Below are 109,711 nucleotides of genomic sequence, written 5' to 3'. Positions count from 1 at the left end.
TAGTCTCTGGGAAGGGAGTGTGACTGTGGGATAGCAGGTATAGTAGGGAGAGATGGTGTCTATAGTAACAGTGGATAATAGTCTCTGGGAAGGGAGTGTGACTGTGGGATAGCAGGTATAGTAGGGAGAGATGTGTCTATAGTAACAGTGGATAATAGTCTCTGGGAAGGGAGTGTGACTGTGGGATAGCAGGTATAGTAGGGGGAGATGGTGCCTATAGTAACAGTGGATAATAGTCTCTAGGAAGGGAGTGTGACTGTGGGATAGCAGGTATAGTAGGGAGAGATGGTGTCTATAGTAACAGTAGGATAATAGTCTCTAGGAAGGGAGTGTGACTGTGGGATAGCAGGTATAGTAGGGAGAGATGGTGCCTATAGTAACAGTGGATAATAGTCTCTGGGAAGGGAGTGTGACTTTGGGATAGCAGGTATAGTAGGGAGAGATGGTGCCTATAGTAACAGTGGGATAATAGTCTCTGGGAAGGGAGTGTGACTGTGGGATAGCAGGTATAGTAGGGAGAGATGGTGCCTATAGTAACAGTGGGATAATAGTCTCTGGGAAGGGAGTGTGACTGTGGGATAGCAGGTATAGTAGGGAGAGATGGTGCCTATAGTAACAGTGGATAATAGTCTCTGGGAAGGGAGTGTGACTGTGGGATAGCAGGTATAGTAGGGAGAGAGGGTGCCTATAGTAACAGTGGATAATAGTCTCTGGGAAGGGAGTGTGACTGTGGGATAGCAGATATAGTAGGGAGAGATGGTGTCTATAGTAACAGTGGATAATAGTCTCTGGGAAGGGAGTGTGACTGTGGGATAGCAGGTATAGTAGGGAGAGATGTGTCTATAGTAACAGTGGGATAATAGTCTCTGGGAAGGGAGTGTGACTGTGGGATAGCAGGTATAGTAGGGAGAGATGGTGTCTATAGTAACAGTGGATAATAGTCTCTGGGAAGGGAGTGTGACTGTGGGATAGCAGGTATAGTAGGGAGAGATGGTGCCTATAGTAACAGTGGATAATAGTCTCTGGGAAGGGAGTGTGACTGTGGGATAGCAGGTATAGTAGGGAGAGATGGTGCCTATAGTAACAGTGGGATAATAGTCTATTGGAAGGGAATGTGGCAGAGCAGGTATAGTAGGGTACCAATGCAGCATAATAATCACAAAGTGCAACTTCGGTCACCATGATTCGTTTAGGATCAAAAATATATTATTTTATTTATAGAAAGAAGCTTAGAGATTGAGTGTAGAGAAACAAGAGGCCACTTTATTCTTTAGGTTATACCTGTCGATGCATCATTGGCTGCAACAGAGTTAACTGTCAGCATTCACTTAGTAAATCAACGCTGCATTATAAAACAAACTATTTTTATCCAAGGAAGACACTTGTCTGTGTTAACAGCCCTAAAAAGAAAGAGAATAATTTAACCTGCACACCAGTCATCAGTCATTGATACCAGTCCTTGACAATATAATTGCACTCTAGGATTGGTTTTTAACACAATAAATAATGTATTATAATAAAAAATGTATTCTATAAATCTAAACACAAACCTCAAAAAAAATTGATTAAATGAATAAAAATAAAAAAAGGCTACAATATAACCTATATGAAACCGAAAAAAATGAATGAATTTAATTCAGAACAATAAAGTATGATTACAGCACATTTCTTCTAAAAATCCCAAAAGAAAAAAAAACACGTGAAATATGTTTGAAAAGTAAATTATTGCATTGAATAAATAAAATACATGTTACAATGATGACATTTCTTCTAAAACGCCGAAACAAAATAAAAAAAGCAATTGCCTTTAAAGTATAGGCAAAAAAATGAATATATAAATAAATCAAATGAAAAGCAAATTAAATCTAAAATAATATATATGTTATATTGTTATAATTATTATTATTTTATTAATATTAATAATATTATATATTCATATTATATCATATTAATAATAATATAATATAATATATATATATATATATATATATATTGTATGTAATAATATATATAATAATAATGTATATAATATATACATATAAATATATATAATATGAATAATGTTATATATGTATATTGTTATAATTATTATTTTTTATTAATATTAATAATATTATATATTCATATTATATAATATTAATAATAATATTACATATATATATTGTATGTAATAATATATATAATAATAATAATAATAATGTATATAATATATACATATACATATATATAATATTAATAATGTTATATATGTATATTGTTATAATTATTATTTTTTTATTAATATTAATAATATTATATATTCATATTATATAATATTAATAATAATATAATATATATATATTGTATGTAATAATATATATAATAATAATGTATATAATATATATATTTAAATATATATAATATTAATAATGTTATATATGTATATTGTATGGAACTCTACAGGACCTAGACTGAAAAATATTTAGATATAATTACAGAATTTGTAATATTTAATGTTACTGTGAGTCTGAAAATCTTCCTAGACATATTGCAGGCAAGGGTTTTTATTCCAGCCAACAATTAGCAGCAGTACCATCAGGGAGCATCTGGTGGAACAAAATCCTCTTTTGTATTGCATTGCTTATAGCAGGTGTAGGCTGAGGTCTGAAAGGCTCTGAAAGGGGTGTGAGCTTTATTCAGCTCCAGAAAATCCCAGAGGGCATTGTGTTTTTGTGCCATACTGTATGATGTGCTCTTCATTATAGAGTAGTTGCAGTTTCCTTTGTGGATCTGACTTTTCATTGAGTCAAGTAAGTCAAGCAGCAGCAACACGGGCTTGGAGGCAACCTACTGCAGACAGAAGAGGAGCTAACCTAGAAAAGATTTGGTTATCTGCAAAATATATATATAAATCTCTAGACAACGAGGTGGAGAATAATTCATCAAAAAAAAAGTTGAGAACAAATTCTTTTTTATATAGAAGAACGGAGAGGGCAGAAGGCACTGCTTGCTTTGGAGTCTACTAGATGAATGGTGAAGCTCCAATCCAGCTGGTGGTAATAAAGAATTAGTTTGATATTGCACCAAGTTTTTTTACCCAGCAGGAGAAGGAGCTTTGATTTTGGCGCAAGGATTCAGTCTTTTTGTCACATCTGCAAGATGAGCTTGATGTTGAGCGGCCACTGAAGGTGACTTGGAGATGCAGTGAGCCAAGAAGGACCAAGCGAGCAGAGGCATTGAGAAGTGGGAGAAGAACTTTCCCTTGGGTGGTTGGTGGGTCGTTAAAAGGCTCCCTGTTGGCCAAGTGAAACTTAGAAGTGGAAGAAGAGCCTAAGCACCAAGCTGTGAAGTGAAGAAGAGCCTCAGCGGAAGAGAGAGAAGGGGAGAGAGGGAGAAGCGTTCATTGATTTCCCTTCCTTCCGAATCTGGAAATAATTAAAAAAAGAAAACTCGTCGGCTCTTATGGGAATAAAGCACTCCTCCCGCTGCCTGCTCCTGAGGAGGAAGATGGCTGACTCTGAGAACACCGAGGTAGGGAACACTCTGCATGGGATGGGTCTGCAGGAATGGGCAGTGAGAATCCAATGAAGGAGAGATGGAAGGGAACTTTCTGTTGTATCCAGTGTTGGGGGTCGAGGGAGGGAATGTCATTGCTGGAGAACACTTGGTCCTGGCTGTGAGATATCAGGGGAGCGTAGCTGTCTGCACCTCAGTTTGAGCATTATCAGAGAGCGCGTGTATCTTCTCCCCCCCGTGCTACATCTGAGCAGCCCTTGTACTGCAGTGCAACGTCCTTGTTGCCTGAGCTTTGCTTTTAACTGTCTAGCAGCCAACATCACAGCCACGCTAACTATCATTGCTTCTAAACTGCATTGTCTGGTCGAACACCCAGAGGTTAACCCATTCACTGACATTGGGATGACACATAGGGGCAATGAAATAGTGGGAGAGCGGAAGAATCAGCAGCGCCTGACTGCAAGGTGCCTTCAACAGATGGTGATGCCAAGAGAATCGAAGGAGGTTGGAATCTATTCAATGGGCAGTGCTGGGCAGAGAGAGGAAGGAGTAGCCTAAACTTGTTGTTGTTGATGAAGGGGGAGAATTGAGTTTTGTAGTAAATAAATGGGAATTTTTTAAGCAGTGGAAGGGGTGGGGTGAGCTTAACATTGTGGGGTAACCGACAACCTTCAAGGTTATCATTGGTGGATCAGAAGCGGACCAGAAAACCGGGCAGCAGTTGAGACTATTTGGTAACCGTGCATGGTGTAGTGGAACTACAGATAGTAGTGGGATACTTAATCATCAGAAGTGGTGGACTGTGTAAAAATTTAGTTGTGTGGTTGGTAACCGCGGCCCCTCTCTAAAGCATGTGCCCAAGCACTGAAAGAGTTAGAGGATAAAATAATAAACAGGGTGTAACAGGGTGGCACCTGGTGAAGGGTTCTTTCAGGTGAGATGGCGCATGTTGAGATTCACCCGGCTTTGATGGTTTGTTGCGATGCCGTGGGTACAGGCAACGTAAGGAAGAATGGGCTCCATTAACTTACATTGCCGTGTAGTGGATGGGAACTTATGTCCTCTGTTAACCCTTCATGAACCAGCAACACTGGAATTCATGAGCGGACGCCCTTAGGCAACGCAGTCCTAGCGCCCACCTGCATTCCCCCGCCCCGTGAGCGCTCAGGCAGCATTTTCCCTGCAAGTTACCAGGGGTCGCAAAAAGCTTTTTGCTGCGGGGGGTTTAAACCGGAAATTCGGCTCTTCTAGTTCATGAGAATGCAATTGCGCCCCCCTTGGACCCACTCCGACAGAGGATGGGAAGAAGAGTGATGGGGAGGGGGGCCGGCATCACAGGACCTGCCTCAGGGTACTTAGGAACCTAAGCATAATGTTTATTGGGGTGCAATACTTCCTCATAGTTGGGGTGCTTTGTATTCTGTACATAGGAATCTCAGCATGTTGTTGGTCCGGGTGCAGAACTTTCTGGCAGTTGGGTGCTATGGCTTCTGTACTTAAGAGCATACTATTTATCAGGGTGCAGTATTTTCCAATAGTTGGGGTGCTGTGTATTCTGTATGTAGGAATCTGAGCATTCTGTTTATTGGGGTGCAATACTTTCTTATAGTTGGGGTGCTGGGTATTCTGTACTTAAGAACTTGAGCATACTATTTATCAGGGTGCAGTACTTCCTGATAGTTGGGGTGCTGTGTATTCTGTATGTAGGAATCTGAGCATACTGTTTATTGGGGTGCAATACTTTCTCATAGTTGGGGTGCTGCATATTCTGTAATAAGGGATCTTTTCCTACTCTTAGGGTGCTGTGGATACATTTATCAATGACCTGTCCTTTCTGCTAATTGGGTGCTGCATTCTGTCACTGGTGGGGGGGTGCTGCACATTTAATTAACATTTTATTGAGCCAGTGTAAATTCTGCTGGTTGCCTTGTATATTGCTGGTGGGTGTTGTTGGTTCAGTTAGTGGGGTGATGCAGTCGCGTATGGGAGCAGTGGCAGCTGGCAGTCGCTCTCCGTGGTACTGCAGTTGCCATTTAGAGTAATGGAGCGAGGATCTGCAGCAGAGCAGGAGGGAGGGCGGCACACAGACTGCATTCACTACAATACAGATTATGTCACATACAGATCTGCACCTTTGATCCTGCATGGGTGACACAACGGCTCCCTGGAACAGAGATGGGTGCAATCTGTTTCTCCCATTTATAGAGTCAGAGTCCCCTTTATAACTCAGCCTGCAGCCTTGTGTCTTTATATGGTCACAGAACAACCCCTCAGTGACTTCTAATATCCTTATCATTTACAGTAGGGGGTACATTATCCCTTATAATACATGAGTGATACTCAGAGTTCCCTGTATAACTCAGCCTGCAGCCTTGTGCCTTTATATGGTCACAGAACAACCCCTCAGTGACTTCTAATATCCTTATCATTTACAGTAGGGGGTACATTATCCCTTATAATACATGAGTGATACTCAGAGTTCCCTGTATAACTCAGCCTGCAGCCTTGTGTCTTTATATGGTCACAAAACAACCCCTCAGTGACTTCTAATATCCTTATCATTTACAGTAGGGGGTACATTATCCCTTATAATACATGAGTGATACTCAGAGTTCCCTGTATAACTCAGCCTGCAGCCTTGTGCCTTTATATGGTCACAGAACAACCCTTCAGTGACTTCTAATATCCTTATCATTTACAGTAGGGGGTACATTATCCCTTATAATACATGAGTGATACTCAGAGTTCCCTGTATAACTCAGCCTGCAGCCTTGTGTCTTTATATGGTCACAGAACAACCCCTCAGTGACTCTAATATCCTTATCATTTACAGTAGGGGGTACATTATCCCTTATAATACATGAGTGATACTCAGAGTTCCCTGTATAACTCAGCCTGCAGCCTTGTGCCTTTATATGGTCCCAGAACAACCCCTCAGTGACTTCTAATATCCTTATCATTTACAGTAGGGGGTACATTATCCCTTATAATACATGAGTGATACACAAAGTTCACTGTATAACTCAGCCTGCAGCCTTGTGCCTTTATATGGTCACAGAACAACCCCTCAGTGACTTTTAATATCCTTATCATTTACAGTTGGGGGTACATTATCCCTTATAATACATGAGTGATACTCAGAGTTCCCTGTATAACTCAGCCTGCAGCCTTGTGCCTTTATATGGTCCCAGAACAACCCCTCAGTGACTTCTAATATCCTTATCATTTACAGTAGGGGGTACATTATCCCTTATAATACATGAGTGATACACAAAGTTCACTGTATAACTCAGCCTGCAGCCTTGTGCCTTTATATGGTCACAGAACAACCCCTCAGTGACTTCTAATATCCTTATCATTTACAGTAGGGGGTACATTATCCCTTATAATACACGAGTGATACTCAGAGTTCCCTGTATAACTCAGCCTGCAGCCTTGTGTCTTTATATGGTCACAGAACAACCCCTCAGTGACTTCTAATATCCTTATCATTTACAGTAGGGGGTACATTATCCCTTATAATACATGAGTGATACTCAGAGTTCCCTGTATAACTCAGCCTGCAGCCTTGTGTCTTTATATGATGACAAAACCCCTCAGTGACCTTTAGTATCCTTACAATTTACAACAAGGGGTACATTATTAGCTATATAATAATAATCATTTTTATTAGTAGACTGAAGGTATGTAGAAGTGGAAACCCAAGCATTCTGGATAACAGGTCACATACCTGTATAAGGAAACAATTAGACCAATAAGTGCATGATACATGCTGGGACCTTCTGGGAAATAGATTTTGATAGAATAGGAGAAAGCTGAGAGGCAGTTCACACAAGGAAATAACAGTTACAGTTTATTAAATAAGCAAGTACATTGTTCTGTTCCCTAGGAACAAACTGAACCCAATAATAAAAAAATACACAGCTAACTCTATAGGCTTCCTGGCAAGCAATCCATTGTTCCCATTGTTTCATATAAATTCTGTCCTTATTGTTTGCCTGATGTAGTTCTTCATATAAAGCCATTCTTCACAACACCAATGTACATTAACTGCAGAATGAAGGAGGAAAATGGCTTCTACATTACAAGAGGAACATAGAAAAAAATCAGTAAGATCACACTAAGGGGGTCATTTATCAAGGTCCGAATTTATCTCAGTATTTCTAATATCAAACTCCGAGCAACTCCCAATTCCCGTATGGATCTTATTTATGAAGAAAAAAGCCTGAAAAAAAAGGAAAACTTCAGAGCTTGCCCCGAAAACTCTGAATAGTTTGGAGTTTTCCACAAAAACAACGATTTTTTCTGAGTTTTTTTTTCGCCAAAACCCCAAAATCATCGGATATCGGTATGGACATCAGTGCAGACACTGGGACCTTCCCCATTGACTTATACAGGACCTCGAGAGCTTTTAGATGCCGGGTTTCGGATTCTGAGTTTTTAAACCATTGGACTTTAATAAATTTCGAAAAGTTCATAGTAGTTTTTTTTTTTTGCTCTGAAAACTACGAATTATTCGATATTCGGAGCTTGATAAATAACCCCCTAAGTATGGTGGTCCAGTTAGTCCATGTACAGGGCAAAAAGAATTCTTTATGACTAATATCTGTTTGGTAGTGATGGGCGAATTTCTCCCATTTTCATGAATCTCCTGTGAAATTCGCAAAATGGCAAAAAAAAAAAATCACAAAAAATTATTAATTTTGGACTCGCGTACAAAAAGTTGCTTGCGTGGGGCGATTTTGACGCGAGCGACTTTTCGGACGCGCGTCCAAAATTTTATTCACTGGTGCCGAAAAGTGGAAATTCGCCACAAATTTATTCACCCATCACTACTGGTTGGAGCTTGGGCAGCTATTGATCTGTCTGTCTGGAACCTTTATATAAATAGGATTTACAGTATTTCCTTTTGAGGGTCGCAAGATACAAACACTACAAATACTAACCTTGTTTATCATGTGTGATGTGGCTTTGTAGACATGACATTTTCGTAACCTCCAATACACCTTCAGTTTCTTCTACACATCACATCTGACCAGCTAATGAATTTATTGTGTCATTTCTACAAACTTTAAAGGATAAATAAACCTTTAAAATAAGTGAATGTAATGCTCTTCTAAGACTGTTTGTAATTTACATTCATTATTTATTTTCTTTTTATTCCAAGATATTAAGGGATACATGTGCTGTTAATATGAATGAATTTTGTTCCAACAGCGCCACCTGCTGGTCAGTTTCTGACCAGTCTGACCACCAAGTAGTCAAGGAAGTTGTCAGGAGAAAGAAAGAAAGAGGCTGATGTTCTTCTGCTTAGGAAAACAATTAGAAACCTTTCTCAAATCTTTCCTAAGCAGAAGAACATCAGAGCAGCCTCTTTCTTTCTCCTGACAACTTCCTTGACTACTTGGTGGTCAGACTGATCAGAAACTGACCAGCAGGTGGCGCTGTTGGAACAAAATTCATTCATATTAACAGCACATGTATCCCTTAATATCTTGGAAGAAAAAGAAAATAAATATTGAATGTAAATTGTGAAAGTTCTTTGAATAACACTCTCATCAATTTTACATTCAATTATTTTAAAGGTTTACTTATCCATTAAGAGAATAAGTGAGCATTATTCAGTAGTGTATGGGATCTTGGGTCCAGCTGAATGATTGCGGCTAAAACTGGGCAGAATGTGGTGGTACAATGGGAAGCATTGCTTGCAGTTCTGGGGTCCCAGGATCTGCAAGGAGTTTGTATGTTCTCTCCATGTCTCTTTTGGTTTCCTTTCACACTTCAACAACATACATGCAGGTTAATTGGCTCCTGATATAACTGGCCCTAGTGAGTGTGATGGATTGTACAGTCCCTATAAATAAAGGGTAATAACATAATGAAATACACGAGCTTATAAATTGCCGAATATAAGGGTTAAGTTTCCCTTTAAACTTGAAGTTATTTTGCAGACACAAACCTGAAGATTCCTAATTGTCTGCTGATTAATAGCGCCTATATTCAACTGTAGATGTCCCTAATTCCGTATAAATTAGAAAATAGCAGAGCCGTTACTTTTTTAATTAACGTGATCAAAATTATTATTTCATTTTCAATATTTTTTTTTAATGTAAACACCATCTGTTGGAGAAAAACTGTTAGGTGCCAGGCATTAAATAGGAATTATTTGCTTGGGTGCCTCCTTGCATGTAGAATAAATCCCTATACTGATTCGACAGCAATTTATGGCTGGAGAATGCAGAACTAACAATGAGGGATTTCAAGGCAAGAATAAAATGGGATTGTTGGTGCCACCTAGTGGAAAGGGCAGGTAAGTGCAAGGGGAGAGCTTGGGTGAGCTGGGGCTCAGAAAAGTTTTATTTGACAGAATGGGTGTTATTTACAGAGACCCCAGGTGTATGTGCAAGAGAACTAAGGGGTTCAAAAGACTTCCATATTTTGTTGCATTTTGCACACCGCCCTTATTTCTTTAAAGGGATACTGTCATGGGAAAAAACATTTTTTTCAAAATGAATCAGTTAATAGTGCTGCTCCAGCAGAATTCTGCACTGAAATCCATTTCTCAAAAGAGCAAACAGATTTTTTTATATTCAATTTTGAAATCTGACATGGGGCTAGACATATTGTCAATTTCCCAGCTGCCCCAATTCATGTGACTTGTGCTCTGATAAACTTCAATCACTCTTTACTGCTGTACTGCAAGTTGGAGTGATATCACCCCCTCCCTTTTCCCCCCCAGCAGCCAAACAAAAGAACAATGGGAAGGTAACCAGATAACAGCTCCCTCACACAAGATAACAGCTGCCTGGTAGATCTAAGAACAGCACTCAATAGTAAAAACCCATGTCTCACTGAGACACATTCAGTTGCATTGAGAAGGAAAACAGCAGCCTGCCAGAAAGCATTTCTCTCCTAAAGTGCAGGCACAAGTCACATGACTTGGGGCAGCTGGGAAATTGACAATATGTTAAAAAAAAAATTCCCATGACAGTATCCCTTTAACCTTCAACAGAACATGGAATTGCTGGCAGTCTACTTTTGGGTAAAATAAAAGATTTGATTTACAGTTTATCCCCTTTAATGGCCACCTACATACCACATGTACATATAGATAAGTTATATATATTCCTTTATTTTATACTTATAAATCAATCAGTCTTTACTGAGACGGGCGAATCTCTAAATGAATCTCGAAACGGCAAAAAAAAACGTGTGAAAATGTCGGAAATGCTCAAAACGCGTTGATGGGCATCAAAATTATTTTGACGCGCGACAATTTTTATGCTCACAACTTTTTTGTCCAAATTCATTAAGGTCAATGGGCATCCGAATCATTTTGACAATTTTTATGCGTGCGCCAATTTTGGACGCGCAACAATATCTTTTTTTTATCCTTTGTTTCACAAAAACATTCGCGAGCAGCGAAATGTGGAAATGCTCCGTGAATCCATGCCTGGCGAATTTATCACTAGTCTTTACTCATGTATAAAGTCCTTGGCTACCCACTGTTTGAAGGCTGCGTTGACTGTGTAGGTAAGGCAAAGTGATGTGATTTAGGTTGGCAAGTCTGACAAGCCTGTTAGAGCCAGTCTGCCGAAATCTCTGTATTTTTTCGGAAGACTTGTCAGAGTACGTGTTAGCTGCTGCTGAGCTGTTAAACTGTTTCCTTGCATTTGTACCATAGATTATTAAAGCAGGTTTTTTTTTGTTGTAGTATAGGTTTTTCTTTTTTCCATAAAAAAAAGGGAATGAGTTTTCATCATATCATTGATGTTTCATCAATGGCCTAATGATAGGAAGCTTGAAAATACAAAATCAGGCTTCCCCCAAGGCATTGGGGATGGTTTGGGAAATGCGAGTTAAAATGTGTTCTCACTGGAGAAACTCTACAGAGACCACTATCCTCTTCCAGTTGTGACTTTACTCAAGCGCACATGGTGATATCATGGCAAATACAGTGCATACAAGCTTACGCGTTTCATGCCAGAGCTAAGGAAGCTTAGGGCACGAAACACATAAGCTTGAATGCACTGTATTTGCCTTGATAGTACCATGTGCGCTTGAATAAAGTCACAACTGGAAGGGGATAGCGGTCTCCATTGAGTTTCTCCAGTAATCGCAACTTTGGAGAGTTGTGAGATCAGCACAACATCACCAGAGGGGTATCAACCAAAGATTTTGAGGATGTGAAGGACATTTTGTGGACTGAGATTGAGGTGTTGAGATGTTTGTTCTCATCGGTGCAGAACATTCCTTCTTGAGTATTTATCATTGGTTGCTTTAGTAGATGCCTTCAAGAATTGTTCTCACTTTGCATGAGGTTCCCATGGACTGGTTATTCTCAAGAATTCTTGAGTAAGTGATGCGCTAGAAAGATTTCCATTGAAGTTGATGTGCCCAGCAACATTTGACCTCTTTAAGAATCCATCTCTGATGTTGCTGAATTATAGCTCCCTGCTTGCTTCAACTCTTAATAATATACTAAATGTCTACTGGGGCCTGTAGTATTGACTGATATGGAAGATCTATGTTCCCTTTAAATTACCCCAGTTTTCCATGAATTAAGTGCCAGTTATGTTCAATCTTCTGATAACTGACCGATCAATCAGTGCATTTCTCATTATTACAGGATCATCTTCATAATGTTGAAGATAGAACGCGTGCCTCCTTCTTGAAACCTTCTGAAAACTCAACTATAAAGGCAAATTTTAGCCAGATTATTTGTACATTCTCCTGCTTTTTCAAACAATTTGACAGTTTATCAACCAAAGATTGTGAGAATGCGAGGGACATTTTGTGGACTGAGATTGAGGTGTTGAGATGTTTGTTCTCATCGGTGCAGAACATTCCTTCTTGAGTATTTATCATTGGTTGCTTAAATGTTCTCAAACGAGAAGATGCCTTCAAGAATTGTGCTCACTTTGCATGAGCTTCCCATGGACTGGTTATTCTCAAGAATTCTTGAGTAAGTGACGCGCTAGAAAGATTTCCATTCAAGCTGATTTGCCCAGAAACATTTGACCTCTTTAAGAATCCATCTCTAATGTTGCTGAATTATAGCTCCCTGCTTGCTTCAACTCTTGATAATATACTAAATGTCTACTGGGGCCTGTAGTATTGACTGATATGGAAGATCTATTGTAAGAAACTTACCCTGATGGTCTAGTGGGCAGCGGGGTCCATGCCGCGTCCTTGGCGTGGACGCCCACTGCGCCGCTCCTATCCTGCCCTTGCCGGCACCATCTTGGATTACTAGGGCGCGCGCGGCGCGCCTGCGCGCCTCTTGAAGGCGCAGGCGTGCTGGCGTGATTGCGCCAGCGCAAAATTGCGCACGTTATGGCGCCAATTGGATCCCTATTTAAGGCCCATTCAGACCTGTAGCCAGTGCCCAATATAGGATCATATCCTGTGGTTTCCTGAGCTTTTGCTACCTGTTTCTGAATTTGCTATCCTGACTGATTATCCGTGTTTGACCCAGCCTGTTCCTGACTACTCTGCATTCTGTATCCTGACCCTTGTCTGCCTACAACAACTCTTCCTGCTTAACCCCTTGCTTGATCACCCGGTTTGACCCCTTGCCTGTTTGACAATTCTGATATCCGCCTGCCTCGACCCAGCCTGTCTGACCATCCTTCTGCCTTATCCAGTCTGTCTGATTATCTGGTTTTGACCCCTTGCCTGCCTGACGATTCTGTTATCTGCCTGTCCTGATCCGGTCTGTTCCGTTTCCACCAGACGCCTTGTCCTTGACCTTCTGCCCAAAGACTCTTGCTATCCGGTCGTGCCCCTTTGCCAGCCAGAATTCCTCGCCTTGTACCCCTCGTTAAGTCCAGGTGGCACCCAATTAAGCTCAGGGCTCCTCCCGAAGCCCAAAGCTGGTCACACTACTGGTGAAGACCAGGGTCCTTGGCATTTGTTCTGGTATTGGGTGCCGGCCGTGACATCTATGTTCCCTTTAAATTACCCCAGTTTTCCATGAATTAAGTGCCAGTTATGTTCAATCTTCTGATAACTGACCGATCAATCAGTGCATTTCTCATTATTACAGGATCATCTTCATAATGTTGTGCCTCTTCCATGAGACCTTCTGAAAAACCGAACTATAAAAGCAAATTTTATCTAGATTATTTGCACATTCTCCTGCTTTTTTAAACAGTTTGACAGCTCATCAATGATTAGTGAGGCCATCTGTGCATTTGCTATGAATATGCACACAAACAGCTTCCTGACACAGTTATCTGGTAACACTTTCTCTACTCTCTTTGGCTCTGAGCCTTTTCATAACGCATTCTCCAGATTTGTTAAGGGAAAGTCTGTGCCAGGCATAATGAGGTAAAGGGAAAATAACAAATGTATAAAAAGGGGAACCGGCTTATTACAAATAAAATTAATTGCAGATTTGTTGATTGCTGATGGTACTCGAGACGCGTTCCAGCTGCTTTTAAAGCGGGTTTAGTATGAAAAAGTAACACTACTGAATCTATCAGGTATTTCCAATTTAAGCCAATGGGAGGAGACAGGGGGTGATGTCTAATGATTTTTGCTGCAAAAATGACGCCCATAAATAATAATGTGTGAAAAAATGTGTCCCAAAGACGTCAAAGCATTTCGGCAACTTTTCGCCGTTTCGCTAGTTTCCAGCAAAGCAAAACGGGACAGATTGGCCCATTACTAGTGATTTTGAGAGGAAGAAAACCATGTCAGTGAATATTTTAATTTTTTTTTCAAGAATTTACCCATATCTGTCTCCCTTTTTGTTTTAGACGTTATTAAAGGGGTTGTTCACCTCTAAATGGACTTATAGTATGATGTAGAGCAGTGATCTCCAACCAGTAATGAGTAAAATGTTGCTCTCCAACCCCGTGGATGTTGCTCCCAGTGGCCTCAAAGCAGGTGATTATTTTTGAATTCTTGGCTTGGAGTCAAGATTTAGTTGCATAAAAACCAGGTGTACTGCCAAACAGACCCTCCTGTAGGCTACCAGTCCAAATAGAGGCCACCAAATCCAATCACAGCCCTTATTTGACATCCCCATTGAATTTTTCACGCTTGCGTCACTCTCCAAGTCTTTTTACAATTAAATGTGGCTCACGAGTAAAAAAGGTTGGGGATCCCTAAAGTAGAGAGGGATATTCTTAAACAATTTGCAGTTGGTTTTCTTTTTTTTTTATTATTTGTGTTTTTTGAGTTATTTTGCTTTTTATGCAGCCGCTCTCCAGTTTGTAATTTCAGCCATCTGGTTGCTAGGGTCGAAATTACCCCAGCAACCAGGCATTGATTTGAACAAGGGACTGGAATATGAATAGGAGAGGCCTGAATAGAAAGACGAGTGATAAAAAGTAGCAATAACAATAAATGTGTCGAGTTATAGAGCTTTTGTTTTTTTAGATGAGGACCCAATTGAAAGCTGGAAAAAGTCAGGCGATAAAGGCAATTAATTGAAAAAACAAATAAATAATAAAGACCAATTTAAAAGTTGCTTAGAATTGGCTTTCACGTTATTCCTGTTTGCGTTTGTATATGATGTTAATTGAAAACTATGCAAAAAAAAAAACTTGATAAAGTTGATTTTTTTAAAAATTTTAAAAAACGCTTTAAACATTTCAAACATTTTTTTTTTTTTAAAGAACTCGGTTCGGCACTTCAACACTTAAGTCTTGGATGAATCTGAATCCTGATTTTTTTTTTCACAATCAAATTTAAGAAAAACGTTTTAAGCGTTTCGAACATTTTTTTTTTTTAAAGAACTCGGTTCGGTACTTCAACACTTAGGACTTGGCTGAATCTGAATCCTGTAAAAAAAAACAGAAATTGGAGAAATCTCAGTCAACTCAGTCCTGATTCAGTGTATCCCTAATGGTAATTGTGTTCCTAATTCTGAAATCTGACCTGGGGCTAGATATAATGTCAATTTCCCAGGTGCCTCCAGTCATGTGACTTATGCTCTGATGAACTTCCATCACTCTTTACTGCTGTACTGCAAGTTGGAGTGATGTCACCCCCTCCCTTCCCCCCCAGCAGACCATCAGCAGAACAATGGGAAGGTAACCAGATAACAGCTGCCTGGTAGAGTTAAGAACAGCACTAAATAGTAAAATCCAGGTCCCACTGAGACACATGCAGTTACATTGAGTAGGAGAAACAACGGCCTGCCAGAAAGCAGTTCCATCCTAAAGTGCTGGCTCTTTCTGAAAGCACATGACCAGGCAAAATGACCTGAGATGCACCTACACACCAATATTACAACTAAATACACTTGCTGGTTCACGAATCACATTTTATATTGTAGAGTGAATTATTTGCAGTGTAAACAGTGTCTAGAAATAAAAACTACATCATAAAAATCAGAATCCCTTTAAAGTACTATCTTTATTACAGTTAAAAAATACATTAAAATGAAAGACTTTTTGATTTATATTTTGGAATATATCATAGAACAAGTGTTGATTCTGACGCAGGCTCGTTGCCATCTGAGATACCCAGAGCGGAACTTCATTTGTGATCAGCATATGGGACACCAACGGCTCATAAATACCTACAAGAGTTTGTGTTCATACATTTATCTGCATCATTGCCCCAGTCCCCATGTTACTGGGAATTGCAATAATTTGCAGCCATTCAAGCACAGGATACACAGTAGATAACAGATAAGCTCTGAAGAATCCCATTGTGTACTACAGAGCTTATCTGTTATTTGCTGTGTAGCCTATGCTTTTTCTGCTTTTTTCAGCTTTGAATGGCTGCCCCCTTCCTACACAGTAGCTTGTTTATATAAACTATAGTAGTACTTATCTCTTATCTACTGTGTATCCTGTTCTTGAATGGCTGCCCCATGGCTACACAGCAGCTTGTTTATATAAACTATAGTAGTACTTATCTGTTATCTACTGTGTATCCTGTGTTTGAATGGCTGCCCCCATGGCTACACAGCAGCTTGTTTATATAAACTATAGTAGTACTAATCTGTTATCTACTGTGTATCCTGTGCTTGAATGGCTGCCCCCATGGCTACACAGCAGCTTGTTTATATAAACTATAGTAGTACTAATCTGTTATCTACTGTGTATCCTGTGCTTGAATGGCTGCCCCCATGGCTACACAGCAGCTTGTTTATATAAACTATAGTAGTACTTATCTGTTATCTACTGTGTATCCTGTGCTTGAATGGCTGCCCCCATGGCTACACAGCAGCTTGTTTATATAAACTATAGTAGTACTTATCTGTTATCTACTGTGTATCCTGTGCTTGAATGGCTGCCCCCATGGCTACACAGCAGCTTGTTTATATAAACTATAGCAACGTTTCTGAAGCAAACACACCAGTTTTACCATTACAGGGCAACAGTACATTATATTTTCATCACTTTAGGACGCTTTCAATTGTTGGTGACTGTTCCTTTAACCTTGATAACATGTTAAAGAATGCTGGGATATTTAGTAATGTGAGGCACAGCAGTACAGTGCAGCAGCATTTAGTGTTCCTTTAAGGGAAGGATAACATCCCCTTTAATTTTCTGCAAAATTAGGGTCCAGCTTCGTTCCCCTTCTGGGGCCCTCCCCTGCTCCATTTTATCCCTGCATTCAATACAGTAATTGCACTGGAGATATGAACTTCAGTGAAACAATGCAGGCAATGTATGTGCCAAGATTAGATTAGAATCTATACACATCATCAATATAATGACATGTGATAAATTAGGCCCTTAATCAATGAGTTTATGGCAGTTTTATGCCTCCTGCTGTGGCCTGCCAAAATGTTCCGCTGAGCAAGCATGAAAGCCCCATTCCTCTTATTTGACTCTATACATTTGTGCCTGAATCATTAATGATCTAAAGGAAGGCGCTGGGCTATTTGAACCTCTCTATCTGCCCGTATGCAGCAAAAGTGAAATATCCCATTAGAGGTATGACGGCTTTATCATGAAGTCGGGAATCTCGAAGGTAAAGCAGGGGCTATGTTATACAAATACGAGATCTTTTTAACCCTTTTTTGTGGCCTAGATGGTAGAATCTGAGTAGATACAAAGTAGATCTGTTAGTAAGACCCCTGACCACCAAGTTGTCAAGGAAGTTGTCAGAAGAAAGAAAGAGGCTGCTCTGATGTTCTTCTGCTGATTTGAGAAAGGTTTCTAATTGTTTTCCTAAGCAGAAGAACATCAGAGCAGCCTCTTTCTTTCTCCTGACAACTTCCTTGACTACTTGGTGGTCAGACTGGTCAGAAACTGACCAGCAGGTGGCACTGTTGGAACAAAATTCATTCATATTAACAGCACATGTATCCCTTAATATCTTGGAATCTAAAGAAAATAAATAATGAATGTAAATGACAAAAGGTACTTAGAATAGCGCTCTCATCAATTTTACATTCACTTATTTTAAAGGTTTACTTATCCTTGAAATATACAGGTATGGTGTCCGTTATCCTGAAACCCTTTATCCAGAAAGCTCTGAATTTACGGGAAGGACTTTGTTTTAAGTGATTTCCCTTTTCTCTGTTATAAGAACATCAGAGCAGCCTCTTTCTTTCTCCTGACAACTTCCTTGACTACTTGGTGGTCAAACTGGTCAGAAACTGACCAGCAGGTGGTGCTGTTGGAACAAAATTCATTCATATTAACAGCACATGTATCCCTTAATATCTTGGAATGAAAAGAAAATAAATAATGAATGTAAATGACAAAAGGGCTTAGAATAGAAATCTCATCAATTTTACATTCTTTACTTATTCTATGGCAGGGAGGTAAAATTAAAACAAGAAATGCGTTAAGTAGCCCCACCCAAGCACAAAAATCACCCTGCACCTATGGAATCCATTGTGAAGTGCAGATTGCAGTGCAGCCCCAGACCAAGTGCTTCTTGAATGAACACTAAGGAAATGTGATTTTGCATCCCTCTCTAGTGATGGTCCAATGTGCCCCTTTTCGCTTTGCCATAAAATTTGTGAATTTACCGCGATATTGGCGAAGCCCGAATTTTGACGCCCATGTCAGTTTTGACCCTGGCGTTAAAATAATTTTGGCGCACCTGTTATATAATTTAGTATATAACAGAGGAAAGCAATCAAGGTGCTAAAATCGACTGCACCCCGTACAGAATAACAAAAGAAATCAGTGCCAAATTTAGACACCTCATTTACAAATGTATCTCAGTGGTCAGCAAGGGGCTAGTTGGTTAGAGATTTGGGGAGAGGGGAGAGGGGAGAGGGGGGGATTCATTGAAATGCACCAGGTGTTTCTAGCAGAGAATAGAAATGTGGGTCACGTTCAATGCCTTCTAAAAATAGTTCCTGCCGATTCTTCAGATATTCTGCAGCCTGCGCCAAGGCTTTCACTGATATCCTTGACAGTTACATATGACAGTTACATACGACAGTTACACATGACAGTTACATAGGACAGTTACATATGACAGTTATATATGACAGTTACCTATTGGTGTCACTGTATTGATATGGTTAACCCTTTCATCGCCATGCACTGTGCTGCTGTAGAACGGCGAGTTTCTGTGCGCTACATTACCGAGCGTCTGTTGATTTTTGTTTTTCAAGGGCAAGTGAAACTAGCCGCAGAGTCTGCTGAGAAAGGATGGGACCAAGCTTCTTTTTTTTTACTCTTTAAGAAGTCTTATTCGGATTTATAAAATGAAAAGGCTTGGGGCAGATGAACAATGTCATAAAAAAAGAAGAAAATTAATCAATAACACCCTCAGAAAATTTTCAGTAACCGAATGATTACATCAAGTTTAATTATAACAGAGAAAAGGGAAATCACTTAAAACCAAGTCCTTCCCGTAAATTCAGAGCTTTCTGGATAAAGGGTTTCAGGACACCATACCTGTATATTTCAAGGATAAGTAAACCTTTAAAATAAGTGAATGTAAAATTGATGAGAGTGTGATTCTAAGTACCTTTTGTCATTTACATTCATTATTTATTTTCTTTTTATTCCAAGATATTAAGGGATACATGCGCTGTTAATATGAATTAGTTATATTACAACAGCGCCACCTGCTGGTCAGTTTCTGACCAGTCTGACCACCAAGTAGTCAAGGAAGTTGTCAGGAGAAAGAAAGAGGCTGCTCTGATGTTCTTCTGCTTAGGAAAGATTTGAGAAAGGTTTCTAATTGTTTTCCTAAGCAGAAGAACATCAGAGCAGCCTCTTTCTTTCTCCTGACAACTTCCTTGACTACTTGGTGGTCAGACTGATCAGAAACTGACCAGCAGGTGGCGCTGTTGGAACGAAATTCATTCATATTAACAGCACATGTATCCCTTAATATCTTGGAATAAAAAGAAAATAAATAATGAATGTAAATGACAAAATTGTTTACAATAACACTCTCATCAATTTTACATTCACTTATTTTTAAAGGTTCACTTATCCTTTAAAGGTTTACTTATCCTTTAGAGTCTAACTTTTTATGTATTTTTAAACATTATAACAGCATAAAGGGATATAATATATACTGTAGATAGAACACTCATTGACTGTATGCATTACTGGGCTTAGTTAGAGTAGTTAGTACATGTAACCGGCTTGGGGTCAGGCAAGTCATCATCATGGTCTATAATGTCCCACTTTGGAACGGTTGAGAAGTATAGAGGGACACAGCGACAACTCTCATATCTGTCCTTCTTTCTCTTGCAGGTTCTTAGTGGACCCTCCCAACCGGTTCAGCGCGTGGTCATTCCCAAGCCTATGCCACCACCGCCTATTCAAAAAGTCATACATACCCCTATTAAACCGAGCTTCCCTGGGAGAGGGAAAATGGCTAAATTGTTAAATCCAGAAGAGATGACGTCGAGGGATTACTATTTTGATTCCTATGCCCATTTCGGAATTCACGAGGTAAGAAAAGAGCTGTAGAATATACAGCCGCTTTATAAATACTCAGGCCCGGATTTATTTCAAAGTCACAAAGGCAGACAGGCGGGCGTTAGGACCATGCGGCTTAGGGGCCCCGCAGAAGGAAATCCAGCCCTGTAAGTACCACTTACTGACCCCCATCTGAAAACAAATGCTCTCTAAGGCTACACATTTATTGCTACTGCTACTTTTATTACTCCTCTTTCTAATCAGACCCTCTCCTATTTATAGTCCAGTCTCTTATTCAAATCAATGCATGTTTGCTAGGGTAATTTGGACCCTAGCAACCAGACTGCTGAAACTCCAAACTGGAGAGCCCCTGAATAAAAATCTAAATAACTCAAAAACCACATATAATGAAAAATGAAAACCAATTACAAATTGTCTCAGAATATCACTCTCTGCAGTTTGCAATTTCAGCAGTCTAGTTGCTAGGGTCCAAATTACCATAGTAACCATGCATTGATTTGAATAAGAGACTGGAATATGAATAGAAAGGCCTGGATAGAAAAATGAGCAATAAAAAGTAGCAATAACAATACATTTGAAGCCTTACAGAGCATTTGTTTTTTTTTTAGATGGGGTCAGTGACCCCCCCCCCAAAGAGTCAGAAGAAGGCAAATAATTTAAAAACTATTAAACAATTGAAAAGTTGCTGAGAATTCTAAGCCATTCTATAACATACTAAGGGGCATATTTATCAAGGGTCAAATTTCGAATTCAAAAAGACCAACCGAAATTAAGTCGAAGTTTTTTTTGGTCGAATAGGGCCGTTTTCGATCGAATAGGTCCGTATTCAGCCAAATTTGAATCATTCGAATCAAAGTAATAGCACATCCGATTGAATTCGATTCAAAGCTTTTCCCAAAAAAACTTAGATTTTTCAAAGTCCACCAATTGACTCCAGGAGGTCCCCCATAGGCTAAAATAGCAATTCGTCAGGTTTTAGATGGCGAATGGTCGAAGTCAAATTTTTAAAGCGACAGTCCATGATAAATTTCGAATTTTCACATTTTTATCGAATTTGGACTATTCCCTAGTTGAAGTACACAAAAAATAGCTTGAAATTCGAATTTTTCCCATTCAAAAATTCACCTCGACCTTTGATAAATCTGCCCCTAAAATTTAACGTAAAGGTGAACCACCCCATTTGTGTGGATAGCATTGTAATGGAACGTTTATTTTGTCTTTAATGGTTATAGCCCTGATTATTGTGTTTATTCCTACAGAGTGCCTGTAATGCAAATTGTAGGAATGTGCAGGAACAGATCCCCTGTAATAATTTGTAGGATGGAAATTCCCCTAAGAACCAGAGATGCTCCTGGAGAAAGGTGTCAAAAGAAATTCAATGTTGGGGCTATAACAGGTTTCTAAGAATAGAAGTGCATCTCTATGTATCTGTCACGGGAGAGAAGAAAAGTATCACCGCTCTGACGATCTCTAGGGGGACCACTGAGCCGAATGCATACAAATTATTAGGGCAAAAAACTAGGACAAGAGAAATATTCTGCAAATGACGAGCTGCAGTTTCAAATTCTGGATTTAACAAGTATTTAGGTCTCTAGACTCTGTGTAAAGAGAACGTGCAACTATCAGCATCCACCAGTATCATAAAGGATAAGTAAACCTTTAAAACAAGTGAATGTAAAATTGATGAGAGTGCTAGTCTAAGCACGTTTGTCATTTACATTCATTTTTTATTTTCTTTTTATTCCAAGATATTAAGGGATACATGTGTTGTTAATATGAATGAATTTTGTTCCAACAGCGCCACCTGCTGGTCAGTTTCTGACCAGTCTGACCACCAAGTAGTCAAGGAAGTTGTCAGGAGAAAGAAAGAGACTGCTCTGATGTTCTTCTGCTTAGGAAAACAATTTCTCAAATCTTTCCTAAGCAGAAGAACATCAGAGCGGCCTCTTTCTTTCTCCTGACAACTTCCTTGACTACTTGGTGGTCAGACTGGTCAGAAACTGACCAGCAGGTGGCGCTGTTGGAACAAAATTCATTCATATTAACAGCACATGTATCCCTTAATATCTTGGAATAAAAAGAAAATAAATAATGAATGTAAATGACAAAAGGTACTTAGAATAGCACTCTCATCAATTTTACATTCACTTGTTTTAAAGGTTTACTTATCCTTTAAAGACACTGGAGTAGAGTAACATTAGGCATGCATTCTTCAAGTGACACCCCTTGACAAAACTTTGCCCAAGTCCATCAGGGCCAAATCCTTCAAAGAGAATGTTGCTTGCTCTGATTACTCCCTGCTCTCTATTCTCTATTATTTTTTTAAAAAAAAAACATTAACCGGTTACTGACACGGGAAAACATGTTTTTTTTTTCAAAACGCATCAGTTAATAGTGCTGCTCCAGCAGAATTCTGCACTGAAATCTGTTTTTCAAAAGAGCAAACAGATTTTTTTGCATTTAATTTTGAAAATCTGACATGGAGCTAGAGATATTGCCAATTTCCCAGGTGACCCCAGTCATGTGATAAACTTCAGCCACTCTTTACTGCTGCAGTACAGGTTGGAGTGATCACCCCCCAGCAGCTCATCAGCAGAACAATCAGAAGGTAACCAGATATCAGCTGCCTGGTAGATCTAAGAACAACACTCAATAGTAAAATCCAGGTCCCACTGAGACACATTCAGTTACATTGAGTAGGAGAAACAACAGCCTGCCAGAAAGCAGTTCCATCCTAAAGTGCTGGCTCTTTCTGAAATCACATGACCAGGCAAAATGACCTGAGATGCACCTACACACCAATATTACAACTAAATACACGTGATGGTTCAGGAATGAAATTTTATATTGTAGAGTGAATTATTTGCAGTGTAAACAGTGTCATTTAGAAATAAAAAGTACCCCATAAAAATCATGACAGAATCCTCTTAATTTTCTGCCGACTGTAACAAGTAAAAAAGCAGCTGGCGCCGTTGGTTCAAATTTATTAAATTCGCAGGAGAAAAGGAAAAAATAAGAAACTAGAAAAATAATGAATGTAATTTGCAAAAGTGCTCGGAATTTTATATTCATCTGTTTCAAGGGTTTCCATTTACTTTAAGGTCCCCATTACATTTACACAGTATAAACCATTTTAACAGGGACTTAATTGTCTCTATGTTATAATTAAAACTAATTTAAGGAAAAACCCTTTTCTCTTTTTTACTATATTAGAAATGTAGAAATCTTCTTCTTGAGCTAGCCCCATGTATTTGAAAAGAATCTGTAGGACCTGCTTCCCCTTTAAAGCTGTTCGACAACAACTGAACTCTCTTCACCTCTCCAATCTTTTCATAATATTAAATAGACATTGAGATCCCAATATGCTGAGCTGTTTTTTTATTTTTCTTGCATTCTTGTACTAAGCGAATTCTCTGTGACATAATTCAGATGAGAATTCCTGACCCATCGTACATCGTATCCCAATGGGGAGAGGAAAGGGAGATCACTACATAAGTCTTCTCTCAGAATCACTCTTTTTGACCTTGAGACTAGCCCAGCATCCCAATACTTTGCTAGCCTTGAGAATAGCCCATGACCTTTAGACTAGCCCAGCATCCCAATACTTTGCTAGTCTTGAGAATAGCCCATGACCTTGAGACTAGCCCAGCATCCCAATACTTTGCTAGTCTTGAGAATAGCCCATTACCTTGAGACTAGCCCAGCATCCCAATACTTTGCTAGCCTTGAGAATAGCCCAGGACCTTGAGACTAGCCCAGCATCCCAATACTTTGCTAGCCTTGAGAATAGCCCATGACCTTGAGACTAGCCCAGCATCCCAATACTTTGCTAGCCTTGAGAATAGCCCATGACCTTGAGACTAGCCCAGCATCCCAATACTTTGCTAGCCTTGAGAATAGCCCATGACCTTGAGACTAGCCCAGTATCGCAATACTTTGCTAGCCTTGAGAATAGCCCAGGACCTTGAGACTAGCCCAACATCCCAATACTTTGCTAGTCTTGAGAATAGCCCAGGACCTTGAGACAAGCCCAGCATCCCAATACTTTGCTAGCCTTGAGAATAGCCCATGACCTTGAGACTAGCCCAGCATCCCAATACTTTGCTAGCCTTGAGAATAGCCCATGACCTTGAGACTAGCCCAGCATCCCAATACTTTGCTAGCCTTGAGAATAGCCCATGACCTTGAGACTAGCCCAGCATCGCAATACTTTGCTAGCCTTGAGAATAGCCCATGACCTTGAGACTAGCCCAGCATCCCAATACTTTGCTAGCCTTGAGAATAGCCCATGACCTTGAGACTAGCCCAGCATCCCAATACTTTGCTAGCCTTGAGAATAGCCCATGACCTTGAGACTAGCCCAGTATCGCAATACTTTGCTAGCCTTGAGAATAGCCCAGGACCTTGAGACTAGCCCAACATCCCAATACTTTGCTAGTCTTGAGAATAGCCCAGGACCTTGAGACAAGCCCAGCATCCCAATACTTTGCTAGCCTTGAGAATAGCCCATGACCTTGAGACTAGCCCAGCATCCCAATACTTTGCTAGCCTTGAGAATAGCCCATGACCTTGAGACTAGCCCAGCATCCCAATACTTTGCTAGCCTTGAGAATAGCCCATGACCTTGAGACTAGCCCAGCATCGCAATACTTTGCTAGCGTAGGGGGAAAAACAGTGTCGGACAGGCCCACCGGGAGTTTTCCTGGTATCCCGATGGGCCAGTATGGCCAGGTGTCAGTGGTCCCTCATGCTGTTGAACATTTGGCCTATTTCATGGCCATTCCCTATTTCTATGAGAACAAAGAGGCTACATAGATGGAATAATAGATTATAGTAATGTAAAGAAAAGAGAATAGAGGTAGAGTGAGGAGAGGAAGAATAATAGTGCCGAGAGCTCCTGGTCTAAGGTTTTGTCATGGGCCCCTGGTCTAAGGTTTTTGACTTGGCCCCTGGTATCCCAGTCCAACACTGCGGACAAACCCACAATTTCAAAAGTTAAAAGGATACAGGACTACTACTCCATATCCCTGCTGCTCCACCCTAACTCCTACCATGCATGTTAATTCTGTATATCAGAAAGCCAAGGCTTCTTTGAGCAGGACACAAAGGAACTTGACAGAACCGCAAGCTCCCATTCCCCTCCGTTCACTGCTTTTTCGATGTGTCTTTTCTAATGAGACTGAGCCAGAACAGATAACAAATCCCAAGAGGCTTTCAGCCTGCATTGTGCTGGAGTGGATATCCCTGACATTTCTACTATAAATATTCTTGCATGGATCCATAGCATCTCTAAGGGTAAAACTTTTCATCAGATTTTTTCTGATCCTCCTTGTAACACCACGCAACAGCACAAGATTCTTTAGGATGCTACAAAATCTGATCCCCCCCTAGTTTAGACTATAAAGTTGGATCAGATAAAGTTGGATGGAGTCTTTTTTTATATTTAAATTAGACAAAAAAGTCTTTCTAACACCATCTTGTCGGATGAAGACGCAGCGTGCAGCTTTCACATCCGACAGTTGGGTTAGATCTAGGGTTGCCACCTTTTCTTTTTCCTATATATTTATCTTTTTTTTCCTATTAATAACATTGGGACCAACCAATCATTTTTAAAATAAAATACCGACCAGGTGGCAACTCTAGTTGGATTGAAAATTTTGCATGTAGTTAATACATAAGTTTTGTCTTTCAGTCCATTATATTTTGACCCATTTCACTTATCGGATGTATTTTTTCTCGATCCGACGCCATTCTACAAAAACGCTCGTAGAGTTTAGTCCATACAAGTGCTGAGTGATGGGAAGGAAAACCCCAGACACAGAATAGACATAAGAAAAGTAATGTAGATAGGCAGGTCGCTTATCTTAGAGAGATACTGTGAGAAACAGTCTGAAGGATTAAGTCACAGACAGAAAGTTTGCCGTTACAGTAAGAGCCGGGTGAAGTCAAACTTGAAGTCACTTCATCACAAAGGCAAGTTGTATTAAGTTGTTTGCCAATTAGTAGCATGTGGTCTGACAATCACTTTGATGTGTCGGTTCTAAAAGCAACTCAAGGAGTTCCAAAGAGACCAATTAGTCAGTGCCCAGATTGTGCCAAAATATATCAGTCGGAACAAGTCTTGATAACCATGAGAACATATGCCAGGCACAGACTAACTGGAATTGGAAGAAAAACTCTGCCTGAAAGTCAAAGCTTTCTACACAGGATAGTTCCTGAACATCTCAAAACTATGGCAACTAAATCTGGCACTTGATATTCACAAGCCTTCATGGAGCTTCACAAAGCTGGCAGTGCTGCCAATCAGAAACTCCAAGGTGAACATGCAAAGACACACAAAGATGCGTAACGAGAAGCCCTGAGAAATAGGATAAATAGGATAACTTTATGATCTAACGAGTTACCTTAATCATTTTTTTTCTACATCTCATTGTCTTTAATTTTGGATAAAGATAACCCAATAGGGGTCATTTCTGCCTTCCCAGGTAGTGTGCAAAGTGCAATTAAAAAAAAACAGGTGCAATGCACCCATTCTTTGCACACTTTCTCCCTGCTTTGCACAATTCAAAGTACAGAGTACAGAGCACACTTTACTACCGCTGTAGTAGTGTATAAGTTGACCTTTTAGGCATTATTTGCCCTGTAGGCATTTTTTGCCCAGTGTGTTATTCAACCAACTGCCATCTAGCTGTGTGACCTTGTTCACATTCTGTCTAAATATCCATAATATTACCGTCTCCAGAAAAAACACCGGAGTGACTTTTTTCAAGCAGCCATAATATATTTTACGTAATCCGTATCCATCGCTGTAGTAGTGTATAAGTTGACCTTTTAGGCATTATTTGCCCTGTAGGCATTTTTTGCCCAGTGTGTTATTCAACCAACTGCCATCTAGCTGTGTGACCTTGTTCACATTCTGTCTAAATATCCATAATATTACCGTCTCCAGAAAAAACACCGGAGTGACTTTTTTCAAGCAGCCATAATATATTTTACGTAATCCGTATCCATCGCTGTATTAGTGTATAAATTGACCTTTTAGGCATTATTTGCCCTGTAGGCATTTTTTGCCCAGTGTGTTATTCAACCAACTGCCATCTAGCTGTGTGACCTTGTTCACATTCTGTCTAAATATCCATAATATTACCGTCTCCAGAAAAAACACCGGAGTGACTTTTTTCAAGCAGCATTCATATATTTTACGTAATCCGTATCCACCGCTGTAGTAGTGTATACGTTGATCTTGTGGGCAGTATTTGCACAGTGTTTTCTTCAAACCGCCATCTAGCTGTGTGAGCTTGTTCACATTTTGTCTAAATATTGATAATATTATCGTCTCTAGAAAAACCACTTGAGTTACTTTTTTTCAAGCAGCATTCATATATTTTACGTAATCCGTATCCACCGCTGTAGTAGTGTATACGTTGACCTTGTAGGCATTGTTTGCCCAGTTTTTTTGGCCGCAGCCACTGAAGCACAGAGGCCAGAAAAAATATGCCATATAAATGCTGAAAATAGTAATTTTTTGCCATACGTTGACTCAACGTATATGGCAAAAAATTACTATTTTCAGCATTTATATGGCATATTTTTTCTGGCAACTGTGCTTCAGTGGCTGCGACCAAAAAAACTGGGCAAACAATGCCTACAAGGTCAACGTATGGCAAAAAATGACTATTTTCAGCATTTATATGGCATATTTTTTCTGGCAACTGTGCTTCAGTGGCTGCAACCAAAAAAACTGGGCAAACAATGTCTACAAGGTCAACGTATGGCGAAAAATTACTATTTTCAGCATTTATATGGCATATTTTTTCTGGCAACTGTGCTTCAGTGGCTGCGTCCAAAAAAACTGGGCAAACAATGCCTACAAGGTCAACGTATGGCAGTTGTTTAAAGAGAACAGTAGATTACTAGCCAGCAAAGCTACCTAAGCTAAAATGTCCCTCAAATCCCTGCAGACTTCTGTCCCTCCAATACAGAGCAGTATCAAGCAGATTACTAGCCAGCAAACTTACTATCATCTGTCCCTGAAATCACTAACAGCTCTCCCCCTACACTATCTCTTCCAAGCACACACAGGCAGATTTTTCAGATACATTTTTGCCCTTGATCCCCCTCTGGCATGCCACTGTCCAGGTCGTTGCACCCTTTAAACAACTTTAAAATCATTTTTCTGGCCAGAAATGTCTTTTTTAGATGTTAAAGTTCGCCTTCCCATTGAAGTCTATGGGGTTCGCGAACCGTTCGCGAACCGCTCGCATTTTTGCGCAAGTTCGCGAATATGTTCGCGAACTTTTTTTCCGACGTTCGCTACATCCCTAGTACAGAGGTCTACGGCTGCCCAAAAGAATACAGCATTGACTACATTGGTCATTCCTGAGGAGCACACAGGGTGGTGTCCTTCAAACACGCAAGTTAGGAAGAGACAGAAGAAGAAGAAGGCCACAACAGGCCCCCAAAGACTGTTAAACATGGTTGTGGATCCCTACTGATATGCCATCTCCTGGTTGTCATTTTTTTGATGATTTTCGGTCATATAATGGCCAAGTAACATGTGGCCATTTCCCCTATGGTGCCAACAGTGTTCCCTTATGATGTTTCCATATTCCAAGGTGATAATCACCCATACACACTGGTAAGAGCAGTTTCCTCAACACCATGCCCTGCACCAACATGTCCCACCATAGCTCCTTAATGTGCTGTCTACAGGTGGTTCCCTGGTCTTGCAGTAGATTGGGTACCTATGAGAAACTCACAGAGCAAAACAGGAGTGTGTTAGGTATAGGGGTGGAAGTAGGGTTCAGATACATTGGCCTAGATCTAGATCAGGTCTACCAGAGCATTATACAATCCTATCATAGCAAATCCACAATTGGAACTGGACACCACTGGAGTAACATGGTTTCAACTCTGGAAGAGCATTCTCTGCTTTTCTTACTAACTGGTTTCTGGAGGGCAACAGATATCTACTTGCCATTGGCAGTGGGTGGTATGTATGAATTTTCCTAGTGAGACAACATAGGTCTCTAGCTTCTTCATTTCTGGAGAACATGGTACCTAAGTTTCAGCTTCCCAAGCAACTTTGATTTCCAGTAACACTTTTATTAACATTTATTTCTAACTCAATCCAACTTCAGTGTCAGCAATTAGCATTTTTGTCGCCTTGCATAATTCCAAATATTGCTTAAGTCTTGATTTTCTATCCAACATTGATCATTTTAAAGGGCATTAATATGATGAAGCATATTTATCAATGACAATTGTATTGTTAGGAACTAAAAATCCATCACCAACCGAAGCCCCTGGGAATTCATCATCTCGGCAACGGAAACTCGGCAACGAGATACGCTTGGCAAAATAACGGCATAATAACTTGAAACCTACAAGGCGATTCATTACTTATACAGTACTACTTTGCTTGATTAACTATTGAGTTTGGCAGATGGCAAATTATGTTTTTAACCCCATTTAAACCAGTTTATTGATGTACACATCAAGGAAATAGGTGATTAAATTGCTAGTGGCTTGTGACTGGCAGGCTAATGGGCTAATGAATAAGGTCCATGCTCTTACTTTCTCTTACAATTGTTCTTTATACTGATATTTTATATCTCCAACAAAAAAATTTGAATGCAGGCAACAGAGGTTTTGATGGCCAACAATTGAAATACTTGTACTGGAGAAACGTTTGTATGGTGGTCTTGTTATCCAAAAAAAACTTTACTACTCAACTGCTGCAGTCTATATAGGCCTGTCAAAAAGGGCCAAGTGCTGGAATATAGCCCCCAACTCCAAAGGGCACTCAATTCAAAAATTCCAAGATATATTTCCAGTCAATTCTCAAAGTTAAAAAATCACTTTTTATTCATCATAAATATTAAAAAAGTAGGCATACAGACCAACCGATACTCCGCCCTACGCGTTTCGCACCCACAGGCACTTATTCATAGGCATTACTGTTGTTACATTTGGTCACAAAATTTATACCCCAGGAAATCCCTCCCCAAACGTTAAAACCAATCACGTGCTGCCACCTCACGTCTCTTTTCTTAAAGCAACATATATATCAAATTGGTCCTATTAGCAATGTTTTTCTGCCTATACTCTGTTTCATCTCACAAGCATTTTATTAGGATACACATTTTTAAACAAATTGCTGCCCCATTACATTGTATTTTCCTCCTAATATTATTATCAGTATATATCACATTCTCTTAGCTGCCCCATACACTTCTATAGATCCACCTCATTGTAAATATAGCTGGTCACATTATAATATTTTACGTAAAGCATGTTACATCAAACTCGTAGTTTAACCCAAGTGGTAACCGAGTGTGCAAATAAAAAATCCAAAAAAGTTCCCTTTTTGCTAACAGCCCTGCTAGATTACCCCCTCTATTACCCAATCTTACTTTTTCTATTCCCTGTACAGAAAAATATGCTAGATCACTCCCATTGCATCTTGAGAAGTGTCTCGTTATATTACTCTTTTCAACTGTTTTTGGATTTTTTATTTGACTCAGATGTTCCCGTATTCGCTCTTTTAACGTTCTACTTGTGCAACCCACATATTGTTTCTGACATTTCAGACATGTTATCAAGTAAACCACTGTGGATGTATTGCAATTTATATAATCTCTTATTTTGAAACTAGTGTTTGTCACAGTAGACTTAAATTCTTTTGAAATTTTCATATGTTGACAAGTTATACATCTATGACTACCACACTTGTGGCTCCCTTCCACCTTCAGAAAGTTCTTATTGCCTTGGTCCTCCCTATTCATCTCTCTGTACATACTTGGTGATAGGTGGTCCCTCAATGTATGAGACCGCCTTGGTATGCTATTAACTCCTCCTTTTAGTATTTTATGAAAATCATCATCCGCATATAAAATCGGGATATATTTCTTAACTATATCCAGTACCGTATAGAACTGTTTACTGTACCTAGTTACAAATGGGACCTTTTCTGATAGCCCCTGTTTTGCTCTTTTCTTTTTTCCACCAATTGGATTCACACTCAATAAATTCCTCCTTTCTGTTTGTCTCGCTCTCTGATAGGCCCTATCTACAACTTTTCGCCCATAGCCTCGATCTAAAAAACTCTCCTTCATATCCTCTGCTTGTTCCTGGAATGTCCTATCTGTGGAGCAGTTCCTCCGAAGCCGGAGGAACTGGCCCACAGGTATCCCACCCACCAAATTCTTCGGGTGGCAGGAAGTAGCATGCAGAAGTGTATTCCCACTACATGGCTTTCTAAAGATAGTGGTCTGTATTTCTTCATCCACCACAATTAGTTTTACATCCAGAAATTCAATCGTTTTTGGCCTATATTCACTTGTGAACTTTAGATTTAATTCATTCTGGTTTAACTTGTGTACAAAGGTCATGAAACTCCTTTCACCCCCTTTCCACACGCACAGTAAATCGTCTATATAGCGCGTATATAATTTCAAAGATTTTCTCATATCTGCAGAGATGTGGGTCTCCTCCCACCATCCCATATATAGGTTGGTGTAGGAGGGAGCAAATTTCGCCCCCATTGCTGTCCCACATCTCTGCAGATAATATGTCGAGTCAAATGTAAAATAATTGTGCTCCAACAAAAATCTAATGGATGCCAACAGAAACCTCTTGAGTTCAACTGAATAACTACTATACCTATCTAGATGATAATCTATTGCCTTTATACCATATTCATGTGGGATCGAGGAGTATAACGAGGCAACATCTAGTGTCCCCCAGCCACATCCCTCCTCCCACCTGAATTGGTCCAACTTGTTAAGTACATGTGTGGTATCCCTGGTGTAACTATCCAGGCGCTTAACAAGCGACTGCAGGTGGGCATCCACCCATTCAGATAAATGTTCATTCAGCGACCCTATCCCTGAAATTATTGGTCTCCCCCGTGGTGGCCTCTCCTCTTTATGGACCAATTTGATATATATGTTGCTTTAAGAAAAGAGACGTGAGGTGGCAGCACGTGATTGGTTTTAACGTTTGGGGAGGGATTTCCTGGGGTATAAATTTTGTGACCAAATGTAACAACAGTAATGCCTATGAATAAGTGCCTGTGGGTGCGAAACGCGTAGGGCGGAGTATCGGTTGGTCTGTATGCCTACTTTTTTAATATTTATGATGAATAAAAAGTGATTTTTTAACTTTGAGAATTGACTGGAAATATATCTTTGAATTTTTGGTGGTCTTGTTAGCCTTGTTATGAGCTAATGATAGGGTGATCACTTGGCCTTCTAAGAAGGGTCTTAATTCAAGAAGGTTCAACATTATTTTGGTTTTGTATCCCATTACTATGTCACAATGGGAGTACTTGCTTAGAAATAGCACAATTGTCCTTCAAGGGGTTTGTAAACCCACCATAAAGTTCTTCCATTGCACTGACCTGATCCGAAGTAGCTTGCTCATGTGCATGTCTCTCTTCTCTCCTACCTTTAGGAAATGTTGAAGGATGAAGTCCGCACGCTAACGTACAGGAACTCCATGTATCACAATAAACATGTCTTTAAGGATAAAGTTGTCTTGGATGTGGGTAGCGGTACTGGGATTCTTTCTATGTTTGCTGCCAAAGCTGGAGCACGGAAAGTATACGGGGTAAGGCAAAAAACTATTTTGGGTGGAGGAGAAAATGAATTTGCCCTTCCATAGAAATTTCTTTGAAGCTAATCTCTGCATGGCAGAAGCACAAAAGACATTGTCTAGATTCTAGATTTCTAATTATGTGAATATTTATGTTTAACTTAAACACTGTGAATGCCTGGGAAACAGGGGGGACCCAAATGGTCTTGGGATCTGTTCTCCCTTCTTTGGGTCCTGTTGATGCCTTTCTTTAAAACCGGAATCCATAAGTGTAAGGACACGCAAGAGGTGTGCCGCGGTCGGGACCCGTGGATAGGACGATTGTTATCCGCAGGACACTGCAATAAATCAGATTTTTTTTTCTGGAGTGCCGTCCTTTTTTTGATTGTGGAAATTGTGTGGACAGTGGGGATGCTGTGGACAGAGAACCTGGAGTCTTAATGGAGAGCATCTACGGGAGCGTGAGTTTTTGAGCGGTGCCCTTGTTTTTTTTGGATAAACCCATGGGTCCCACAGGTATAGGGCCAGCCTGCACATCACTACTTTCTTCGTTAATCTAATAATTGACTGGAGGGAAGGGGTGGGGTGGGTTTGACATGGAGTGGGTGTATGTATTTTTGCAGATGAATACAGCCTTGTCTTTTTTCAGCATCTCTGTATTCATAAGTAGGCCCCATCTCTCCAGCCTCCTTCCCCTAACTTGCACGTCATTTAGATGCACAAGTTCAGCAGCACCTATGCATTATGGTTGCATTATGGGGCCCTGCACTTACCACCTCCTCTGTGGTAAACAGAAAGGACATGATGCATGATCCCATTCTGCGCCATGCAATGGATCTTTTATCTGGCACAAGGTACACATTGCAGCCAGAATCCAGTTAAAAGTGCTCCCTAAATGAGTTCTAAGGGGTGCACTCTTGCACTTCTGTCCTGGGTCTATGACAATAGCAAAATATAAGACTCAAGGAAAGGTCTCACCAGTTATACGGCGACCGGGTGCACATGCCCCAGACCTAAAACTTGAGAAGGCACTCCATACCACAGAAGTTTTGGTAGGCACTCACAAACCTAACCAACAGGTTAAGATGTTGTAAAGATAAGAGCCTTTTAGCACTTATTTATTGCCATAGCACTTTTGATCTATGTTTTTACATGTGTGTACATTTTTCTTTTTCACAAATCTTAGGTTGCAGATGGTCCTTTTGGGCTCTGCCCCTGGCTTTGGTGCCTTGGGGGGAAACTTCGGCTGAACCCAAGGTTAAAGAGCTTCTCCGTAGCCGTGAGGCAAAGGAGAGTCTGACGGTGCCTTTTGGCCAGGGAGTCAGGGATTGGGGCTCACCCGAACCTTTGGGGGAAGTTGAGTCTATTTACCTTGGATGCCTTTTGTGCCTTTTGGCCTGGGGCTTTCAGGATTTTGGAGCCGATGCCTTCGGATAGTACTCATGGATTCACTTTGCACTTTACACTGTGCACTTAAAGGGTTATACCAAAGCACAACCTCGGGTTTTGAAGAAAAAAAAATGTTATAAAGATTACTACATTTTATTATAAACAAATATAGGACTCAACATAACCATCAATGGATTGTTCACCTTTAAATTAACCTATAGTATGATGTAGAGCAGTGATCCCCAACCAGTGGCTCGTGAGCAACATGGGTTTGCCCCCAGTGGCCTCAAAAGCAGGAGCTTATTTTTAATTCCAGGTTTGGAGACAAGTTTTTTTTGCTTAAAAACCCCATGTACCGTCAAACAGAGCCTCCTGCAGGCTGCGGGCTACTGAATGGCCAATCACACACACATTTAAGCTGCTGTCTGGTTGCTAGGGTCTAGCATCCAGGTAGTGGTTTGAAAACAAACCTAGAATATGAGAGGACCTCAATGGAAAGATCAGTAGCAAGCCTCACAGAGCAACAGTTTATGGGCTTCTGGTTTCAGTGTGGCCCTTGTGGGTCCTGCCGGCCCAGATCTGCTCTCACCTGGCCAAGATCTGCTCTCACTCGGTTCTCTGTGATCTCTCCCCTACTGACCAAGAAAAGCAGGTCATGGAGGAAGGTGGATAGAGGAGGCCTCAGGGACCTGAAGAGGGGATCGGTGTGTATGGACCCCAGCTGTAGCAGCCCACTCAACCTCATAACATAAATTATAATATATCAATAACCTAGAGTTGATCATTAGAGCAAGTAAATCAAGATTTCAAGGTTTGTTGAGGTGGGGGTGCTGGAGGAATCACTCAGAGTAAATAAATGAGTTTACCGTGTGCGGCGTGATATTTTTACAGATATCAATGTCAACGTAATGAAACTGTAGCCAATCTGAAAATGTCAAAACAGACGCCATAATCCATTTTCCCGTGCTGCCATTTCAGTAATAGCAATTGTCAAGTCTGTCATATGAGATGGCGCCATAAGGAGAGAGAGGGCACAGACTGGCCATATTTCTTCTGTGTATACTTGGGATAATGGGCTAATGTTTGATCCAGTTATGTGAAGGAATGGAAGAGGGTCTTATCATTTACAGTATAAAGACCGAATGCTGAATTCTCAAAGGGATACTGTCATGGGAAAACATGTTTTCTTCAAAATGCATCAGTTAATAGTACTGCTCCAGCAGACTTCTGCACTGAAATCCATTTCTCAAAAGAACAAACAGATTTTTTTATATTCAATTTTGAAATATAACTGGGGCTAGACATGTTGTCAATTTCCCAGCTGCCCCCAGTCATGTGACTTGTGCTCTGATAAACTTCAGTCACTCTTTACTGCTGTACTGCAAGTTGGAGTGATATCACCAGCCTCCCTTCCCTCCCCCCCCCCTTTAATGCATTTGGACAAAAAAGTTGGCAATACAAAAAAGTCGCCACAAGAAAAACGTCCATTGACTTTAATGCATTTGAAGTGAGGAAAAAATGTTTTAAAAAAATATTGACGCCTATTTTTCAATTTTCTTTTCCAGATTCACTCACCAGTATTAGATAAACGTGAAATCACACCTTGGTGGGCAAATAGATTACATTTTCCAACAACCACTTGTTGTTTGCTGTCATAAACAGGGTCGGACTGGGCCAGTGGGACACCAGCTAAAAACCCAGTAGGCCCTTCTGGCCCAGACTTGCTCCCTGCACAAAGCCTAATGTGGCTTCTGACCGCCCTCCCTGGTTCGGTCTGATCCGGTCACTCTTGTGCGCCCGCTAGAAGAAGAAGGTAGATATTTTTATCACCACTAGGGGCAGAGAGCTGCCAAATGCTGAACCAAAGTCAACATTGGGCAATTTTGCAAATAGTAATACATAGGAACCAATCAGTGATTAGCTTTTTTTTCAGCCATGTGTTGGTTAAACTGTGAGAACTACGAAAAGAACAGGGTTGAACTAGGCAGGTGGGACATGGGGAAAAAGTAGTGTTGGCACCAGTCTGGTTTTCCCTTGGACAGCCCGGTTTTTGGAAGGGCTGTCCGGGTGAAAACTGCCTGTCCGGATCAGCCAATCGCTGATTGCCACATCATCAGTCTCTACCCGGATTCACCTAACTGAAAAGGTGGCAACCCTAGGAAAAAGACTGGTGTGCCCTCAGCCCTCATGTACTCTGTCGACCCAGAGCTGCTTCCTTCCTGGCCTTCCCCTGCCCAACTTCAGCATGAATCGGTGTGCAAAGAAGGTATGTGGGGCAGGATAAGGGGGGACAGAGGGGGATTTGCCCGGGGTGGGGGGCCCGTCTGGGTAGCGGAGGGTAGAGTCCTGCGCGGGTCCATTTTTTGGAATCCCAACCCGTACCTGCAACCTGCAAATCCACAAACCAGACCGCAACCCCCATTCTTACCTGCTTGGACCCGCTACCCCACCGGCAAATACCTTATCTGCAACCCGGACCCGCGACCCGCTGACCGTCAAGAATCAGGAAGTGCTGTCATTGTAAGCCGGAAGTGACATCATGGGAAGTAGGCGTGATCAGAAAAAAAGGAGTAAAACAGGAAGTGCTGTCATTGTAAACTGGAAGTGACATCATCGGAAGTAGGCGTGATCAGAAAAAAGGAGTAAAAATCACTATTGAGAAGACCCATGCCCCAATCCATGACCCACAAACCCGCCGAACCACTGACCCGCGTCTATACCCACACCCGGAACATCTACCCGCAAGCCTCGGTACCGCAGGTTTTTGCAGGTAACCCGTGGGTACCTGACCCGCTGCAGGACTCTAGTGGAGGGGGGGCTTAAGGGGGTTGCAGGTCCCTAACGTGGCAGCCAGGGGCGTAAATACAGAGGAAGCAGACCCTGTGGTCCTGGAGTTATAGGGGGCCCCATGAGGCCCTAATTAATAAGCAAATTCAACATATATTGATAAAAAAGGACAACCTCTGGATATGAATGTGCTGTGGGGCCCAGTAACATCTAGTTACAACACTGGTGGTATCCTCAGTGGGACCTCACCTCCGCAGTCCAACGCTGGAAAAGAAAATCTGCCTGGTTGCAAATTGGTCAATCATTGATAAATGTGTTTATATTCAATTAATTAGTATTTATAAAATATAAGGGTATGTTCGTATAGACTGTTCCTTTTTATGCATTTTCCTTCCCAGGGATTCCTCTGTCTCTGATTGTCTGTTAATGCCACAACAAGCAATGGTTTTGCACACAATATTAATACTGGACCACAGCAGACCACTTGTTATATCCAGATGCCGATAGATGAAACCCTCATTAGTGGGTTTTTCTTTCCTCCCAGCACGTCGTATTATCCTAAAACAGACAAATTAACAACGCTGCCGAACAAGGCCGGACAATTATTCATCGTTTAAAATCTCTTACAGCCGAAAGCATTAAGTTGATCGTGGATTGAGATTCTTCTCTAAACTGAATAATTCAAGATAAATGATTTTTGTTCCCAGTCTGAAATGGAAATGATTCAGGGTGATACAGTCTGCAGCAGTCACTTTATCATGTTAAAATGCAGGTATAAAAAATATATTGTATTTCAGGAGCCAATTTGCAGGTCCAAGCCGACGTGGCTACGATGCTTCATTGCAGCAAGTTTTTGATGAATAGTTTTTTTTTTTTTTCATTCCAAACTGATACTTATTCGTATCTGAGATGCGGCCAATCAGCTCACTGCTCACCCAGCATTTTCATTGATTCTGTCTGTGCAGCTCATCCGAAATTGCAAATGACATTCGTTCCGTTATAGTGTCAATTTATTTTTTGACTCATTTTCTTTTTATAAATCTGGTATCTAGATGTACTTAAAGGATAAACCTGTAAAATAAATAAAAAAAAGAGAAATTTTGCAATTTACATTCATTATTTATTTTCTTACATGTGCTGTTAATATGAATGAATTTTGTTCCAACAGCGCCACCTGCTGGTCAGTTTCTGACCAGTCTGACCACCAAGTAGTCAAGGGAGTTGTCAGGAGAAAGAAAGAGGCTGCTCTGATGTTCTTCTGCTTAGGAAAGATTTGAGAAAGGTTTCTAATTGTTTTCCTAAGCAGAAGAACATCAGAGCAGCCTCTTTCTTTCTCCTGACAACTTCCTTGACTACTTGGTGGTCAGACTGGTCAGAAACTGACCAGCAGGTGGCGCTGTTGGAACAAAATTCCTTCATATTAACAGCACATGTATCCCTTAATATCTTGGAATAAAAAGAAAATAAATAATGAATGTAAATTACAAAAGGGCTTAGAATAGCACTTTTGTATTCACTTATTTTTAAGGTTTACTAATCTTTTAAGAAAATGGGAAGTGGATCATTGTGCATCATTTTATAAGACTTAAAGGAGAACTAAAGCTTAACTAAAGAAGTAGCTAGAAATGTTGTACATTATGTTTTGTGTTTCTGTACCAGCCCAAAGCAACCACAGCCTTTATGCAGTAAAGATCTGTGTCTCCAAAGATGCCCCAGTAGCTCCCCATCTTCTTTTCTGCTGATTCACTGCACATGTTCTGTGCTGCTGTCACTTACTGAGCTTAGTAAGGGTAATTTGGACCCTAGCAACCGGATGGCCGAAACTACAAACTGGAGAGCTGCTGAATAAAAAGCTAAATAACTCAAACCCCACAATTGATAAAAAATTAAAACCAATTGCAAATTGTCTCAGAATATCACTCTCTACATCATATAAAAAGTTAAATTAGAGGTGAACAACCCCTTTAACAGCCGTAACAGTGTTTTAAGAGTCAGAACCAAGAGACAGAAAATGCCTTTAGGAGGAATAACAAAAAGTTCCCCTTTAAAGCATCAGTTTGGAGAGTTGTTATATAAACATGCACAGAGAACATATACTGAATACTATGGGGAAATTAAATTTCAGACTTTGTTCAGTTTGGATGTAAAAATGTCACATTATTTGCCCGTGCGACAGTGTCGTGTTGGTGTGACCCTAACAAATTCTGGGTTCTCTTTCACACAGATCGAATGCTCCAGCGTCTCGGACTATTCCGAAAAAATCATCAAAGCAAATCACTTGGACAACAGTAAGCTTTTCTGCACATTTTTACTGGATTGAGAAATAGAGAGATTTTTATAATAATGTGAATGATAAGAGAACCCTTGTACAGTCAGTTGCAAATGAGCTCATGAGATCTGCCTGGTGTCGTTATGGAAGTCAATGGTCTATACACCTCGATTGCTTGCCATTGGTCAGGGCTTGGAAAGGACCTCAGGGATATTTAAAGGATACGTAAACGTTTAAAATAAGTGAATGTAAAATTGATGATGCTAAGCACTTTTGTCATTTACATTCATTATTTATTTATTTTTAATTCCAAGATATTAAGGGATACATGTGCTGTTAATATGAATGAATTTTGTTCCAACAGCGCCACCTGCTGGTCAGTTTCTGACCAGTCTGACCACCAAGTAGTCAAGGAAGTTGTCAGGAGAAAGAAAGAGGCTGCTCTGATGTTCTTTTGCTTAGGAAAGATGTGAGAAAGGTTTCTAATTGTTTTCCTAAGCAGAAGAACATCAGAGCAGTCTATTTCTTTCTCCTGACAACTTCCTTGGTTGCAGTCTTTGATCTTGGATGGAATTTTGATGGTTTGTCATATAGCCCTCAATGGTTCAATAGGGGTCATTTAGGACTGTGAGTGCACTGCAAGTGCAATTTCAGATGCAATGCCCCATAGTGCAATGTTTTCCCTGATTATTATAACACAAGTGCCAATGTGTGCCAAGCTGCTTGCACCTAAATTGAAATGGGTCCAAATGGAGTTAACTGAACCAAATTGTTTTGGTTCAGTTGTCTTTTCTGAGCAGTAGGCACACATCTGGAGCCCCTATTGATGCAACTCGCTGTGTGAACCCTGGAGCTACCATAAAGCATAAGTAAACAGCGTCACCTGCTGGTCAGTTTCTGACCAGTCTGACCACCAAGTAGTCAAGGAAGTTGTCAGGAGAAAGAAAGAGGCTGCTCTGATGTTCTTCTGTTTAGGAAAACAATTAGAAACCTTTCTTAAATCTTTCCTAAGCAGAAGAATGTCAGAGCAGCCTCTATAGTGGTATAGAGGTTGCAGATCAAGGTTGCGGGGGTCTCGGGGGAAAAGGGATTCCCAGACTGCAGGGTCTGCTTCCTCTATAGCAGCTCTCTTCCCTGGAAACTTACGGGCCCCTGTAGCGAGTAGATGTGCACCAGCAAGCCTGTGCACATGGGGTAGAGTAAGTTGGTGCACACAAGGGCCCCTCTGTTTTTTGTGGGGGGGGGCCGGTGCAGTTCTTCAGAAGAGGCAAGACAACTGTGTCCATCTGTGTAATTTCCCATGCCATTAATCTGAATTTGCCATTCCATCAATTTACCCTGAATTTATCAAATTGAATCCAATTTTTGCTTTACAATAATGAAACTTGAATGAAGCTGTTCAGAAGGCGTTAGTTCCAATAAATCCCTGTGTGTTTGTGTGTAACATTGGGGGCGACAGATTGGAGGGTGAGGGGGGTGCCCCGGTGTTCAGCAGTTCTCTGGAAAATTAAACCTGACAACCATTATCCGTGCCAGAATAATCACAGAGATCAATGGCCTTTTACTCTCACAATGAATATGAACCAACCGCATTGAGCGTAGAGAACAATATGCAGCGGGGGGGACTCCTACGGCCCTTACAGTTTAGAAAATTAAAGTGGAAAAATGTATTTGGAAAATTAGCCTGAAGGAGGCCGGTGGGGGGGTTCACATAATGCAAATTTCCAGCGCATTTTATTTTTAAATGGATTCTGTCATGATTTATATGATGTAGTTTTTATTTCTAAACGACGCCGTTTACTCTGCAAATAATTCACTCTACAATATAAAATCTCATTCCTGAACCAGCAAGTGTATTTAGTTGTAATAATGGTGTGTAGGTGCATCTCAGGTCATTTTGCCTGGTCATGTGCTTTCAGAAAGAGCCAGCACTTTAGGATGGAACTGCTTTCTGGCAGGCTGTTGTTTCTCCTACTCAATGTAACTGAATGTGTCTCAGTGGGACCTGGATTTTACTATTGAGTGCTGTTCTTAGATCTACCAGGGAGCTATTATCTTGTGTTAGGGAGCTGCTATCTGGTTACCTTCCCATTGTTCAGCTGCTGGGGAGGGGGTGAAATCACTCCAACTTACAGTACAGCAGTAAGGAGTGACTGAAGTTTATCAGAGCAAAAGTCACATGACTGGGGGCAGGTCCGGACTGAGAATTAAAATAGGCCCTGGCATTTCAGGTACACAGAGGCCCAATCAGCCCACATAGAGGCCCAAACAGCCCCCACCAGCCCACTAAACACTGACTTTCTATGGGACCTTATAGCAGCCACTCTGGCATTTGCCAGAACCCACAGATTGCCAGTCTGGGCCTGACTGGGGGCAGCTGGGAAACTGACAATATGTCTAGCCCCATGTCAGATTTCAAAATTGCTCTTTTGAGAAATGGATTTCAGTGCAGAATTCTGCTGGAGCAGCACTATTAACTGATTCATTTTGAAAAAAAAATGTTTCCCATGAACTCAGTTTTCTCTACCGAGTTTAAATTTTGTACATGTTTCCTCACCTCGTTATCTGCAGGGAAGCTTTTAGCTGAAGTGTAAGACTTGATCATATGTGCCATGCTATAAATATACCCAGTGCCCAGCGTCAGATCCTCAGGTGCAACCCTGACATTCTTCTTCAATGAAAAACCTTAAAGGGACACTAAACCCTCTTGTACTGCACAATCACACTTTTCTTGCTGGACTAAAAATCCCAGCAAACATTAATATATGCTTTTTTTTTTCTTAAAGGGATACTGTCATGGGAAAACTGATTTTCTCCAAAATGCATCAGTTAATAGTGCTGCTCCAGCAGAATTCTGCACTGAAATCCGTTTATCAAAAGAGCAAACAGATTTTTTTATATTTAATTTTGAAATCTGACACGGGGCTAGACATATTGTCAGTTTCCCAGCTGCCCCCAGTCACGTGACTTGTGCTACGATAAACTTCAGTCACTCTCCCTTCTCCCCCAATACACTTGTTGGGTTAGGAATTCAATTTTACATGGTAGAGTAAATTATTTACAGTGTAAACCGTGGCATTTAAAAATAAAAATCATGACAGAATCCCTTTAAAGTAATATCGCTCTATAAAACCTTTCTCCAGTTCTCCAGGGCCACTGCTGCATTGAAATGCAAAATAATCCTCAATGAGAATCCCAGGTGATTAGTGTAAATCTGGCTCCACGTTCTGTCTTACAAAAACTTACAATGTGAATTTAGTAATTATCACAGATATTTTTTTCTCCCCCTCCCCCAGTAATTACAATATTTAGGGGAAAGGTCGAAGAGGTGGAATTACCAGTGGATAAGGTGGATATCATCATTACTGAGTGGATGGGCTACTGTTTGTTCTACGAGTCCATGCTTAATACGGTCATCTTTGCACGAGATAAATGGCTGGTAGGCTCTCTACATGTTACATAGCTAAAGCTGCTACCAATAATTCATCAGCTTCTATATTTACTTTGCCCTAAGAATTGGCCCATGCATGCTATTTTCATCTTGTTTTATTTACTGTTACAGAGAGATCCCATAAAACTATGGCAGCATAGGTATTCCCTGTACTAAGCACAATTCAGCAGGAACAGTCCCCTAAGTTTGCTCATAGTCTGTACAGAGAGATCCCATAAAACTATGACAGCATAGGTATTCCCTGTACTAAGCACAATTCAGCAGGAACAGTCCCCTAAGTTTGCTCATAGTCTGTACAGAGAGATCCCATAAAACTATGGCAGCATAGGTATTCCCTGTACTAAGCACAATTCAGCAGGAACAGCCCCCTAAGTTTGCTCATAGTCTGTACAGAGAGATCCCATAAAACTATGGCAGCATAGGTATTCCCTGTACTAAGCACAATTCAGCAGGAACAGTCCCTAAGTTTGTTCATAGTCTGTACAGAGAGATCCCATAAAACTATGGCAGCATAGGTATTCCCCTGTACTAAGCACAATTCAGCAGGAACAGTCCCCTAAGTTTGCTCATAGTCTGTACAGAGAGATCCCATAAAACTATGGCAGCATAGGTATTCCCTGTACTAAGCACAATTCAGCAGGAACAGTCCCTAAGTTTGTTCATAGTCTGTACAGAGAGATCCCATAAAACTATGGCAGCATAGGTATTCCCTGTACTAAGCACAATTCAGCAGGAACAGTCCCTAAGTTTGTTCATAGTCTGTACAGGGAGATCCCATAAAACTATGGCAGCATAGGTATTCCCCTGTACTAAGCACAATTCAGCAGGAACAGTCCCCTAAGTTTGCTCATAGTCTGTACAGAGAGATCCCATAAAACTATGGCAGCATAGGTATTCCCTGTACTAAGCACAATTCAGCAGGAACAGTCCCTAAGTTTGTTCATAGTCTGTACAGAGAGATCCCATAAAACTATGGCAGTATAGGTATTCCCCTGTACTAAGCACAATTCAGCAGGAACAGTCCCTAAGTTTGCTCATAGTCTGTACAGAGAGATCCCATAAAACTATGGCAGCATAGGTATTCCCTGTACTAAGCACAATTCAGCAGGAACAGCCCCTAAGTTTGCTCATAGTCTGTACAGCGAGATCCCATATTAAGCAGCAACATTGAGCAAATACAGGGATATGGAATAAGAAAATATTTTTTTCTCCCTGAGGCAAATTGTAGAGGCTTCAAATGTTTTTTTTGCCTTCCTCTGGGAGTTATACAAGTTATATATAGACTTAAAGGGTTGAACCTGGTCGACATGTGTCTTTTTCAACCTAACCTACATTGCTATGGTATGGTGGCCCTTTAATCAAAACAAGGCTATTTTTCAATCTGAATTCCCCTCGATCTGTATAGAATATAGTCAGGGCACAGAGCATTTTTTTCTCTCTTCTTTATTGTAACTGACATAGGCTTTGATTTAGACAGACATTTATATCTAGCTGTTTGGCTGCCGGCTGATTTCTCCATTCAGATAATAAACTGTGCGTGAGAGAATAATGAAAGCATGCAGGGGGTGCTTGTCTGCCATTGATACGTGCAGTTCAAAATGTGATGTCTTTGTCAGGTGAATTGATTACAAGAACAATTTCCCCACAATTCATCAACAGAAACCTGGAGGGCTGATGTTTCCTGATCGAGCTGCCCTATATATCGTTGCAATAGAAGACAGACAATATAAGGACTTCAAGATCCACTGTGAGTATCCAGTCCATATGGCCTCTCATGTAGTCGGGGACCCACTCCAGAATTTTAGGGAATATACAGAGGTTAAAAGAGGGCATAAACCTTCCCTGTGCCCCCTATTTCTCCAAAGTATGGGTCAATAGGCAATAATGTGTATGGATTCCTCTTGGTGCGCTATACCAAGCTCTACATGCTTTATTAGTCCATGTAGACCTGACAACGAGGTCTTCCACAGAAACCTATGTGTAGCTTTCCTTGCAAACAGACTTGGACAGCACTCCATACTCTATGTTTTCCTGAAGAAACTTTATAAATTCTATGGAGTTCCCCATTTCTGTGAATGCGGTGGGGAGAGACTACTAAGGAACATGAACCTGTACTCACAGATAAGCCAGTGGAGTCTGGCCCACTAAGAGGAATCTGTGTGCTTCCATGCTGTTTGTAACCCTTTGTTGGTACACCCTCTTCCATGGCAATTAACCCTCTGCAATCTAGGGCCCTGAATTCCCTTTGCATGAAAGATACTGGGAACTGGGATTTACAGAGCAGAGCCTCCACCTAGTGGGCACGGAGGAATTGCACCTCAGGGGTATTCCACTAGGACAAATAAACCACACAGTTTGTAGAACACGAATATAACTTTATATAGCAAGAAAAAGAATACATTTTAATGCAAACGACAATATAACCCTTGCCTTGGGGAGCCTGTGTGGGCTATCCAACCCCTGGACAGTCTCACACTCCACTGGAAAATGGAAAATGCCAATTAGAGCAGTTCAGTTTTTGCCAATTTGTCCCCTTCCCCAAGAGCTCTTTTGTCCCCAGGTATTGCTGCCTGCCCCAAGTGCCTCTCCTTTGGACTGAGGCAGTAGCTCCCACCTAGCAGGCTATCAAGCAAAACCTGTCCTCACATAGGGGACCACATGTTGGACCAGACATCCACATTGGTTCAAATCTAAAGGCCGGGCTCTCAAGTTTTCCAAGCCAAGCACACAAAGCCTCTTATAATCTTTGGGGCTAGCTCCAAATGCAAACCAAAGCTTTCTTTTACTGGAATTCATCCACAAACAGATCCTTTAGGGTTTTCTGCTGCCTCAAGCTTCAGACTATTTCCATAGTTCGATCTCCCAAAATGCTTGGTTCCTGATACCCCAAGTCCTCCAAGGGCCTCACCAACCTTGGGCTTTTTCATTACTCCAGCCACACACAATCCATCCTGGAGTGAAAAAAATGAAAAAAGTCTGAGCACATGGGAGCTCTGCTTTATAAGAGTTGTGCAACAGTGACACCTTCTGGCCAACCTTCTGGAAATCAACCACACCTATATATATTATTATATATATAATATATATAATAAGAGTAGGTTACCTGTTTATTATAGACCAGAAAGGTGTCTAGCGTCTTCTGATCTGGTAGGATAAAACACTAATGAATGAAAGAGACATGGAAGCATTCATGGCCATCACAATTCAACCTCAAAGAGACCTCACTGTACGGAAAGTATGAAAAGATAAAAGATGGAGCTTTGCAATGCCCATGCTACTACTGTACTTCTCCATGGGAGTGGCAGCCTCCAGGCAAAAACAATGAACATTTCAACAGCAGATGTCATGAGTTTCAATCAACATGGTTACAAAAATAATTCTACAACATGAAATCATTCCTAGAAAGGAAGGCAGGTGACATTATTATTATTATCACAATGAACATGACGATGGAAGTATTGGTTTAAGTGCTCAACAAGGGTGAAGTGTGGACCAGGTGCATATGCCCCAGACCTTCACTGTAGGGTTGGTGGATCAAAAACTTAGATGTCAAGTGGGAACTTGTACTCGCACATAGACAGGTGTAGTAAAGACATAATGCCCTTTATCCACATACAAGTTCAAATCATGCTTCATTGCCAATGATTAAGTAGGGGGGTAATGTTGCATCCCCATGTATTCTGGTACTCACATGGGTGTAGGGGCTTAACAGAGAAGTAAAGCCTATCTAAAGAAGTAGCTAAAAATGTTGTACATGATGTTTTGGGCTTCTGTACCAGCCCAAGGCAACCACAGCCCTTTAGCAGTAAAGATCTGTGTCTCCAAAGATGCCCCAGTAGCTCCCCATCTTCTTTTCTGCTGATTCACTGCACATGCTCTGTGCTGCTGTCACTTACTGAGCTTAGGGACCCACTCACAATATACAGTACACATAGAATAGAAATGTCACAATATAAGGCTGATTAGTAATTAATACAGATAATTACTACATGGCAGCACAGAAACCAGTGCAATTAGCATCAGAATTGAATAATCAGCAAACCTGTAGCATCAGCTTATATTACAGCCAGGGAAGCTCATTTTCTGCTGGATAATTAGTGACGAGCCCTAAGCTTAGCTTCTCAACAGCCAATCAGAGCCCACTGAGCATGTGAGTGTCACAGACACTTTCCAAGATGGTGACCCCCTGTGACAAGTTTGATGTCCTGGATCATTGCTGCTATTGACAAGCTCAAACTTTAGCCTCGTGCAATAAGTTCACTATAGAAAATATGGCATTTTTTAGCCACACTCATTTTTAGGGTTTAGTTCTCCTTTAAGGAGGATATTTAAGGAGGATATTAATATTAGCCTCATAGTTTATGAAACACGGTAGAATACAATTACGCATACAGACAACACAGAAGACATTTTAATGTGCGTCTCATTTGCTCTATTTTAATTTACAGGGTGGGAAAACGTCTATGGATTTGATATGACGTGCATCCGGAACGTCGCAATGAAAGAGCCACTGGTGGATATTGTGGACCCAAAGCAAGTGGTCACCAATTCCTGCTTGATAAAGGTTTGGTAATTCCAAATGTCGATACACTGTGGTGTAACTAGGGTTACATTAAAGGGGACATAAGCTCAAAAATGAAAATTAAACTTACTCAGACTGTGCTCTGCTTATCTCTCAGGAGCTGAGACTATTAGAGATACTCTTACAGCAACGGGGAAGTATTTGCTTCTCACCAACCCAATTAAGTCCCCATATAAGTGATCTAACGTGTGAGTTTTGAGGTGTATCTAGAGCCATTCTTCTTAAATCTCCACTTAAATGGCCTTCAGTCCCCATTAACAATGCTCCAAGCACCCCCATGGGTGGCACCACCAGTTTTGGAACCATGTAACATAGTAACGTAACATAGTAAGTTGGGTTGAAAAAAGACGCTACATCAGGTTCAACCTTTTAAGTCTATATATAACCTGCCTAACTGCCAGTTGATCCAGAAAAAATTCCTTCCTGACTCCAAAATGACATTCAGACCAGTCCCTGGATCAACTTGTACTATGAGCTATCTCCCATATCCCTGTATTCCCTCACTTGCTAAACACCATCCAACCCCTTCTTATACCTATCTAATGTATCAGCCTGTACCACTGATTCACTTGCCAGCTCTCCCAGTAACACCCCTTTCCCTCCTCTAATCTCATTGGCTCCCTCCTGTCTGCTGGGAGGAGCTACTGGTGAATAAAGCATCCGACCCTTTCTTATACCTATCTAATGTATCAGCCTGTACCACTGATTCAGGGAGACAATTCCACATCTTCACAGCTCTCACTGTAACAAACCCCTTCCCAATATTTAGCTGGAACCTCTTTTCTTCTAATCGGAATGGGTGACCTCACGTCAGCTGGAAAGACCTACTGGTAAATAAATCATTAGAGAGATTATTATATGATCCCCTTATATATTTATACATAGTTATCATATTACTGGTGATTGGCCAAAAAATTCACCAGGCCGAATTTCAGCTTTTCGCCGCCAGCTAATAGATTCTCGAAACTGCCACGAAAATTAGCCGGCGTCAAAAAGTTTTGGATGGGCATCGGAAAAACCGTTGCACGTCAACATTATTCAGACGCCCATTGACTTTAATGGCGGCGTCAAAATTTACGCGGGCATCAAAATTCGTATTTCACAAATTTTTTGCCGTTTCGCAAATTCCTCTGGAAATTCTGGAATCTAAACGGAACAAATTCGCCCATCATTCCATATCACCCCTTAAGCGCCTCATCTCCAGCGGGAACATCCCCAATTTGACCAGTCTTTCCTCATAGCTAAGATTTTTCATACCTTTAACCAGCTTAGTTGCCCTTCTCTGTACCCTCTCTAATACAATAATGTCCTGTTTGAGCGCTGGAGACCAATGTTTCTAAAATGAGAATATGTACAGTATTCTGCGTATAGAGGGGCATGAGTGTGTCTATGGGTTAAAGTGAATGATGTTGGTTCTCTTAATTAATCTTTCCAAAGTTCCCAAATATCAGCTCAGTTCACAATGCTAGTGCAGCAGTAAAAAATCACATGACTGGGGGCACCTGAGAAACTGACATGTCAGATTTCAAAATTAAAGGTAAAAAAAAACCGGTTTGCTCTTTTTAAAAACTGATTTTAGTGCTAGAACAGCACTATTAACTGTTGTGTTTTGAAAAAATTATACAGCATCCCTTAGTTTAACCCTAATCCTAAATTTAACAGTAGACCAAAATGAATACACCACTGAGTTTGCCTGTCTAGATCATATTTAATACAGACTGATCCCTTCTCTGCCTCTTCTTATAGGAAATTGACATTTACACGGTAAAGACGGAAGAATTAGCGTTCACATCAGCATTCTGCCTTCAGGTGCAGAGGAATGACTACATTCACGCGTTGGTTACGTATTTCAGCATTGAATTTACGAAATGTCACAAAAAGATGGGGTTTTCCACAGGTAAAGTGTTTTATTAACTCTGTAATGATAATACACAGTCCCTTGTGCTGAGCTTATGTGGCAGTCACTGAACTTAGGGACCAGCTCACAATATACAGTTGATTTATAATATAAAAGCCACGTGACAAGGCTGATTAGTAATTCATTCAGATTCACATTACATGGCAGCTCAGAACCTATTACAGTCAGAATGGAATAACCAGCCTTGTCATCTCCTTCTTGATGATTTCTGACAACCCCTACCCTTAGCTACTCTGCAGAGTCCACTGAGCATGTGCAGTGCCACTGACACACCAAAGATGACCTAACTAGATCCAAGATGGAAGCCCTACTGCGGACAGTTTTGAAACCATGGATCATTACTGTCGTAGGGCTTCTGGGCTTGTTTAGTATCGGCAAATTATTCCTTAGGCTTAAGTTCTCCTTTAAAATAAGTGAATGTAAAATTAAAATAAATAATGAATGTAAACGACAAAAGTGCTTAGAACAGCACTCTCATCAATTTTACATTCACTTATTTTAAAGGATAAGTAAACCTTTAAAGTAAGTGAATGCAAAATTGATGAGAGTGCTGTTCTAAGCACTTTTGCAATTTATATTGATTATTTATTTTTTTTATTCCAAGATATTAAGGAATACATGTACTGTTAATATGAATGAATTTTGTTCCAACAGCGCCACCTGCTGGTCAGTTTCTGACCAGTCTGACCACCAAGTAGTCAAGGAAGTTGTCAGGAGAAAGAAAGAGGCTGCTCTGATGTTCTTCTGTTTAGGAAAACAATTAGAAACCTTTCTCAAATCTTTCCTAAGCAGAAGAACATCAGAGCAGCCTCTTTCTTTCTCCTGACAACTTCCTTGACTACTTGCTGGTCAGACTGGTCAGAAACTGACCAGCAGGTGGTGCTGTTGGAACAAAATTCATTCATATTAACAGCAGATATCCCTTAATATCTTGGAATAAAAAGAAAATAAATAATGAATGTAAAAGACAAAAGGGCTTAGAATAGCACTCTTGTCAATTTTACATTCACTTATTGTAAAGGTTTACTTATCCTTTAAGGTTTACTTATCATTAAACAATGCAATAATGTAGCATCACATTGTATTTCCTAAAGAGAGAGACGTGGAGGCAAATTTACTAACCTCCAAAAATTTGCCAGTGGCGGCTTAGCTCATATCGCAACACTTCCCCAGGCGTAGATTCGCCAGGACAACGGTAATTTACTAAAATCCGAAGTTGCGTCCAGGGTGCTGAACGCTGACGAAGTTGCACTAGCTTTACTGCGGCAAGCAAAGCGAATTTGAGCTAATGTTGCCTCATTTGCATAAGGCGGGGAGTTAAGGGGATACTGTCATTAAAAAAAATGACCGGATCCCTTTAAAGATGAATGGACGTATATGTTGCAGCAAATACATTACACTACACAAGCCCAGGGAAACCTTAATAAAATAAAATAAAGTTGTTATATTGCCCTACACATGAGCCCAGTGTATAGTTTATGTGCCATATGTTAGGAAATGTAGGGGGGAAGCCGGTTTCCCCAAAAAAATGTAAAGCTATTTTCAGCCTATGACCCTAAAAAAAAGAAAAAAACACCAGCGTTTTTTGGGACTTAGAAAATTTTTCAACTATTTTTTTGTAACTCCTATCTACTCTATTGCACTTCGCCTGGTCTGAGGTGGCGAAAGCAAGTCTGGCGCAAGAGGTAACACTCAGTAAAATCCGCATCTTAGTGAATCTGCGGAGTTACGTCCATTCGCCAGAGCACAAATTCGCCATGCGTTAGGGAGCGAAGTACCTATAGAGTCTATCTCCTTCGCTAGCGAAGTTACGCCAGCGCCCGGTGAAGTACCGAAATGACGTCACGCTGGGAATTTTTGCTCGCTTTAATCACTTGGCCCTTTAGTGAATTTGCCCCATGGGGTTTCCTATACTGATTTTTTCGTTATTTAACAACACTTTCATTTCCTGTGCCTCTCTTTGTATTTTGATCACAGTAAAGATTTTGGAAACTGTAAATTAATAAAAAAAAACGAAACTGTCAGCATCGTCGAATGAGTCGATTACGGCGTTTATACACATCTAGAATATGTATTATTCCAAAGCAATTCTACCGCCCACTCGCTTCAGATTTTGACTTAAATGCCACAATTAATGTTGCAGCGCTGCACAATGTACATGGGGACTGAACATGCCGTGACATAGATACCTGTCAGAATATTAACATAGAGATTTATAATGGATTAGAGCTGCTCTTTGTGATGTGCAGAACTACAATCATCCCACGTGTCATAGGATTTATTTATAATCACACAATTAGCAACCTGGAGTCTTCTGTATATTACATAACACTAAGCTGAGAAACACTGATATTGGGATGACTGAAAGTGACACAATCCATTTACACCAGGGAAAGAGCTCTGTGATGTTCAGTCTGCAGATAAAACAATATCCAGCACAAGGTGCAGAGCACGGCGCTGGTTTATGCAGAGCAGCTCTGTCATATGACAAAACTATGTATATATATATATTGTTACCTGTTCCGGGAAACATGAAGTTGTTTATATTGTGTTCAAGGGTACCAAACCTAAAGTTGCAACTGCTTTTACACTGCTATGTGTTCCAGCATATTAAACATGAAGTTGGCACTGCATTGATACTGCTATGGTTTAAGGGGCACTGCATTGATACTGCTATGGTTTAAGGGGTACTGTATTGATACTGCTATGGTTTCAGGGGTACTGCATTGATACTGCCATAGTTCCTGGGGCACTGAATTGATGATACTGCTATGGTTTCAGGGGCACTGCATTGATACTGCCATAGTTCCAGGGGCACTGCATTGATACTGCTATGGTTTAAAGGGCACTGCATTGATACTGCCATAGTTCCAGGGGCACTGCATTGATACTGCTATGGTTTAAGGGGCACTGCATTGATACTGCTATGGTTCCGGGGGCACTGCATTGATACTGCTATGGTTTAAGGGACACTGCATTGATACTGCTATGGTTTAAGGTGCACTGCATTGATACTGCCATAGTTCCAGGGGCACTGCATTGGTACTGCTATGGTTTAAGGGGCACTGCATTGATACTGCCATAGTTCCAGGGGCACTGCATTGATACTGCTATGGTTTAAGGGGCACTGCATTGATACTGCTATGGTTCCGGGGGCACTGCATTGATACTGCTATCGTTTAAGGGACACTGCATTGATACTGCTATGGTTTAAGGTGCACTGCATTGATACTGCTATGGTTCCGGGGGCACTGCATTGATACTGCTATAGTTTAAGGGACACTGCATTGATACTGCTATGGTTTAAGGTGCACTGCATTGATACTGCTATGGTTCCAGGGGCACTGCATTGATACTGCTATGGTTTAAGGGGCCACTGCATTGATACTGCTATGGTTCCAGGGGCACTGCATTGATACTGCTATGGTTTAAGGGGCCACTGCATTGATACTGCTATGGTTCCAGGGACACTGCATTGATACTGCTATGGTTTAAGGGGCCACTGCATTGATACTGCTATGGTTCCAGGGACACTGCATTGATACTGCTATGGTTTAAGGGACACTGCATTGATACTGCTATGGTTTAAGGTGCACTGCATTGATACTGCCATAGTTCCAGGGGCACTGCATTGGTACTGCTATGGTTTAAGGGGCACTGCATTGATACTGCCATAGTTCCAGGGGCACTGCATTGATACTGCTATGGTTTAAGGGGCACTGCATTGATACTGCTATGGTTCCGGGGGCACTGCATTGATACTGCTATCGTTTAAGGGACACTGCATTGATACTGCTATGGTTTAAGGTGCACTGCATTGATACTGCTATGGTTCCGGGGGCACTGCATTGATACTGCTATAGTTTAAGGGACACTGCATTGATACTGCTATGGTTTAAGGTGCACTGCATTGATACTGCTATGGTTCCAGGGGCACTGCATTGATACTGCTATGGTTTAAGGGGCCACTGCATTGATACTGCTATGGTTCCAGGGGCACTGCATTGATACTGCTATGGTTTAAGGGGCCACTGCATTGATACTGCTATGGTTCCAGGGACACTGCATTGATACTGCTATGGTTTAAGGGGCCACTGCATTGATACTGCTATGGTTCCAGGGACACTGCATTGATACTGCTATGGTTTAAGGGGCCACTGCATTGATACTGCTATGGTTCCAGGGGCACTGCATTGATACTGCTATTTTTTAAGGGGCACTGTATTGATACTGCTATGGTTCCAGGGACACTGCATTGATACTGCTATGGTTTAAGGTGCCCTGCATTGATACTGCTATGGTTCCAGGGGCACTGCATTGATACTGCTATTTTTTAAGGGGCACTGCATTGATACTGCTATGGTTCCAGGGACACTGCATTGATACTGCTATGGTTTAAGGTGCACTGCGTTGATACTGCTATGGTTCCAGGGACACTGCATTGATACTGCTATGTGTTTAAGTTGTCATTGCATTTATACCACTATGTGTTCCAGGGCTATTAAACACAAAGTTGGTTCTGCCAGTGGCTTAACTAGATATTACTGGGCCACACAGCAAATTATTTTTCAGGCCCCAAAAATGTCTAGAGGTTGAGGTTTTACCGATATTTATTAAAATTGTATATGAATTAGGACCTCATGGGGCCCCTATACCTCCTGAGCCCCCCCTCAAGAGGTAGCCGCAGGGTCTGCTTATTCTGTAGTTACGTCCCTGGACACTGCACTGATATTGCTAAATTTATTTTAAAAAATCTAAGGTGAATAGGTTGTATTCCCATCTAAGTTTTAGTGCATTCGATCAAATTCGAAACAAAGTATTTGCCCCATAAAACTTAGATTTTTCCATCCACCAAAAATCTCCATATAGGCTCTAGGAGGTCCCCCATAGGCTAAAACAGCAATTCGGCAGGTTTTAGATGGCGAATGGTTGAAGTCTGAGTTTTAAAGAGACAGTACATGAAGATAAATTTCAATATTGGAATAGTCAAATTTTTTTCAAATTCAAATCGAATTTTGGACTATTCGATAGTCGAAGTACACTAAAAATAGGTAGAAAATCGAATTTTTATATTCTAATTTTCACTTCGACCCTTGATAATCTGCCCCTATAGAGTTAAGTATCACGGCAGCCTTTGATATTATCCTTGTCCAAGAAATGATCCAACCAGGCATTAACAGGACAGGCCATCACAACATGTATTTCTGTTTTTTGTTGGGTGATATAGTTAACATTTTATTACGCTGCAGTCTCTATGAGCAAATATACAGAGGAACAAATGTGGCTGTGGCTTTTGTTTCTAGTGTACTGAAAAATGGGTTAAATGTCTTCTTTCAGCTGTGCGCAAACTAGGAAACACTGGGATTAAAGCTGAGAGTAGAGCATTAAATGTTTTTCACTGAAAACCCCGGTTTAACCAGATGGTGCTGGAGTGCAGCTCCTGGCTTACTCCAAAATATTATCACCACATACTGGGAACTGTAGTTCAGCAACATCAGGGCTGGGTGTGGATTCTTAGGACTAGAGAGTTTGGGAACCATGACTTACAGCATCAGGGGGTTAGAAGGAGTGCAGTTTAGGTGTAAGGTGCAAGAATTGTATTTCCCCCAGCGATTACAGTCCAGTGTTGGAGTCCAGGGTTGGAGTGGGCTAGCGAGACAACAGGGAAAAAACCCGATAGCCAAGACCTAATCCCTCCACGTAACCCTGCCGCTGCTTGTGACCTCCCTATCTGGCTGCCACAAAAAGAAAACCCGGTGGGCCACGGGACCCCCAGTCCGACGCTGGAGGGGTCTGACATATGCAAAGCAGGCAGGATTCTACTTGGAGGATCCTCTTGTAAATGTTTTTTGCACATATTTTCCCATTAAAATGTAAGCAAAACTGCACCAATTCTTTTAGTCTAAGGGGCTAATTCTTAAAGACTTTAATTTAAAGGGAACATAAAGTATACCTTCCCTAATACTGATAGCATGGCCACCTGCTCGGTATTTTACCGGCCTGGCCAGTAAAAATGATGCTTGATGCTAATGTTATTAATACGAAAAAACAGCAAGAATATAGGAAGGCCAGGGGCAGCTGGGAAATTGACAATATGTCTAGCCCCATGTCAGATTTCAAAATTGAATATAAAAAAATCTGTTTGCTCTTTTGAGAAATGGATTTCAGTGCAGAATTCTGCTGGAGTAGCACTATTAACTGATGCGTTTTGAAAAAAACATGTTTTCTGATGACAGGATCCCTTTAAATACTGACCTTGTAGCCCACCTACACCAGTCTTGTCTTTGCTCTCTTTCTCTTTTACTGAGAGACCAAAATATTCTGCTCTCCGATATTACAAAGGAATAATCAGAGTTAATTCACACATTTCTAAAGGCTCACCTTTCTTTTTTACACTAGAACTTTACACTCAGCTTCAGGGTTGCATATAGTCATTACAAAGCTTCGTGAATATGATTTTACGCAGGGAAGCGCGTCATTAATGTGCTGATTTAAATCACCAATAGCCGTAGCAGGGAGTCCTGGGTGCAGCAATGAGCCCAGAGCAAAGGGACTCACAGAGGTACAAGCATTAAGGGTCAGGGCACAGGCTCAGATTCGGGGAGATTAGTCGCCCTGGCGACAAATCTCCTCATCTTTGGGGTGACTAATCTCCCCAAACTGCCTCCCGTTGGCTAGATTGTAAATCGCCCGCGGGTTGGCACTGGGAGTGCTTCTTTTTCCGGGGGAAACTTCAGACGACTTTGGAAAACAAAGCGCTCCGAGTGCCATCCCGCTGGTGTTTTACATTCTAGCCACTGGGAGGCATTTCGGGGACATTAGTCGCCCGAAGAAGAGGAGATTTGTCTCCGGACGACCAATCTCCCTGAATCTGAGCGTGTGCCCTGACCCTAAAGCGACATCGTGCAATAAAGCTTTGGATGTAAGAGGTTCCTCCAGTGAGAATCCCCTTTGCATTCTTGATTTAAAATGATTATACAGGTATGGGACCTGTTATTCAGAATGCTTGGGGACCTGGGGTTTTCCGGATAATGGATCTTTCCGTAATTTGGATCTTCATACCTTCAGTCTACTAGAAAATCATGTAAACATTAAATAAACCCAATAGGCTGGTTTTGCTTCCAATAAGGATTAATTATATCTTAGTTGGGATCAAGTACAAGCTACTGTTTTATTATTACACAGAAAAAGGAAAATCCTTTTTAAAATTCAGATTATTTGGAGTCTATGAGAGACGGCCTTTCTGTAATTCAGAGCTTTCTGGATAACGGGTTTACGGATAATGGATCTCATATCCATATTAAATTCATATTTTCTATGTCTAAGCACTTACACGGCACTGTATATGACAATGCTGAAGTTGGATGACAAGGTAATACTGTATTAGCAAGCAAAAAACTGAACTATAATAGTGAATATCCTAAATATATTTCTCATTGGAGAATTCTTTTGCATAGTTCATTAAGCTTCAGATTCCTAGTGGGAGCAAAACTGACCTATAGTAATCAGATGCAGGAGCATGCCGATGAGACCTGGCTGTTGCTCAAGCTTATACCGTATATATATATATATATATGTATATGTGCAAGTATATATACCTATGTATGAAAAGTCTTTCTTTGGGACAGAGCTTTATGGAGAAGTCTTGCTTTATAAAACCATCCCCAATGTTACTGGAATTTAATTGTGAGCAAGTTTTAGTACTAGTGATGGGCGAATTTGTGCTGTTTCACTTCTCCGAAAAATGCCGTTTTTTTGACGCCAGAGTCCGTTTTTTGGATTCCAGTGATGTTTTTTTTCTGACGCCGGCGAATTTTCGCCAGGAAATTTTCATGGCCCCTTTGCGAATTTATTTGCCGGCGGCGAATCGCGCAAATTCCCCGTGAATTTGCGCCTGGTGAATAAATTCGCCCATCACTATTTAGTACTTCTAGATGAAGGCTGGTACTTGTAGTGTGACAATCTCTGGGAAGCCCAAGGTTCAGCAACTGTTGCTATTTAAAGGGCACCTTTTGGGCAAAACTATCCCCAACCAAAGGTGCTGGCTCTCTGGTTGGGGGTAACAGTAGTTGTTTTTTTAATTGCCGGTACCAGCAGCCATATTGGGGCATACGCTTGCACACAATGGGGCTCATTTATCAACACTGGGCAAATTTGCCCATGGGCAGTTACCTATAGCAACCAATCAGTGAGTTGCTTTTTGAAACCAGCTGCAAGTAGAACAATGAATGCAGCAATCTGATTGGTTGCCATGGGTTACTGGCCATGGGCAAATTTGCCCAGTGTTGATAAATGAGCCCCACTGAGTGAATGCCGTGACTTGCTCATGATGCGCATGCATGTAACGTCAGAAGCGCATTATGTACATGCGATATAATCTAAATGTCCCGGGAGCTCCCTCCTGGTGCGGGTAGCCTAGCATGGCAGGGGGCAATTTAAAAAAAAAATTTTTTTTAAAAAAAACTAGTTCTACTGTAACAGCAGCTGAGCCAGCGCCTTTGGTTGGGGATAATATTTTTGCCCAACAGGTGCCCTTTAAATAGCAACAGTTGCTGAACCTTTCCCAGAGATTATCACACTACAAGTACCAGCCTTCACCTAACGCTGGCAGGGGCGATTATTGTTACCCCCAACGGGAGTGTGGCCTCTATTAGCCCGCATCTTTGGTTGGGGATAATATTTTTGCCCTTTAAAGATGAATTAACCCTTCAGCCAAAGAGAGAAAGTCCCTTCAATGAAAGACTCTTCTAAATGACATTTAAATCGGTGACATTTATGTTTCCACCCGCAGCTCCCGACGCACCGTATACTCACTGGAAACAGACCGTCTTCTACCTGGAGGATTATCTCACTGTGCGAAGAGGAGAAGAGCTTTATGGGACAATATCCATGAAACCAAACGCAAACAACATTGTAAGGCTTCCTTTTTCTTTAACAACGAACCCACTGTACTATAGTCTCTACTGCGACGAGTAAAGGTCGCCATATACGGGCCGATATATATAAACTGCTGGCAGATTAAGTCGCCAGTTTATTGGGCAGTGTATGGGGCCCTCCTATTGGCTTCCACGATCGATATCTGCCTGAAAGTCGGCCAGATGTCGATGGGGTGGGTTAAAAAAGCCCATCGGTCCTCGATCCGACCGCCCGTATTCTTCTTGTTGTGATACGATCATTGGGATCAGCCCGATATCGCCCATCTCATATAACGGGGAGAGATCCACTCGTTTAGCAACGTCACCAAACAAGCGAATCTCGCAGTGTATGGCCACCTTAATATGGCAGGTCCCCTCTCGTAATTCGCAAAATAAAAACTCAATTAGCCTGAAGCAATATATGGAATTAAAAAAAAAACATAATGAGTAGTGATGGGCGAATTTATTTGCCAGGCGCGAAGTCACTAAACCGCCGCGTCTGTTTTTGACGCTGGCGTCCGTTTTTGGCCGGCACCGTTTTGCGAATTTTTCGCCATTTCGCGGGAAATTTGCAAATTTTTCATCTAAACGCCCCAAATTCACCCATCACTAATAAAGAGCAATGAACATAATCATTTCATTCATCGTCATGGTAAGATACTGTATTTGAGCATATGGCCAGGGCTAAAGGATTCTGGGAGATATAGTTCTGCAGACTTCCCATATTCGAATTTCTACGTTTTTTATATTCGGAATTCGACCCTTGATAAATCTGCCCCTAAGTAATGGGCCATTACTTGGACTATTCCCTAGTCGAAGTACACAAAAAATAGCTCAAAATTCGAATTTTTTTTAATTCGAATTTTCCCTGCAATCCTTTTTAAATCTGCCCTTAAAATTTAGGCTCATGTACAAACTCAAGTGCAAAATAGTTACAGAACTGAATGTGCCTTATTGCCATGTTCCTTTGCAACAGCTCCCACCTAAAAATTTAAAACCAACTGCAAGAAATCATTGTGTACATCATACTCAAAGTTAACGTAAAGCAATCCATTTAACCCCAGACTTGCCAGTAAGTTCAACGCAGAAATGATCAGTGAGAACGCCATTAACCACAGACATGCCAGTAATATCACTGCAGAAATGGCCAATGCGCACTCCATTAACCCCAGACATGCCAATAAGCACACTGCAGAAATTGCCATTTCAAACAACATTAACCTCAGACTTGCCAGTAATATCACTGCAGAAATGGCCGATGTGCACTCGATTAACCCCAGACATGCCAATAAGCTCACTGCAGAAATTGCCATTTCAAACAACATTAACCTCAGACATGCCAGTACGATCACTGCAGAAATGGCCGATGTGCACTCGATTAACTCCAGACATGCCAATAAGCTCACTGCAGAAATTGCCATTTCAAACAACATTAACCTCAGACATGCCACTACGATCACTGCAGAAATGGCCATTGCGCACTCCATTAACCCCAGAAATGCCAATAAGCTCACTGCAGAAATTGCCATTTCAAACATCATTAACCTCAGACATGCCAGTACGATCACTGCAGAAATGGCCAATGCGCACTCCATTAACCCCAGACATGCCAATAAGCTCACTACAGATATTGCCATTTCAAACACCATTAACCTCAGACATGCCAGTACGATCACTGCAGAAATGGCCAATGCGCACTCCATTAACCCCAGACATGCCAATAAGCTCACTACAGAAATTGGCATTTCAAACACCATTAACCTCAGACTTGCCAGTAATATCACTGCAGAAATGGCCGATGTGCACTCGATTAACCCCAGACATGCCAATAAGCTCACTGCAGAAATTGCCATTTCAAACAACATTAACCTCAGACATGCCAGTACGATCACTGCAGAAATGGCGATGTGCATTTCATTAATCCCAGACATGCCAGTAATCTCACTGCAAAAATTGTCATTACAGACACCATTAACCTCAGACATGCCAGTATGATCACTAAAAACCACTTACGTAACAAGGCAGCATACCACATACGCTGCTTGTCTCTTTTTCTGGCACCTTCTCTGCCTGGCTAAAACCATGAAAAAGAATCAAATATGGCTGTGCATTCTTGAGTTGTCCCTCCAGACCCCAGCGGCAGGGCCCTCCTGCATTGCATGGTTTGAGGGGGCCTTAATAATGCCACTGCATTGCATGTTAATGCCATTATAAGCCTATCCCACAGGCCACCCTGTTTCCATATAACAGGGAGCTGGGAGCAGAATTATGACTGTAATCATCAGTTACTCAAGGGCAAGTAGTATCTAAAAAAAATAAATAAAAATATAGAAATGTTTTCTTTTCACTGGGTGGAATTTTCATTGGCACAACTGCCGGAGAAACATTGCAATAGGTATGACAGTAAAACCTGTAAAATCTCCATAGGAAAAGCTGTTCTCATGACTGCTGGGGGGGCTTCATGCAAAGGGTCCAATTATATAACTGTTTTTGGCCTATACATAGAGGCTCTCCTGACAGTTGCCCATATGCTCATTGCTGATGCCATCTGGACTAACTGTGAAGTATATGCCAGGTGTATTTATAGCTTGCAGATCATCTGACAGTTTTGCAGGAACAAAACGTTGCTTTTCTTTCCTCCGATCCCCTGGGGCTTCCCAGGACAGACAGTTATTCCCTTTTATCTGTCACTTGTTGGTCATTTCAAAGCAAAAGGATTCTGAAACGCACGACAACTAAATATCAAGCAGAGCCCTGACTGCGTGTGCTCCCACCTTTACACACTGACATCACATGGGGGCGCCGGAGAGCAAACATACCATGTTCAGTGTGGGGAAGGGGTAAGTGGATGGAAGAGGTTTGCACCCTAGGCACATGCTTCTTCTGCCTATCCCTAGTTCTGGCCCTTATATCAAGTACAGTTAGGGATACCTACTTTGGAGAGTTGAAGGAAAGATTAATATGGCATTTAAAGTATACGTAAACCTTTAAAATAAGTGAATGTCAAATTGATGAGAGGGCTATTCTAAGCACTTTTGTCATTCATCCTTTATTATTTATTTTCTTTTTATTCCAAGATATTAAAGGGATACTGTCATGGGAAAAAAGAATTTCCAAAATGAATCAGTTAATAGTGCTACTCCAGCAGAATTCTGCACTGAAATCCATTTCTCAAAAGATCAAACAAATTTTTTTATATTCAATTTTGAAATCTGACATGGGGCTAGACATATTGTCAATTTCCCAGCTGCCCCAAGTCATGTGACTTGTGCTCTGATAAACTTCAATCACTCTTTACTGCTGTACTGCAAGTTGGAGTGATATCACCCCCTCCCTTTTTCCCCCCAGCAGCCAAACAACAGAACAATGGGAAGGTAACCAGATAGCAGCTCCCTAACACAAGATAACAGCTGCCTGGTAGATCTAAGAACAACACTCAATAGTAAAAACCCATGTCCCACTGAGACACATTCAGTTACATTGAGAAGGAAAAACAGCAGCCTGTGAGAAAGCATTTCTCTCCTAAAGTGTAGGCACAAGTCACATGACTTGGGGCAGCTGAGAAATTGACAAAATGTCTAACCCCATGTCAGATTTCAAAATTGAATATAAAAAAATCTGTTTGCTCTTTTGAGAAATGAATTTCAGTGCAGAATTCTGCTGGAGTAGCAATATTAACTGATGTGTTTTGAAAAAAACATGTTTTTGGATGACAGGATCCCTTTAAGGGATACATGTGCTGTTAATATGAATGAATTTTGTTCCAACAGCGCCACCTGCTGGTCAGTTTCTGATCAGTCTGACCACCAAGTAGTCAAGGAAGTTGTCAGGAGAAAAGAAAGAGGCTGCTCTGATGTTCTTCTGCTTAGCAAAACAATTAGAAACCTTTGGCCAAAAGTGTGAGTTCCTCAAAAATAGATCAACCAGCAAGTAAAGAAATACAAAAAGTTTATTAAGACATATTGGGACATGGCCTAACGCGTTTCGTGCCTGTTGGGGCAAAGACACAACACTCAAAAGAAAATGGAAAAAGCCTAAACCAAAATTAGCAAAAATAGTTTTTTTCCATTTTCTTTTGAGTGTTGTGTCTTTGTAGCTCTTGTGTAAATATACTGCAATCCATCCGTAACTATCTTGTATGTAAATTAGCCCCTCAAGAGGCAATTTGTCTCTACTGAATGTGATTGGTTGATACGTGTGAAGCTGTTGATTGGTCACAACCCCTATATAAGCATTGTACAGGGGTGTGCCATTTAATCTATGAGTAAGTGCCCCAACAGGCACGAAACGCATTAGGCCATGTCCTAATATGTCAATAAACTTTTTGTATTTTTTTACTTGCTGGTTGATGTATTTTTGGAGGATCTCACACTTTTGGCCTTGTTGTTATGTACACGCACCCTTGGACTGGGGTGAACTGTGAGTATGTCCTCCCAATTCACACTTCATTTTTGATATTGCATTGATTTGAGTAGTGCTCATATAGGTTGAATGAACCATTCTTATGTAATTAGAAACCTTTCTCAAATCTTTCCTAAGCAGAAGAACATCAGAACAGCCTCTATCTTTCTCCTGACAACTTCCTTGACTACTTGGTGGTCAGACTGGTCAGAAACTGACCAGCAGGTGGCGCTGTTGGAACAAAATTCATTCATATTAACAGCACATGTATCCCTTAATATCTTGGAATAAAAAGAAAATAAATAATGAATGTAAATGACACAAGTGCTTAAAATAGCCCCCTCATCAATTTTACATTCAGAGCAGCCTCTTTCTTTCTCCTGACAACTTCCTTGACTACTTGGAGGTCAGACTGGTCAGAAACTGACCAGCAGGTGGTGCTGTTGGAACAAAATTAACAGCACATCCCTTAATATCTTCGAATAAAAAGAAAATAAATAATGAATGTAAATTACAAATGTGCTTAGAATAGCACTCTCGTCAATTTTACATTCAATTATCTTCAAGGTTTACTTATCCTTTAATGTCTTGGAATTAAAAGAAAATAAGTGACAAAAGTGCTTAGAATGGCACTCTCATCACATTTACTTTCACTTACATCTATATAATATATTATCTATTAACCAAGCAATGTTTTTCCTCCCTACACAGCGTGATCTGGACTTCACTGTAGAACTGGATTTCAAGGGGCAGCTTTGTGAAGCTTCCATTTCCCACGACTACAAAATGCGCTAGTTGTACGACATGCAAAGGCTCCCGGGCCCCCTCTACCTGCCATACTTGAAGTCTCTGAATTCTTCTCTGGGGGCAGAGATGTGTTCAGCAGACAGTCGACTCCGAGCGCTGGTCATTAGCCGCCGACGGCAGCAGGAAATAAGCAAATTAAGAAAACGTAGTAATGATGGAAATCACGAATAAACAGATTGAGCAAATCTGTGTTACGTCGTTTATTGCAGGAAGGGAAGTACTTTCAGCCCCCCAGGAATCCAAACTCTAGGGACCCCTCCGACCACTGTAGATCCTCCCCATGATGCACAAAATACCTCCCCCCATTTTTCTTTGTGGCTATAAGCGTCTATGAAGACTTCAGCCATTGCACGGCTGGTGCCGGGTATTGGATGGGCAGCAGTAATAGTGGGGATCTGTCCTGGTATCCCAGTATTTTTGGGGTGCTGTTTGCAGGGGTGCTGCATTGAGAAACTCACTGGTAACTCTGAGCCGAATTTCTAATTTTCAAACCAGAAATTCGGCTCTTCTAACACAGAGAGCGCATCCGGGGCTGCTACCGTTGTGGACCCTCCAATGCCAAAAATGTATTTGTTCCAAATACCTTCAGTATACAAGAATATCTCTAGTACAGGTGTGGGATCCATTATCTGGAAATCCATTATCCACAAAGCTCGGAAATATGAAAGGTAGGGATGCACTATTTTGGATTCGGCCGAACCCCCGAATCCTTCTCGAAAGATGCGGCCGAATACCAAACTAAATAAATTTTTACTTCCTAGCATATCCAAATAAGGATTCGGTTAGCCCCGTGGAGAAAGATTCGGCCAAATCCTACTGGAAAAAGGCTGAATCCTGCCCAAATCTCAAACCAAATCCTGGATTCGGTGCATCCCTAATGGAAAAGCCGTCTCCCATAGACTCCATTTTATCCAAATTTTTTAAAATCATTTCCTTTTTCTGTGTAATAATAAAACAGTAGCTTGTACTTGATCCCAACTAAGATAGAATTAATCCTTATTGGAGGCAAAACCAGCCTATTGGGTTTATTTAATGTTTACATGATTTTCCAGTAGACTTAAGGTATGAAGATCCAAATTACAGAAAGATTCGTTATCTGGAAAACCCCAGGTCCGAAGCATTCTGGATAACAGATCCCATACCTGTAATAATAAAACAGCTACTTGTACTTGATCCCAACTAAGATATAATTAATACTTATTGGAGGCAAAACCAGCTTATTGGGTTTATTTAATGTTTATATGATTTTCTAGTAGACTTAAGGTATGAAGATCCAAATTACAGAAACATCAGTTATATGTAGCTTTCTGTTGCTTTATAAATAAAGTATGATCCTCCTAAAACAGCCACTGCATAAATGGCCCCTTTTGTAAGCTCACAGTACTCAGGTGTGGCTGAATTCTATTGCTACATCAATTATGTGATAGTTGAACTACAGCTAACTACGAGACTGCTCAAAAGAGCTATACATCATACCATACAGAATGTGTGTGCACATGAGCAGTTCCACATCTCTGGCCAATGTCAAATTGGGGCGACGGGACATCGGGAAAAAAGCCAGATGGCTCCCAAACCCTCATTGACCCCGCCAGCTGCAAGAACTGCTTCCTTCCTGACCCCCTGCCCGACCTCAGCGTGAATCGGTGTGCAAAGAAGAAAAATTTTTTAGAAACCTTTCTGAATTCTTTCCTAAGTAGAAGAACATCAGAGCAGCCTCTTTCTTTCTCCTGACAACTTCCTTGACTACTTGGTAGTCAGACTGGTCAGAAACTGACCAGCAGGTGGCGCTGTTGGAACAAAACTCATTCATATTAACAGCACATGTATCCCTTAATATCTTGGAATAAAAAGAAAATAAATAAATGAAAATGACAAGAGTGCTTAGAATAGCACTCTCATCAATTTTACATTCACGTATTTTAATGGTTTACTTATCCTTTAATGTGACCCTACTTAGAAATAATTTGGACCACTTTCAGCTTCACCACCTTGCATCATTCAAGTTTAAGACATATGATACAAGTAGATACGTATTTTACGATCTGATTAGGAAAATAGATGGAAGAGAAACCCTTCAAAAGCTATTATGTTTGCTTTAAAGGAAACGTCCACTTTGAACCAAACCCTTCCCCATTTGAACTGAGTTAATTGGAAAACACCATCTTGCTGAAATGAAGTGAAATTTAACCCACACCCTCCGAGGAACAGAGCTTGGGTTCTCTGCATTTCCTGCTTCTGGGCGACTTTCTTTCAGGTAAGGGGTGGGATCTGAGAATCCAGGAAAGAGGTGTGTCCATTGTACTGATATGATGCAAAACTGGCCTCTAGAGGGAGCTCTTGCTCTTTGAAACTTTTTAACATGGCTTCTCCTGGCCCATAAAGATCAATGCAACAAGCAAAGCCCAGTTAGCTACTTGAGTCTGGTGTAAGCCCCACCCTTTGCCTGGTCATTGGGAAAGAGAGCAGCCCAGGAGCAGGAATCACAGTGCATTTACTTTACTGGGACTAATGTATTACTTTAGGACCAGACATCTGATTTGAAAAGTAAAGGGTAACAGTGCACTTTATTTGTCACATTTGTATTTAGAAAATAAGAGCTCTGGCTCCATCTCACGGAGAACATGTCTGAAACATATGAAATAAATATCACAGTGATACAAACAATAATGGACATCTGAGCTGTAAAGATGTTGGGCTAGTTGGACAGAATGATCTCAACAGGCAAAACATATCTGCGGCAAAACACACCTACCTGTCCCAATACCAAGGCACAGATCAGCCTACTCACCTTACATAGCGAACTCCTTCATATAAACATTGGCTCAGTATACAACAAACACATAATAAGGCAGTCAACAAGCACAGTGCTTTCAGGGATTCACATCCAGGCATTTTTGACCCAGGTCCAGTGTTATTAAAGGGATACTGTCATTGAAAAAAATTTTTTTTTTTTACACGCATCAGTTAATAGTGCTGGTCCAGCAGACTTCTGCACTGAAATCCGTTTTTCAAAAGAGCAAACTGATTTTTTTATATTTCATTTTGAAATCTGACATGGGGCTAGACATTTTGTCAGTTTCCCAGGTGCCCCCAGTCATGTGACTTGTGCTCTGAGAAACTTCAGTCACTCTTTACTGCTGAATTGTATCTATACTATACTGGCTATAATAATATCTGTGGATTTAATGGGAACAATTTACAATGAGATATATGTGACCTGAGAATTCTATATTTAGGGATGCACCGAATCCACTATTTTGGATTCGGCCGAACCCCAGAATCCTAAGCAAAGGATTCGGCTGAATACCAAACCGAATCCGAACCCTAATTTGCATATGCAAATTAGGGGTGGGAAGGGGAATTTTCTTTTTACTTCCTTGTTTTGTGACAAAAAGTCACGCGATTTCCCTCTCCACCCCTAATTTGCATATGCAAATTAGGATTCGGATTCGGTTCGGCCAGGCACAAGGATTCGGCCGAATCCGAATCCTGTTGAAAAAGGCCGAATCCTGGCCGAATCCCGAACCGAATCCTGGATTCGGTGCATCCCTATCTATATTAGCCAGTATTAGATAACATAGGGTTAAAGAAGTGGTACTAGCGCCCCGTAAAGGCATAAAATATAATATACAAAGAGGTTGAGCTAACTTAAACGATACCTGATTGGTTTAAAAATGAATGGGTGGGATCACTCTGGCTTTATATTTTGTGAACAACATGTTGCCAATAGAGACACCTATGATTAAGTATCAGATGGTATGAAATGCGTAAGGTGGGCTATATGGGGTCAGTATGTACCTTTTTAATATGATACTGAATAAATATATTTTTTAATTGAACATTGAGTCATGGGACTTATACTCTATACACTATTATATTACTTATAGACTCCCCTATCATTTGATATATATTGTTTAAAGGATAAGTAAACCTTTAAAATAAGTGAATGTAAAATTGATGAGAGTGCTTTTCTAAGACTGTTTGTACTTTACATACATTATTAAAAAAAAATGTATTTCAAGATATTAAGGGATACATGTGCTGTTAATATGAATGAAATTTGTTCCAATAGCACCACCTGCTGGTCAGTTTCTGACCAGTCTGACCAGCAAGTAGTCAAGGAAGTTGTCAGGAGAAAGAAAGAAAGAGGCTGCTCTGATGTTCTTCTGCTTAGGAAAACAATTAGAAACCTTTCTGAAATCTTTCCTAAGCAGAAGAACTTAGAAAAAACCTTTTTGTTTCTCCTGACAACTTCCTTGACTACTTGGTGGTGCTGTTGTAACTAAATTCATTCATATTAACAGCACATGTATCCCTTAATATCTTGGAATAAAAATAAAATAAATAATGAATGTAAATTGCGAAAGTTTTTAGAATAACACTCACAGCAATTTTACATTCAATTATTTTAAAGGTTTACTTTTCCTTTAACGCTTTACTGCTGCACTGCAAGTTGGAGTGATATCACCCCTCTCTTCAGCAGCCCATCAGCAGAACAATGGGAAGGTAATAAGATAACAGCTCCCTGGATATAAGAACAACACTCAATAGTAAAAATCTAGGTCCCATTGCAACACATTCAGTTACATTGAGTAGGAGAAACAACAGCCTGGCAGAAAGCAGTTCCATCCTAAAGTGCTGGCTCTTTCTGAAAGCACATGACCAGGCAAAATAACCTGAGATGCACCTACACACCAATAATACAACTAAAAAAAATACACTTGCTGGGTTAGGAATAAAATGCTACATGGTAGAGTGAATTATATGCAGTGTAAACACTGTAATTTAGATATAAAAACTATGCCATAAAAATCCCTTTAAAGAACTGTACTATTTGCCCTAAGGTGCTCTAATTCCCACAGCTCAAGGAACTTATGAACCCCTAACCTGCCCAGCAGACAAGCACATACAGTAGAAGAATGCCAGGTAGACTTAGAGAGAACAGTACAGCCTCTTAACTGGGGCACCTTTATAAATATAATTCTAAGAGCTCACAGGAGAAGAGAGAGAGAACGGAGAACAGGAGCTGCTCACTGTAACAGTGACTATTAGTAAATAATTATAGTAAACTAGAAATTTGCTTGAAATAGACCTATGTATAATGCAATCTATTCACTGGGATTTCTATGAGTTGTATTCGGCATTTGTTTTACTTTCTTCTCTAAGGCCTACAGGCTCTCTGTTGTCTGAAGAGCTGAAGTCGGTGAAGTCGACTATAGAACTAAACAGTCCTCCTTTGTATAAATAACATAAGCAAGTCTCTATAACTTGCTAGCTTTGCCACATCCTCTGCAAATCTGTTCCCAGCATCTACTACTCACACTTCTTGTTCATACTTGCATAAGGGATTACCCCTTCTAACACCCCGGGGTTCAAATAAACTCAAGTGACAGATTCCTCGTTGTCCATATAACGATGATCATAATGCCACGGAAGATGCACCATCGTAGGACATCCTTCATTAAAATTCCTGTCTGCTTTTGCTGCTGTCCAGAATATAAAAACAGTTATACAAATGTTAATCCCAAACATCCACAGGCAGTGTATGACTTTTATAGGGCAAGGCCACAAGTTGAGCTCAACTCTTCTGGGTTCTGGTGACGTTATCCAGAAGGTTCCTGTGTGCTCCTGGAAGCAGCAAGGTTGGGTCAGATGTTGACCTCAAACAGAAGATGTTTTTGACTCCCCGATGTCTGTTCATCATCTCCAATTAGGGGCCTGTCGACGGTTCCACATGCCACGCTTGGAATGGTAATGGTGGTAGAAGTTTCTCATAGCCACACGCTCCACTTCTAGACCAGCCTGGATGATCCTGGTTAAGAAGAGAAGGATCAAGGTCATCTTACTGAACAGTGGATTCCATCATGCATGGGGGTTTTCTTGCTAACTTCAACAAGGCTACTCTCATAGCTGAGAGACATTTCATTCAAAAGTTATTGCTATCTTAAGACAGTGATGCAACCATGATAATGTAGCTCTAGAAGTCTGCAGCAGGACCCACAGATTAGCAGTTGCAGGTAGCAATAGTCAGGCATAGTAATGATGGCACTAGGATAAGACCACATATCCAAGCTGTCCAACCTGCTCCTCTTCAACTGTGGTCGAAGTACAACTCCCAGCACCCACAGACAGCGAATACATGCACAGTAACAAGGCTGGATATTGACATGCAATTGTTCTCACCTGTCAAGCAATTCCCAGTCCTCTCCACCCCATCGTTCCTTGAATTCCTGTGTGTTCATTCCCCCAATGTGATCCAAGTCAGACTTGTAGATTCCCAACAGGCCAAATCCATTCACCTCCCAGTAACCTGTAGAATGGAGAATGGTAAAAGCTCATGAAAAGTCCTACTAGGGAAGTAGCATAAATTATATATAGATGTGAGTAACAGTCGAGTCTTACCCTCAGGCCAACGAGGTGTTGCACCACAGTCCAGCCGTATCACCATGGGGGCGAAGACCATCTTCCCTTCCACGCAGTGCGTGCGCATAGAGTCAATAATGGATGGAGGGAAGTGCATGTGTAGGTCACACAGAAACAGGATGCTGTGCGGGTTCTAAAAAACGAAAAATGAATCTTTCTTTTACAAAGGGCTGGTCTTAGAGAAATGAGGGTAATAAGGCTTCAGGCTACAACTGTTGACCTGAAGGTCATCAGAAGCTGGAGGCCCCATGTTAGCCAAATGTAACATAAATATGAAATATATTCATGAATATACCAAACAATTTGTATTATTTTGAGGTCCAGGGGGAACCCTTTTGAGGTTCAGTTCTTTTGTCCTGGCCTAAAACAGTCTTTGTAGCATATTAACTGAAAAATCATCTACCCACAAATATACCAATGTTTCAGCAACCCTCAGCTTTCCTCACAACTGATTTATTCTGTTCATTTCTACTTTCTGGTAAATAATAAACCCTTAAGTTTTTGGAGAATTCCACATTTAAAGTTTCTCCATTCTGCCGATATTTGTGGGTTGTGGGGGAAATGACTTGATGGAGAATAAGCTTCATCTAGAGGTGAAAGTTCCATCAACCTGCTTTACATTCCTATAGATTGGAAAACCAAGCTCCAGTCCACTCCCTGACCTGAGAAGAGAGTATCTCAAGAGCAGGAAGTCCAGATAGAGCTTTGTAGCCGGGTTTCCTATAGGGGAGGATTCAAACTTGCAAGTATTGCTTGGGCATCATAGTTTAAATTATTGACTTTGCAGGGGAGTAACTATAGCAGTATCCATCTATTGCAGGGATCCCCAACCTTTTGAACCCGTGAGCAACATTCAGAAGTAAAAGGATTTGGGGAGCAACACTAGCATGAAAAATGTTCTTGGGGTGCCATATAAGTGCTGTGATTGGTCATTTGGTAACCCCTATATGGATTGTCAACCTACATTGAGGCTCTGTTTGGTAGTGCATCTGGTTTTTATACAACCAAAACTTGCCTCCAAGCCTGGAATTCAAAAATAAACTCCTGCTTTGAGGCCACTGGGAGCAACATCCAAGGGGTTGGAGAGCAACATTTTGGAGAGCAACATGTTGCTCGCGAGCTACTGGTTGGGGATCACTGGTCTATTGGTAGGAGGGTCCGGGTGCTAAAGATACGTATGTCATTTTGTGATATGTCATTATATGTAATATTTGCAAATCAGGTCCACTTCTGAGGTGTTTGGCTCCTAAAATGATTTTGCTGCATGGTACTGTAAATCTGTTAAGGTAACTAACATTCAAGCAATCCCACTTTGGGGTAACTCACCTTTACTAAATCAATTCCAGCCTGCAGCCCAGCAGAACGCTCAAAGCTTCCCTGCAGCTTTACATATTGGTAACTGGAGGGAACAAGTGCAAGAGAAAGGTCATATAAACACTCCTGCATAGAGATCCCTTAGAATTTGCATATGGTTAGACACATAATCATGAGAACTAAAATACTATGGAGTTTAGCAACGCCAAGGTCAATTCTCCAAAATTCTTCTTTGGATTAGGCAGAATTTGTATATAGTATCTCATACAGTTCACTTATATTCCCTAAGGACAGAGAGATTCTTAAACTTACAGACAGCCCCTTAATAACAAGGAATCTATCAACACCCACAGATAGTCCTTTGGTATTGACAAAACATTCAGATCATAGACCTATGTGTCTTTGTCTCTGCAAAACCTCCAGATGGAGAAGTTAAAGCCTTTTTATCTTGCCTCCGTCACTTTCACCCAATGGTCAACATTGTTTATCCGTGCATGTCATCCAGCGGCAGGTCCGGACTGAGAATTAAAATAGGCCCTGGCAATTCAGGTACACAGAGGCCCAATCAGCCCACATAGAGTCCCAAACAGCCCCTACCAGCCCACTAAATACTGACTTTCTATGGGACCTTATAGCAGCCCTCTGGCATTTGCCAGAACCCACAGATTGCCAGTCTGGGTCTGTCCAGCGGTTACAGTTACCTGGGAACGTGTGACTGTCTCAGTGCAGCTTCCACATCGAAGTCTGTGCTGTTGAAGTCCACAATAATTACATTGAATCGGGAGTCTAGCGTGGCCAGGTATAGGGTCTCCATGTCTCTGATAAATTTCTGCACCCAACGGGCTTGGTTTTTAACTAGAGGAAGAAAAATCCAGCAGATGGGTAACAATTGCTACTAACCTGCACCCTAGAACTACAGCAACTCAAGCAGTGGGCTGGGCTAAAACACCAACATAAAACATGTTAACACTATTATGTTGGTTGGTAGTAATGGTCAACAAGGCTCCTTTATACTTATTTGACACTATGACATGCATGTTAGTAGGTAGTAATAGTCAACATGACTCCTTCATACTTACTTTGCACTATGAAAAGCATGTTGGTAGCTAGTAATGGTCAACAAGGCTCCTTCATACTTACTTTGCACTATGAAATGCATGTTGGTCGGTAGTAATGGTCAACAAGGTTCCTTCATACTTACTTGGCACTATGAAATGCACGGTTGCCTGTGGGTTCCAGTTGAGGCCACTTGGCCAGCACAAATCAGGTTCAAAGTTAGCACCAAGCAGCCTCCGGTAGGACCCCCACATCATGTTTTTCATTGCTCTCTCTTGCTCATCATCCAAAGAGAAGATGCCCTGCCACTTGGGAGCATAGACATAGTGAGCGAATCGTTGGATATGGCCGTAACGGTCTTTCAGCTCCAGCTCAAGAAAGTAGCGGCTGCCATGTAGGTAATCCCGGCGTTTCTCTACATTTATAATATTCAGGAGGTGATACATCCTGGAACGAAGGAGAAAAGTTGCAGGTCACCGCTTAAGCAAATTAGGACAAACACTGTAGTTTAGCACACACATTCTAAAGAGGAGCAACTGGATTATAACGCTATTTCTCAATATGCTTTCTCTACAGATTACAAAACACTGTTGTTTTTGCCATCCTGCCATAGTTTCATAAATATAAAGGAAAGCAGTTAAAGGACCAGATGTTACTGGTCCTTTAAGTGTTCAGCCCTAACTGGATTTTCAACTTGGTCTCCAACAATATTTAGGAGACCAAATAAGCACTGATTTCAAATACTACCCATATCTGGATTTCAGACTGGTCCCAACCCCTCTGTAGAAAAACTCATCACCATACTGTGTCCCACAAGAAAGTACTTGGGCAGCTCTGTTCTAGAGCATACTGTCTGCCATCATTATTCTTTCTGATAAGATTTATGATCTCACTATAGTGACAAAAGTTCCTTTCTCGCAAACTCGCCTGTTTTCCGTTTGTATGGACAGTGTAGTATCGGGAGCAAAGTTAGCTTTTATAAGTAATCAGACCCTGGCCAACATTTTTCACTTGTTATTGTATGTTCCATGTTCCTTTTTTACCTGCACTCTTCCTACTTTTCCCCAAAGTGTGGCCTATTTCTTCAACCTATACCCTGTGCACTATTATACAATTCATACATTGTTTCTGATTCTTACCCTCTGAACTTTTGGTTGAGTTTCCGCATAAAAGCTGCCACCACCCCAACAACCTCTCTCTCTCGGAGCAACAAATTGCCAGATGTGTTGCACTGAAGATCGATTGAGTCTGGCCGAATGATTTGGAAATCTGTCTGACCAAAATCGAACGTCTGATTCCAGTTCACTGACTGTTCATAAATCAATGGGTACTCCATGTCTTCTTCCTCATCCTCCTCCTCTTCTTCTTCTTCCTGTGGATCATCATCATCATCATACTGGGCATTAACAGGTCTTACCGCATCAGATGGGATATCTACTATGTTTTTCTGCTCTTCAACTTGTTCAAGGTCTGGTCTTTTAACTCTAGGGTCAAAGCGTCCCAACCTGCTAATATCAATAAATTCAGGTTTCTGACCCTCCTCCTGTTGAGGCAAAGGAATTGCAATTTCATTGTTCTGCTCTTCAACCCGCTGAAGCTGTAGATCTGGTCTATTGACTCTTGGGTCAAAGCGTCCCAACTGCAAAACACTGATAGGTTCAGGCTTCTGCATTTCCTCTTTTTCTGGTTGAGGTACAGGATTGCCAGTCTTATAGGTTGCAATATTCTGTATCTTCCCATCATTCAAGTTTAATTCCAGGTTTCTTGCATTATCGAGTTTTGCCTCAGTCCTTGATTCTGCTCTCTCTCCCCTTCTATATTCATACATTTCCACTTTAGGTTGTTTAGTCCATTCTTGTTTAGGCTCATATGACCATGAATATTTGGTTTTAAGTTCAACCTTCAACTTGTTTGGCATAGTTGTTTGAGTTATCTGCTTGTTTCGATAAATTTGATCTTGCTCATTTCCTATTTTGTTTTGAGTTATTGCCTTAGCAGTACTTTCAGTAAATTGAGGCATCTTTGCTTTTCCTACAGCACTTTCTCCTAAATTGCTCTTGTTATCCTTCAACCTTCTCCGTCCTGGTTGCTTTCTTCTGTCTCTGTGCCTTTCTTGTGCTGCTCTTGGTCGCCGGACCTGGGATGAATTCCTGGTGTCTGGCTGAGAATGCACTTGGGAGCTAAATGTTAGGGTGGGACTTGCATTGTCCACATCTGGTATGATCTTGTCTTGTACATTGAAAGCCATCTTATTTTGGACATCAGATACAGAAACAGCAATATTCACAGAGGATTCAGTCCAATTCTGAGGATGTCTGGATTCAGTTCTTCTGTGAGGTCCTGCCCTGGACCTTTCTGAAATCCCTGGTTCTCTTTTACTTATAAGAGAAAGAAGTTTTCTTTGCTGCCTCAGACTGTTCTTTCTGGGCACATCACCTCTATTCTCAGATTCTTGTGCCTCCTCATATTGAAAATCTGAAGGGTTATAATCTTCAAACATACCTGAAAATGTAGAAAATATCAAACAAGGATTATATGTAGCAAATAATCATAGTGCAAGATACCATTTCCATGGCCAGTCACAACGAAGAAAAAGGCAATTATTTGGTTATAATTCATATATGCTGACGTATACTTCCAAAAGCCCTTCTATGAGCATAATAATTATTTTAGGATTGGAACATATGATTACTTTATAATTAGAATTTAAGGATGTTTGGGTATTCTGATTCTCCTTTATACTGCACTAGGCATTAAACACCTGCAAAAATGTACGCACCTGGCTGAATGTTGGGCTTCTGTTCTGGTTGGTCCATCTTCATGTATCTTTTATATGTGAATCTGTTAAATCAATCAAAGTTGTTAGAGTTGGATCACAATTATAACAGAGAAGCAATGGTTAGTACGATGGAAATTTACCTGTTGGAGCGTCTCATGTTCTCTTGATAGATGCACTGGTTGTCCTTCTCCATGTGAGTGAGACGCGTGTAATCATTAGGATACACATAGGTCAAGTGAACCTGCAGGAGGAGATGCAATACTGTATGGAGGGTCCACTTTCATGCTTAGTTCTGCTCCCAGACCATAAATAATGATGTCATCCATGGTGGAGGATGACATCACTCTGGCACGTGGATGTCATTACTAGATCAGGACTTGCACCCTTTATGATCTTACTTGTTACCCTTTATCATTGCTCACTAACAAGGTATTTTGTTATATAGACTGTTGGATGGATATGAGAAAACCAGGAACATGATGCGTCTGAGTAAAGAAGTAAAGAAAGTATTGGACTGGACCTCCTATGAGACCTCAATGATATAATATGCCTATCATAGGTCTATACTTCTATCCTTCTCATAAACATATTGTCCTTTTCCTTGTAGCTTAGGTCCCATAAAGTGTTAGATAGACCTAGGGCCCACCGGGAGATCCTCTAGTACCCTGGCAGCCTAGTTTCCTTCTCATACACTTGTGTGACTTGTAGATTAGCTTCCATAACATCCAAATGATGGAATGTTTGGCCAGGGTGTACACAATTAATATGACCCTGCATGAAACCTGCTCACTAAGGAGCTTCCTCATGCACTAGTAGAAGGCACAGAAATTTCCATTTGGGAGGACAGATCAGAAGATAGGGTTTCTAAAGTCTCAGCTGATGGGCCAAGACACATTCTATGAGTGGTCAGCTTTAGGTTATAGCCCCTAAGGATTATTCCCACTTCTTTTTACCTGCCCTCCAACTCGCACCCCACCACCACCTCTATATACACAACAATCTTTCCTTATTGTGTTATCATATTGTATCCCTTTATTATGCAACAGAGCAACTTACAAACTGGAGTCCCTGGTAACGCTGAAGAGGGTATCCTTCCACCAGGTAACTGGGCTTGTAGGAGCAGGTTGGCAAGACATTACGTATGCGATTTTTCGTCATTAGTGGAACTGGAAGAGGTAAGATGCAAAGGAAAAGCTAAGTATAGATTAGTATACTATAATACAATAATGCTTTATGGCTGGAATTCTAGATAAAGTATATAGGTGGCCTTACAGGGGCCAACATGAGCTGCTGACTAGGTCACTTTGGATAAAGCAGCTAGCTAGCTTATTTTGGTAGGGGACCAAAACAACAGACTTTTTGATCAGTTGGGTTCCCAATAGCTAATGCCTTTTTTTGGTAGAATAGTATTCCCAGAGCCCATACACCCCTCCCTTGTTATCTCTGGCATCATCTCTGATGTCATGTCCAATGTCAGCTGAGGGGGACAAGCTTAGGTCTTCGAAACCCTTCTCAAACTTGTCCCAGGTTTGCTCTGGTTTGAGAAGGAACAGGTTAGAGTTGGGGAAGGTTGGCCATCAATACTCTATTGGCCCCAGTTATGATCCAATACGATCTGTAGATATATCAGACTTGAAATTCAGTTTTAAATTACTATAGAGCAGAGAAGACTTGACATGAAGTGGAAAGCTGGGGTAAAATAAGAAGTGTTAGCTAAAGGTGAATAAGCAAAACTCCATGATGCTTTCATTATAAATTTGATTGTACCAGTTGCAGCTAGAGCACTCTGTCTTTGTTGGTAAGATAGTTGTTATGTAGGATCGATATTTGTTATAACAAGCACTGATGATTATATACTCTTTATTCTACCATACAATGGGAACACCATGTGTTGACTGTTACTCATGGGCGGATTTTCATTAAGGCTTGGGGAGGCTAAGCCTCCCCAAACCTGTTTGTTCAAAAAATAAATAAAAAAACCCTCCAAAAAAAATCAAAGCAAAAAAAGAAAAATCCTTTATTGACTGACCGGTGGTTCTGTTTCTATCTGTTTAGGGGGGTGGGCAGCTGCCGATACCATATTTCTACATGTCAGGGTAATTCCAGTGTGCAATGACTTCACCATGAGATTTGAAGGAAATCTCGGGAGATCTTATACAGGTGAATTCCACAGCCGTTCTGAGCTCCTTTAACTGTGCTCACAGTTAGGGAGAAATGATTAAACTACTGCAAGGTAATCCCAGATCAGTGGCGTAACTAGATATTACTGGGCCCCACAGCAAATTATTTTTCAGGCCCCCAAAATTTTTATCAGTTGACTTGTTTTACCAATATTTATTGAAACTGTATATGAATTAGGGCCTCGTGGGGCCCCTATACCTCCTGGGCCCCCCTGCAGGCGCAGGGTCTGCTTCCTCTATAGTTACGCCCCTGTCCCAGATGGATCCACTCTGGACTGAAGAGAAAGGAACTATACTGCAAGTGCTTTATTAGCTAGCCTCATACAATATATTTAAAGTTAGCCTGTAAAGAGTCTTTATAATAGTCTTGTCTTGTAAATTGTGCCACGTGGTGTCTTTGCTGTTCTGTGTATTTGTGACAGTCACAGAGCTACCCTAAGACTAGTGTGTTTCTGAGTCCCTAGATTTGTGCTACATTCAGTATTCTTATAGGTGTGTGATAGCAGACCCATGTTACTCCCCATCAGCGCTGAAATTAGAGCAGTGGGAATAGTTAAAGTGGTTGTTCACCTTTAAATTAACTGTTAGTATGATGAGAGTGATTCTGAGACAGTTTGCAATTGTTTTTCATTTTTTATTATGTGTGTTTTTTTAATTATTTAGCTTTTTATACAGCAGCAATTTCAGCAATATGGTTGCTAGGGTCCACATTACCCCAGCAACCATGCATTGATTTGAATAAGAGACTGGAATATTAATAGGAGAGGGACTGAATAGAAAAATTTGCAATAAAAAGTAAGTAACATTAATATTGTAGCCTTAAAGAGCATTTGTTTTAAAGATGGGGTCAGTAAAACAAATGCTCTTTACAATATTAATGTTATTTAAAAAACTATTGTTATATAAAACCAATTGAAAAGTTGCTTAGATGTAGCTATTCAATAACATACTAAAAGTTAACCTAAAGGTGAACCACCCCTTTAAAGGTGCTGCAAGTTATGATAGAAGGAGACAGAGAAGAGGCTGATTGCATACCCAGAGTGAAAGGCATAACAGTTCAGTCAGTAAAATAAAAAATTTAGGGAAATTAGGAGGAGAGCCTTGTGCGTTAAGAGTGATTGCATTACAAATTATAATAGAAGAACACTATTGTCTTACCTCACTGTCTACTCTCTAGTGCCAGGGTCACATACAATGGATTCATTAGTGGTGCTAACTTTCTTATTAACGGTGATTTATAACATGAATTGGCCCTAAACTATAAACTTAAGGTAAACTGACCCCTGGTATCTCATAAGGGCAATACCCCCTCCCTGTGTCCATTTTTAGATTAAAAAAAAAGTCCTCTGGCTGAGGCTAAACTGTATACCTCTGAGGTAGTGCCCAGGTGAGAGCCAATCCAATTACTCTTAAGCAGCTAGGCCAGATTGTGTAAGTGCAGCAGATTCTTGTAAAACTTGCCTAAGAAGATAATATTAAGAATTAGGTCTGCTTGGTGGGCAGCTTGGGCCCCACCAAATTTTGATCTGGACAGTATGTTTTTTTCTTCAGGCTTTCTGGTTCAGTGTGTAAGACTGCATATTCATTGCATTTTATGTAAAAGTAGACCAATAAAATGATTTGATGGTAAACAAACTTTATCCATGTGGAGTGACACATTCGTCTGCTAGTTACTTAGTATTTAAAGGAAAACTATACTCCCCGAACAATGTAGGTCTCTAAAAAGATATTGCATAAAACAGCTTGTGTAAAACCCTGCTTCATGTAAATAAACCATTTTCATAATAATATACTGTTCTAGTAGTATGTGCCATTGGGTAATCATAAATAGAAAATTGCCATTTTAAAAAATAAGGGCCGCCCCCTGGGATCCTAGGAAGAATGGTGCACATAAACATACCAAACAAACCATACATGTTAGGTCACATAAGCCAAAGCTTGATAAAGGATAGTTTGTGTCCGAAAATTCTCTATGCTACATTGAGATAAAAGCGGTTTTAATGAAAAACCTGGAGTGCTGCAATCTTTATACACATAAGCCAATTAACAGACAGATTTCTGTCTTTTGCTTCCACACTTCTTCCTGTTACAGTTAGAGCTGCAGTATTTCTGGTCAGGTGATCTCTTCCTGTTACAGTTAGAGCTGCAGTATTTCTGGTCAGGTGATCTCTTCCTGTTACAGTTAGAGCTGCAGTATTTCTGGTCAGGTGATCTCTTCCTGTTACAGTTAGAGCTGCAGTATTTCTGGTCAGGTGATCTCTTCCTGTTACAGTTAGATCTGCAGTATTTCTGGTCAGGTGATCTCTTCCTGTTACAGTTAGAGCTGCAGTATTTCTGGTCAGGTGATCTCTTCCTGTTACAGTTAGAGCTGCAGTATTTCTGGTCAGGTGATCTCTTCCTGTTACAGTTAGATCTGCAGTATTTCTGGTCAGGTGATCTCTTCCTGTTACAGTTAGAGCTGCAGTATTTCTGGTCAGGTGATCTCTTCCTGTTACAGTTAGAGCTGCAGTATTTCTGGTCAGGTGATCTCTTCCTGTTACAGTTAGAGCTGCAGTATTTCTGGTCAGGTGATGTCTAAGGCAGCACAATATTTACTTAAATATATATGTTTGTTAAGATTCTTCAATCTGGAGTGCTGCAATCTTTATACACATAAGCCAATTAACAGACAGATTTCTGTCTTTTGCTTCCACACTTCTTCCTGTTACAGTTAGAGCTGCAGTATTTCTGGTCAGGTGATCTCTTCCTGTTACAGTTAGAGCTGCAGTATTTCTGGTCAGGTGATCTCTTCCTGTTACAGTTAGATCTGCAGTATTTCTGGTCAGGTGATCTCTTCCTGTTACAGTTAGAGCTGCAGTATTTCTGGTCAGGTGATCTCTTCCTGTTACAGTTAGAGCTGCAGTATTTCTGGTCAGGTGATGTCTAAGGCAGCACAATATTTACTTAAATATATATGTTTGTTAAGATTCTTCAATCTGGAGTGCTGCAATCTTTATACACATAAGCCAATTAACAGACAGATTTCTGTCTTTTGCTTCCACACTTCTTCCTGTTACAGTTAGAGCTGCAGTATTTCTGGTCAGGTGATCTCTTCCTGTTACAGTTAGAGCTGCAGTATTTCTGGTCAGGTGATCTCTTCCTGTTACAGTTAGATCTGCAGTATTTCTGGTCAGGTGATCTCTTCCTGTTACAGTTAGAGCTGCAGTATTTCTGGTCAGGTGATGTCTAAGGCAGCACAATATTTACTTAAATATATATGTTTGATAAGATTCTTCAATCTGTCACTTAATTTGATATAAACGTTTTGGGGGTATAGTTTTCGTTTAACCATTCAGCCTGTGTTAGAGGCTTTATAGTCAGCCCGTGTATGGTACAGATTTCAGCCTGATCATGCTGGAGTGCTTTGTTAGACACAAATCCACCCCATGTGCTCATTGACAGACTTTTGGTAATGCCACATAATATGGGACTGAATCAGCTGTTTTTTTGTCAATGGAAAATTGGTGGCAAACCTACACTTGCATTAGCCTCCCCAAACTAAAATATCACCCTCCGCCTATGCTTGATAAAGGGCTGGAATAGCCCGAAACGTCGCTCTGCTAATGGCATGAATAAATAACCTTTGATTCACATATCGGAGTGCTGCTGGAGTTATTGCTTTTCATTTGAATTTCTCCTCGGGCAGAGAGGAACACAGCTGTGCACCCGACGCTGCAAAAGGTGATTCTGTGTAAGTGTGGCACCTTACTGATGTGATTTGATTACCCTCCGCCTATGCTGTTACTACTATCTGTGAACCAAGTATGTGCTCCCCTACCCCTACCCTTGAAAAAAAAAAAAAAAATTATTAAAAAAAAAGATAGTGAGGTATTATTCTACAGCTCACCCAGAAACTGGATGACACCTTCCCTCCTCTCTAAACCATGGCACCAGCAACACCAAGACATTGTTTTTGAACCAAACACACACAGCTCTATTAGGGTAAGGGCACACGTGAAGATTTGGGAAGATTTAGGGCAGAGACAGACGTGCAGATTCGTGAAAATTTAGTCGCCTGAAAGCTAATCGCCTCTTCTTCGGTTGACTGATCTCCCTGAAAAGCCTTCCTGCTGGCTAGAATGTAAATTGCCGGCGGGATGGCACTCGGAGGGCTTCGTTTTCCGAAGTCGCCCAAAGTTGCCTCACAAAGTAACTCCGGGCGACTTCGGAAAATGAAGCACTCCAAGTGCCATCCAGCCAGTGATTTAGATTCTAGCCGGCGGGAGGCAGTTCGGGGAGATTAGTCGCCCCAAAGAAGAGGCAATTTATTGCCGGCGTCTAAATCTCCCTGAATCTTCACGTGTACCCTTAGTTGCCCGTCAATAAGTCGCTTCTTCTTCGGGGCGACTAATCTCCCTGATCTGCCTCCCACCGGCTAGAATCTAAATCACTGGCGGGATGGCACCGGAGCGTTTCATTTTCCGAAGTAGCCCGAAGTTTCCTCGTGAGGAAGAAGCGATTAGTCGCCAGGCGACAAAATGACAAAACTGATAGGATTCTTGAATGGCTAACACTTACACGCTTGATCAGTCATTCTGGCCAATTCCAGAGGATGGGAATAGAAAAGAAAGGTGCCCCCAATATTACCCACCTTTATAAAAATGATCCCTTTTGTCTGGTTTTAGCATATCTGCTGGATGCTGCTCCAAACCTTCGCTGTGAAAGCTAGCCGCTGAGACCGGAATTTGGGTGGTGTCGCCCAAGGAATCCCCTGTGTCATCTGTGAAGGAACAGAGAGATGGAGACACAATAGAAGATCAGTTAAACAGAATATAGAGGAGAAAGGGCAGGAGGGCTTTGGAGTATGACGAGTGACCATTATGAAGAACAAACATAGAGTTGGGTAAAAGAAGTGAATCGGTGAGTAATACATTTATAGTCACAAAGTTCATATTTGGTAGACTTTGAAGGGAGGAGTCATATCAATATAGGAGGGTTTATAACGAGTTACATGATAACTGTGACCTCACAAGTTGTGTAGCCGACATCACTGAACTTACTGGAGAAAAGAGACAGGAACCGGGAATCTATGACCATGAACGGAGAGGTGAGTTCTGTGAGACGCCACTGAAAGAGACAGACATATGCGGAAATGCCACAAGACAAGTCTGTAATCCATTTAAATTTATCCCATAAAGCCAAAAAAAAAAACCCGGTCATAAAAAGTGAAATAAAGAGAAGGTCAATCTTTATCATGAACAGTTTATGTTTAAGGAGCTTTTGTTACCGCCACTTCCACGTGGTCTGTTCCAGCGTTATCTTGTTTGTGCAACAGCTCAAAATAATACTTTACTGTTGGCGACAACCTAAAGAACAGGAGAAAATAGGGTGCAACGTCACTATAATAGTTAATGTAGCACAGGCACATGGTCACCCACAAACCTGAGGATAAGTAAACCTTTAAAATAAGTGATTGTAAAATTGATGAGAGTGTTATTCTAAGCACTTTTGTCCTTTACATTCATTATTTATTTTCTTTTTATTCCAAGATATTAAGGGATACATGTGCTGTTAATATGAATGAATTTTGTTCCAACAGCGCCACCTGCTGGTCAGTTTCTGACCAGTCTGACCACCAAGTAGTCAGGGAAGTTGTCAGGAGAAAGAAAGAGGCTGCTCTGATGTTCTTCTGCTTAGGAAAGATGTGAGAAAGGTTTCTAATTGTTTTCCTAAGCAGAAGAACATCAGAGCAGCTTCTTTCTTTCTCCTGACAACTTCCTTGACTACTTGGTGGTCACCAGGAAACCTCAAAAGAGGCTGACACAAGTCTGGACCCACAAAGTATTAAAGCTGGAGTCAGATTGTAAAAGGCTTATATATTATTCTCCATAATTAAGAACCAAGGCCTGGCGCGTTTCGTATGTACCAGGGACACTTAAGGCCCCCATGTACGTGCCGATAAAAGCTGCCGACAGACTGGCAGCTTATTGGCCCGTGTGTCAGACAGATCTCGTTCGCGCAGGTTAAAAAATTCCGTCGGATCGCAGCCGCATCTGTTCGTGTATATGGTCCAGAGATGTGACCGCCCGTACCGGATGCATTATGATCTGATCATTGGGCCCTAGGGCCCACGATTGGATCAGCCCGATATCGCCCACTTCAATGTGGGCATATCCGGGAGTGATCCACTCGTTTGGTGACATTGCGAAATGAGTGGATCTCTACGTCTATGGCCACCTTTAGTCATATATTTATATATTTGTATACTTGTTGGTCAGACTGGTCAGAAACTGACCAGCAGGTGGTGCTGTTGGAACAAAATTCATTCATATTAACAGCACATGTATCCCTTAATATCTTGGAATAAAAAGAAAATAAATAATGAATGTAAAGGACAAAAGTGCTTAGAATATCCCCCTCATCAATTTTACATTCACTTATTTTAAAGGTTTACTTATCCTTTAAATCTGTAGCTTAGGTTTATCCCCTGGTCAGTATGTGACAAATGGCACAATCTCCAAGCAATCATTCCTGCCATTAGTACATCTTCCTCTGGACATGAGAGCCTTTGTCTCACCTTACTGTGATAGACACTTGATCCTGGAATTTTCCAAACTCTCCTGGGGCCGTCCATTGTTTCCCTGTCTGTGGGAGAAGCAGAAAGGGTGAGGGTGGATGGTAATTGTATTTGGCTCATCTGCGTTGGGATGAGTTATACTTACTGGGCCAACTCTGCACATAAGGGACAGTTTTTCAACCGTGTGGTCCTTACTCAGCCAAAACTCTGCGTTGTCGTCAGAAGATACAGCAAACTGATATTCACCTGGAGGAAAGAGGATCTATATAATAAGGCCCATAGGTGGATTTAAAGGAATGCTTGGGAGAAGCTAAAATCCCAAAACCAACACCAATCATTTGCACACAGGATGGAGATATTATACATGGAATTGACACTGTATTTATCCTACTGTGTGTTCTGGGGTATTATACATGGAATTGGCACTGTATTTATCCTGCTGTGTGTTCTGGGGTATTATACATGGAATTGGCACTGTATTTATCCTGCTGTGTGTTCTGGGTATTATACATGGAATTGACACTGTATTTATCTGCTGTGTGTTCTGGGGTATTATACATGGAATTGGCACTGTATTTATCTGCTGTGTGTTCTGGGGTATTATACATGGAATTGGCCCTGTATTTATCCTACTGTGTGTTCTGGGGTATTATATATGGAATTGGTACTGTATTTATCCTACTGTGTGTTCTGGGGTATTATACATGGAATTGGCCCTGTATTTATCCTGATTTGTGTTCTGGGGTATTATACATGGAATTGGCCCTGTATTTATCCTGATTTGTGTTCTGGGGTATTATACATGGAATTGGCCCTGTATTTATCCTGATTTGTGTTCTGGGGTATTATACATGGAATTGGCCCTGTATTTATCCTGCTGTGTGTTCTGGGGTATCATACATGGAATTGGCCCTGTATTTATCCTGATTTGTGTTCTGGGGTATTATACATGGAATTGGCCCTGTTTTTATCTGCTGTGTGTTCTGGGGTATTATACATGGAATTGGCACTATATTTATCTGCTGTGTGTTCCGGGGTATTATACATGGAATTGGCACTATATTTATCTGCTGTGTGTTCCGGGGTATTATACATGGAATTGGCACTATATTTATCTGCTGTGTGTTCTGGGGTATTATACATGGAATTGGCACTATATTTATCTGCTGTGTGTTCCGGGGTATTATACATGGAATTGGCCCTGTATTTATCCTACTGTGTGTTCTGGGGTATTATACATGGAATTGGCGCTGTATTTATCCTGCCGTGTGTTCATGGGTATTATACATGGAATTGGCAATGTATTTATCCTGATTTGTGTTCTGGGATATTATACATCGAATTGCCACTGTATTTATCCTGCTGTGTGTTCTGGGGTATTATACATGGAATTGGCCCTGTTTTTATCTGCTGTGTGTTCTGGGGTATTATACATGGAATTGGCACTGTATTTATCTGCTGTGTGTTTTGGGTTATTATACATGGAATTGGCCCTGTATGTATCTGCTGTGTGTTATGTGTTATTATACATGGAATTGACCCTGTATTTATTTGCTGTGTGTTCTGGGGTATTATACATGGAATTGGCACTGTATTTATCTGCTGTGTGTTCTGGGGTATTATAAATGGAATTGGCCCTGTATTTATCTGCTGTGTGTTCTGGGGTATTATACATGGAATTGGCCCTGTATTTATCCTGATTTGTGTTCTGGGGTATTATACATGGAATTGGCCCTGTATTTATCCTGATTTGTGTTCTGGGGTATTATACATGGAATTGGCCCTGTATTTATCCTGATTTTTGTTCTGGGGTATTATACATGGAATTGGCCCTGTATTTATCCTGCTGTGTGTTCTGGGGTATCATACATGGAATTGGCCCTGTATTTATCCTGATTTGTGTTCTGGGGTATTATACATGGAATTGGCACTGTATTTATCTACTGTGTGTTCTGGGGTATTATACATGGAATTGGCCCTGTTTTTATCTGCTGTGTGTTCTGGGGTATTATACATGGAATTGGCCCTGTATTTATCCTACTGTGTGTTCTGTGGTATTATACATGGAATTGGCACTGTATTTATCTGCTGTGTGTTCTGGGGTATTATACATGGAATTGGCGCTGTATTTATCCTGCCGTGTGTTCATGGGTATTATACATGGAATTGGCAATGTATTTATCCTGATTTGTGTTCTGGGATATTATACATCGAATTGCCACTGTATTTATCCTGCTGTGTGTTCTGGGGTATTATACATGGAATTGGCACTGTATTTATCCTGCTGTGAGTTCTGGGGTATTATACATGGAATTGGCGCTGTATTTATCCTGCCGTGTGTTCATGGGTATTATACATGGAATTGGCAATGTATTTATCCTGATTTGTGTTCTGGGATATTATACATCGAATTGCCACTGTATTTATCTGCTGTGTGTTCTGGGGTATTATACATGGAATTGGCCCTGTTTTTATCTGCTGTGTGTTCTGGGGTATTATACATGGAATTGGCACTGTATTTATCTGCTGTGTGTTTTGGGTTATTATACATGGAATTGGCCCTGTATGTATCTGCTGTGTGTTCTGTGTTATTATACATGGAATTGACCCTGTATTTATTTGCTGTGTGTTCTGGGGTATTATACATGGAATTGGCACTGTATTTATCTGCTGTGTGTTCTGGGGTATTATAAATGGAATTGGCCCTGTATTTATCTGCTGTGTGTTCTGGGGTATTATACATGGAATTGGCACTGTATTTCACCCATGTGTTCTGGGGTATTATAAATGGAATTGGCCCTGTATTTATTTGCTGTGTGTTCTGGGGTATTATACATGGAATTGGCACTGTATTTATCTGCTGTGTGTTCTGGGGTATTATACATGGAATTGGCACTGTATTTATCCTGCTGTGTATTCTGTGTTATTATACATGGAATTGGCACTGTATTAATCGTGCCATGTGTACTGGAGTATTATACATGGAATTGGCACTGTATTTATCCTGATTTGTGTTCTGGGGTATTATACATGGAACTGGAATTATATACCCGGCACACACACTTATCCCTGCCCTCTTGCCGACAACTACCTGAGTGGACAGCAAAGTTCAAAGTGCAGGGAAGGCATACAACAAACCCAATGATCTGGGTCCCCTTGTCCCCTAGGACCCCCTACCCATAACCACAGGGTCTGCTGTATGGCATTTAAATCACTGGCAACAGGGACAACACTACAGGCAGATAAAAGTGCAACTTGGCTCAAAGACTGTTTCCTGGTTATCTTACAGGAATGTGGGATTCCACATATTGCAGCCCAAGAAAATGAGCCTGTTATGAATATTTAGCTCTGTCTCTGCCTTGAGTTGGAGTCTGTCAGTCTCTTACCTTCTGTAGCTGGCTGCAAATAGCCAAAGATGCGCAATCCATAGTTTGTCCACTGGGGGGTCACAGCGAGTTTGCTGACGGTGGTGCGCACCTAAAAGTAGGAAAGGATTCGATACTTTGAGATTCCGAGAGCCAACACCAATTTTTGTGACAAAATTTCTCTCCCCGCTCCTATTTTGCATATGCAAATTAGGAGTCAGATTCAGTTCGGCCGGGCAGAAGGATTCGGAGAATCCGAAACCTGGAAAAAAGGCCTAATCCTGGATTCAGTGCATCCCTAACTGTTATAAACTGCAGCTGAAAGCAGAATTTAAAAGTTACTTTCTGTTCTCTGGGTCTGACTCTTGAAAAAATGTAGCTGCAGTCAATTTTCTTCCAGGTCTCTTAATAAGCTTTTGCAGAAGTCAGAACCAGCAGTGCAGAGAATGTAGTGCAGAGAATGCACAACAGGTAATGCTTTCAGCAGCAATTACATGTTAAAATAAAAAAATAAAACAAACCACAGTAAATGCTAAACGTATGTTGGAAAGTTGCTTAATATTACATTTTCTTTCATGATGCAGTTTTTGGGTGGAGTTCCCCTTTAATGGGGATTCTACAGATTCTAATGTTCCCTTTGTGCCGTTATTTTATAATATCATTTATGATTATCATAATCGGTTTAGCAAAGAGATTTTATTTCATAACCTGTTATTTTAAAGTTTTGAGGTGGCAACCCTTTCCCTAATACAATTCCCTATATAGCCCAAAGGGTTGAGATGTTCTCTGTCCTGCTCTTTAACCAGATGACGAGAATAAAATCGGATCGGAATAGGACGCAAATTATTCATTTATATAGGATGGTAATATGTGCATACAGAGTCCTCCAATCATAGCTCAGGGGGACGAAAGGGGTTAAACCCTGCTTTTGCTGCTTCACTATAGAAAAGCAAATTAAAGGGGACATAAACGTTCCCTAATATCGACTCTTCAACGTCAACCATCTCATTAGATCTAACGAGATTAAGGTGAAATTTTTGACTTGCCAATTATATCCTATAATTTTGTGATGGTGGTGCCGTTCCAGCACCTGGTGATGACATCACAGAGCTGGTGCTGCTTGCTGACATCACTACTGGAGCACCAATCACCAGCCTGTACCCACTAGATGCCAGAGATTTGCAGATGTGATATTCGGGGGGCAAGTAGCTGTAGCATTAAACTCCCAGTTGAAGACCCATTAGGTACTAGTGGTACCTTGTCAACTCCTTGTTGTCTCCTTTCTACTGGTCAGAATGCTGTGGTAGGTGCTCCTTATTTTATATTGAGAGCTAATCTCTATTCAGTGGGGTAACCATTGGGGAGCAGGTCTCTTGATGGGGGGACCTGAAGTCATTGCGGGGACCAAAAAAACCCCCAACACTTTGGGGGCCACAATTCATATCCTATCACTGCTTTTCTATTTAGTGCTGGTGAGTATGGGGTGGAAGTGGGCTCACAAGTAAGGAGGCTGCAGGGGGGCCTGTGGTTCAGTGTTACTCTGTTCTTGTTTCAGACCCTGCTTGTATGCTGCCTCTACTGACCCAGCATAAACTATAGTAGTACTTATCCGTTATCTACTGTGTATCCTGTGCTTGAATGGCTGCCCCCTTTGCTACACAGCAGCTTCTTTATATAAACTATAGTAGTACTTATCTGTTATCTACTGTGTATCCTGTGCTTGAATGGCTGCCCCTATGGCTACACAGCAGCTTGTTTATATAAACTATAGTAGTACTTATCTGTTATCTACTGTGTATCCTGTGCTTGAATGGCTGCCCCCATGGATACACAGCAGCTTGTTTATATAAACTATAGTAGTACTTATCTGTTATCTACTGTGTATCCAGTGCTTGAATGGCTGCCCCCATGGCTACACAGCAGCTTGTTTATATAAACTATAGTAGTACTTATCTCTTATCTACTGTGTATCCTGTGCTTGAATAGTCGTCCCCATGGCTACACAGCAGCTTGTTTATATAAACTATAGTAGTACTTATCTGTTATCTACTGTGTATCCTGTGCTTGAATGGCTGCCCCCATGGCTACACAGCAGCTTGTTTATATAAACTATAGTAGAGTTTCTGAAGCAAACACACCCATTGAACCAGAGCATCACAACAGTGTATTATATTTTCATTCTTTAAAATACTTTTTTTTCATGTTACTGTTCCTTAAAAGAGCTGATGGTTACAGCGTGCAGGTCATACCACTCACATGGGGGTACAGGGGGAAGTGCAGATTACGCCTCAGTTGTTGTATGCTGCTCCCACACCAGTCCTCAAAGACATGCAGATTGGCCTGACCCATGAACTGCAAATATAAAAAGAAAAGGATTAAAATAAACCCATTTTCCAGCATCAGGAGTTCCTAAAGCAAATACAATGTTGCTGTATAAAGGATGAAAGTGGGAGAGGGTATTTGCATTGCAAGAACAAATGCACGTGCTGAAGGCTATCGATTCCATCTGGAGGAAAAGAGGTTCAGGCATCAGCAAAGGAGGGGGCTCAATCAAATAGAAGTTTGTTTCACAATCTGAATATAAATGAGTTGTATCTTTTTAAATCTATAAATGAGCCCTGCAATTTAAAGGGAAAGGTATACGTTACAGAATAGTATACCAGTCACTGGGGGGTAGGGCAATGGTTTTTGTATGGAAGAGAAGGAGCCCTGGGATTTGCTACTCAATTTGGTTTGCAGGGGGGCAGGCAGAGATTTATCCAAGTCCATAAAGGAAGCTTTGTGCTAATGATCGGATTGCACGGTTTCCCCGCCGACCCCCTAACCCATTACAATACGTCTCTATCTCTCTTTTCCATTAGAGGAAGCAAAGAGCCGTCTGTACTGGGATTCCCGGCTATTAATGGAGATGCAAAGAAGATCGGTATCAGGGAGGGCTCGGTATTTGGGCCCAGTTTTATATTTTCCATTTGGAGCTGGTAGGTCGAATTTCAGCTCCTCTGTGTCTTGATCTGATGGCTAAAACTCACCCTGGAAGGGAAACAGCAGAGAAACCATCTCCCTTTCATTGCCAATCATATAAAATCTGTAGTGCTGGCAATGAAAGGCAGTGAAGGGGTTAAAGTGGTGGTCCACCTTTCAGGTAACTTAGAAATGCTAATTCTAAGCAACTTTTCAATTGATATTCAATTTCTCTTTAGGGCAGAGACAGACGAGAAGATTCGGGAGATTTAGGCGACTAATCTCTCAGAACTGCCTCCCCGACGGCTAGACTATAAATTGCAGGATGGCACTCGGAGCACTTTGTTTTCCGAAGTCGCCTGACGAGGAAACTTCAGGCAACTTCGGAAAACAAAGCGACTTTGATCCTAGCCGGCAGGGAGGCAGTTTGGGCCGATTTGTTGGGCAACTAATCTCGCCAAATCACGACGTGTGTCTCTGCCCTTAAAGTTTTTGAGTTATTTACCTTCTTCTTCAGATTCTTTACACCTTTCAGCTAGGGGTCACTGACCCATCTAGCTACAAATTTACTGTTATTGCTCATTTTTATTACTCCTCTGTCTATTCACGACCTCACCTATTCAGGTTCCAATCTCTCATTCAATACCATGCATGGTTGCTAGGGTAATTAGGATTGTAGCAACCAGATGGCTGAAATTGCAAACTGGAGAGCTGCTGAATAAAAGACTAAATAACTCAAAAACCACAAATAATAAAAAAAATGGACATCAATTGTCTCAGAATATCCCTCTCTACGTCATGCTAAGTCTAAAGGTGGACAACCCCTTGAAAAGTCGCCCAGAGACAAATCGCCTCTTCTTCGGGCGCCTGATTTCCGCCAAACTGCCTCCCCACCAGCTAGAATTTAAATCGCCGGTGGGATGGCACTCGGAGCACTTTGTTTTCCGAAGACGCCCGAAGTCGCCTCCCAAGGAAACTTCGGGCGACTTTGGAAAACGAAGTGCCCTGAGTGCCATCCTGCCCGTGATTTCGATTCTAGCTGGCAGAAAGATTAGTCGCTCGAAGAAGATGCAATTTGTCGCCAGGCGACTTATCTCGACGAATCTCGACGTGTGTCTCTGCCCTTATAATTTTTGAGTTGTTTCCCTTCTTCTTCAGGCTCTTTACACCTTTCAGCTAGGGGTCACTGACCCATCTAACTACAAATTTACTGTTATTGCTCATTTTTATTTCTCCTCTTTCTATTGAGGGCCGAGGCCCTCTTCTTTTTCAGGTTCCAGTCTCTCATTCAAAACCATGCAACCAGGTGGCTGAAATTGCAAACTGGAGAGCTGCTGAATAAAAAGCTAAATAACTATAAAAAAAAATACTATTATTGCTCATTTTTATTACTCCTCTTTCTATTCAGGCCGCTCCTATTCAGGTTCCAGTCTCTTATTCAAATCAGAGCATGGTTGCTAGGGTCATTTGGATCGTAGCAACCAGATGGCTGAAATTGCAAACTGGAGAGCTGCTGAATAAAAAGCTAAATAACTCAAAAACCACAAATAATAAAAAATTAAAATCAATTGTCTCAGAATATCCCTCTCTACATCATGCGATGGACAACCCCTTTAAAGAGGCACACATTCCCGTAGCCCCGGCCAAATGTTCCTGGACTACAACTCCCAGTATTATTTAATATATCATAGGAGTTTAAAGTGCATGGAGAGAAAACAATTCATTTCAAATATCAATAGGGTGTTATTCTTCCGACAATACTATTGTTTCCCCGTCTGGAGGGGTAAGGCTGCACATTTTATGATAGAAGAAGAAACTTTTTTTGTGACAGGTGCCCTTTAAGGGAATATCTAATGGCTCTATCCTGCTACACATACTAAGGACAGAGGTAGGTGTGTGACCTTCACTTTCACTAATCTCACAGGTGTGACAAATCCACCAAACAGCGAATGGGATGTGAGGAGGATGTGAGGGATTTGACTGTCAATTGAGCAAAAGCCCTAGAGCCTTGAGATTCAGATTTATTTGCTAATAACACAATATACAGTGTAATGTCAGGCACCCAGTCCTGGGAGAAAATACAGAAGCACCAAGGGAACCTTTATTTTCCTATAATGTGTACTTAAAGGTCAAACTAAAGTGCCAATGGAATTTACCTTTATTTATCTCACTCTCTTTATAACCAGTAACAGACTCACCTCAGGGTGGGATTTTGGTGGCTTGTAAAACTCTAAATTTGGATGAAGAGCTGGAATGTTCTTGTGTGCCAGAGCTTTGCCGAGCTCACTCCAGCTGCTGTATCCTAGGAAAGATGGAAAATAAATACACAGTGACTGGAAATGGCTCTGAGTACCACGTGTCTGAGGCTGTCACCCTTAGTTACCACCGTCTTGTAGAGGAGATTGGGTTCCTGTAAATGTGCATAGCAGTAGAAGTGGGATAACTGGTATAGTAGGGAGAGATGGAGCCTATAGTAACAGTGGGATAATAGTCTCTGGGAAGGGAGTGTGACTGTGGGATAGCAGGTATAGTAGGGAGAGATGGTGTCTATAGTAACAGTGGATAATAGTCTCTGGGAAGGGAGTGTGACTGTGGGATAGCAGGTATAGTAGGGAGAGATGGTGCCTATAGTAACAGTGGATAATAGTCTCTGGGAAGGGAGTGTGACTGTGGGATAGCAGGTATAGTAGGGAGAGATGGTGCCTATAGTAACAGTGGATAATAGTCTCTGGGAAGGGAGTGTGACTGTGGGATAGCAGGTATAGTAGGGAGAGATGGTGCCTATAGTAACAGTGGGATAATAGTCTCTGGGAAGGGAGTGTGACTGTGGGATAGCAGGTATAGTAGGGAGAGATGGTGCCTATAGTAACAGTGGATAATAGTCTCTGGGAAGGGAGTGTGACTGTGGGATAGCAGGTATAGTAGGGAGAGATGGTGCCTATAGTAACAGTGGGATAATAGTCTCTGGGAAGGGAGTGTGACTGTGGGATAGCAGGTATAGTAGGGAGAAATGGTGTCTATAGTAACAGTGGATAATAGTCTCTGGGAAGGGAGTGTGACTGTGGGATAGCAGGTATAGTAGGGAGAGATGGTGCCTATAGTAACAGTGGGGTAATAGTTTTGAGGATAGGGATTGTAGCTTACAGAGCTTTGCATTCAATATTAGGGAGAGTTGGCAATGAAGAATCAGATTAAATACCCTTAGGGGGAGATCACTGTGTTTCTGGCACAAGAAAATGCCCCTGTGGAAAAGTGAACTTGTTCCTCTGACGTAGAAGTTCATTAATTAGATATTACCTGTTATCCTGCCGGCCTATAAACACCTGCTCCGTGACACAAATATAACACTGAACAAACAGCAAACAAGATAATTAGCCGGTGCTCTGACATGGAAGTCATTACCTGTTTACCTGCCTGGGCACCTACAACGAACACCCAGAAAACATACACCTGAGGTTTGAGGACAGACAGACACTGATGTGCGACACAGACACAAGTCCATTGACGCCACTTTATCAAAAGGAAACTGACCAATGCAATTTCCCAATTATAAGGGAAATTTCACAACAACAGATATTACTTACTCTGTGAGTAAAGCTACTAGCCCGTAGCAACCAATCACTAATGAGCTCTGAGTCACCTGCACTAATATAAATTCAAAACAGAAATCCGATAGGTCAGGCTTGTCTGGGCAAATTCAAAAAGCAATATCAGGAACAAGAGTTTCAAGAAATAATATATTATATTATTTGATAATTATATTATAGAATAGAAAGTAGCAATAACAATACATTTGTAGCCGTATAGAACATTTGGGGTTTTATATTAAGATGGGGTCAGTGGCCCCAATTTGAAAGCTGGAAAGATTTAGGAGAAAAAGGCAAATCATTTTTAAAAACTATAAAATAATAAATAATGAAGACCAACAAGTTGCGTATTATAACTATAAGTTCATGTCTCTATTTCTGCACCCAGGTTTGACCTGGGGATATGGAACAGTTTGCTATTCCCCATCTGGCATCAATTACATGCTTAGAACCTCATATTATTTTCTTAATTACTCATCCGTGGAAATTAATTTCCCATTATCTCGTTAAAGCTGCCTCATAGAAAGAGCGAGTCCCGCTTCATCGTTTATTGGAAGTCAGGATGCAACTTTACCCCACAACATTTTAGTAGATATACTTGTCCTTTAACTACAGTGAGAAACAATATAAGTTACTAACAGCTCTACACCCGTTACCATGTCTGGTGCAATATTGTTTTTTTATCAATTTCAAAGTTTTAACTCAACTCAGAGTTCACTGTATACTGTAACTCAGCCGCAGCCTTGTGCCTTTATATGGTCACAGAACAACCCCTCAGTGACTTCTAATATCCTTATCATTTACAGTAGGGGGTACATTATCCCTTATAATACATGAGTGATACTCAGAGTTCCCTGTATAACTCAGCCTGCAGCCTTGTGCCTTTATATGGTCACAGAACAACCCCTCAGTGACTTCTAATATCCTTATCATTTACAGTAGGGGGTACATTATCCCTTATAATACATGAGTGATACTCAGAGTTCCCTGTATAACTCAGCCTGCAGCCTTGTGCCTTTATATGGTCACAGAACAACCCCTCAGTGACTTCTAATATCCTTATCATTTACAGTAGGGGGTACATTATCCCTTATAATACATGAGTGATACTCAGAGTTGCCTGTATAACTCAGACTGCAGCCTTATGCCTTTATATGGTCACAGAATAACCCCTCAGTGACTTCTAATATCCTTATCATTTACAGTAGGGGGTACATTATCCCTTATAATACATGAGTGATACTCAGAGTTCCCTGTATAACTCAGCCTGCAGCCTTGTGCCTTTATATGGTCACAGAACAACCCCTCAGTGACTTCTAATATCCTTATCATTTACAGTAGGGGGTACATTATCCCTTATAATACATGAGTGATACTCAGAGTTCCCTGTATAACTCAGCCTGCAGCCTTGTGCCTTTATATGGTCACAGAACAACCCCTCAGTGACTTCTAATATCCTTATCATTTACAGTTGGGGGTACATTATCCCTTATAAAACATGAGTGATACTCAGAGTTCCCTGTATAACTCAGCCTGCAGCCTTGTGCCTTTATATGGTCACAGAACAACCCCTCAGTGACTTCTAATATCCTTATCATTTACAGTAGGGGGTACATTATCCCTTATAATACATGAGTGATACTCAGAGTTCCCTGTATAACTCAGCCTGCAGCCTTGTGCCTTTATATGGTCACAGAACAACCCCTCAGTGACTTCTAATATCCTTATCATTCACAGTAGGGGGTACATTATCCCTTATAATACATGAGTGATACTCAGAGTTCCCTGTATAACTCAGCCTGCAGCCTTGTGCCTTTATATGGTCACAGAACCCTTCAGTGACTTCTAATATCCTTATACATGACAGTAGGTGTATATATCCCTTAAAGCTGTCTGTTGCCAGTGGCAATGTGGATAAGAAGGCAGGGGATAAGCTGGTTGTCGTGTAAAAACTGAAGATCTTGTTTAATAATTTAACAGCAATAAAAAAAAAAAGGTTATGTAAGGCTTATCTTTCATTTCAAGTCTCTCTTATTCATATTCCAGTCTCTTCAGCACATGGTTACTAGGATAATGTGGACCCTAGCAACCAGATGGCTGAAATTGCAAACTTCCCCTTTAATGCAAATGATTCTCAATTCCTTGTTAATGTGAGGCATAATATATATATATATATATATATATATATATATATATATATATATATATATATATATATATATATATATATATATATATATATATATATATATATATACTGGACTGGGGTAAAGTTCCCCTTTAAAAGTATGTTGCTTTCCTATGCATTCATATCTATATGTACAGTCTCCCCCTTTGCCCTGGAGGTGTTTTTGCAGCAGCAGCCAGAAAGGGAATAATGACCGTGTTCATTAGCAAATCAATGTCAGGGAAGATTGATGAAATCTCATCAGTAATGAAAGGCGCCTCCTATAATGAATATGTCATTGCCGCACTCCTATCCAATTTGGGAATGTTACCGCTGATCATTTGTTTATTGCATAACATGCCATGTTGAAATGCAGAAATAGTTTTAAGAGACAGAGCCCAAGAACATTAGGCGGAGCCAATATGTAAAGCAGTGTCTCTTTTCCCAAAGCTGGTATGAAAATAGTTAAAGGAGAACTAAACCCTAAAAATTAATGTGGCTAAAAATGCCGTGTTTTATATACTGAACTTATTGCACGAGGCTAAAGTTTGAGCTTGTCAATAGCAGCAATGATCCAGGACTTCAAACTTGTCACAGGGGGTCACCATCTTGGAAAGTGTCTGTGACACTCACATGCTCAGTGGGCTCTGATTGGCTGTTGAGAAGCTAAGCTTAGGGCTCGTCACTAATTATCCAGCAGAAAATGAGCTTCCCTGGCTGTAATATAAGCTGATGCTACAGGTTTGCTGATTATTAAATTCTGATGCTAATTGCACTGGTTTCTGTGCTGTCATGTAGTAATTATGTGTATTAATTACTAATCAGCCTTATATTGTGACATTTCTATTCTATGTGTACTGTATATTGTGAGTGGCTCCCTAAGCTCAGTAAGTGACAGCAGCACAGAGCATGTGCAGTGAATCAGCAGAAAAGAAGATGGGGAGCTACTGGGGCATCTTTGGAGACACAGATCTTTACTGCTAAAGGGCTGTGGTTGCCTTGGGCTGGTACAGAAGCACAAAACATCATGTACAACATTTCTAGCTACTTCTTTAGTTAGGCTTTAGTTCTCCTTTAAACTACAGCTCCCAGCATCCCACAGAGGAAGATTTATCTGTAGCTTTATACAGCACCTTCTCACACTGTGGGGCACCTTTACGTCATAGTGAATGGCTAATTCTAAGCAACTTTTCAGTTGGTCTTCGTTTTTCCTATAATTTTTTTAATTATATGCCATCTGACTCTTTCCAGCTTTTTAATGGGGGGACACCGACCCCATCTAAACAAAACAAATGCTCTGTAAGGCTCCAAATGTATTGTTATTGCTGTTTTTCTTTTCAGGCCTCCCCTATTCATATTCCAGTGTCTTATTCAAATCAAGGCATGGTTGCTAGGGTAAGTTGGACCCTAGCAACCACATTGCTGAAATTGGAAACTGAAGCGCTGCTGAAGAACAAGTTTAACTCAAAAACCACAAATAATAAAAAATGAAAACCAATTATACAGCTAAAACTACATCATACTAAAATTGAATTTAAAGGTGAACAAAACCCCTTAACTGTCTTTTGATTTTTTTTAAAATTCTCAACCCTACTTATTCTCACCCTTAAAGGGGCGGTTCACCTTTAAGTTACCTTTTAGTATGTTATAGAATGGCTGATTCTAAGCAATTTTTCAATTGGTCTCCATTATTTATTTTTTTTAGAGTTTTTTTTAATTATTTGCCCTTTTCTTCTGACTCTTTCAAGCATTTAAATGGGGGTCACTGACCCCATCTAAAAACAACTGCTCTGTGAGGCTACACGTTTATTTTTATTGCTACTTTTCATTACTCATCTTTCTATTTGGGCCTCTTCTATTCATATTTAGTGCAACCTGACTGCGGAAACTGAAAACTCAAATAACTCAAAAATCACAAATAATAATAAATGAAAACCAATTGCAAATTGTCCCGGAATATCACTCTCTACGTCCTACTAAAAGATCATTTAAAGGCGACCCTGCCATTGCATTTCCTTCTCTTTTCCCAGAATGCTTGCTCATTGTCGTGGTCCTTTAAAACAATCTCTCCCTTTTCAGTTCAATGTAATGTGGTTTCACTGACTGTATCTGATAATAAGATCTATGAGGAGGCCATGAAAACAAAGAAGTGCTGTTGCCCTGGTTCAACCAGTTTGTCCCATGTTGTACATTTTCCTGCAACAGAAAAGGAATTCCATAGAGATAAAGTCTTGGTTTATTATGTTTTTAAAGGACAAGGCACCCTGAGGCCAGGTCTGGGTTTTTTTTGGCAGGTTTATGGTATAAATGATGTTCTTTGGAGCAAAGTTTGATATTTAGGGCCACAGGTAATGCTGGCAGAAGTGGTGTAACTAGAGTGGGGCCCCCAGCAAAAAAATCTTCCGTGTGGCTTGGCGCACCCTGATCCCATCCAACTTCCAAACCCTCCCACACACTTCCCTACCCACCTCTGCCCACTTTCAACCCACCTCCACACACTTCCCACCCACCTCCACCCACTTCCCACCCTACCTCCACCCACTACCCGTCCCACCTCCATCCACTTCCCACCCCACCTCCACCCACTACCCGCCCCACCTCCACCCACTACCCACCCCACCTCCACCCACTTCCCGCCCCACCTCCATTCACTACCCGCCCCACCTCCACCCACTTCCCACCCCACCTTCACCCACTACCCGCCCCACCTCCACCCACTTCCCGCCCCACCTCCACCCACTTCCCGTCCTACCACCACCCACTACCAGCCCCACCTCTACCCACTACCCACCCCCCTACACCTGTTGGGGGCACCCTGGGAAGACAGAAGAGTGAGGAATTGTGGGTGACCCCTGAGTGTGCATATCAGGTGGACAAGTCAGCAACTTTTGGCCTGTGAATGGGGTGCAAACCATGGCCTCCAAGCAGATATACTGTACGCATGTGGGCTTTGTGATACTGAATATGGTTTGCAGTATGGGGCCAAAATGTTTGCAACAGGCTGATTTAGCCAATCTCTAATTCCGGCCCTGTAAATATAATCTACTGGTGCCCTGAACTGGTCAGACTGGTGTGTTTGCTTCAGAAACACAAATTTGGTGGCAGACTTTAGGGGATTGAGGCCTCTCTTCCTCAATTGGCCCTTGTACAGACTATACTGCACCAAATAGCGACAGTAGGGTCAGGGTTGAGGTCCAGTGTGTAAGGCATACACCCCAACTGTCCCGGGAAACAGCTCAACCCGCAGTCCCGCATTATACTGAAAAGTCCCAACTTTCTCTGCATTGAACAGCCAAAAAAGTAATTATAACAATTTAGATAAGGAGGTCCCTTGGGAAACGTTAAGGCCCCCATACACGGGGCGATAAAAGTTGCCGACAGACAGAGTAGGCAGCTTATTGGCCCGTGTGTGGGGCCCTCCGACGGGCTTCGCCGATCAATATCTGTCGGCCAGATCTCAATCGGGCAGGTTAAAAATTCCCATCGGATTGTGGCCGCATCTGTCAGTTGATGCGGTCCTGCGATCTGACCGTCTGTATTGGCAGCATTGTGATCTGATCATTGGGCCCTAGGGCCCACAATCAGATCAGCCCGATATCACCCACCTCAATGTGGGCATATTGGGGAAAGATCCGCCTGTGTATGGCCAGCTTTAGACTCACAGCTTAAAGGGCAAGTCACCTTCAGTAGCAAAACTGTAATAACTGGGGGGAAAAAACACAGAAATGTGTTCAAACTTTTATAACCTGCCAAATGTTGTAACATAAACATGGTAATTAGGGGGTGTGGCCACAAAAATGGGTGTGGTCAAAAGAATTCGCCCCACTACACGCAGCGTGTGTAAGGCAGTGCCAGCCAAGCCAGTTGACAAGCTATTAATTAAAATTGGTTTTAAATTCATTTGAAAATGTAATTTTTTGTGGAGATGGGTTGATTTTGCAAGAATGGATTCTTTTGATACTATTTTTATGTTTATCAATTGATAGGGGTTTTTTTTGCCAATTCAGGATTTTTTGAAAGCCGTTTTCTTGTATTGTTGATTTTGTATTTTTAATAAAAAATCCCTATCTGCGTGCAAGTGTACGCAAAAATATGGAGATAACAGCAATGCTTTGAAATTATACAGAAAACGTAGCAAACTTAGATTATTCTTTATTCCCATATTGAAATGGAACAGGTAAAAATCACAAGGAATCTTTGCAATTAAACCTCGTTTATGCCATCGTACAGGTGATATCAGGCGCAGTGACATCATAAAGCGTGACAGTGCCAATTGCTATGGTGCCAATTGTCTAACATTTACATAGTTAACAAAAAGACGACAAGAAGTGACATAAATCGCTGACTATTATTGTCACTGGCAGAGGAAGCGTTTTTTGCAATGCAGATGGGCAGCAATAAAGTCATTTATAAACAATGGGCAAATTTGCTCCGGGGCAGTAACCTACAGCAACCAATCGGTGATAAGCTTTTTTTTCAGCCAGCTGCAGGTTGAGCACTGAAAGCAAACGTCTGATTGGTTGTCACGAGGGTGCAAATTTGCCCCTTGTTTATAAATGATCCTCCTAGTGTAAAGTGCCCACGGTGAATTTGATGACATACACATTCAGGGGGATCCATCAGGTTATATCTCATAGAACTGCTTTTATTTATTTAGGGAATGGTGCCAATGGCCCTGACTGGTTTTTGACCAATACCATACCTCCCAACATTTTGGAAGTAAAAAGAGGGACAAAATATTTTTTTCCCGCATGTAGCGCAGCAATTTTTTGACCACACCCCTTTCTGTGGACACACCCCCTAATTACCATGTTTGTTTTACAAAATTTGGCAGGTTATGAAAGTTTGAAAATATTTCTCCTTATCTTAGCACCTGTTAGCTGTTCTGGGCTCTCTGCTAAAAGCCAATTAAGTGAGAAACTTTGTTTCTTTTTCTGGCTGTTCAGTGCAGAGAAAAGAGGGACTTTCCAGTACAAATGAGGGACTGCGGGTTGAGCTGTCAAAAGAGGGACGGTCCCTCCGAAAAAGGGACAGTTGGGAGGTATGCAATACATCAATCAGATACTGGGCAGTGCCATCAACTGTTTCAGCTTACCTGCATTGTCAGAAGGTAATACCTATATGCATTTCCCTCTGCCTGTCCCTAACCAAAGCTGCTCTCGCTGCACAATGTAATCTCTCTGCTTATATCCAGGTTTTGGAAAGTACCTATAAAGCCATTTCTTTTGCTTGCACTGGGTCCCTTTGCCTTTACCTCTAGACCAGGGGTCCCCCAACCTTTTCTACCCGTGAGCCACATTTAAATGTAAATTAAGTTGGAGAGCAACATAATCATGCAAGAAGTCCCTACAGGTGCAAAATATGGAATGTTATTGGCAATTATAATGGTAGTGGACTTGCAGACTACACGAGGCTCTGTTTGGCAGTACATTTGGTTTTTGTGCCACTAAAACTTGCCTTCAAGCCTGGAATTCAAAAATAAGAACCTGCTTTGGGGTCACTGGGAGCAACATCCAAGAGGTTGGAGAGCAACATTTTGCTCATGAGCCACTGGTTGGGGACCACTGCTCTAGAACAGCGGCCCCCAACCTTTTTTGCACCACAGACCAGTTTCAAGCAAGACAATTTTTACAAGGGGGGGAGGGAGTAGATGCATGGGTGCATTTCAGGCTTACCAAAAAACAGTACAAACAGAATTTTGGTCCTTATCATGAACACAACTCTTGTAATGGCAATGGCACACCAGGGAGCTGGAATTGCAAGTAATTAGGAACTTTTTCATTGTTTTTGCAGCTATTATATACAGCTGGAACCAGAAGTGGCCCAGTTCGGCACAGCTCGAGGCCTGCTACTAGTCCTCAGCCTGGTGGTTGGTGACCCCTGCTCTAGACCATGCCCCCCCATTACCCTGCCACTGACTTACTTCTGTTCATGGGGTTGCCATCAGAAGAGGTTGAGAGCTGCAGAAAGACCATAAAGAATCCCAGGATGAGGATCAGTCCAACCACAATCAGCCACATGTGCTTATTCAGCATCTTCAGGGGGAGCGGGCGACCCCTCATGGTGGCCGCCCGCCTTCTGCGCACCTGGCTTGGCACCGTCGTGTCAGTGTTGCTTCATTCACAAACTTCTTAATGGGCAGATGGGCATAATGTCTTCTTGCCTCCTATTGCCGGACTGTTAGATGTGACCTGGGAACTGCCCAGGTTTTGTGCACCTGAGAGTCAACTCGCTGATGACTCTTGAAGCTCTTAAGTCCTAGGTTTATTTAACAAGTATTTATGGTAGCAAGGACTGTGCCCGCAGGATGCTCCAGTCTCTTGATTATATTTGGCGCCAGCACCCAAACCAAGGATAAATCCAGAATGAATGGTGCCAGTGTTTGGAAGGAAGCGTCCCGGGCGATGGATATTCAGTGTGATGTTTAAACTGCGTGACAGCTTCTTGCTTTCCTTCTTCCTGCTCTTACCTGCCTCACTTCACCTGGATGGCCCAGCCCTCATTCCATAGCCGGCCCCTGCACCTGGCCTGTTCTTCCTGCTCTGAGTGGCCCCTTGCTTCACACCAGCTCACTCTCTTTCTCTTGTTACCTTGACGGCTCCGTCCCTGGGGCTTACCCACTTCTCTCCTAGGGAGTGGTAATTTTGCTCTGCTCCTCCCCGCTCCTTACTGTCAACAAGCTACTGACAAGCCATTCTACCTGGGGACAGGCTGAGAACTTTGCTGTGCAACCCAAGAGGTAAAGGATACCTCTACTCCATAATGTGTATCTTATTAACAGTCCTATTTAATGCTGACACAGTTTTCTGTTTTATTACTGGTCCATACGTTATCTATGTAATACAGGTATGGGACCTGTTATCCAGAATTATTGGGACCTGGGGTTTCCCTGATAACGGATCTTCCAGTAATTTGGATCTTCATACCTTAAGTCTACTAGAAAATCGTAAACATTTCATGAACCAAATTGGCTGGTTTTGCTTCCAATAAGGATTAATTACATCTTAGTTGGGTTCAAGTATAGGTATGGGACCTGTTATCCAGAATACTCAGGACCTGGGGGTTTCTGGATAATGGATCTTTCCATAATTTGGATCTTCATACCTTAAGTCTACTAGAAAATCATGTAAACATTAAATAAACCCAATAGGCTGGTTTTGGCTCCAATAAGGATTAATTATATCTTAGTTGGAATCCAGTACAAGCTACTGTTTATTATCACAGAGAAAAAGGATTTTTAATTTGGATCGTTTGATTATAATGGAGTCTATGGGAAACGCCCTTTCTGTAATTCAGAGCTGTCTGGATAACGGGTTTCCGAATAAAGGATCTCATACCTGTACTAAAGGTTAATTTAAAGGTGAACAACCCCTTTTATCCATCTTTCTAGGCCCTTTCCTACTGATCTTCTATTCTGACTTCCAATCTGCTGTTTGGTTGGTGGGATCATTAAGCCCAAGCAACCAGATAGCATTGAAAATTCCAGTCCTAGGAAGAATCTTTAACACCTTTATGTTACAGCTTTGAGTGCAGTTTGGAATTATAATCGCCATAACTCACGCTGCAGGACTCTATTACGGTGTTCTTTGGAGCAGGTGACGCTGAAGGTGCCATGGATAGAGACATACAGGTACGGGATCCATTATCCAGAAACCCAGTATCCAGAAAGCTCTGAATTACAGAAAGGCAGTCTCCCATAGATTCCGTTTTACTGAAATAAAATTTTTTTTAAAAAATGATATCCTTTTTCTCTGTAATAATAAAACAGTACCTTGTAGCAAAAAAACCAGCCTATTGGGTTTATTTACTGTTTACATGATTATCTAGTAGACTTAAGGTATAAAGATCCAAATTACGGAAGGGTTCATTCTGGAAGAGCATTCTGGAAAACAGGTCCCATACCTGTACTAGAAAAAACTGTGACCTTGACCCTAGATCCATAAACAAAGTTTATTTCCATGTGAATGGAATTCATAGACTTTTCCTAATTAGCAAGAACTTGTAGAACCGGGTTCAGATTAATGTTAATGTGACTTTCCTCTGCACCATGTTTAGGAGAAACAAAGCCGAATGCAGGAGGTCAACAAATACAGAGATTAACGGCTACTGGAAGGACCTGCTAGATATAAAGGGAAACATTTGTATAGGTAAGTTGTTTTATACATATACAAAGTACAGTATGGGACCTATTATCCACAATGCCTGGGGCCAGGGGTTTTCCGGATTATGGATCTTTCCATAATTTGGATCTTCATACTTAAAGTCTACTAGAAAATCACATGTACATCAAATAAACCCAATAGTCTGGTTTTGCTTCCAATAAAGATTAATTATATCTTAGTTGGGATCAAGTACAAGCGACTGTTTTATTATTACAGAGAATAAGGAAATCAGTTTTATAAATTAGGATTATTTGATTATAAGGCCAGAACTAGGGTTGAGCATCAGGCATGTGCCAAGGCCAAAGGCTTGCCTTGGGTGCCAGTACTTGCTATCTGGGTTCAGCTCTAAGGACCAGACATTTGACTAATCTTTATTTTTCTGAGTAAGAACACGTGCCCTGTAGCCCAATTGCAACTCGAATGGCTGCCCACATGGCAATGGCATATTTATATAAATTACTGTAGCATTTCTAAGGCAGACCGGGAGTTTTTAGCAGCATAGGGTAATACACTATATATATATATATATATATATATATATATATATATATATATATATATATATATATATATATATATATATATATATATATATATATAACTTAGGTTCACGTATACAGGTCCGCCATCAGGGGGCACAGGGGGTACTGCTGTACCAGACCCGGGCTTGAAGGGGGGACGGCTGTGCTGCATTTTTCAAAATGTGCCGTCTCGCCTCTCCTGAAATTCCTACAGCTGAACAGCCGGACTGCCGAACAGCCGAAGAGGCGAAAAGACCCGAAGTCACGAAAACAGGCAAAGTTGAAGTCCTGAAGTGCCGAAAAGGCAAGAAGTCACGAAAACAGCTGAAATTGAAGTCCTGAAGCAGCGAAAAAACCCAAAGTCACGAAAGGAGACGAAGTTGAAGTCCTGAAGCCACGAGTTCAATTCCTCTGAACACCAATGTGTGTTTTTTTATTTTTTTAAATCCCCTGGTCACTAATGTATTATTTTAATATAGGCCCCTACCACCAATGTTTTTTTTAAAAATATTCACTGGGGTCCCAATTTTTTTTTTTAAACTTGTAAGGGGGGCCCTGGTGCCAACGTTTTTTTTTTAAAAAATATTCTCTGGTGCCCCATTTTTTTCTAACTCTTATGGGGGGCACTGGCAACAATGTTTTTTTTTAAAAAAAAACTCTTATGGGGGCCTTGGTGCCAATGATTTTTTTTAACTTGCAGGGGGGCCTTGACCACCAATTTTCTTTAAAAAAAACTTTTATGGGGGGCCCTGGTTCCACAGGTTTTTTTAACTTTTAAGGGGGCCCTGACAATCATTGTCTTTTTATTGTGTGGGGGGTTACCTTTATAAGTGCTGATGTCTGTGTGGTCTTTTAACTGTGGTGTGAAGTGGGCGGGATCTGGGGCGGGGCTTGGGGGCTGGAGTGGTTTTCTAATGGCGGCCCTGCACGTACGTGTATAAGAATCTGCCTCAGCCCATCATGACCCTAGGTTACCAGCTGACAGGGGAGTGAAGGCAAATGTAACTTGTATGCACTTGTGATTACCTAATTGTGATTCATATGAAAACTCTCAGTTGATAAGGATCATCTCACAGCAGACCCATTTGTTTGTTTACTGTGATTTAGCTCCAGTTTATACTCACGTGGCACCGGCTGTGCAAACTCGCCTGAAATAAAAGGAGGAAACACTAAGGGCTATTCCACACGGGGAGATAGCGACGCGTTTGCGGTCGCGGCGACAAAGCGCCGCGACAGTCGCCGCGACCGGCGCAGGCGACAGTTTTGTATGGGCGCCTATGTAAAAACGCCTGTGCTAACCACACGAGGCGATGCGCTTTTCAACAGTCGCCTGAAAAAGCCTGGCGAGGCATTTTCAGGCGACTGTTGAAAAGCGCATCGCCTCGTGTGGTTAGCACAGGCGTTTTTACATAGGCGCCCATACAAAACTGTCGCCTGCGCCGGTCGCGGCGACTGTCGCGGCGCTTTGTCGCCGCGACCGCAAACGCGTCGCTATCTCCCCATGTGGAATAGCCCTAAGAAGTAGCAAGTTACTACATGATAAACTCTTGTTTCACAAGAAGATTAGTTTCTTTCACATTATTGCTGATTCAGGTATTGCTATCAGTGGGCCGTAAACATTCTCATGCACTGATTGGCTCCAGGCTGCCACTGCCGTGGGAATGTTGCACTGCTGGTTATACCTCTCAAACTAAGTAAACAAAAGGCCTAGGGGCCCACCAGGCTTTTTTCCAGGTCCCAGGCATGCAGGTCCGGACTGAGAATTAAAATAGGCCCTGGCATTTCAGGTACACAGAGGCCCAATCAGCCCACATAGAGGCCCAAACAGCCCCCTAAATACGGCCTTTCTACTGGACCTTATAGCAGCCCTTCTGGCATTTGCCAGAACCCACAGATTGCCAGTCCGGGCCTTACGGCATGCCAGTCTGACCCTGACCTCTACAATTAAGTAAGCAAAGGGCCTAGGGGCCCACTGAGACTGGGACCCAACGGGTTTTTTCTCCGCGCGCCGGCAGGATTCGGTTCGGGATTCGGCCAGGATTCGGCCTTTTTCAGCAGGATTTGGATTCGGCCTGGCCGAACCGAATCAGAATCCTAATTTGCATATGTAAATTAGGGGCGGGTAGGGAAATCAAGTGACTTTTTGTCACAAAAGAAGAATTTTTTCCACTTTTTCCTTTCCTGACCCTAATTTGCATATGCAAATTCGGATTCGGCTCGGTATTCGGAAAAATCTTTCACCAAGGATTCGGGGATTCGGCCGAATCCCAAATAGTGGATTCGGTGCATCCCTAATAAAAAGCCACAAAAGCAATTACAATAAATTAAATTGCTTAAAGGGGTGTTTCATCTTCGGGTTAACTTTTAGTATGTTGTAGAATATCCCTCTCTACATCATACTTAAAGTTAACTCAAAGGTGAACAACCCCTTTAAGTCATATCAATTTACATGGATGCTTCAGGAGGTACTCTGTTTAGCCTCCCCATCACCCACAGTTACTGCCGAATCTCCCGCTCCCTGTGATTCGCACCTAAATTATGGAAACCACCAGGCGGGCGCCTCTGTTGTAGGTGAGTAAATGCTTAAACATTATTTAAATTAATTGAATTCATTTAAGTCAATGGGGAAATTTCAAGCAAGGTCCCCTGGAAGTCGCTCTAGCAAAAGCCACATAAAGAGGCGCCATAGATTACAGACATATTTTCCCATAACATTCTCAAGCGGCTGCTTACAATTACGCCGGATTTGTTCACAGAGGTACGTGGTTGCTGAAAACTAGTGCGCCGGTTTTAATGTGCCGCTAGTTATTTTAGGAAGAGGCAATTAATAGGCTACTAAATCTCCACGAATTTGGGTTTGTGTCTCTGCCCTAAGCTTATGGTCATTCTGACTCTGGGCCCTTTATGTTTCATATATAGCTCTATGGGCTATGGCTTGGGGCATGAGCTACCAGGTGGGGCGTGGCCTTATTGTGTGGGCGTGGCCTTATTGTGTGGGTGTGACCAGAACTGAAGTTACCTCTAATGGCAGGCAAGGAAAGGCAAATTGCTCATAGCCAACACTAACAAACCATGTACAGGTATGGGATCTGTTATCCAGAAACCCATTATCCAGAAAGCTTTGAATTAAGGAAAGGCCATCTTCCATAGACTCCATTATAATCAGGAATGCACTAAATCCACTATTTTGGATTCGACCCAACCCCTGAATCCCTCGCGAAAGATTCGGCCAAATACTGAACCGGATCCTAATTTGCATATGCAAATTAAGGATGGGAAGGGGAAAAAAATTTTACTTCCTTGTTTTGTGACAAAAAGTCAAGCGATTTCTGCCGAATCCTGCTGAAAAAGGCCGAATCCCGAACCGAATCCTGGATTCGGTGCATCCCTACTTGTACTTGATCTTGATCTAAGATATAATTAATCCTTATAGGAAGCAAAACCAGCCTATTGGGTTCATTTATTGTTTACAGGATTTTCTAGTAGACTTAAGGTATGAAGATCCAACTTATAGAAAGACCCATTATCCGGGAAAGACCCCCAGGTCCCAAGCATTCTGGATATCAGGTCCTATACCTGTACTAATAAATGCCTTTACTAATGCCATTTCCGATCCCTAAGGACATCACAACGTTTCTATTAGGAAAACCAATCCCACATCTGCCCCGGCAATCACAAAAATTGGCTAATCATGTCCTCACTGCAGCTAGATTGACCATTGCCAGGAATTGGAAGTCCACTGTGTCCCCTACTATCACTGAAGTACTGCAGAGAACCAATGCAAACAGGGAATTCGACCTTAGGATTGCATGGATACAAAATCGAGTCCAACAACATCTGGACGTTTGGGACATTTGGGAACTCCGTGGTCTGACGGAGGTTCGTCCTCCATTGGCCTCTACCACGGCTATCACTGGTTAACTCTGCAGCCTCCATTGTGATGTTCTCTTGGATTGGTGACCCTCTGTTTTGCTATATATTTCTCTTCATTTCTCTTGTATTTCCTTCAATACTGGGCGCATACCTGTTCTGTCTTTTTTATCCCCTTTCTCCCTTTTTTTTGTTTTTGTTTCTTCTTTCTCCCCCTTTTCCCACTCTACCTTTTCACGTTTCCTTTCTTTACCTGTGATTTTAGATAAAAAATTAGAGCCTCCTTAGCTGTACACACAGTTACTCTGTTTTATGAAGATGTTGACTATTCTTTGGTATGACATGATATATGCTTATCCTTGACTATGTTGATGATCAATGCATTTTACATGTACGACTGTATTTTTTTTTTTTCTGCTCTTTCTTTAATAAAATTATAAGTTACAAAAAAAAAAATAAATGCCTTTACTGCTATAGCCATCAGTATATATCAGTTATAGAACAACGAGGTCTTTAAGACGCACCTTACACAGGTTCCACCTATACGGATTGAGGAGAGGGTACAAGGGGGGTTTCACAACAACCACTTCATTGTTCCTCCAAGCACTGGAAACAGAACAAGTGTATATGTAAAGAGTAGGCTGAATGTCATTGTGTGTATTTTCATCAACAAAGTGCATTCAGCCCATTAAAGCAACAACAAAACCTATTGTGCATCTGTCTGTGCCCAGTGCTTGTCTGAAGTCCCTTCCTTGTATTTAGTGTCCTCTACCTTTTCTCTAATTAACTGATTTAATCTGATGGGAACAGTTTTGTGTGATCACTTGGAGTAGGATAAACAGCCTGGGAACATACCAGCTTGAAAGTGTCACTGCACCACATCTACTGGATAAAGAATTAGGCTAGAAATGTTCTATGATGGTTACCCTGATTGTCCCATAATAAACAGATTGGCAATTTGATTGGCCAGACCCTTTTTTTTTTTATTATTATTAAACTGAAAAAGTTGCAGCTTCTTCCAATAAACAAAATAAAATGAAAAACATTTGTGGCAATTCATTATTTATTCAACATTATACAGAGTTGTCACGCAGACACATACATACACAATAACGTTTTCACAATAGTGTCGCTTTAAGATTATTTGAGTCGTGTAAACTAGTGATGAGTGAATCTGTCCCGGTTCGCCGAAAAATAAGCGAAACTGCAGAAAAAAACCCGCAAAACTGCAAAATTCTGCGAAAAGAATTGTAGTCAATGCTTTTACGCGCGACAAATTTTCTTGCTCCAAATGCATTAAAGTTAATGGACGTTTTTTCTTATG

At 41.2% G+C, this 109,711-nt stretch overlaps 2 protein-coding genes and 1 long non-coding RNA gene across 5 annotated transcripts; 2 read left to right on the top strand and 1 right to left on the bottom strand.

Annotated features, from left to right (window-relative positions):
- Window positions 1-2,484: 2,484 nt before the first annotated feature.
- prmt8.S (protein arginine methyltransferase 8 S homeolog) lies at window positions 2,485-63,627 on the top strand. 3 transcript variants are annotated; one of them, XM_018254850.2, is made up of 10 exons: window positions 2,485-3,510; window positions 20,142-20,342; window positions 32,787-32,942; window positions 39,328-39,391; window positions 42,669-42,811; window positions 44,483-44,570; window positions 47,272-47,387; window positions 49,152-49,302; window positions 58,115-58,236; window positions 63,351-63,627. In XM_018254850.2, the coding sequence occupies exons 1-10, from the start codon at window positions 3,442-3,444 to the stop codon at window positions 63,432-63,434; spliced, it is 1,194 nt and encodes a 397-aa protein (XP_018110339.1). In that variant the 5' UTR covers window positions 2,485-3,441; the 3' UTR covers window positions 63,435-63,627. The 3 variants fall into 3 exon arrangements, with proteins under 3 accessions (XP_018110339.1, XP_041443897.1, XP_041443896.1); XM_041587963.1 differs by lacking the exon at window positions 2,485-3,510 and adding an exon at window positions 3,912-3,999 and having other exon boundaries at window positions 42,669-42,721; XM_041587962.1 differs by lacking the exon at window positions 2,485-3,510 and adding an exon at window positions 3,914-3,999.
- A 4,560-nt stretch (window positions 63,628-68,187) lies between these two features.
- b4galnt3.S (beta-1,4-N-acetyl-galactosaminyl transferase 3 S homeolog) lies at window positions 68,188-102,639 on the bottom strand. The gene is made up of 19 exons (XM_018254849.2): window positions 101,758-102,639; window positions 92,279-92,382; window positions 89,376-89,471; window positions 87,141-87,231; window positions 83,900-84,000; window positions 83,755-83,822; window positions 82,465-82,543; window positions 82,238-82,304; window positions 81,829-81,957; window positions 76,075-76,184; window positions 75,159-75,259; window positions 75,019-75,080; window positions 73,379-74,741; window positions 72,385-72,686; window positions 71,885-72,038; window positions 71,196-71,268; window positions 69,849-70,002; window positions 69,630-69,756; window positions 68,188-69,258 (listed from the first exon to the last, which is right to left on the bottom strand). The coding sequence occupies exons 1-19, from the start codon at window positions 101,894-101,896 to the stop codon at window positions 69,147-69,149; spliced, it is 3,432 nt and encodes a 1,143-aa protein (XP_018110338.1). The 5' UTR covers window positions 101,897-102,639; the 3' UTR covers window positions 68,188-69,146.
- Window positions 102,640-103,158: 519 nt separating this feature from the next.
- Window positions 103,159-104,828, top strand: LOC121402063. The gene is made up of 3 exons (XR_005966509.1): window positions 103,159-103,464; window positions 103,890-103,981; window positions 104,732-104,828. It is a non-coding gene; the product is annotated as an uncharacterized LOC121402063 (long non-coding RNA).
- The last annotated feature ends 4,883 nt before the right edge of the window (window positions 104,829-109,711 follow it).

This window comes from Xenopus laevis, chromosome 3S, assembly GCF_017654675.1.
Source record: "Xenopus laevis strain J_2021 chromosome 3S, Xenopus_laevis_v10.1, whole genome shotgun sequence".
Classification (NCBI taxonomy): Eukaryota; Metazoa; Chordata; class Amphibia; order Anura; family Pipidae; genus Xenopus; species Xenopus laevis.
This window is presented reverse-complemented; position numbering and strand designations above follow the sequence as displayed.

Excerpts from the sequence above, each read along its gene's own strand:
- prmt8.S (XM_018254850.2), top strand. The coding sequence starts at position 3,442 with ATGGGAATAAAGCACTCCTCCCGCTGCCTGCTCCTGAGGAGGAAGATG. Across the intron at positions 39,392-42,668 it reads AGCAAATCACTTGGACAACA|TAATTACAATATTTAGGGGA; the intron begins GTAAGCTTTTCT and ends CCCCTCCCCCAG. Across the intron at positions 58,237-63,350 it reads AACCAAACGCAAACAACATT|CGTGATCTGGACTTCACTGT; the intron begins GTAAGGCTTCCT and ends CTCCCTACACAG.
- b4galnt3.S (XM_018254849.2), bottom strand. The coding sequence starts at position 101,896 with ATGAGGGGTCGCCCGCTCCCCCTGAAGATGCTGAATAAGCACATGTGG. Across the intron at positions 82,544-83,754 it reads CAAGTGTCTATCACAGTAAG|GTTGTCGCCAACAGTAAAGT; the intron begins GTGAGACAAAGG and ends CCTGTTCTTTAG. Across the intron at positions 71,269-71,884 it reads AGACAGTCACACGTTCCCAG|TTACCAATATGTAAAGCTGC; the intron begins GTAACTGTAACC and ends TGTTCCCTCCAG.